A 144,179-nucleotide genomic window follows, 5' to 3' on the forward strand; every position below is an offset into this window, starting at 1 on the left:
CTCAGCTGAGCGTAACTATGCCCAGATCGACAGGGAAGCACTCAGCCTGGTGTGGGGAGTGAAGAAATTCAACCATTACCTGCACGGACAGAAATTTACCTTGTTGACTGACCATCAACCCCTCGTCTCCATATTCAACCCTAAAAAGGGCATTCCCATTATGACAGCGCAAAGGCTACAGAGGTGGTCCCTTTTCTTAGGGGCACACCAATATGACATAGAATACAAAGGATCAAAACAGCATGGGAATGCTGATGGTTTATCGTGCCTACCGTTGCCAACGGTAGAAGAGGCACCTACAGTGGACCCAGTGGAGATGTTCCACTCAACCATAGTGGAATGTCTACCAGTAACAAATTCTACCATTGAAAAGGAAACGAGAAGTGACCCGACTCTCTCACGAGTCTACGATTTAACGGTGAAGGGATGGCCAGCACATGGCGAACCACTGTTGCCAGCATTCTCGCAAAGAAGAGAACAGCTGTCAGTGTGCCGAGGAACCTTGATGTGTGGATCCAGAGTGGTGATTCCACCCAAACTCCAGGATAAAGTGCTAAAGGAGCTTCACGAGGGGCATCTGGGTGGAGTGAAAATGAAGAACCTAGCCAGAGCGTTTGTGTGGTGGCCAGGTATCGATGGAGACATCGAAGAAATGACCAAGAGCTGTCTAGGATGCCAGAAGGTCCAAAACGCCCCACCACAAGCCCCTCTACATCCATGGGAGTGGCCCTCATCTCCATGGCAAAGGGTACATATCGACTTTGCTGGTCCATTTATGGACTCAATGTTCTTAATCGCGGTTGATGCACACTCCAAGTGGCCGGAGGTAATAAAGATGTCCTCCACCACCACGGAAAAAACCATCACAGTATTAAGGACCATATTTGCCAGGAATGGGCTGCCTGAACAGATCTGTTCTGATAATGGACCGCAATTTGTGTCCGAAGAATTCAGGAAGTTCTTAAAAACAATGGGGTTAAGCACTACACGTCTGCCCCATACCATCCCGCCACCAATGGATTAGCTGAAAGGTTTGTCCAGACCTTCAAGAAGGCCATAAAGGCCATGGGTAATGAAGACATAAATCTACAGCATAAGGTAGATAACTTCTTGTTTGCGTACAGGAATGCAACACATGTGGTTACAAACCAAACTCCCGCCATGATGTTTTTCAATAGAAGACTAAGATGCCGGCTGGATTTGATCAAGCCAAACATCAGAAGGGACGTAGAGAACTGGCAATTTCAAGGCATGAATGAAAGGCCAACTAGAACCTTCCAGATAGGTCAACAAGTTTTGGCCCGGGACTACCGTACCGAGAAATGGCAGCCTGGAACTATTTGCACACGACTAGGACCGCTGGTGTATACCGTAGACATTGGAGAAAGCATAATAAGGCGCTATGCTGACCAGATCATAGAGTCATCCGAAAGGGGACAACCTACACCACAACTCTATACGCCTAATGATGAAGCAGAGATACCCATAGTATCTACCTCCGATCCGGTGATACTGGAACTAGATGAACCCAACACTGGCATTCAAGCCGAATCGACCTTGCCAAAAGAACCTACTACACCACCGAGGCGTTATCCGGACCGAGTCAGGAAGCCTCCAGAGAGACTGACTTATAATTGATTAACTGCAGCAAATGTGTAGATTATTGTTCTTGTAAACATGTTAATTAATGATTACTTAAAATGTTATGTACTAATTATCTAAAAGGGGAGGAATTGTAGTGTATGTACCTTTTAAGAGCCCCTGTGTACTGTAATACCGGTAGTGACCACTCGGGTATATAAGCCTGTATAGCGTCTTGTATCTTTTAGTTCACCTCCAGACTTTGTTCAGTAAACACCTGTTAAACCAACTCCTGCATTCCGTGTCTCCATTAACACACGGATACAACAACTTCCTGGACGCCAAACTGACACTTGGCTTTGTTGAGCTTCAGTCCATTCCGGCGTATGCTCTGTAGCACTTTAGTCAGTCTCTCATTGTGTTCTTTCAGTGTGGAGCCCCAGATGATGATGTCATCAACATAGACCCGAACTCCTTCCAGACCTTCAATTATGTGTTCCATCGCTCTATGAAAGATTTCAGATGCAGATATTATCCCGAAAGGCATTCTGAGGAAACAATACCTGCCAAATGGTGTGTTGAAGGTACAGTATTTGGTGCTCTCTTCATCCAGTTTTAGTTGCCAAAATCCTTGTGAGGCATCGAGCTTTGTAAAGTATCTGGCACCTGACATTTCACTGGTGATTTCTTCTCGCTTGGGAATCTGGTAGTGTTCACGTTTTATGTTTGCATTTAAGTCCTTTGGATCCATGCATATTCTTAGATCATTGTTCTTTTTCTTTACACATACCATGGAGTTAACCCAGTCTGTTGGCTCTTCGACTTTCTTGATGACTCCTAGTGTGGTCATTCTGTCCAGTTCTTTCTTGAGCCAGTCACGCAGGGGTGCGGGAACTCTTCGTGGAGCATGTACCACTGGCTGAGCATCCTCCTTTAGCTGGATCTTGTAAGTGAATGGTAGAACTCCAAATCCTTTGAACACATCCTGGAAATTATTTACTACAGAATCCATCAAGTCATCTGGTCTGCTTATGGCACAGTTTATACGGTAGACTCTCTTGACCAGTTCTAAGTCCTCACAAGCTTTGTCACCCAGTAGTGAATCAAGTCCTTCAGCCACAGCAGAAAACATGAGATGATGCACTTTGTCTTTGACTGTCACTTTAAGTCTGCATACACCTAAGCTATCTATTTTCTGTCTATTATAGCTCTTCAGTAGTACTGACTTTTTCTGTATTTTGGGCTTTTCTTTCATGTTTTTAATGTCACTCATACTGATTAAGTTTGCTTTTGCCCCAGTGTCCAGTTTCAATGTAACTAATGCTCCATTTATCTGCAGTGGGATCATCCATTTGTCCTCTTTTACTGCATTAACTTTATGTTCAGCATTGTTTATTCCTGAGGGCTGCACATTTTCTGTATCCTTTTCTATATTGTCACATGACACCATTCCTACAAAAAATGTCTCACTTAAATCAGTGTCCTCAATCACATTGACTTGGACTTGTTGCCCTTTCTTAGTTTTTACTTTTGAAAAGCATTGTTTGGCAAAGTGATTCTTTCCATGACATTTTGTGCACATTTTTCCAGACACTGGGCATTGTCTTAACTGGTGTTTGTAACCACAGCGTTTACAATTAAAAATTCCTTCCTCCGATTGCTTTTCATTTCTGTTCTGCCCATGTTTCTTCCCCTTAGGACACAGCACCGACAGCAGCACTTACTACAATCGCATCATTATTGATTTCACTGAAAGTCTTCGCATGTTTTTGAGCTAGCTCGCTGGCTTGGCATATTTTCACAGCATTTTCCAATGTCAGTTCGGTTTCTCTCAACAGACGTTCCCTGACCTTTTTATCATGAATACCAAACACAATTTGGTCACGAATCATGGATGCTTTCAGCTCAGAGAAATTACATGTCTGTGCTTTCAGTTTCAGATCAGTCACAAAGCTATCAAAAGTCTCATTTTGCTGCTGTGTCCTTGAACAGAACACGTATCTTTCATAGGTCTCATTCTTTTTGGGAGAACAATGTGTATCAAATTTCTTTAGCACATCGTCTAAATTTTCTCTGTTCTCCTCTGGATTAAATACAAATGTATTAAATACCTCTATCGCCTGTGGGCCTGCAACCGTGAGCAGCAACGCTACCTTCCTTGCATCTGGCTTCGTACCGAACCCGATGGCAGCAATGTAGAGTTCGAATTGTTGTTTGAAAGCCCGCCAATTGTAGTCGACATTTCCCGTGAGGTTCAAACCTCCTGGTGGCTTTAAAGACTCCATGTCGCGTTTCACAATGTTTAGCAGATTTTCACAACTCCTGGTACCATGTTATTTTCATTAATAACTAGACATTCTTATTATGAACATAGCTAGCTCCTAGCTAGTCATTTATTCAGTACACGTTCTCTAGATACAGCATCTGTTGAGATTCAGCATGTGTGCTTCTGTGTGCAGGCAGCCATCTTGACTACTGCCTTCTGGGTAACCTAGTGCATCGTGGGTAGTGTAGTCTTAAACACATACAACTAGATATACAGCTCTATGGCTCCATCTGGTGTACCACTCTAGAATGACATGTTATTGATCATTACAAATGGTACACTGAACATGCCAAGACTGTATAATCCAAATTCAGCTTATAGCATCACAGCTACGGCAAAAAATATCAAGTTCAAGACCAGGTTGTTTGGAGAGGCCAAAGCATTCAAGTAAAAACTTTATTGAAGGCAGGGAAGACAATTCAGTAGATACATTTTATCGGGTTATTATGAAATATGTAATTTTTTGATATTTTGTTTAAACCCTTATTTTAGATACATTTCATATACTGAGAAAAAATAAAATGAAAAATATTCAAAAAGCATTTTGAGTAATTTGTGGTTTAAAAAAAAAATTAAGTGGCCAGATTGCATAAGTAAAGGATGCTGGCCAAACGGGGCGCCAGTCTCGCCAGGGCGCTGGAAGTACCGCCCCGGAAGGAGTCGCGAACGCCCGCCAGAAATTCAGTTTCAGCGCCCCAGACGGAAGCGCAGCGCTACTCGAGGCGTCCCACATCCCTCTTGGGGCGCTGCAACTGAAAATCACAGTGCAACGTGCCGCAGCGCCACACACTGCAGCACGGCGCACTGCAGTACTGCAGGCCTTCCTCCCCTTCTTAAAGGGGAGGGACCTGCTGCAGTGCGATCGGCGATCGCGAGTGCCGGCAAAAGAGCCCGGCACCGAGGAGAAGTGCCGGGCTCTTGGGACACAGCCGGCACAACGCGGGGCGTGGGGGGGCTCAGGTGGCCGGGGACGGTGGCGCGAAGAGGTGCTGGCAGGCAGCCAGCAAAAAAAATGGCCACCCCACACCTCCGCGCCTCTACCGCCGCCTGAGCGACCGGCGTTAAAGATGGGGTCGCTACCAAATTTCGCGATCGGGGCGGTAGCGGGGCACTGCGCACACCGATGACGTCATCGGTGGCGGCGCAGTGCTAATGGCTAGCGCCGCCATTAGCGTCCCGCTAAATTTAGCGGGAGGCGTGGCCAGTGGCGCAAAACCCACTAAGTGCCCTCTTTGGGTGCTAATGGGTGGCGCAGCCCACTGAATTTCTAAGCCGCTGAGTTTAACCCATTATAAATGTGGATATAAGCATTTATTGTGACAAAAAGATGACATGAAATGTGTGACAAATAGATGACGATAGGAAATCAGTTTTAAAGACAGGAATTTTGGCTTATATGCAGATGTAAGATATAGATTTCTTAAGAGTTAAATAGTATAATTGCAAGCAATTTGGAAAGCAGAGAAGTAGAGTTGGTTGAAGCATAGTTGTTTCTATGCATTTCAGGCTGAGGAGCTGGGAGATGCAAAACTGAGGTGCTACAGTGCTACCACTGGCAAGCATATGTCATTACAGTGTGACATATTTAAATAAGCAGTTTCTGTTACAAAGTTGTATGTACAAATTTATAATACAAAAAGCTGACAGGAAGTATGCACAGACATAGGATTTTTAACACAGTAATAGATTTCCTTTGGCATTGCTCATGTGAGTCAGAGGATTTACTATTTTATAACGATATAGTAATGTGCAGTCCCACTTATTTATAGTGACTGAATAAGACACATTTAATTTTTATTAAATATTATAGAGATTGAATTTTATCATTGTGTTCATTATTCTGTGAAAACGGAATGAGTAGCCATTGTATATTTATATATATTCCTTTACCTATACATAATAATTCTTATACCTTACCATTTATATGGCTAAGAATACACAACAAAATGGTACGTAATATGTGATAGATATATGAGGTTTAGCTGCATTTTGGTAACACTAAGGGTCCTGGGGTTTGCCAGAACTGGGTTGGGGTCCCAGGGTTTTAGAGTACTCTGGTGGGGCTGCTGCAGTTTGGCAGCATGTGGATCCCTGATCTGGCATCACTGTGAGAGGGTGAAGGAGGTCATAATTTTCCAAAGCTCTCTAGATTCAGGAATTACACCTTTGGATTGGAAAATTGCAAATATCACTCCGTTATCTAAGAAGGGTGGGAGGGAGAAACCAGAAAGCTGCAGACCTGCCAGTTTAACATCAGTTGTGGGGAAGTTACTGAATCTATAATCAGGTATAGAATGGTTGAGCACTATGAGCTGATCAGAGTCAGCATGGATTTGTGAATGGCACGTCATGTCTGACTTATTTATTAGAATTTCTTGAGAAGGTCACTAACCAGATGGATGGGGAAGTATTTCTGGATATTGTCTATTTGGACTTCCAGAAGGCATTTGATAAGGCTCTGCACAAAAGATTATTAGCAAAAATAAAAGCGCTAGGTAGTGGAGGTAACCATGGGACATGGGTTGGTAATTGCTTGGGAGGTAGGAGGCAGCGAGTAGGGATAAAGGAAAAGTACTCTGGTGGGATGTGACAATTGGTTTTGAATGGCATACTCCTGTTCCAATGTTCCAATTAAATCCCATCTACGACAGCACTGGTTTGTGACTGTCCAAAGGATTTCTGTAAACATTAGGCCAACATTTGCGATCGGAGGTTTCCCGTGGGGTGGACGCCTCCGACCTGCAAAATGTCTACAGTTTCCTAGCAGATAAGGGAATTAGGGGTTACGGGGAGCGGGCAGGGAAGTGGACGTGAGTCTAGATTCGGATCAGCCATGATCCTATTGAATGTCGGAGCAGGCCCGAGGGGCCGTATGGCCTACTCCTGCTCCTACTTCTTATGTTCTTATGAACTTACCTGGTGCCCCGGGAAGAATGGTGGCTTGCGATCCTGGCCTCTCCGGGTCCACGCGGGCAGAGCCCCATGGATCCCAGGGGCACAAGCGGTTAGTAGGCGCTCCTGGGATCACATGGGCCGGCCCAACCAATTAAAGAAGGGAATCCCCATTCAACCTTTTGACAGTTCTGTACGTACGGAACTGTCAAAAGTATGAATGGGGATCACCTAAAAAATACACCAACACATTAAATAAATTCTTAAAAAATTACATATTTAAAATTAATTAAAATGCCATTTAATTAAACATTTTAAACAAAAATTTATTTTTTTGGAAAAAGAAATTAAATGTTTTTACGGGCCTAAAAATAAACTTACCTTTTTGAAGAGTATTTTTAATATATAAATGCGATATCAAATTTCATTTTTCTATTTTTTAAAACTCTTAAGCTGGTAAAAGCAGGCCTTATGCTACTTTTACCAGGCGTAAGAATTTGACAGTCATTCAGCGGGTGGAAAAGCACAACTCTCCACCCACAGAGACACTTTTCTTGGACATGCGGATGATCTGTCGAGAATTATTGACAGATCGCAAGTGCCGGTTTTCAGCGTAGGGGTCATAAAATCCAGCCCATTGTATTTTGTGTTATGCGATTAGTTCCTAGATGTTCCTATAGCCAGAATTTTCCTTACCTTGGTGGGTCCGTGGCATATTCAGGGACTGAAAGCAAATTGAACCAATGGAATGAGTGATGTGAATTAAATTATTACGGTTGACTTGATTTAATGTGTAACTGGACAATCACAGTATACTGAGAGAAAAACCTGACCAGAAACAGCACAAAATTTATTTAAATGGCATATGTCATTTTTTATAGTGCAGATCAATTCACTGCAATTACTGTTCAGTTGGAAGGCAACAGCCGAGAATGGCCAGTGAAAAATAACATTTACCAGTAGCTTTTCAAGTAGAACAGAATCTCCATCAATCTGTTAGCTGATATAATCACCATGTTTTTATTTTGGTTTGTTTTTCATACTGTCAAGTAATCAGCTGGAGCAATGGCCATGGAACTCACGCCTCAGGTTGACTGACATTGTTCCCGAGCTGTGTGAATCCCGTGGCCATGCAGGGAAATTTAAAAGGTAGGGAGGAAAAGGCTCTTAAGTGCCTGTAAAGTACCTCATAATGATTTCAATTGGGTCCCTGCCGCTGCAGGTCGGGTTGGCTCCATGCTGACAGATGCGCCTGTGGGAAAGGCACATGGGGGCGAGTTGGGAGCGAGTTGACGGCGGGTTCCCGACCCGCTGTCAAAAAAAACAACTTTACCACCCAACCCCCCACCGATCCCGCCTGCTAACACCACAGAAAATTCAGCCCTTTGTGTCTAGTTCTCTCCTACACACATCTATAAGAAAATGTAAACATTCTGACCACTACGAACAAAACACAGGCGGTAATTAGAAATTTCAAAACTCAACTTTATTTTATATATTCTTTTTAACTAATTAAGATGAGGAAAGACAGTTTCTTTCTCTCTCTAGTTCTGTTTCTCTCTGGCTCCATTTAAATTTTCTAACTGTCAACATAGACAGGCGATAATGAGGTAAAGTAATTGGAAGCTATATGCTTCTACAACCATTTTTTAAAAAATAAACTGAATTACAATGAGGAAGGACACATTGGAGGTAGTTTTAACCCCCAAAAACAGGTGGGTTTGGGTCGGGCCCCACGCCATCTCCCACCACGCGCCATCTCCCCCGACCACGATCGATCTCTCCCTCCCTCCTTGCACTTTGCTCAGATGTGTTCTTGTGCTACAGGTTCTCCCGCCTGACAGACAGCTGGTCTGTCAAACAGGCTGGCTGGCGGGCAGGAAACCATCAGAGAAAATTTAAAAAGATGAACTGCAGGACGTTTGAGAAACTCGTGTCTCTAGGTTTCCTGTCCATAACTCAACCTAAGTTTTATTTATTGGTGCTCTCTATTTTAAATTAATATGCTTTTTTTTTTCCTCCTGTAGTGGGAACCAATCACAGTGACCTTGGTTGAGAAGGTTCAAATAATCGCAGTGATCCTTGGTTGCCTTTTTCTGATAGCAAGTGTGACCTGGCTTTTATGGTCAGCCTTCAGTCCTGCTGCAATTTGGCAGAGAAGAGACATCTTATTTCAGATCTGCTATGGAATGTATGGCTTTATGGACCTTGTTTGCATAGGTAGGTTGAATCCATAAGAGCCGAATAAATATTTCTGTTAACTCATTAAAGCTTAGAGATTACCGTTGCTGATAGCAGGGGACTCGTTAACTCGTTAACCCATTCAAAATAAATGGATTAACTCTGCGTTAAAATAGTAGACAGCGGAATGTCATTCAAATGCTTAAAGTATTCATCCACTAATGGCAGAAGCAGCAGTTTCCTGGTTTAAATTATTAGTTACTAAATTTGCTGAGTGTGGGAGAAGGCAAATTTTGAGATCGGTGAGCGATTGGACTCCATCTTAGCAAAAGTAGTTATGGCCCACAGTAGCTATTTTCTGGTCCTATTTGAGAGACAGAAGTGAGATTAGTTATTTTCTGCCAGAAGCATTCGCACCTGAAATGTGGACTATTAGTGGGGGGAAAAGGGAAGGCAGGATGGAAATTTTTAAAAATTCTTATTTTATGCCTTTAAATTGACACAACGGGAGTCCTGTCCTGTTAAACTAACTAAATAATAATTTATTGGAGGGAGGATTTTTTTAAGCACGGGTTTAAGTTGCCTTTATTGCAGATTTATTCATGTCAGAAATTTGAGCAATGTTTGCAATTACCAGTGACCTGCTTGCAATTATAAAGCAGACACAGCAGTGGTGTAAGCCATTCACACTCCTCATGGTATCTAATGAAAATAGCAACTGCAGAAAGCCCCCTGCAATCTGGAAATGGATGTATAATTATAACCATTGAACTGACAAAAGTTCCCATTGAATTGTTTAACCAGCAAAATAAAAGTTGAGGAAGCAAGTTTTATAGATTTAAAAAATTTCACCCACAGGGTTCCTGTTGGGAATTAACTGATTTAACTATCCAGATTTAAAGGGCTCTAAAAGGTTTAGGATACTGACAAAATGTAACTTCTCCCTGACAAAAATTGACGCAAGGCTGGTAAGGAAGAAGTATTAATGCTTGCCTGAGATAGCACCAGTGTTATTTTGTTTAAAATTAGGAGTTGCACCAGCCTTTATCCCTTTGGTTCCACCCATCACACCCCTTTGCAGCAATGCATAAGTTCTACATAGGGCCAAATTACTCTAGGTAAACAAATGTTTCAAACTGTAATTTACACTGTTTCCAATAGCTTTAGGGGTGCTTCTTAAAGGATTGCCTCTTCGTGGTATCCCCAAATCATGTACCATGCTCAACCAACTCTCAAGCCTCATCAGTGCAAATGAATAACAGCTTTAATTAAGATTCCCCTGATGGCTCAGTATTAATTGCACTACCTGGTAGTGAGCCAACCAGAGCAGAGAGGTCCCAGGCTTGTTCACTGAACTGTGCTGAGTTTGCTGAGAGGACAGTATAATTGGTCTCTGTGCCCCTGGACTAGCGAGGGGGAGAAAACAGCAAAGCATTCTCAGCGCTGATCCAATGTTTCCTACTTGAAATGTCAAAACTGATAATGATAGATTTTTGTTGGGTAAGGGTATTAAGGGAATCAAGGTGGGTAGATGGAGTTAAGATACAGATCAGCCATGATCTAATTGAATGGTGGAACATTGTGTGGATATTGAGTGAGGTCAAGATCAGGCTTGTTTCTCCCCCCAATGATCAAATAGCCTGATAACACTATCTGGTTCAGACATGAAGAATGGTCACTTAGGTGAGGCATTTGACAGTAATTGGTATGCAAGCTTAAGTCAACACCTTCAGAGAAAAAAGTATTTCTAATTGAAAGTTGCTCAACTACAACTAGGGAGTAAATGGGGGAGAAATTCGGTATCGCCCCGTTTAGAGTGCAATTATCGGCTGGGCGCAAAGTTTAGCGCCTGGCGCTAATTATCACCTCCAACTGCAAACTTGGCTTCTATCGCCCCTGGAAGTGATTGGAGCGCTAAATCAGGTGCTACACACCTCTCTTAGGGCGAAGAGCGAGGCGTTACCTCAGAGCGCTGACGAAGCTCGTGATGTCAGTCAGCAATGGAACACAGTCACACTGGCGCCGGCCAGTTCTTAAAGGGGAGGGTCGATGTTGCTCTCCATCCACACCCTGCTCATTGCAGCCTTGAATCTCGGCCTGGAGAGACCTGTACATCAAACCTGCTGGAAAGAACAATGGAGAGTCCCAGGGAAAGGTGTCAGAGTGCAGCCCCCATAGTCTCTTCTAAATTGATACAAGGAAGATCAAATCAAAATGAACCTTCAAAGTGCTGCTCAGTACCCAAAACTCCTCAACACAGCATTGAATATCTCCAGAAGTCTCTCTCTCTCACTCAGAATGCGTGGTGCAAAAATGTCACCGAAAAAAGGCAGGAACTGGTCGCCTTTAAATAGCCCTCCCCCAGTCCCTTCCCGACTGCAAAACGCTCCCCTCAACCTGTCATTGCTAGCGGCAGGTGGTAAGGCAGGGGGTGCCACTCAATACCCGGTCCGGGGCACTACCGGGGCATTGCACGCTCGACTGATGTTACGATCTGCAGGCGCAGGAGATCGTGGCGGTAGTGTTTAGCGCCGCCCCAAAATGTCTGGTCAATTTCACGAGCGGCGCAAACATCGCCGCGCACGGGTGCTAGTTGCTTTGCACCCCATTAGCGCCCACTTAAGATGCTAATGGGAGGCGCAAACCAACCGAATTTTTCCCCCAATGGCTTTTAAAATCTTAGGCTTACACACCAGTCTAGTGCAAAGCAGTTGCACTTTGCACCAAAGTAATAAGTCCCAAATTTGTGAGGTTGGGAGCTTGAGACCACATTGGTGGTGGACATGGGCCAAAACAACCCTATTTTTGCTGGAGTCACAAAGCTGGTGAAATTAAATCCAGAGTCAGGTCAGGCCCTGACTACATTTGTAATGATGCTTACCCCCTCTCGTCCAACTCCCTATGACCTCGAGAGCATCTTTACCAAGTAAGCTTTTGGTAAATCAGGAGGTAAGTCACTCGCCGCAGAATAACCAGCCTCTGACCTGTTATTGTAGTCAATGTATTTATGTGGCTGTTCCAGTTAGGTTTCTGGTCAATAGTGACTCCCCCACCCCTCAGGATGTTGATGGTGGGGGATTTGATGATGGTAATTCCATTGAATGTCATGGGGAGGTGATTAGACACTCTCTTGTTGGAGATGGTCATTTCCTGGCACTTGTGTGACATGAATGTTACTTGCCACATATCAGCCCAGCTGGAATACTGTGTGCAGTTCTGGTCGCCACACTACAGGAAGGATGTGATAGCTTTGGAGAGGGTGCAGAGGAGATTCACCAGGATGCTACCAGGGCTGGAACGCTTCAGCTATGAAGAGAGACTGGGCAGATTGGGTTTGTTTTCCTTGGAGCAGAGGAGGCTGAGGGGGGACATGATTGAGGTGTACAAAATTATGAGGGGCATAGATAGGATGGATACTAAGGAGCTTTTTCCCTTAGTAGAAGGGTCAATAACTAGGGGGCACAGATTCAAGGTAAAGGGCGGGAGGTTTAGAGGGGATTTGAGAGAGAACTTTTTCACCCAGAGGGTGGTTGGATTCTGGAACTCACTGCCCGGAAGGGTTGTGGAGGCTGGAACCCTCAACATTCAAGACGCATTTGGATGAGCACTTGAAATGCCATAGCATACAAGGCTACAGACCAAATGCTGGAATATGGGATTAGATTAGACAGGGCGTGATGGCCGGCGCGGACACGATGGGCCGAAGGGCCTCTATCCGTGCTGTATTACTCTATGACTCTAAGCCTAGATGTTGTCCAGGTCTTGCTGCATGTGGGCACGGACAGCTTCATTATCTGAGGAATTGCAACTGGAACTGAACACCGTGCAATCATCAGCGAATATCCCCACTTCTGACCTTATGATGGAGGGAAGGTCATTGATGAAGTAGCTGATGTTTGGCCTCCAACAACTACAATCATCTTCTTTTGTTCAAGGTATGACTCCAACCAGTCGAGAGTTTCCCCCCCCCCAATTCCCATTGACTTCAATTTTATTAGGGCTTCTTGTTGGCACACTCGATGTCAAGGGCAGTCACTCTCCCCTCACTTCTAAAATTCAGCTCTTTTGCCCCTGTTTGGGTGAAGGCTGTAATGAGGCCTGGAGCTGAGTGGTTCTGGTGGAACCCAAATAGAGCATCGGTGAGCAGATTATTGGTGAGTAAGTGCCACTTGATAGCTCTGTCACTGACACCTTCCATCACTTTGCTGATGATTGAGAGTAGGCTGATGGGGCGGTAATTGATCGGATTGGATTTGTTCTGCTTTTTGTGGACAGGGCATACCTGGGCTATTTTCCACTTTGTCGGGTAGATGCCAGTGTTGTAGCTGTACTGGAACAGCTTGGCTAGAGGCATGGCAAGTTCTGGAGCACAAGTCTTTAGCACTACAGCCAGGATGTTGTTGGGGTCCATAGCCTTTGCTGTATCCAATGCGCTTAGCTGTTTCTTGATATCATGTGGAGTGAATCTAATTGGCCAAAGACTGGCATCTGTGATGGTGGGTACCTCAGGAGGAGGCCAAGAAGGATCATCCACTCGGCACTTCAGCTGAAAATGGTTGTGTACGCTTCAGCCTTGCCTTTTGCACTCACGTGCTAGGCTCCGCCATCGTTGAGGATGGAGTTGTTCATGGCACCACTTCCTCCTTAGTTATTTAATTTTTCACCACCGTTCACGATTTGAGGGCAAAGGGTGGGAGGTGGGGTGGGGGAGTTCCTGGGCCACCTCCAGAATTCTGCCAATTAGGCTCTCCCTAGGCGCAATGAAATTCGTGCCAGGTATGGCCCACCTTCCATGATTATGGAATTGGCCCCATTTCTGCCATTTGGGATTGTCTCTACATGGATGGCCATGGGCACCTGGGAGTCTAACTCCACTGCATTTCCAGTTGCGGAGCAGGGTCCCTGAATTCCACAGCTAATTGCAGCGATTGGCTTTAGAAATCTTTTGTCTCATGAACATCAGGAAGAACAGAGCTATCACTTTTGGTCCCTGTCACAAACTGTATTCCATTGCCACTGATTCCATCCCCTCCCTGGCCACTGATGGACCAGATTGCATCAAACAGTGGCATCCAGTTTGACCCAGAGCCGAGTTTCAAACCTCAGATCCTGTTCACCAAAACTTCTACTTTCTACCTCCATAACATTGACCATCTCCATCCCTACCTCAACCTCTCTGCTGCTGTATCCCTTATCTGTGCTTTTGACGCATCTAGGCACGATTTCTCTAATATTCTCCTGACCATCCTCCGTTCTCCAAACTTCAACTGGTTCAAAACTCAGCTGCCCATTTCCAGTCCCTCACAAAGTCCCATTCTCCCAGTGCATCTTTGATCCATTTTAAACTTCCTACATGGCCTCCTCCCACCCTCTCTCTGCAATCTCAATGGGATGCAAATCAGGCTCTTTCTACAATGGGAAGGTGATCCGCTTTACCAGGTTACCAGCCATGCAGCAGAGAAGAAAATTATCCCCATTATCTCTTCAGCATCCTAATGTCATTCTAGGACACCAATATGAAAACGCAGCAGAAATGTATTAAAATCTCTTCCTCTAGTAGCATTAAATAGAGCCTCACATAGCTGACTATCTGTTTCACAGTAATGACACACAAAAGGACACATTGCAACACAAAAGTAAAAGTAAACTGTCACCAAAGGTATCAAATCTCAAATTACTGGGGCCTAGAAATTCAAGAGCGCTGGAAACCTGCCAGTGCCACCGTGAGCCATAGTTAATGGCTACTAGAATTAATAGCGCTGGAAGCATCGGTATATTGATGCTGCTCGCTAATTAAAATTAGCGCAGCGCTAAACTTACTGTCTAAGGCTGGTTTTTGGGTGGTAGTCTCAGCAGGAAGCCCAATGTAGCATGGCCATGGCGTCCCTGGAGCAAGAACAGCATTTTATTAAAGCTAGCCTGTCATTTTAGAAAGCAGTCTCAGTCCCTAAAAGGGGCTTCTAAAATGAAAACAATAAAAGTCATTTAAAAATAGGCAGTTTTTAGGCCTTAGAACTCAACTGCCTTCTGAAAAAATATAAACACTAAAAAGAATTCCCAAATGACGGTCTTCAGCTCTTAAATCTGAATTTTCTTCTGCACCTAAAAAAAAAAAATGGGAAAAATGCTTCAGCACTAACACAAATGGCTCAGCAAGCCAGGGACTCGGACGCAGCACTCCAGCTTTGTGCAGGGAGTCATCACTGCAAGAGAGGTCCTCTACCCACAGGGGCCAGGAGGCCCTCCAGAAAGAAGGATGTGGGACCAGATCACATAGGCCATCATTGCCAGCAGTGTCACCTGCACGACCTGGCTCCAGTGCCCAAAGAGGCTTCATGACCTCAGACCAGTGGTCAAGCTCAGTGAATGCTTCTTCAAAAGCCGTCTCCTACATTGCTCAATGCACAACCCCCCACCCCCGCAATCACTCAGCTACCAATAATAGAATAGATAAGGGAGAACCAGTGGATGTGGTGTATTTGGACTTTCAGAAGGCTTTCGATAAGGTCCCGCATAAGAGATTAGTATGTAAAGTTAAAGCACATGGGATTGGGGGTAAGGTACTGACTTGGATAGAGAACTGGTTGGCAGACAGGAAGCAAAGAGTTGGAATAAACTGGTCTTTTTCCGAGTGGCAGGCAGTGACTAGTGGGGTACCGCAGGGATCGGTGCTAGGACCCCAGCTATTCACAATATATATTAATGATCTAGATGAGGGAACTAGATGTAATATCTCCAAGTTTGCAGATGACACAAAGCTAGGTGGGCATGTGTGCTGTGAGGAGGATGCCGAGAAACTCCAATATGATTTGGACAGGTTGGGTGATATGGCAGATGCAGTATAATGTGGATAAATGCGAGGTTATCCACTTTGGTGGCAAAAACAGGAAGGCAGATTGGGAGAAGGGGAAGTGCAACGAGACCTGGGTGTCCTTGTGCACCAGTCGCTGAAGGTAAGCATGCAGGTGCAGCAGGCGGTTAAGAAGGCAAATGGTATGTTGGCCTTCATAGCAAGAGGATTAGAGTACAGGAGTAAGGATGTCTTGTTGCAGTTGTACAGGGCCTTGGTGAGACCACACCTTGAGTATTGTGTGGCGTTTTGGTCGCCTTATCTGAGGAAGGATGTTCTTGCCAGCAAAGATTCACCAGACTGATACCTGGGATGGTAGGAATGACGTATGAGGAGAGATTGGGTCGATTGGGCTTATATTCGATGGAGTTTAGAAGAATGAGGGGGGAATCTCATTGAAACTTATGAAATTCTAACAGGACTAGACAGACTAGATGCAGGAAGGGTGTTCCCGATGGCGGGGGAGTCCAGAACCAGGGGTCACAATCTAAAGATAGGGGGTACGCCATTTAGGACAGAGGTGAGGAGGAATTTCTTCACCCAGAGAGTGGTGAACTTGTGGAATTCTCTACCACAAAAGGAAGTTGAGGGCAATTCATTAAATATATTCAAGAAGAAGTTAGATATATTTCTTAAGGCTAAAGGGATCAAGGGATATGGGAAGACAGCAGGGACAGGGTACCGAATTTGGATGATCAGCCATGATCTCATTAAATGGTGGAGCAGGCTTGAGGGGCCGAATGGCCTACTCCTGCTCCTATCTTCTGTGTTTCTGTGTAATCTGTACCAAGTACAAGGCACACCTCCTATTCCTAGCTTCACTTCACTCTCTTGGAGGAGACAGTGCTGGCCATTCTTGGCAGTGGCATGGCTGAGCCCTTGGCCAGCGGCAGGGCTGAAAGGATACAAGATGCTGGTATCCTCATACGTTATCCTCCTTCTCACATGCACCTCTTGCTTTCCCACCCTCCGCTCACCACAACTCCACCCTTGTGCCTTCCTCATTTCACGCACCCAAGAAATGCAGCCTGCCCAGCCAGTGGTTGACCAAGAAGAGGGAGAGGAGAGTGAAGAAGAAGAAGGAACACCGCCACTCGATTTCACACTCCCAGTCACCAGCTCCTCAAGGTCGACCTGCAAGGCCATTTGCAGTGTCCCCCACTGAAAGTCAGCAGTCTTCCACCAGTCATGCTGCAGCCACTGGGGTAGCACTGCGTGACATCAGTAGGATAGGCAAAGACACACACAAGACAGTCACTGAGGGAATGCATACGGGTGATGAGTTGATTTATTGATGTCATATTGGATGGATAGATGTATAAAGTTGGATTGGAAAGTTTGCTTTGTGGTGGCTTTTATTTCAGCATTGTGGCCAAGAGGATGCTATGATGGTCAGTAACAGAGGAAAGGTAAGATGTGGGACAAATCTTGAAAGGGGAATGTGGATTGTGGTCACTGGTACTGCGGGTGGATGATTCCATCCCAGATATCCTGGCCAGAAAGGGGCTGTCTGGACTGCATCTTTCCTTCTGCCTCTTCCTCTGCTGCATCTTCCTCTGCTGCGTCTTCCTCTGCTGCATCTTCCTCTTCTGCGTCTTCCACTTCCCTCTGCGAGTGGATGCCTGAAATCTGAAATAAAAGCAGAAAATGCTGGAAATACTTAGCAGGTCAGGCAGCATCTCAACCTGAGACGTGAACCCTGTTTCTCTCTCCACGGATGCTGCCTGACTTGCTAAGTATTTCCAGAATTTTCTGTCCTTTCAGAGGCCTTCCTTTACCATCTGAGGCCTTGTAAGTGTCCAGCAGCACTCCCTGCACACTTTAAAAACTTTTAGCATCTATTGCACCAAGCCACTACATCAATAAAATATAAAAAATCCAGTCCAAAAGCTTAATTGTAAACTTACCTGAAAGATGTGTGTGTCCCTTTAGGAAGCGCTGACAGCATCTCTAGATCTACTGCATGCTTGATTGTCTGAGCGAGCTTAGGGCCCAGCATTAAATTCGGCCCAAAGGTCCAAGTTCACAGAGCGTGGCATCAAGTTAGCGTTGCACGACAACTGACATCATGCTCTGCAGATTTTCATGTCCAGGGCCAATGCTGCTAACGGCAGGTCTATGGCCCTCATCAAAATGGCGGCCGCTGAGTCACATGCCAGAGGTGAGTGGGAGTGAGACGACTGCCATTTGATTTCCCGAATCGGGCCTTACTGGGTGGCGGTAAGTACTCAAATTTAGGATTCTGGGCCCCATATTGTCAGGTTAGATAAGATTTAGGGTACTGGTCAAATAGACAATTCAATTTGGACTTGCTGTCCTATGCCACATTACGTTAACAAAAGCATTAATTGCACCTGTTAAGTTTTACTCTTGTGCAAATCAGTTGTCTACAAACTACATTGCAATCAGGACACCATAAATATGCTTCTTCCATTCCAAAGAAAAACTGGTCAAGACTGCAGTTATAAGAGTTGTATAAAATTAGGATAATTTGTTGTTCATTCAATTGTGCAACCGAAACCTTAGTCACCTGTATTACAAATTAAAATCCTTGATCAACATTATTTCATTTATAATTGCATTTATCATCTCCCTGGAAAAAAAATTCAAGAAAAACTATTGATATATACACATGTGATGATCATAAGATTTAGTAACCAACAAGGTTCCCTCTTTTTAAAAAAAAAAAAAAAAAAAAAATTTCCATGTGCGGTCCTTCAAAATTTGCTGCACAGCATCTTCCAGCGGCAGCAGCTTGTGAGTAACCTGCGCAGGACCTCCTGATTGGTGTGTGGCCGCACGCCCATGCACCTTAGGGGGAACATTGGTAACCAATATAGGGGAGGTACTACTCCAATCCCTGGATGTAATAAATGTAGTAATAACAATTCTAACTGCATTGTTTATTTGAATATATCGGGGTAATTATGCTCCTAAAATTTTGCAAAACTACCTCTATCACAAGCGGTATATATAGCATTGTGAAGCTTTGCTTTTCTTATATCTGGGACATTGGTGAATTGGAAATGTGACTCCTTCAAATGATCCAAATACTGGGCCATAATAAATTAATGCTTGCCAACTATGCAGGGATAACAGGGAAGCATATTTAGTCTACTCTATTGCTCATCTTCATCAGTGACCTGCTGAAAATGATCGCCTTTCTGTAGCTTCACCTCAATGTTCCATATAGAAACATAGAAACATAGAAGATAGGAGCAGGAGTAGGCCATTCGGCTCTTCAAGCCTGCTCCACCATTCAATGTGATCATGGCTGATCATCCAAATTCAGTACCCTGTCCCTGCCTTTTCCCCATATCCCTTGATCCCTTTAGCCTCAAGAAATATATCCAACTCTTTCTTGAATATATTTAATGAACTAGCCTCCACCGCCCTCTGTGGCAGAGAATTCCACAGGTTCACCACTCTCTAGGTGAAGAAATTCCTCCTCATTTCAGTCCTAAATGGCTTACCCCTTATCCTTAGACTATGACCCCTGGTTCTGGACTCCCCGGCCATCAGAAACATCCTTCCTGCATCTAGTCTGTCCAGACCTGACAGAATTTTATAGGTTTCGATGAGATCCTCTCTCAATCTTCTAAACTCCAGTGAGTATAAGCCCAATCGACACAATCTCTCCTCATACGTCATTCCTGCCATCCCAGGTATCAGCCTGGTGAATCTTCGCTGCACTCCCTCCATGGCAAGAACGTCCTTCCTCAGGTAAGGCGACCAAAACTGCACACAATACTCAAGGTACGGTCTCACCAAGGCCCTGTACAACTGTAGCAAGACATCCTTGTTCCTGTACTCGAACCCTCTTGCTACGAAGGCCAACATACCATTTGCCTTCTTAACCGCCTGCTGCACCTGCATGCTTACCTTCAGCGACTGGTGCACAAGGACACCCAGGTCTCTTTGCACTTCCCCTTCTCCCAATCTATTGCCATTCAAATAATAATCTGCCTTCCTGTTTTTGCCACCAAAGTGGATAACCTCACATTTATCCACATTATTATAGTGCATTTGCCATGTTTCTGTCCAAAGATGTGCGGGTTAGGTTGATTGGCTATGATAAATTGAGCCTTAGTGTTAGGGGGATTAAATACGTGGGGTTACGGAGATAGGGTGGGATATGTGTTGGTGTAGGGGTTACGGGGATCGGGTGGGATATGTTTCGGTGCAGGCTCGATGGGCCGAAATGGCCTCTATCTGCACTGTGGGGTTTCTGTGATTCTGTGAATCACCCAACCTGTCCAAATCGTACTGGAGTTTCCCGACATCCTCCTCGCAGCTTACCCTCCCGCCCAGCTTTGTGTTGTCGCAAATTTGGGGATATTACATCCAATTCCCTCGTCCAGATCATTAATATATATTGTGAACAGCTGGGGTCCTAGGACTGATCCTTGCGGTACCCCACTAGTCACTGCCTGCCACTCGGAAAACGACCCGTTTATTCCAACTCTTTGCTTTCTGTCCGCCAACCAGTTCTCTATCCAAGTCAATGCCTTGCCCCCAATCCCATGTGCCTTAATTTTGCACGCTAATCTCTTATGTGGGACCTTATCGAAAGCCTTCTGAAAGTCCAAATACACCACATCCACTGGTTCTCCCTTATCTATTTTACCAGTTACATCCTCAAAAAATTCCAGTAGATTAGTCAAGCATGATTTACCTTTTGTAAATCCATGTTGACTTTGTCCGATCCTGTCACTGCTTTCCAAGTGCTCTGCTATTACATCTTTTATAATAGACTCTAGCATTTTCCCCACTACCGATGGGGCTTACCGGTCTATAACTCCCCGCTTTTTCTCTACCACCTTTTTTGAATAGTAGGGTAACATTAGCTACCCTCCAATCCATGGGTACCGTTCCAGAGTCTATCGAGTTCTGGAAGATGACCAGTAATGCATCTACTATCTCTAGGGCCACTTCCTTAAGTACCCTGGGATGTAGACCATCAGGCCCTGGGGATTTATCGGCCTTCAGTCCCATCAATTTTCCTAACACCATTTTCCTACAAATACTGATTTCTTTCAGTTCCTCTCTTTCATCAGACCCTATGTTCCCCAGCATCTCTGGGAGTTTATTTGTGTCCTCCTTTGTGAAGACAGAACCAAAGTATGTATTTAGTTGGTCTGCCATTTCCTTGTTTCCCATTATAAATTCCCCTGATTCTGACTAAGGGACCTACGCTTGACTTCACCAATCTTTTTCTCTTCACATATCTATAAAAGCTTTTACAGTCAGTTTTTATGTTCCATGCCAGCTTACTCTCATATTCTATTTTCCCTTTCTTAATTAATCCCTTTGTCCTCCTTTGTTGACTCCTAAACTGCTCCCAATCCTCAGGATTATTGCTTTTTCTAGCCAATTTATATGTCCTCTCCTTGGATCTTATGCTATCCCTAATTTCCCTTGTTAGCCACGGTTGAGTCACCTTTTTTGTTTTATTTTTATGCTAAACTGGGATGAACAAATTCTGTAGCTCATCCATTCAGTCTTTGAATGTTTGCCATTGCCTATCCACCGTCAACCCTTTGAGCGCCATTCCCCACTCAATTCTACCCAACTCGCTCCTCAGACCATCGTAGTTTCCTTTATTTAAATTGAGGACCCTTGTCTCTGAGTCAACTACTTCATTCTCCATCTTAATGAAGAATTCGATCATATTATGATCGCTCCGACCCAAGGGGCCTCATACAACAAGATTGCTAATTAATCCTTTCTCGTTACATAATACCCAGTCTAAGATGGCCTGATCTCTGGTTGGTTCCTCGACATATTGGTCCAGGAAACCATCCCGTAAACACTCCAGGAATTCCTCCCCCACAGTATTGTTACTAATTTGGTTGGCCCAATCTATATGTAGATTAAAGTCACCCACGATGACTGCTGTGCCCTTATTGCACGCTTCTTTAATTTCCCTTTTAATGCCATCCCCAACCTCCACCTTACTGTTTGGAGGTCTATATACCACTCCCACTAATGTTTTTTTCCCCTTAGTATTTCTCAATTCTACCCATACAGATTCCACATCATCAGAACTAATATCCTTCATTACAATTGTATTAATCCCTTCTTTAACCAGTAATGCTACCCCACCTCCCTTTCCTTTTTGCCTATCTTTCCTGAATATCGAATACCCCTGGATGTTGAGTTCCCAGTCTTGGCCATCCTTGAGCCACGTTTCTGTAATCCCAACCAAATCGTATTCGTTTACCTCTATTTGCGCAGCCAATTCATCCACCTTATTACAAATGCTCCTCGCATTAAGACACAAAGCCTTCAGGCTTGTTTTTTTTAACGCTCTTAGACCTATTAGAATTATTATTTACTGTGGCCACGTTTGATTTAAACCGTTGATTTCTCTGACTGCCACTTTTGTTTTTCTCCTTCCTATCTTTTGCTTTTATCCCTGTTTTCCTTTCCTCTGTCTCCCTGCTCAGGTTCCCAACCCCCTGCCATTTTAGTTTAAACCCCCCCGAACAGTGCTAGCAAACCACCCCGCAAGGATATTTGTCCCGCTCTGGTTCAGGTGCAACCTGTCCGACTTGTACAAGTCCCACCTTTCCCAGAAGCAGGCCCAGTGATCCAGGAAACTAAAGCCCTCCCTCCTGCACCAACTCTTTAGCCACGCATTCATCTGCTCTATCCTCCTATTCCTATACTCACTAGCACATGGCACCGGGAGTAATCCAGAGATTACAACCTTTGAGGTCCTGCTCTTTAATCTGCTACCTAGCTCCCTAAATTCTTGTTGCAGGACCTCATCCCTCTTCCTACCTATGTCGTTGGTCCCAATGTGCACCACGACCTCTGCCTGTTCACCCTCCCCCTTCAGAATGCCCTGCAGCCGTTCAGTGACATCCTTGACCCTGGCACCAGGGAGGCAACAAACCATCCTGGATTCACGTCTACAGCCACAGAACCATCTATCTGTTCCCCTTACGATAGAATCCCCTACCACTATTGCTCTCCCACTCTTTTTCCTCCCTTCCTGAGCAGCAGAAGCACCCCTGGTGCCAGGAAGTTGGCTGCTGCTGCGTTCCTCTGGTGAGTCATCCCCCTCAATATCCAAATTGGTATACCTGTTTGAAAGGGGGATGGCCACAGGGGTCCCCTGCACTACCTGCCTGCTTCTACTGCTCCGCCTGGTGGTCACCCATTTCCCTTCTGCCTGTGCAGCCCTACCCTGCGGCGTGACCAACTCATCATATGTGTAATCCACAACCCTCTCAGCGTCGTGAATGCTCCACAACCCATCCATCTGCAGCTCCAGCGCCTCAATACGGCCCGTTAGTAGCTGCAGCTGGATGCATTTCTGGCACACGTGGTCATCAGGGACACTGGCAGCGTCCCTGAATTCCCACATAGAGCAAGAGGAGCATAACACGGGGCTGGGCTCTCCTGGCATGACTTACCCTTTTAATTAATTTAAATTAATTCAATACCACCAGTTAAAGATATACTCTAGGGCGCTTATTTACCAACTGTCCCCACTACACCACAGAGACCCAAGAAAATATAAACCGCAGAATTTAACCTTGTAATAAAAGAAATACTCACCAACCAATCACTTACCTGCTTCCTGGTGATGTCACACTTGGATTACCTTTTACCTCACTCCTCTGCTGTTGAATTGGTACGCCTCATTCGCTGCCGCCGCTTTTAACTGCCGCCGGTCGCGCCTCTGCTCTCTCCCAGGTCCAAGCTCTCTGGTCGGGCCTCGTTCGCTGCCGCCGCTTTTAACTGCCGCTGGTCGCGCCTCTGCTCTCTCCCAGGTCCAAGCTCTCTTGTCGGGCCTCGTTCGCTGCCGCCGCTTTTAACTGCTACCGGTCGCGCCTCTGCTCTCTCCCAGGTCCAAGCTCTCTGGTCGGGCCTCGTTCGCTGCCGCCGCTTTTAACTGCCGCCGGTCGCGCCTCTGCTCTCTCCCAGGTCCAAGCTCTCTGGTCGGGCCTCGTTTGCTGCTGCCGCTTTTAGCTGCCGCCGCTTTTAACTGCCGCCAGTCGCGCCTCTGCTCTCTCCCAGGTCCAAGCTCTCTGGTCGGGCCTCGTTCGCTGCCGCCGCTTTTAACTGCCGCCGGTCGCGCCTCTGCTCTCTCCCAGGTCCATATTTTAAGGTCCAATATCAACGATTGACTTCCTTACTGTGAAACTTTCTTCAGATGATGCAGATAGCTATAACTATGTCCTTTATATATAAACATCCAAACATAAAGCTAACCACCAACTGTTGAATCAGGGTTATAGGAATGTTACGCTGATATCACTTGATACCATAGCACAGTATTTTTATATTCTTTAACTAACCACCAGAACCAATTTTGTGAGACATGCATTCATAGAAATACATAGAAGTTACATCGTGGAAGGAGGCCATACAGTCCACCCAATCCCTATCAGAGTTTATCCTCCATGTGAGCAAATAATCCTAATATTCCTTTATCCTTTTTCCTTCATCCACCTAGCTAATATAATCTAATCTTGAATGTTGACATAGGCCGGAATTTTGCCTGCCAGGCTAACTTGGCAGGGGGATGGGAACCTAAGTATAGAGTCAGTAGGGAGGGAAGAAAAACTGGAATTGGAAAACAAAAACGTAGAAAGTAAATTGGAAGGACAGAGGAATCAAGGGCTGGATAGTAGTCAACAAGGAGGTTTGCCTGTACTAAATGGTATATACTTCAATGTAAAGAGCATAGCGAACAAGGCAGATGAGCCGAGGGCACAGGTGGATACTTGGGACTATGATATTATAGCTATTACAGAGACGTGGCTGAAAGACAGGCAGGTATGGCAGTTCAACATTCCTGGTTACAGGATTTTCAGATGGGATAGAGAGGGAGGTAAAAAGGGAGGGGGGTCACGGTATTGATTAAAGAAACTATTACAGCTGTGAGGAGGGATGATATATTGGAGGGATCATCAAACGAGGCCATATGGGTCAAATTGAAAAACAAAAAAGGGGGAATCACACTACTATAGACCCCCAAACAGTGAGAGAGCGGTAGAGCAAATATGTAGACAAATTTCTGAGAAGTGCAAAAACTATAGGACAGTAATAGTAGGGGATTTCAACTACCCCAATATTAACTGGGATAAAATTAGTGTGAAGGGTATAGAGGGTGTGGAATTCCTGAAATGTATCCAGGAAAACTTTTTTAGCCAGTATGTAGCAAGCCCAACAAGGGAGGGGGTGGTTCTGTACTTAGTTTTAGGGAATGAAGCTGGGCAGGTAGAAGGCGTATCAGTGGGGGAGCTAGTGACCATAATGCAGTTAGATTTAAGGTAGTTATGGAAAAGGTCAAGGATAGACCAGGAATAAAATGTCTAAATTTGGGGAAAAGCAAATTTTGCAAAGCTCAGAGGGGATTTAGCCATAGTTGACTGGAAACAGCTACTTGAAGGTAAATCAGTGTCAGAGCAGTGGGAGATATTCAAGGAGGAGATCTGGAGGGTTCAGACCAAATATGTGCCCTTAAAAAAAAAAAAAAAAAAAAAAAAAAAAAAAAAAAAAAAAAAAATTTAAAGTTGGGACTAACAAATCTAGAGCCCCTTGGATGCCTAGGGACATACAGGGTAGGATAATGAAAAAAAGGGAGATGTATGACAGATACCGAGGGCTAAATACTCCAGAATCTTTAGAGGAGCACAGAAAGTGCAGGGGTGCAATTAAAAAGGATATAATAAAAGAGAGAGCATGAAAAATTCTTGGCAAGTAAAATCAAGGAAAACCCAAAGATGTCTTATAAATATATTAAGAGTAAGAGGATAACTAAAGAAAGGGTAGGGCCTATTAGAGCTCATGTGTGGGGCGAAGCAGACATTGCTATCAGGGGAGAGGAGTGTGAAATATTAGATTAAATAAACATAGTGAGAGAGGAGGTATTAAGGGGTTTAGCAGCTTTAAAAGTGGATAAATCCCTAGGCCCAGATGAAATGTATCCCAGGCTGTTAAGCGAAGCAAAAGAGGAAATAGCAGAGGCCCTGACCATCATTTTTCAACCCTCTCTGGCTTCAGGTGTGGTGCCGGCGGACTGCTAATGTGGTACCCTTGTTTTAAAAGGGAGAAAAGGATAGACCAAGTAATTACAGGCCAGTCAGCCTAACCTCGGGAAAATTATTGGAAAGAATTCTGAAGGACAGGATAAATCTTCATTTAGAAAGATACAGATTAATCAAGGATAGTCAGCACGGATTTGTTAAGGGAAGGTGGTGTCTGACAAACTTGATTGAATTTTTTGAGGAGGTAACAAGGAGGGTGGATGAGGGTAGTGCATTTGATGTAGTGTATATGGACTTTAGCAAGGCTTTTGATAAGGTTCCACGTGGCAGACTGGTCACGAAGTTAAAAGCCCATGGGATCCAGGGCAAAGTGTCAAGTTGGATTCAAAACTGGCTCGGAGATGGGAAGCAGAGGGTAATGGTTGATGGGTGTTTATGTGACTCGAAGGCTGTTTCCAGTGAGGTTCCGCAGGGCTCAGTACTAGGTCCCTTGCTTTTTGTAGTATATATCAATGATCTAGACTTGAATATAGGGGGTATGATTAAGAAGTTTGTAGATGATACTAAAATCGGCTGTGTGGTTGATACTGAAGAAGGAAGCTGTAGACTGCAGGAAGATATCAATAAATTGGTCAGGCGGGCAGAACAGTGGCAAATTAAATTCAATCTGGAGAAGTGTGAGGTAATGCATTTGGGGAGGGCTAACAATGAAAGAGAATACACATTAAATGGTAGGACACTGAGTAGTGTAGAGGAACAAAGGAACCTTGGAGTGCATGTCCACAGATCCCTGAAGGTAGCAGGCCAGGTAGATAAGGTGGTTAAGAAGGCATACGGAATGCTTGCCTTTATTAGCCGTGGCATAGAATACAAGAGCTTCAACTGTATAAAACACTAGTTAGGCCTCAGCTAGAGTACTGCGTGCAGTTCTGGTCACCACATTACAGGAAAGATGTGATTGCACTAGAGAGGGTACAGAGGAGATTTACAAGGATGTTGCCTGGAGTAGAGAATCTTAGCTATGAGGAAAGATTGGATAGACTGGGTCTGTTTTCCTTGGAACAGAGGAGGCTGAGGGGAGATCTTATTGAGGTGTATAAAATTATGAGGGGCCTAGATAAAGTGGATAGAAATGACCTATTTCCCTTAGTAGAGGGCTCAAAAACCAGGGGCCACAAATTTAAAGTAATTGGTGGAAGTTTTAGAGGGGATTTGAGGGGAAATTTTTTCACCCAGAGGGTTGTGGGAGTCTGGAACTCGCTGCCTGAAAGGGTGGTAGAGGCAGAAACCCTAACCACATTTAAAAAGTACTTGGATGTGCACTTGGGATGCTGTAACCTGCAGGGCTACGGATCAACAGCTGGGAAGTGGGATTAGGCTGGATAGCTCTTTGTTGGCCGGCGCGGACATGATGGGCCGAAATGGCCTCCTTCCATGCTGTAACTTTCTATGATTCTATGATTCTAGGTCCGGTGTGGCCGGTTTTTGTGGCAGGTCGCAAACTTGCTGCTGGCTCCATCCCGCTGTTGAAAATGAACTTACCTTAATGGGCCCTATTAACCCCACCCAGCACGTTACCTGACCCAATGAGATGGAGCAGGTCTGGTGATATCATTCATGGCACATTTTCAGCTGGGATCCATAAAGGGACCATGGTCACATTACGGTTGACGTTTACTCTAACATAGTGCTGTCAGTGCACTACAGCATTAGAGTGCTGCAAACACTGACAATGACTGCACAGAGGCAGAGGGCTGCAAAGCATGCAGGGAGGTCCTCTTCCCTTCCAACAGGTGGAAGAGTCCTCTCCAGGAGACCAAGACAGCCTGGCTATAGATTGCAGAGGAGGTCACAAGCAGAGATGTGTTCAGGATGACCTGGGTGGAGTGCTGTAAACGTTTCAATGTTCTCATTAGATCAGGAAACATTAGTACATAGCCACACTCAACTGCATCATGCTGTGCCTCTCATCACATCCCCATCGCTCTGCCTTCCCTACCCTACTCCTGCACATCCTTACTCACATCAACATACCTTGCACCTCCACCCATCCCTCGCTGTCTATCTACATTATCACATTCCCATCTCACTAGCCACCCCTCACACTCACCCTCATCCCAGTGCAATCATACCAACTAACAACACACAATGGTAGCCACTTGGGTGTTTTATGCAATGTTTATGTAAAGTTTCTGTTAATGTGGTGTCAAACATAAAAATCTTTATTTTCAACACTTTCTGGTCTTGGACAGATTTGTGTACACCTTTGTAAGTGACAGTGAGTAGCAGTGAATGGTGAGCCATAACGGTACCCCCCACAATGGTGATGAGTGTGAAATGAATGGCTTGGTCATTGTAGGGATGCTTTATGGTGTTGGTGTGGGGTGGTGCCAACCTGGAACATCATGTGGCAGCCATATGGGTGTACAGCATAGTTAACTAAATCTGGCCATGATGAGGCCATCCCTGGCCTCCTGGGCAGCAATGTGCTGATGCCCTGTATCCTGTGCAGCATCAGTTGATTGTGGAGAAGGTTGGTGTTGTTGATGGTGCTGCTGGTGTTGGGGCTCATCGTGATCTGATTCTGAGGCCCAAGGTGAGATAGTATAAACGGCACCCATGTTGATGGAATAGATGGCAGGTGAAGTACAGATGACAGAAGCATTCTCTCAATGGTGAGAGAGTTCTTCCAATGAGGTGACACTGGATGGAGACTATACTGTAAAGACATGCAGCCTGCAGAAATGGACTGAGCAACAGCTTCTGTCTGAGGAAAGTGATCATCTGTCAGGTGGGAGCTTTCACTGAACATTTCATGCTTTCAAGTAATCAGCTGGAGCAATGGCCATGGAACTCCTGCCTCAGGTTGACAGATGCAGTTCCTGAGCTGCGTGAATCCCGTGGCCATGCAGGGAAATTTAAAAAGTAAGTGAAAAAAGGCTTTTAAGTGCCTGTAAACTACCTGATAATTGTTAAATCTCAAGAGTTTAATAACCTTGCTTGTATAACAATTAAAAGAGTACACAGGAGACAGAGTTCAGTTAACAGCCATCTTTCCAGAGAACCTTCTCCACTTCACGCACTCTATTTCCCATAGTGCATTGCACATCACAACTACGGTTAAACTATGTGGGACAATTCAAATACAACATTCAAAATACACAACATCTCCTCCCCTCTTACATTAGATGTCCCAATAGAACCACAAAATTTAAAAACACAATAATAATTCAAAATTTTTTAAAACACAGATAAGGGATAAGCCTCTGAACTATAAGTTCAAATGTATAGGGGGTCGCCGCTCTCTGGTAGGATACCGGCGGTCAACCTGGCTCTCCAGTTCATTGTCTCTCACAGGTGACGTCAACACAGGTGTAGGCAGCTGAGGTGCCTGTATACAGGTCTCCCTTGCTGATGAGATAGGGGCTGAAGCAGCTGTTTCCTCAGAAGGTGAGCCTCTCTGTGTAGAAGGCAGATGACCCACAGCATCACCCAATGGCAGATAAACTGCTGTTCGTGGTTCAGTGGGTGTTGCTGCACTTCGTAGAAGCTAATCGGTGTGTCTCTTCCAGACAATGTCCTCGGGTGTCTGTACAGTGTAGGATACTGGACCAGTCTGTGCAATGACAGTAGCAGGAACCCACTTAGGTCCACCACTGTAGTTCCGTGCCAACACATGTTCACCCAACTAAAGGCTGGAAGGAACTGAATTTAAGATGGCCACCACAAATCACATGACATCAACTACCAATGAGATTACAACATATATCCCAAGGCAGGAAACAAACAACCAATCACAATACTTCTTACTAAACATAAAGAATAATCACCACATTCACCCCTCCTTTTAAAATATACTCCAACCTAAATAACCTTTACAATTTATAATTAATTATTTACAACTAAAACTATGCACAGACAAAATAAAACTATTCAACATGACACAATACTAAGTGAGCAACAACAAATAGTAACATTGCACATAAGTATGAAATATCTCTCAACTAAAACAATATAATATAATATTTCAACAATTTTAAAACATTACTATCAATTTAAAAGTCCATTTTCAATCGGTCGACCGGATATCTTGTTCGTGTCGACCTTCTTAACCTTGGTGAAATTCCTTGCCCTCCCACACCAGGAGACACAGAAGTATCTTCTGCAGGAAGGCTATCCATATCCCGATTTTCAACGGTTTCCGGATTAGAAATCCCATCAGGAGGTAAACTGGGACGGTCATGAACATCCATCGAAGGCTGACTAATAGAAGTATAATTATCTGCAGTCGGATTGGAAATATTCGTAGTATCTGTAACAGCATCCACATTATCTGAATCATGACTATTGTTAATATCCTCAGAAGAGGGCTGGCCACCACAAGGAGCCAAGTCTTTAATTGAAATGGTACTTTCTTTCCCATCTTGGAATCGAATATGAGCATATTGGGAATTTGCCTCCAACAGCTCCACCTCCTCCACTAAAGGATCATATTTTGACAATCTAACATGGCGTCGAAGCAGCACAGGTCCCTGCATAGTAAGCCATGAAGGTACCGAATATCCCATAGTAGATCTCCACAGATAGTTAAAGAGCCTTTCATAGGGGGTCACATTAGTAGCCATTGAAAGCAATGATCTAATGGAATGCAGGGCATCAGGCAGTACCATTTCCCACTGTGTATTCTTAAGGTTCCGTGATGTCAAAGCCAACATAACTGCCTTCCAGATCACCCCATTGTATCGTTCGCACTGTCCATTACCCTGGGGATTATACGGGGTAGTTCTGCTAGTAGAAATTCCCCGACTCTGGAGGTATTCCTTCAACTGGGAAGACATAAAAGAACTTCCCTGATCCGAATGGATATACGCAGGCATCCCAAAGATGACAAAAAGTTGAGTCAGACATTTAATAACTGTAGCAGCTGATACATCTGCGCAAGGAAAAGCAAAAGGGAACCTTGAAAACTCACCCACAACAGTAAATATATATCGGTTTTGAGTAGTTGAAGGAAGAGGCCCCTTAAAATCGACACTCAAACATTCAAAAGGAGAAGTAGCCTTTATAAGATGAGCTCGTTGAGGCTTAAAGAAATTCGGTTTACACCGAGCACAGATAGAACATGATGAAGTCATCCGCTTGACGTCTTCAACTGAAATGGGCAAATTCTTACTGCGTACGAAGTGTATCATCCTCGTAACCCCAGGATGGCATAAGGCATTGTGAAGATTAATAAGCGTATCTCCATGAATCACAGAACAATAAGCCCTCAACAGCGCATCAGCAGCAACATTATCCTTCCCCGGACGATAAACTATATCAAAATGGTAACATGCCAACTCAATCCTCCACCTCATTATTTTATCATTCTTAATCTTTCTAAAATGTTTGACATCAAACATAAAGGACACAGACTTTTGATCAGTTACCAACGTAAAATGTCGCCCCGATAAATAATGTCTCCATTTACGCAGTGCTTCTACTATTGCATACGCCTCTTTCTCTATTGAAGAATGCCTTTTTTCACTATTGTTCAAGGTACGTGAGAAAAAGGCCACAGGTCTTCCATTTTGGTTCAGAGTAGCCCCAATTGCAAAATCAGAAGCGTCCGTCTCAATCACAAAAGGAACCTGCTCATCAATAGAATGCACAACTGCTCCAAGGATATCCTTTTTAAAATTATCAAAACACGTCCTGGCCTCCCATGATAGAGGATATGTCGTAACCCGAATAAGAGGCTGGATCTTCTGTGAAAAATGTGCAATCCAATTAGAATAGTAAGAAAACAGTCCAACAACTCGTTGCAAAGCCTTAGAATTAGTAGGGCAGGGTAAATCAATCAATGGTCGCAGACGTTCTGGGTCTGGTTTAATCTTGTTTCCCGAGATAATATACCCCAGTAGATTTACCTCAGTGGTCGAAAAGGTACACTTCTCTTTATTGAAAGTTAAACTAACTTTTTCCGCAGCTTGAAGGAATCTTTCTAAATTAGAATCATGCTCCACCCTTGATTTGCCACACACCGTGATGTCATCTAAGTATGAAAAGGTGTCAGAGAGAGAGTTATCACTTATAAAAGCATCCATTGCCTGTTGAAAACAAGCAACACCATTAGTAACACCAAATGGTATTCGGCAAAACTGATACAGCTTTCCACCAGCCTCAAAGGCCGTATATGGTTGATCCTTCTTAACAATAGGAATCTGATAAGCACTCTTTAGGTCAATAGTGCTAAAAACCTTATACTGAGATACTTTATTGATAAGCTCATCAATCTTAGGCAAAGGGTACGCATCTAATTGAGTATACCTATTAATAGTTTGGGAATAGTCTATCACCATTCGTTTCTTATGTCTCTCGTTAGTCGTGACAACTACCTGTGCCCGCCAAGGCGAACAACTAGGTTCAATGATTCCTTCCAATAAGAGATGTTGAACTTCAGAATTAATAAATTCTCTATCCTGACTGCTATACCTTCTTGACTTGATAGCAATTGGCTTACAATCTGGCATCAAATTGGAAAAAAGTGATAATGGAGAAATGGATAAAGAGGTTAACCCACAAATAGATAAAGGTGGCTTAGTCCCTCCAAATGAAAGATTGAGAGACTCGTGTAACTGAAGCACATCATGACCAATCAAAATATCCGCACAGAGATTAGGCAAAACAGATAGGCGTATATCAGTATACGTATTACCTAGAAGAATCAATTTCACAAGGCAACAACCAGCTACTTGTGAAGTGAGAGTTGTCTGAGCCATACACACCTGATAGGAAACAGGCGAAATTTTCAAATGCTTCTCCTTTGCAAACTGAAGACTTTTAAAACTCTCGGTACTGCCCGTATCTATAAGGGCCTTCACTTCCAACCCATTAACTTGGGCTGTAACTATAGCTTTGTTTAGGCCATGAGCAAATGCAGCAGAAATTGATGCAATAAACACCCTATCTAAAGGCTGAATAGTCACAGAGGAGGTAATTGAACCTGATGATTTACACACACGTGCGTAATGACCTCTCTTGCCGCATTTACTACACACAGCCTCCCGAGCAGGACACTTCAGACGAGGGTGCCGGACGTTCCCACAAAAATAACACTTCTGAATCCTAGAGGCAACAGCCGCTGAAGTAGAAACTGTTTCAGAATCTAGTAAACCACTCCTATTAAGTCCACATAATTCCTTTTCATCCGGAACTGCCGAAACCACAGTCACAGGCCGATTAAAAAGAGCATAAGAATCCGAACTTCTCTGAGCCACATCCAATGTAGAAGCTTGCTCAAAAGCACTCTTAAGATCCAAAGTCTTATTTTCTAACAACCGCTGACGAATTGATCTAGACAGTAATCCATTAATAAAAGCATCCCATACCGATTCTTCCTTATATTCTTCAGCCGTCACGGCCTTATAATTACAGTTAACACTAAGGCACCGAAGTGCTTGTAAATAAGTATCCAAAGATTCTCCCACCTGCTGCCTACGGGCAGATAGAAGGTGACGTGCAAATACCTCATTCTTTGGTTTAACAAAAATCTTTTCCAATGTAGAAATAGCCACTTCGTAAGTTTTACAGTCCAAAATATACTTATACACATCCGGAGCAATGTAGTTGATCAGCATATTCAGCTTATTTAGAGACTCTTGATCCAACACGCCCAAAAAGTTTTTAAATGTACAATACCAGTGTTTCCATTTATCATCCACTCCTGCAGAATTAGGGTCAGCATTGAATCGTTCTGGTTGAAGATATCGCTCCATTCTGACATAAAGTTAATAAATTGAAATAAAGAATAGATTTGCCTTTCTAATCTAGGCTTTATTAACTTAAAAACCCTGTAGCACATCTTCAACACCCAGTCCCAACTAAAGGCTGGAAAGAACTGAATTTAAGATGGCCACCACAAATCACATGACATCAACTACCAATGAGATTACAACATATATCCCAAGGCAGGAAACAAACAACCAATCACAATACTTCTTACTAACCATAAAGAATAATCACCACACACCTGGACTGAAGACTCTGTCTTTGGAGCGTTGTTCACGTCGCTTGATCTGCTTGTCCTGCTGATACTGTACCACGTCTTTCACCTTTGGCAGTTTCAGCAGGTCAAAGTTGGTTCGTAGCTCTCTTTTGAGCAGTAGAGTGGCAGGTGATGCTTTTGTGGTCGCATGTGGTGTGTTCCTGTAACTCAACAGGAAACTATTCAGGCGCTGATGAAGCGTTCCCTGGCCTTGCGATGCCTTTAGAGAGTGTTTCATGGTCTGAACAAACCTCTCAGCTAGACCATTGGTCGCAGGATGATATGGTGCAGCCCTGATATGTTGTACGCCATTCACCTGCAGCAATGTAGCCATTTCTTGTGACACCCACTGTGGACCGTTGTCTGAGACAAGTTGCATCGGAGATCCAAATCGGCTGAACACCTCACCTATCTTCTCGATGGTCTTCTCAGCGGTGGTGGACCTCATTATAACAACCTCTGGCCACTTACTGTGCGCATCAACAGCCACCAGGAACATTCTCTCCTCGAATGGACCTGCAAAGTCTTCATGAATGCGGTGCCATGCTTCCTCCAGAAAGTCCCAGGGGTGAAGAGGTGCAAGCTGTGGCACATTACGAACTCTCTGACATGAGGAACAGGTTTTAGCTTTGTCCTCAATCTGTCCATCCATACCCGGCCACCAGAACTAGCTCCTCGCTATTTCTTTCATACGAACCATTCCGCAGTGTCCGGAGTGTAGTTGCTGTAACACTGGTTTCCGTAGCGATGGTGGAATAACCACTCTCCTCCCCCACAGCAAACATCCAGACTGCACCGACAGTTCGTTTCTCCTTAAGAGATATGGTTTCAGGTTTGGGTCATCGCTGTCAAGCCTGGGTCGTTTCTGGTGTTTTGTCAGACCTGTGTCGAAGTAACAGGCGCGTTCTCCACCTGCCTAAAATAGCAGATGTCCATGCTACGCGTCAAAGGCTTGGTGACAGGCAGCGGCAGCCTGGAAAGACCGCCGGCGTTGCCGTGCAGGTCAGACTTACGATATCTAATGTCAAATGTGTGTGCAGACAACAGCAGCGCTCACCTTTGCATTCTGCTTGCAGCAAGTGACGGAATCCCTGTATGTGGCCCGAAGATGGTCGAGAGAGGGCAATGATCTGTTAGTAGGGTGAACTGTCTCCCATACAAATATTGGTGAAACTTGCAAACGCCAAAAATGATGCTCAGTGCTTCTCGTTCTATTTGGGCGTAGTTAGTTTCAGCTCTGTTCAAAGTCCTAGATGCGAATGCTATCGGCTTCTCTTCTCCGTTTGGCATGATATGAGAAATGACCGCTCCCACACCATATGACGATGCATCGCAAGCTAACTGTATTGGTAATGAAAGGTTAAAATGAGTCAAAGCCTCTGACTTCAGGAGCGTGTCCTTTGCTGTCATGAACGCCTCCTGGCACTTGTTAGTCCATTCCCACTTCTTGTCTTTACATAGCAACCAATGCAGCGGCCTCAGCATCGAGGCTAGGTTCGGTATGAACCGTCCATAGTAGTTCAGTAACCCTAAAAAAGAACACAGCTGGCTGATATTTTCAGCTGCTGGGGCATCCACGATTGCCTTGGTCTTGGACGGTGCCTTGTGAAGACCTGTGGCATCGATCACATGACTGAGGTACTCAACTGATGCCTGAAAAAAATCGCATTTATCCCTGCGAACTCTGAGTCCGTAATCCCTCAGTCTCTGTAGCGTTGCGTCCAAGTTGCGCAGATGGTCTTGGTCATCACACCCAGTAACTAAGATATCATCTAAGTAGCACTGGACTCCAGGCAATCCACTAAGGATCTGGTCCATAGCACGTTGGAAAAGCGCTGAAGCTGATGTAATTCTGAAAGGAAGTCAACGATACCTAAATAGGCCCTTGTGCGTCACAATAGTCAGCATTTCTCGTGACTGTTCATCCACATGCATTTGCAGGTAGGCTTGACAGAGGTCGATTGTGCTAAACTTCTGGCCCCCAGCAAGTCCCGCAAACAAATCATCAATATGGGGAAGCGGATATTGCTCCACTGACAATACAGGGTTAACAGTTACTTTAAAATCGCCACATATCCTAACTCCACCCCCTTTCTTGAGCACTGGTACGATGGGCATTGCCCATTCACTCACGCTGACTGGTTCTAGTACTCCGCTTTCAACTAGGGCTTCTAAGTCAGCCTGGGCTTCTAAGTTAGCCTCGACTTTTGGTCTGATGGCATAAGGTACGGGTCATGCCTTCATGAACTTGGGTTTGCTATCCTGCTTAATATGAAGCTTCACAGTAATATCTTTCATGCTACCCAGTTCTCCATTAAAGACTTCTGCATGTTTCTTTAAGATGGCGGGTAAGCCTGGATCATTGTGTGACATCATGCAGACTGATAACCAGTCTTAATTTTATTATCTCCATCCACGAACGTCCCAGCAGGGAGGGGTAGTCTCCTTTAACTACGTAGAGTGGTAACTTCCTAGTTTGTCCATTCAACTGAACTGTGACCTCAGTGATAACCTCTCACGGTTACTCTTTCACCGGTATATGTCTTCAACGCTATGTTAGCTGGCTGAAGTGGAAGGTGCTTTAATGTCTTTTTGTAGACTGTCTCTGACATAAGAGATACTGCTGCCCTGGTATCGATCTGCATTCGCACAGGCTGCCCCTCTAGCAAGGGTGAGACCCAGTAGCCATGCGAATCCCCAGCTACAGTCAGCACGTTCAGTAATAGTTCCTCCTCTGAAGTGTCACTTGCCTCTGTTTTGTTCTGTTCTACAGAGCGGACATGCTTCTTTGTCTTTTGTCTGAATGTTTTTTTTCTTCCTTCCATCTTTGACGTTTTCTCTGTGTCCTTTTTATTTCTGCATGCGCACTGAATATGTCCCTTTTTACCACAGCTGTGGCAATCCATGTCCACACACCAGCATGCAGACGCAAGATGCCCTGTTTTGCCATAACGGAAGCATGGCCCTTGGCTCTCTGTTCTTACTTTGTGCACTTTTTCTGTTGCACCCAACTGTTGAGCTTCCTTAGCTGCCAATTCCATGGAAATACTGATTTCAATGGCCTTTTGTAGAGTCAGATTACTCTCCGTTAATAGTCTCTTCTGTATGGCTTCAGTTCTCATACCACACACTAGCCTGTCTCTTATAGTATCATTTAGCACGTCATTAAACTCACAGTGCTCTGATAGTTTTTTTAGTGCAGCTACAAACATGGTCACTGTTTCTCCTTCTTCCTGGTTACGCCTGTGGAACCTAAACCTCTCAGCTATGACTAGGGGTTTTGGGTGAAAAATGCCCTTTTAGTATCTCCACAATTTCGCTATATTGTTTAGTCCCTGGTTTATCTGGATGCACTAAAGTACGCAAAAGATTGAAAGTCTTTGGTCCCATCACACTTAACAATGTAGGTACTACTTTGTTCCCTCCAATGTCATTTGCTTGTGTGAAGTATTCAAATCGTTCTGTGTATGAGCTCCATTGTTTGACATTCTCATCAAACGGTCCAATGTTACCGATAATTCCAGCCAATTTCCTTCTCTCAGGCTCCTAATTATCATTCACTAAGGATCCTCCCAATGTTGAACTCAACTAAAATCGCTATCAGTTAAATGCTTCAATTCACAGATTGATTCACAGTTGAGTAGGCTGTGTTGCCTACCCGGTGCCAGGGTTAAGGACATCTCCTCTGGGCTGGAAAGAAACTTGCAGTGGGAGGGGGTGGATCCAGTTGTCGTGGTCCATGTTGGTACAAACGACGTAGATAGGACTAGCAAGCCGGTTCTGTTAAAGGAGTATGAGCAGCTAGGGGTCAAATTAAAAGACAGAACCTCAAGGGTAATAATCTCTGGATTATTACCTGAGCCACGAGCGAATTTGGCTAGGACAAATAAAATTAGAGAGTTAAATGTGTGGCTCAAAGACTGGTGTGGGAGAAATGGGTTTTGCTTCCTGGGACACTGGCACCAGTACTGGGGCAGGAGGGAGCTGTTCCGTTGGGATGGGCTTCACTTGGCCAGTGCTGGGGCTAGAGTCCTGGCAGATCATATAACTAGGGCTGTAGAGAGGGCTTTAAACTAACTAGTGGAGGGGAGGTTCCTAGAGAGCAAATAATAAAAATGACAACAGAGACTTAGGTAGCAGTGGGGAAATTAAAAACCAGAGCATGTCAGGAAGGGGCAGAAGGTATGGAGTAAAAGGTAAAGTAATAAAAAGGGCAAAAGCAGGAACTAAGTGCCACAAAACATATTTGAAAGTTCTCTATCTGAATGCACGTAGCATTCGTAACAAAATAGACGAGTTAATGGCACAAATAACTACATATGGGTATGATCTTGTGGCCATTACAGAAACATGGCTGCAGGGTGACAATGCCTGGGAATTAAACATACCAGGTTATTTAACGATCAGGAAGGACAGGCAGGAAGGAAGGGGGGTGGGGTGGCTATGTTAATAAAGGAAGGAATCGCTGTAATACAGAGAAATGATATTGGGTCAAAAGATCAGGATAATGAAACAGTTTGGGTGGAGATAAGGAATAATAAGGGGAAAAAAACATTAGTGGGCCTCCGAACAGTTGCAACTCTGTTGGACGGAGTATCAATCAGGAAATAGTTGAGGCTTGTAATAAGGGAACATCTATAATTATGGGGGATTTTAACTATCATATTAATTGGACAAATCAAATTGGGCAGGGCTGCCTTGAGGATGAGTTCATTGAGTGTATTAGGGATGGGTTTCTTGAGCAGTATGTAACTGAACCGACCAGGGGGCAAGCAACCTTAGATCTGGTCCTGTGTAACGAGACAGGATTAATTTAAAATGTCCTAGTAAAGGATCCCCTTGGAATGAGTGACCATAACATGGTTGAATTCCATATTCAATTAGAGGGTGAGAAGGTTGGATCTCAAACAAGCGTGCTAAGCTTGAATAAAGGAGACTATGAAGGTATGAGAGCGGAATTGAGTAGAGTGGATTGGGAAAATAGATTAAAGGGTAAGACGATACATGATCAGTGGTGTACATTTAAGGAGTTATTTTACAACTTCCAAAAAATATATATTCCACTGAGAAGAAAAGGGTGTAAAAGAAAAGACAGCCATCCATGGCTAAGTAAAGAAATTAAGGATAGTATTCGACTAAAAACAAGGGCATATAAGGTAGCCAAATCTAGTGGGAGGATAGAGGATTGGGAAAACTTTAAAAGACAGCAAAAAATAACAAAAAGATTGATTAAGAAAGGGAAGATACATTATGAAAGTAAATTAGCAAAAAATATAAAAACAGATAGTAAGAGTTTTTATTGTTATATAAAAAGAAAAAGGGTGGCTAAAGTAAATGTTGGTCCCTTAGAGGATGAGACCGGGAAATTAATGGTGGGAAATATGGAGATGGCAAAAACACTGAATGAATATTTTGTATCAGTCTTTACAGTAGAGGACACTAAGAATATCCCAACACTGGACAAACAGGGGGCTATAGGGGGGGAGGAGCTAAACACGATCAAAATCACTAAGGAAGTGGTACTCGGTAAAATAATGGGACTCAAGGTGGATAAATCACCTGGACCGGATGGCTTACATCCTAGGGTCTTGAGGGAAGTGGCGGTAGGGATTGTGGATGCATTGGTAATAATTTTCCAAAACTCCCTGGACTCGGCAAAGGTCCTGGCAGACTGGAAAACTGCTAATGTAACACCCTTATTTAAAAAGGGCAGTAGATAGAAGGCTGGAAACTATAGACCGGTTAGCCTAACATCTGTGGTAGGTAAAATTTTGGAGTCCATTATTAAGGAGACAGTAACAGGACATTTAGATAATCATAATTTAATAGGACAAAGTCAGCATGGTTTTATGAAGGGGAAGTCATGTTTGACAAATTTGCTGGAGTTCTTTGAGGAAGTAACATATAGGGTGGATAAAGGGGAATCAGTGGACGTAGTGTATTTAGACTTCCAAAAGGTATTTGACAACGTGCCACACAAAAGATTATTGCTTAAGATAAAAAATCACGGGATTGGGGGTAATATTCTGGCATGGATAGAGGATTGGCTATCTAACAGAAGGCAGAGAGCTGGGATAAATGGTTCATTCTCAGACTGGCAATCAGTAACTAGTGGTGTTCCACAGGGGTCGGTGCTGGGTCCCCAACTCTTTACAATCTATATTACTGATTTGGAGGAGGGGACCGAGTGTAACATGTCAAAGTTTTCAGATGATACTAAGATGGGGGGGAAAGTAGTGAGTGAGGAGGACATAAAAAACCTGCAAGGGGACATAGACAGGCTAAGTAAGTGGGCAGAGATTTGGCAGATGGAATACAATACTGGAAAGTGGGAGGTTATGCACTTAGGCAGGAAAAATCGTAGAGCAAGTTATTATCTTAATGGCAAGAAACTTGAAAGTACTGAAGTACAAAGGGATCTGGGGGTCCTGGTGCACGAAACTCAAAAGGTTAGTACACAGGTGCAGCAAGTGATTAAGAAGGCCAATGGAATGTTGGCTTTCATTGCTAGGGGGATAGAATATAAAAATAGGGAGGTATTGCTTCAGTTGTACAAGGTATTGGTGAGACCGCACCTGGAATACTGCATACAGTTTTGGTGTCCATACTTAAGAAAAGACATACTTGCTCTCGAGTCAGTACAAAGAAGGTTCACTCGGTTAATCCCGGGGATGAGGGGATGGACATATGAGGAGAGGTTGAGTAGATTGGGACTCTACTCATTGGAGTTCAGAAGAGTGAGAGGCGATCTTATTGAAACATATAAGATTGTGAAGCGGTTGGATCGGGTGGATGCGGTGAGAATGTTCCCGATGATGGGTGAAACTAGAACTAGGAAGCATAGTCTTAGAATAAGGGGCTGCTCTTTCAAAACTGAGATGAGGAGGGACTACTTCACTCAGAGGGTGGTAGGTCCATGGAATATGCTGCCCCAAAAAGCTGTAGAAGCTACATCATCACATAAATTTAAAACAGAAATAGACAGTTTCCTAAAAGTAAAGGGAATTAAGGGTTACGGGGAGCGGGTAGGAATTTGGACATGAGTCTAGGTTTGGATCGGTCATGGCCCTGTGGGTAGCGGAGCGGGCCCAGGGGCCATGTAGCCTGATCCTGCTCCTATTTCGTGTGTCTAATTCTGTTAGATTCAGGAGATGGTTCTGTGATAGTAGATTGGCGGTCAGGATCAGATCAGCCGTGATCTTATTGAATGGCGGAGCAGGCTCGAGGGGCAGATTGGCCTACTCCTGCTCCTATTTTTTATGTTCTTATGAATAAATGTCCTTCCCGATTTACTCACTGTTTTTCCTCCCCTTCTTCAAGTTGTTAGTACCTTATACGCCGTCTCGTCTTCCCGCCATTCCAAGCTCCTTTATCCTCGAGCCAGCCTCACTTTAATTAACTGTCCACGGCAAAAATAACAGTTTTAAACACGTAAAACCTGACTATCTTCCGCACAGCAGAGCCACATAAGTTCAGACGTCCTCGTCAGCACTTTTGTTAAATCTCAAGAGTTTAATAACCTTGCTTGTATAACAATTAAAAGAGTACGCAGGAGACAGAGTTCAGTTAACAGCCATCACTTTCCAGAGAATCTTCTCCACTTCATGCACTCTATTTCCCATAGTGCATTGCACATCACAACTACGGTAAACTATGTGGGACAATTCAAATACAACATTCAAAATACACAACAATAATCATCTCAATTGGGTTGCCCACCGCTACCGGTTGGGTCGGCTCCCCGATGACAGATGCGCCTGGGGGAAAGGCGCATGGGAGCGAGATGGCAGCGGGTTCCCGACCTGCTATCAAAAATAACAACTTTCCCACCCAACCCGCCACCAATTGCGCCTGCTATGATGCCGGATAATTCCGGCCATAGTTTCTGCCTTAGCCACTAAACCTGGAAGTGAATTCCACCACTCTTGTAAATAGGTTTCTCATACTCTCTGTTCTAAATCTCTCACATTGAATCTACTCTAGCATTTGACCCTACCCAATGTATTTAACCTACTGATATAAAGTTCTACAAATTGTCCCCTCGCTTTACTCAAAAGTCCAGAATATTTATCTAATTTTGCCACCTATATTATTCAACCCTGGCTGGTTACCTTCAATGGATGACATAAACTTGGATTCAGCAGCACATGAACCATTGCATATCAGTGGAGTATAGTTCCAACAGCATGTGACTCATGGGGCTAGATTTTGTGAATGGAGGCGAGTTGGAGGCGGGACAGCTGCTTGTCGTGCCAATGTCCCGCCTCCATCCTCGCCTGACCAACCAGAGGGATTTTCCCCTGCGGGCTCAGCAGGCCAATTAGGGAGGAAGTCACTGACAGAGCACGTCAACGTCAGACGTGTTATCTGTCAAGACTTCTTGAAAGAAGAAATGTCAGCTTTTGACAGCTCTGTGAAGCTGTCAAAAACTGACATTCTCTTTAATTTGATGATTACTTGTGTTGAGGACTCATCAAACCTTTCAAATTTGTAAATTTCACATGGCAGTTGGTACGGAGGTTCCAACAGCCAGCCTGTGAAATTGACAAGGAGCATGTCAGCTCTCCCGATCCACCGCGGCTGAAGGCTGTCGGAAGAAAACAAGGTAAGTGAACACTTTTAAAAACTTATCACTCATCTTGCATACTTACCACTCCACACTTGCACCCATCACTCACCTCTACACCTTACTTCCAGGTGCCTCCGACCACCGCAGACCTCCTTCACATCTCCTCCAACCCGGCGGGGTTCTCCGAGGTCGGGAAGCTTTCACCTGTGAAGTTAAAATGGCACTAATCCTTTTTCTGCCTGTTAACAGGCAGTTAAAAGGATTAAATACCTTTTCCGCCTCCAGAAGACGGGACCCGAAGCTGCACATCTTCCCGCCTCCTGGCAAAAGGGCACGGAGGTGGGCCCTGACAATAAATCCCCAATAAACCAAAGTCCTTGTGTTCCAGCAAAGATCCAGACATCAGGGACCCAAAATAAATTTCACAATAGGAACAACCAAAATTGAACAAACCACTAACTACACATACTTGGGCTTAAAAATCAGTTCTACGGGAAACTTCAAACTGGCTGTGAATGAACTGAAAGAGAAAGCAAGAAGGGCTTTCTATGCCATTAAAAAATCAATCCAAATAGAAATCCCAATTAGCATTTGGCTCAAAATTTTCAAATCAGTAATTGAACCAATTGCACTCTATGGCAGTGAGGTGTGGGGACCGCTAACACAACAAGAATTTGCAAAATGGGACAAACACCCAATTGAGATCCTACATGCAGAATTCTGTAAAAGCATCCTCCGGACTCAAAGGAAAACAGTAAACAATGCATGCAGGGCAGAACTAGGCCAATATCCATTAATAATCACTATCCAAAAAAGAGCCACCAAATTTTGGAAACACCTAGAAATGAGCAACCCCCAATGCTATCACTACGACGCCCTGAAATGCCAAGAGATGACCATAAAGAAGAATACCCTCAGTCAACTAGTCCTGGGACTCAGTGAAGTAACTACTAACACTAACCAGCCCCAGGACAGTGACAGCGTAACACAAAGAATTCGACCCAACACAATCGTCGCTAAGCAAAAGGAAAAATATCTGACATATTGGGCAGAAACAACAAAAACCCAAAGCAAACTCAATTGCTACTTGGCCCTAAACAGACAATACAACATAGCTGATTACCTGACCATGGTAAAGGACAGCAAACTGAGAAAAATCTTGACAATGTACAGACTTAGTGAACATAGCCTGGCGATCGAAAAAGGTAGACACAGGCAGACCCGGCTACCAAGAGAGGACAGGATATGCTCTCACTGCAGTCAGGGAATGGTGGAGACAGAGATGCACTTCCTCACAGCTTGTAGAAAATATCAGGGCATAAGGGAGAATTTCTACCCAAAATTTACAAAAATATGCCCGGAATTCAGAAATTTGAATGACGACCAAAAACTCCCATACCTACTAGGGGAAGAGAGAAATTGCGTAACACTAGCGGCACACTATGTTACAGCTTGCCATAAACAGAGGGACAACCACTAAAGATAAGATAAGAGTATATATAAATTATATGAAAGTATATTTATACACTCAGGGATATATCTGTTTATACACTGTATGGATAGATCTGTATTTTTGTGAACAAACATGAATGTTTTCCGATGCTTTGGCAACATAAGATGTAACTTGTCATGCCAATAAAGCGATTTGAATTGAATTGAATTGAATTGAGATGGGGGTGGGTTTGCCATCCGCCCCCACTTTCTCCGAATTTACCGGCTGTCCCGCTCCATGCCCGCCTCCTGGGGGCTTGGAAATCCAGCCCACAGTGTTTCTGGGTGCTATGTGATCATTTCTGTCTATGCTTCCAATGCTCTACCCGACCACATATTTATACAACTTTTAAAAGAAGTGTTAATCAACATAACATTTCTTGCTTCTGCTGGAAGTCTATTGCACGTATCCACACCTTGTGAGAGATTCAGGGGATTATTTTGGTGAAAGGGTGAAAAGGCACTAAATGGTGCTGTGCTAACAAGACCCGCCTGTCTGAAAGTCTGGTTTTAATATGCAATTTTGGGCCTAATTGCTGATTACCATAATTTGAACTTGCCTGGAGGTGCTGAAACAGATACCTGCAGCTTCAGCACCCTAGCGCTGATTAGACGCAATTTTCGTGGAGCTGTATATGTGAGCTCCACACACCCATTTCCACTGAAGGTTTGGATTATGCTGGCTGACATACAGTAGCAGGTTTCAGATGGCTCAGGGACCGAGGGAGACGGCACACAGGTTCTCTCACGCAGCACTGGAGATCCTGGTGGAGGAGGTCCAGAGGACAAGGGATGTCCTGTACTCGCATCACCTCACCCTCCTGTCCCTCCCTCCTGTAGCAGCTGGTGCCGCTCTCCTTGGTCTTCATGTCCTCCTCCCATTCCTCCTGCAGATCAAGGGGGTCCCCATGACCAAGCACTCCCTTTCTCTAGGAGGTTCTCTAGGAAGTTTAGAGGCGATTTGAGGGGAATTATTTTCACCCAGAGGGTGGTGGGGGTTTGGAACTCATTGCCTGAAAGGGTGGTAGTGGCAGAAACCTATAAGGATACGGACCAAGTGCTGGAAAGTGGGAATAGGCTGGATAGCTCTTTGTCGGCCGGCACGGACAAGATGAGCTGAATGGCCTCCTTCTGTGCCATAAATTTCTATGATTCTATTATTCTCCTGGTGACTCATAAAAGGTCTCCAATAAGGTAGAGTAGCACATCACTTACTCTTTTTAGGTGAAGTACTCAGAGAACTTCCGGAATAAATGTTGATAGAGTGTTGGTACAGTCTTGATAAACTGTCCCAGGAAGTCTCCTGATGTGTTAAAATGTCTTCTTCAAACCTCCAGCAGCAAGTCAACAGTAAAAGGTGAGTACGCCTTTAAGCAGTGGTCGAAATCCTCAGCAATGACTTGTTTACTCCCAATCAGTTGGTTGCTGTTAGGAGAGGGCGTTAGGTCAAGCGCGACCAGCAAAATGCCATACAGCCTCGTTAATCAGCGCTAGCAGGCAATTTAAGTGGCATTCAGCCCATTAATGATCCTCCAGGCGGCCGATCCTAGCGGCGCTTCCACTCCTTTAATAAGGTGGCGTCCTGTGCTAAACGCTGGCTAAACCAGCGATTCAGCTCAAGACTAAGTTGACCATCTTGGCCACCTCGGAAGCTCTTTAGTACCTAAGATATCTGGGGGAAATCACCCCCACAGTTTTTTAATTCTCTGGTCTCTCTTGAGATTTACAAGTTATGTATCTTGTTGCTCTTCTTTGAACTCTTTCCAACACCTGATTATTCTTTTAAAAATTGGATGTCCATCAATGCATGCTATATTCCCAGTAAGTAAATATCCATGAGACATATTCCAGTACTGGTTAGCTTTTTAATAATATTTACATAAATGATCAATAATCTCACCAATACACTTTTCCTTCCCCTACTTTATGGAACATAGGAACAGGATTAGGCCATTTAGCCCCTCTAGCCTGTTTTGCCATTCAATGAGATCAGGGCTGATCTGCGGCCTAACTCCAAATACCTGCCTTTGCCCCATATCCCTTAATACCTTTGATAACAAAATTCTATCAATCTTAGATTTATGAATAACAATTGATCTAGCTTCAATTGCTGTTTGCGGAAGAGAGTTCCAAACTTCTACCACCCTTTGTGTGTAGAAGTGTTTCCTAATTTCACTCCTGAAAGGTCTGGTTCTAATTTTTAAATGATGTGCCCCTAGTCCTAGATTCCCCAACCAGCGGAAATAGTTGGGGCTGGATTTTACCAGCCCTGAGGAGGCAGGTTTGGAGGCGGGACTGCTGGGAAAATGGGAAAAATTGGGAGCGGGTTCCCGCCTCTGAACCATCTTCCCGGGCGGAGGGTCCCCAACTCGTACAGGGACCCGTCTCCCAGCGGCGGGAAGGGGATTAGAGCCAGTTACTGCCGTTAACAGGTAGTTACCAGACAGTTAAGAGGCTTTTCACCATTTTCCGCCTGCTGATGCAGGCTTCCCGATGGCGGGAAACCCCGCCATGGCTAGCGAGGTGAGTTGTAGGTCTGCTGCAGTGTAAGTGTGCAAATGACAGCTTCAGAGGTAGTGTGATGGGTGCAGTGGTGCACAGGTAAGTATGACAGGTGAGAGAATGTAGTGAGAAATATTTTTATTCTCTTTATATGTATCTGCCGGTGACAAGATTGATGTTTCTGTGAAGCCTCATCTGATTGGGAGAATTGACAGATGGCTTCTGCCATCTCAAATGCAGCTCCTAAGGAGAGAGTCATTGGTGAGCCTGGGTACATGGGCTCACCTGTGTACAGTGATTGTCGGTGTTTGACAGCACCTCAATGCTGTCAAACACTGACAATTCATCTGTCAAAAAATTATGGGGCCTGTCCCTTTAAGAAAACCGGCAGATGCAGCATCATGCACTGACGTCATCTGACACTGGCTTTCCCTTAATTGGCCGGCAAGCCCGCAGGGCGGGCTTAACAAGGCCAATCAAGGGAAAATAGCATCTGTTCATCAGACGTCGCTGGGGGCGGGACTAGAACCCAGAAACCAGCAGTCCCACTCCCAACGCACCTCCTCAGGTAAGATCGCGGCTTTGCTCTCTATCTACCTTATCTGCTCCCCTTAATACCTTGAAAACTTCGATCAAATCATCCCTTAACCTTCTAAATTCTAGGGAATACAACCGTAATTTGTGTAATCTCTCCTCGTAATTTAACCCTTGGAGTCCGGGTATCATTCTGGTAAACCTATTTTGCATTCCCTCCAAGGTCAATATATCCTTCCTAAGGTGTGGTGCCCAGAACTCCTCACAGTACTCCAGGTGTGGTCCAACCAGGGCTTTGTATAGCTGCAGCATAACTTCTACCCCCTTGTATTCTAATCCTATAGATATAAAGACCAGCATTCCATTAGCCTTTTTAATTATTGTCTGTACCGGTTCATGACGCTCGAGCTGCGGGTGGATGAATTTTGGAGCATGCGCGATGCTGAGAGGCTCGTGGATAGCACGTTTAGCGAGTTGTTCACGCCTCAGGGTAGGGCAGCACAGGGGGTGACCATCAGGCGGAGCAACAAAGGCAGGCAGGTAGTGCAGGGAACCCCTGCGGACATCCCCCTTTCAAACAAGTATACCAAGTTGGATACTGTTGAGGGGGATGACTCACCAGGGGAAGGCAGCAGCAGCCAGCTTCCTGGCATCAGGGACACTTCTGCTGCTCAGAAAGGGAGGAAAAAGAGTGGGAGGGCAATAGTGGTAGGGGATTCTATCGTAAGGGGAACAGATAGGCGTTTCTGTGGCCGCAAACGTGACTCCAGGATGGTTTGTTGCCTCCCTGGGGCCAGGGTCTGGGATGTCACTGAGCGGATACAGGACATTCTTAAGGGGGAGGGTGAGCAGGCAGAGGTCGTGGTCCACATTGGGACCAACGACATAGGAAGGAAGGGGGATGAGGTCCTGCATCAAGAATTTAGGGAGCTAGGTAACAGATTAAAGAGCAGGACCTCAAAGGTTGTAATCTCTGGATTACTCCCAGTGTCACGTGCTAGCAAGTATAGGAATGGGAGGATAGAGCAGATGAATGCGTGGCTAAAGAGTTGGTGTAGAGGGGAGGGTTTTACTTTCCTGGATCACTGGGCCTGCTTCTGGGAAAGGTGGGACTTGTACAAGTCGGACGGGTTGCACCTGAACCAGAGTGGGACAAATATCCTTGCGGGGAGGTTTGCTAGCACTGTTGGGGGGGTTTAAACTAACTTGGCAGGGGGATGGGATACAGAGGGGAGCTGAAATAGGGGGTGATGTGCTGCCAATTATAGAGAAAAAAACAAGTCAGCTTGGTAGACAGGGCAAATATATAAGGGCAAGGCTGGATGGCATCTATTTTAATGCAAGGAGTCTTGCAAATAAGGTGGATGAACTGAAGGTGTTGATAAACACATGGGAGTATGATATTGTTGCTATCACGGAGACATGGTTGAGGGAGGGGCAAGACTGGCAGCTCAATATTCCGGGGTACAGAATCTTCAGGTGAGACAGAGGGGGAGGTATAAGAGGAGGGGGTGTCGCAATATTAATTAAGGAGTCAATTACTGCAGTAAGGAGGGATGATATATTAGCAGGGTCCTCTAATGAGGCCATATGGGTGGAGCTTAAAAACAAAAAGGGGGCAAGCACTTTGCTGGGAGTGTACTATAGGCCTCCAAACAGTCAGGGGGAGATAGAGGAACAGATATGTAGGCAAATCTCAGAGAAATGTGCAAATAATAGGGTAATAATAATGGGGGATTTCAACTTCCCCAATATTAACTGGGATAGTCAGAGTGTGAAAGGCTCAGAGGGTGTAGAATTCTTAAAGTGCATCCAGGAGAGCTTTTTGAGCCAGCATGTAGAAAGTCCTACAAGAGAGGGGGCGGTACTGGACCTAATTCTAGGGAATGTGGCCGGCCAAGTGGAAAAAGTGCTAGTAGGTGAGCACTTTGGTGATAGTGACCATAATATGGTAAGATTTAAGGTGGTCATGGAAATGGACAGGGATGGGCCGGAAATAAAGGTTCTAAATTGGGGGAAGGCCGATTTTAATAGGATAAGGCAGGATCTGGCCAAAATGGACTGGGATCAGCTACTTGTAGGAAAATCCGCATCGGAGCAATGGGAGGCTTTCAGAAGGGAGATTGAGATCATACAATGGCAACATGTTCCCGTAAAGGTCAAGAGTGGTTCCAAAAACCACAGGGAACCGTGGATGTCAGGGGATATACGAGAATGGATTAGGAAAAAAAGGAGGGCTTTTGGTAGATACAAAAGGCTAAAGACGGAGGAAGCCCTAGAGGAGTACAAAAAGTGCAGGGGGATACTTAAAAAAGAAATTAGGAGATCAAGGAGGGGCCATGAAATAACACTGGCGAGCAAAATAAAGGAAAATCCGAAGATGTTTTATAAGTATATTAAGGGTAAGAGGATAACTAGGGAAAAAATAGGGCCCATTAGGGACAAAAGTGGCAATCTGTGTGTGGAGCCGGAAGATGTAGGAGGGGTTCTAAATGAATTTTTTGCATCTGTTTTCACTATGGAGAAGGACGATGTAGACATAGAAATAGGGCGGGGGGACTATGATATGCTCGAACATATTAACATCGAGAGGGAGGAGGTATTGGCGGTTTTAGCTGGCCTAAAAATGGATAAATCCCCAGGCCCAGATGAAATGTATCCTAGGCTGCTGTGTGAGGCAAAGGAGGAGATTGCGGGGGCTCTAACACATATATTCAGGACCTCTCTGGCCACAGGGGATGTGCCAGAGGACTGGAGAACCGCTAATGTAGTACCATTATTCAAGAAGGGTAGTAGGGAAAAACCGGGGAACTACAGGCCAGTGAGCCTAACATCAGTGGTAGGAAAATTATTGGAAAAATCCTGAGGGACAAAATTTGTCTCCACTTGGAGCGGCAAGGATTAATCAGGGATAGTCAACATGGCTTTGTCAAGGGAAGATCATGTCTGACTAATTTGATTGAATTTTTTGAGGGGGTGACTAGGTGTGTGGATGAGGGTAACGCAGTGGATGTGGTATACATGGATTTCAGTAAGGCCTTCGATAAAGTCCCGCACAGGAGACTGGTTAAGAAGGTAAGAGCCCATGGAATCCAGGGTGCCTTGGCACATTGGATACAAAACTGGCTTAGTGGCAGAAGGCAGAGGGTGATGGTCGAAGGTTGTTTTTGTGACTGGAAGCCTGTGGCCAGTGGGGTACCACAGGGATCGGTGCTGGGTCCCTTGCTGTTTGTGGTCTACATTAATGACTTGGATATGAATGTAAAGGGTATGATCAGTAAATTCGCGGATGATACAAAAATTGGTAGGGTGGTAAATAGCGAGGAGGGTAGCCTCAGTCTGCAGGACGATATAGATGGGTTGGTCAGATGGGCGGAACAGTGGCAAATGGAATTTAACCCGGAAAAGTGCGAGGTGATGCACTTTGGGGGGACTAACAAGGCAAGGGAATACACAATGAATGGAAAGACCCTAGGCAAGACGGAGGTGCAGAGGGATCTGGGTGTGCAAGTACACAGATCCCTGAAGGCGGCGGAACAGGTGGATAAGGTGGTAAAAAAGGCATATGGGATACTTGCCTTCATTAGCCGAGGCATTGAATATAAGAGCAAGGAGGTTATGATGGAACTGTATAAAACACTGGTTAGGCCACAGCTGGAATACTGTGTGCAGTTCTGGTCGCCACACTACAGGAAGGATGTGATCGCGTTAGAGAGGGTGCAGAGGAGGTTCACCAGGATGTTACCAGGGCTGGAGCGCTTCAGCTATGAAGAGAGACTGGGCAGATTGGGTTTGTTTTCCTTGGAGCAGAGGAGGCTGAGGGGGGACATGATTGAGGTGTACAAAATTATGAGGGGCATAGATAGGATGGATGCTGAGGAGCTTTTTCCCTTAGTAGAGGGGTCAATAACTAGGGGGCATAGATTCAAGGTAAAGGGCGGGAGGTTTAGAGGGGATTTGAGAAAGAACTTTTTCACCCAGAGGGTGGTTGGAGTCTGGAACTCACTGCCTGAAAGGGTTGTGGAGGCAGAAACCCTCACAACATTTAAGAAGCATTTGGATGAGCACTTGAAATGCCATAGCATACAAGGCTACGGGCCAAATGCTGGAATATGGGATTAGATTAGACAGGGCTTGATGGCCGGCGCGGACACGATGGGCCGAAGGGCCTCTATCCGTGCTGTATTACTCTATGACGCTGTGGGCTAAAAATTCGGTTTCGCCGCGCCAGGTCTTCAGCGCCCGAAATTTAGCGCACGCCCGGATTCCCCTAGCGCCCGCCTGAAATTCAGTAGCGCCGCCCTAAGACGGCGGCGGGCGCTATTGCAGGGTTTGGATGCCTCGTTTGGGGCGAAGACTGTCAGTTTCCGCCGCCCAGCTGCTGCTGCGGCAACCGATGCGGTGCGGCAGGCTGGGGTACTGCAGGCCTCCTCCTTCTCTTAAGGAGGAGCTGCCTGCAGCCGTGAGATCGCCGATGGAAACCCCCGGCAAATGAGCCCGGCACCACGGAGAAGTGCCGGGCTCGCGGGAGTCACACACCAATGCCGCGGGGGGGTGGTGCAGGAGTCCGGGGAGGGAGCTGCGGGCAGGCGGCCGCCGGAAAAGCGGCCGGCCGCCGCTCCACCTTTATGCGCCGGCCTTTCGGAGCTGCAACGCACCGTTTTGCAAACACTGTTTGCGGCCGCGATGGGCGAGGCGGCCGCAACTCAATTTGGCCATCGGGACGGTTTATCATTGGAACCGGGGCGCTGCACACACCGATGACGTCATCGGTGCCGGCGCAGCGCTAACGGCTAACGCCGATGTTAGGGACGAACTCAATTTCGGGCGTTAAAAACTTATGACGCAAACCCACTCTATAGCCAAAAAGTGGGCGCAAACGCAACTGAATTTCTAGGCCTATGACTCTATGACATTTTAATGATCTATGTACCTCCACTGTTTTTAGCTTTTCACCATTTAGAAAGTACCTTGTTCTAGCCTTTTCAGGTCCAAAGTGGATGACCTCACATTTGCCTACATTGAAATCCATTTGCCACAGTTTGCCCATTCACTTAATCTATTGATAGCCCTTTGTAATTGTACGCTTTCATCTACATTGCCTACAATGCTGCCTATCATTGTGTCATTGGCAAGTTTGGATATATGGCTTTCTATGCCATCATCTAAGTTGTTTATAAATATTGTTGCGGCCCCGACACTGATACCTGCGTGACACCACTAGTCACGACCTGCCAATTAGAGTACCTGCCCATTATCCCTACTCTCTGTCTCCTGCCACTCAACCAATTTCCTAACCAGGTCAATAATTTGCCTTCAATTCCATGAGCTTTAACCTTAGTTAACAATCTCTTAATGTGGGATTTTATCAAATGCCTTCTGGAAGTCCATATAAATAACATCCATAGACATTCGCCTGTCCACTACTTTAGTGACCTCAAAAAATTCAATCAGGTTTGTCAGGCATGACTTACCTTTCACAAATCCATCTCTCTGATCAACTGAAAATTTTCAAGGTGTTCAGTCCTTAATTATAGATTCTAGTAATTTCCTGACAACAGACGTTAGGCTAATTGGTCTATAATTCCCTTGTTTATCATAGAATCGTTACAGCACAGAAGGAGGCCATTTGGCCTGTCGAGCCCATGCCAGCTCTCTGCAAGAGCACTTCAGCTAGTCCCACTCCCCCACCCTTTCCCTCCTGCCTGCAATTTTTTTTCCTTCAGGTACTTATCCAATTCCCTTTTGAAAGCCACAATTGAATCTGCCTCCACCACCCTTTCAGGCACTGAATTCCAGATCCTAACCACTCGCTGCATAAAAAAGTTTTTCCTCATGTAGCCTTTTGTTCTTCTGCCAATCACCTTAAATCTGTGTCCTCTGGTTCTCAACCCTTCCGCCATTGGAAACAGTTTCTATCTACTCTGTCTAGACCTCTCATGATTTTGAATACCTCTATCAAATCTCCTCTCAACCTTCTCTGCTCTAAGGAGAACAACCCCTGCTTCTTCAGTCTATCCACATAGCTGAAGTCCCTCATCCCTTGAACCATTCTTGTAAATCTTTTCTGCACCCTCTCTAAGGCTTTCACATCCTTCCTAAAGTGCAGTGCCCAGAATTGGACACAATACTCCAGTTGAGACCGAACCAGTGTTTTATAAAGGTTCATCATAACTTCCTTGCTTTTGTACTCTATGGGCTGGATTTTGATACTGGAGGCATGGCATGTGGGAGGCGGGACTACAACTTTTGGGATTGTAGTCCCGCCTCCATCGAGTTGTGGCTAACCCACACGATTTTCACTTGATTGACCTTGTTGAACCCGCCCAGCGGGCTCAGCAGGCCAATTAAGGGCCACCCAGCAACAGGTGACATCACAGATTGACATTTCATCTGTCAAGAGCTTTTGACAGATGAAATATCAGCGTTTGACAGCTCTTTGAAGCTGTCAAACACTGACAATCTGTACACTAAGTTAATTCCTTCCTCTCAGGCTGATTTAGAGATCTCTCCAGAACAGAAAGCTGAATGCTGCAACTTTTGACAGCTCGCGGCCATTCTGCTTTCTGTGCCGGTGAGATGAGGGACTCCCGAGACCTGAAGGAAGGAAGGCTGTAAAGGTAAGTAAAACTTATTTAAACACTTTACACACACCAAACACACTTACCTCTGCACTCATGCACACATCACTCACCTGAACACCGGACATCTCGAACCCTCCAAGCCCTTCAGCCTGACGGTCCGCCGTGCTAACTTGACGTGGTTTGAAGCTGTCGGGAATCCCACACTTCAGGGATAAAAATAGGGATTAGGCTAAAAACTGCCTGTTAACTACCTGTTAACAGGCAGTTAATTGGCACTAATCCCCTTCCCGCCTCGGGGAGCCGGGTCCCAGCACAGGTCGGGTATCCGCCTCCTTTGAAACTGGCATGGAGGCGGGTTGGGGGCGGGATGGATTCGTGCCCCCCGATTTTGCAATTTTAACCCCCCCACATGCCTCCAATCTCGCCTCAATGGCCCAATGAAAATCGAACCCCATGCCTCTAATCATGAAGCCCAGGATTCCGTATGCTTTTTTAACTGCTTTCTCAACCTGCCCTGCCACCTTCAATGATTTGTGTACATATACCCCCAGGTCTCTCTGTTCATGCACCCCCTTTAGAATTGTACCCTTTAGTTTATATTACCTCTCCTCATTCTTCCTACTAAAATGTATCACTTCGCACTTTTCTGCGTTAAATTTCATCTGCTAAGTGTCCGCCCATTCCACCAGCCTGTGTATGTCTTCTTGAAGTCTATCACTATCCTCCTCACTGTTCACTATACTTCCAATTTTTGTGTCATCTGCAAATTTTGATATTGTGCTCTGTCACCCAAGTCTAAGTCATTAATATATATCGATCCTAGTACCGACCCCTGGTGAACACCACTGTATACCTTCCTCCAGTCTAAAAAACAACCATTTACCACTACTCTCGGTTTCCTGTCACTTAGCCAATTTTGTATCCATGCTGCCACTGTCCCTTTTATTCCATGGGCTTCAACTTTGCTGGCGCACCTATTATGTGGCACTTTATCAAACACTTTTGGAAGTTTCCCTCTCTTGCCATTCTTAAATAGCGGAGTGACATCTGCAATTTTCCAATCTAAAGGAATGGTTCCTGAATCAAGAGAACTTTGGAAGATTATAGTTAGGGCATCTGCAATGTGCTCATCTATTTCCTTTAAAACCCTGGGATGGAAACCATCTTCTCCTGGGGATTGTCACTCTTTAGTGCCACTATTTTCTTCATTACTGTTATTTTACTTGCGTTAATTTTATTGAGTCCCTGTCCCTGATTCAATATTAGTTTCCTTGGGATTCCTGGCATGCTATCCTCTTCCTCTACTGTAAATATCAACACAAAGTAATTATTCAACATGTCCGCCATTTCCTTATTATCATTGGCAATATCACCGATATCAGTTTATAAGGGACCAACATTGCTTTCTTTTTTTCCTAATATAATTGTAAAAATTCTTTGTGTTGATTTTGATATCCCTTGCAAGTTTCTTTTCATACTCCCTTTTTGTAGCTCTTACTATCTGTTTTGTGACCTTTTGCTGTTCTTTGGATCTTTCCTATTTGCCAGGATCTGTGCTATTTTTTGCATTTTTGCATGCATTTTGTTTTAGTTTTATGCTGTCTCTTACCTCTTTAGTCATGGCTTTTTTTTGGCAAGTAGAGCTCTTGCCCCTCAGGTGTCTAAACTGGTTCTGTATCACATTAAAAAAATTTTGAACATCTCCCACTGATCGTCTGCCATTTTACCCATTAACAGATTTGCCCAGTTTACTGTGGGCAGTCTCTGTCTCATCCCATTGAAGTCAGCCTTAACTAAATCTAGAATCTTAGTAGCTGTTTCACGTTTCTCCCTTTCAAACACTACGTTGAACTCGATCATGTTATGATTGCTATTAGATAAATGCTCACGCACTGTTAGGCTGTTAACTAAATCTGGCTCCTTACTCATTACTAAATCTAATGTTGCATGCCCCCTTGTTGCTTCTAGGACATATTGTTGTAGAAAACTATCCCAGACACTCTCAAGAAATTCACTACCTTTCTGACAGGTGCTCTGCTTATCCCAATCTATATGAAAGTTAAAATCCTCCATTAAAACCACTCTGCCTATGCTACACGCTTGTCTAATCTCTGCATTTATACATTCTAGCACTTCATAGCTGCTACCAGGGGGCCTATACACAATTTCCACTAGAGTCTTAAATCCTTTCCTATTTCTTAATTCTACCCATAACGTCTCCACTGCCTGCTTACCTCTCATTATATCCTCTCTTATCATTGAAGTGATTTCACCCTTAATCACTAAGGCTACTCCTCTCCCTCTACCATTTTCCCTATCTTATAACCTGGTGTATTTAGTTCCCAATCCTGACCATCTTGCAGCTATGTCTCAGTAATGGCAACCAAGTCACCCCTTCCAATTTGAATTTGTGCCTGCAGTTCATTCAATTTATTCCTTATACTCCGTGCATTTGTATAAAGAATGCTTATTTGGGCCACACACCCTAGCCTGTCCTTCAGCTCTAATGTTTTACTCACATGTTTCTTATTTCTCTCTCCTGGTTTAATCACTTTACATCTTTTAGTTTTCCCTTTTACCTGTAGTGCCTAAAGCACCATTTCCGACTCTTACTCTACTCTCTTCCTTTTCGTTTGTTTTTGAGCTATTATTTGTACTACAATTTCCACCTGAGCCCTCCCCACCCCCATTTACTAGTTTAAAGTCCTTGTGACTGCCCTATTTATCATTTCTGCTAGGACCCTGGTCCCAGACTAGTTCAGGTGGGGCCCATCCCAACAGTACAGTTCCTTCCTGTCCCAATATTGGTGCCAGTGCCCCATGAAATGGAACCCCTCTTTTGCATACCACTCCTTTAGCCATGTGTTCACTTTCATAATCAGCTTATCCCTACGTCAATTTGCACATGGCTGAGGTAATACTCCAGAGATTCTAACCCTTGAGATCCTGTTCTTTAATTTAGCTCCTAGTTCCTAAAACGGATTTTAAGCTACCAGGCTAATCTTCCATTAATTCCATAAGATTTTGTTTTCTTTAGCATGTGAAACTTATTCAAATTCCACTGAAAAATCAAGTAAAATATATCCACTGGATGACACTTATCCAGTAATTTTGTTATTTCTTCAAAGAATTTCAGTAAATCAATGGCCTCACTTCTCTGGGTGAATATTGTTCGTTTCCTGTATAACGTTCTCAAGCATTTCCCCCACTATAGACGTTAGGGTAACTGGTGTATAATTCCCAGCTTACCATTTCACACCTTCTTTAAATAGTGAGATAACATTGGGGGAGTGGGGTAATTTTAACCTAACCCGCTCAGCGAGAGATCGACTGGATCTGATCGGCCTGATTTAACATTCCACTGGGCGGGTGGTCTGCACAGAATGGTCTTAAACAGAATGCTAAAGTTGGGAATTTGGAGAGAGAGGGAATTCGGAGCAGAGGGGGATGGAGATGCTGTTTTTTGCCTTCATTGCTTGTAGTGCTTTGTTTTACAGGTAAATATTTAAGTTAATCTACCTATAACTAAACTAGATCAAGTAATTAGTTAAAAAAAAGAAACTATAAGCTAAGTTAATTAAATACATAGGGCTAGAAATTCAGTATCGCCACTTTTGGGGCGGTAAAGTCAGGCGGCCGCTGAAGTTTGCGCCCGGCGCAAAGTCGAGGCCACTTCGCCGATATTCAGTTGCATCGCCCTAAGAGGTTGCTGCAGCGCTAAAACTGGCGATGCACGACTATCTTTAGGCGCAAAGCCGGCAGTGCTGAGCGATACCGCCGAGGCCGGGCGCAGCGCAGGTGCGGTCATTTGTTGATTGACGGCAGACATGCTGGCGCCGGCCATCTCTTAAAGGGGGAAGGGTCGAGTTGTTTGGCTGCCACGCCCTGGACACTGCAGCCCTCCAGCTAGGCCTGAGCACTGCTGCTGCACCTATTTAGCGACCAGGACGATGCAGAAGGCCCGGGAAAGAGCGCAGCGCTTTACTGAAGCTGACCTGAGGCTGCTGGTTCGCGCTGTGGAGCGAAGACGCCATATTTTGTTTCCAGACACTGGCAAGAAACCGATGACCAGCGTCTTCCGCAAAGCCTGGAGGGATGTCTCCAACAGGGTGACATCCAACAGTGTGGTTGGCAGGACTCCTGTACAATGCAGGAAGAAGTTTAATGACCTCACTAGGATTGTCAGGGTGAGTACCCTTTCCAGTGTCCTCCTCATCCTTGCATGTGCACCTGACATTATGGGCAAAGGGACCTGAAAGCCCTAATGGCCAGCCCTCATCCCGCAGCTATGGGACTGGCATGACCATCAATTGCACATTATGCACTTTACACACTGTCCAAGCTATTCCACCATGGGAGGCTGTGCAGACAAGATCAGGGCTACACACCGTACTTAGAGGCCATCCTTTCTCTTGCAGGCCAAGCTGGCTAACAATAAGCGTAACCAGCTTGCCACCGGGGGAGGCGGTCCTCGGCACCAGGAGCTGTCCGACCTAGACCAGCACGTGGAGCGCATCATGGGAGTCCGTGTCATTGGCCCCGTTGCCACTGGAGATGCCGACCCTGTTCTGGGCACCAATGGTAAGGACATGACCTTTTGGACCTCTCTCGTTCCACTTGCGCATCAGATCAACATCCTTTGCCACTGTCCGACCAATGTGGTGAATGGCACCACTCATGCTTCCCTCGCAGATGCCCTGTCCTCACTCAAAAGCTACTCTTTTGCCTTCCTGCTTTCAGATGGTGAGGCGCCAGGTGAGGAGGATGTCCTCGAAGCTGCCAGTGTCAGCCCCTCGTCGGAGGAGGAGGAGGAGGAAGAGGAGGAGGAAGAGGAAGGCGGGCCATCAGTGGCACCCTCAGCCGCGCCAACCCATGGCGATGTAGGGGACACGTCTTCCCTGGAGGGGAGCCTGGGGGAAGGGTCGGTGGGGAGTGCAGGTCCTGGGCCCAGCGGCCTGCAGCAACGCGGGAGGGGTGGGGAAGCTCGGCGGCCTTCTCCCCAGAGGGTGAGTGCGGCCTCCAGTCCGGTGACGGTCAGCGCAGAGGAGGTGCGCCTCCTCGAGGAAATGGCGGTCGACTCGGAGCGCAGGCACACGGAGCTCATGGGGGTAGTGGCACGGATGACTGATGCCATAGAGTCATTGGCGAAGAGTGTCAAGGAATTCGGGGCATCACAGGCCAGAAGTCTGGAGCAATTCGGGGCATCACAGGCCAGAAGTCTGCAGCAATTCGGCGCAGCTCATGACAGGAGTCTGCAGCAATTCGGTGCAGCTCAGGACAGGAGTCTGGAGGAAGTCGGGGCAGCTCAGGCCAGGAGTCTGGAGGAAGCCGGGGCAGCTCAGGCCAGGAGTCTGGAGGAAGTCGGGGCAGCTCAGGCCGCTAGTAGCCAAATGATCAGTGGTGCCGTCCAGTCACTGGCTGGTCTGATGCGGTCACAGACCAGGGCAACACGAGCACTAACTGCTGCCACACTCGCTCCGTCAGCCGGGCATCGCCAGGGCTCTGCAGCAGCACAACGGTCTGTCCTTCAGCAGATTGCTGCGCATGCTGCAGTGCTGGCCCAGGTGAGTGCCAGTGTCTCAGGCGACCAGCGAGCGCCTGCCATCAGCCAGCTTGCCCCCATTCCTGCTGCCACCACTGCCACTCCCCCAGTGGAGCTGCCACGAGCTGCTGGACAGACTGATGCTGCCCAGCCACAGCTGCAGCAGTCACCAGCCGGCCCCTCGAGGGCCAGAGCTCATCTAGGCCGACCCCCAAGGGCATCTGCCATCACGCCATGTGCCCCTTAGGAGCCTTCCCCCAGCCTTGCTGCAGCCACTGGGCTCACTTTGAGGAGGAGCAGCAGGGCGGGCAGGGGCCACACAAAGATGCCCAAGGCATCGCCCTCGCGGGCCAAAGAGTAAAATGTGTGCCCAGTTGTATTTGTTTTTGGAGGCCGAGAATTTGATGTTAGTTGTTTGAAGGCCGAGGCTGTGATGTTTGTTTTTTACGAAGGCCGAGGATGACGGCCATTTTTGTTTCACACTTTTGTTAATCCTCTCCAGGTTGTGGGAGCGAGTAATGTGTCTGAATGTTTTTTGGGGTTTCTTCTGTTTTTGTTTTTCATGTGGGAAGGGCTCTGAGTTTGTGCAATAAACAATTTTCTTTATTCATATTGTCCATGTTTGAACGTTGAAGTTTTGATTGCCTTAACCGGCTGAGGGCTTGCGGAGCGGCTGCAGTCATGTTCTTTCATTGGCACAAGCCATTCCCTGACAGGGGGCCTAGAACCGACGTTCAATAAGCCGCCGACGGGTGGCCCTTGCACCTTGTGCGTCCCTCCTGTGCTGGTCCTCCTCCTCCTCCTCCTGCTCCTCCTCCTGAGGTGGTGCTCCAACCTGAGGTGGCAGTGCCTGAGTCCTGCGGATAGCCAGGTTGTGCAGCATGCAGCAAACGACGACGAAATGGGAGACTCGCTCCGGCACGGTGGCATAGTGGTTAGCACTGTTGCCTCACAGCGCCAGGGACCCGGGTTCGAATCTGGCCTCGGGTGACTGTCTGTGTGGAGTTTGCGGATTCTCCCCGTGTTTGCGTGGGTTTTCTCCGGGTGCTCCGGTTTCCTCCCACAGTCCAAAGATGTGCGGGTTAAGTTGATTGGCTATGATAAATTGACCCTTAGTGTTAGGGGGATTTACGTGGGGTTACGGGGATAGAGTGGGATATGTGTTGGTGTAGGGGTTACGGGGATCGGGTGGGATATGTGTCAGTGCAGGCTCGATGGGCAGAAATGGCCTCTATCTGCACTGTGGGGTTTGTGTGTGTTGTGTGTGAATACTGCAGGGCTCCGCCGGAACGATCCAGGCAGCGGAACCGTTGCTTCAGGACGCCAATTGTTTGTTCGATGATGTTCCTGGTCGCTTGATGGCTCTCGTTGTATGCCTCTTCAGCAGGGGTCCTGGGCGCGCGGAGCGGGGTCATGAGCCAGGTACACAAAGGATAGCCTTTGTCCCCGATAAGCCATCCTCTTGGGTGAGGCTGTGCCTGGAACATGTCAGCCACAGTTGTCTGTCGCAGGATAAAGGCATCGTGGCTACTGCCTGGAAAGCAGGCATTGACAGCTAGGATGCGCTGCCTGTGGTCACACACCAGCTGTACGTTGAGGGAATGGTAGCCCTTCCGGTTGCGGTAATCCTCGGCATTCTCCAGCGGTGCCCGCAAAGCCACATGCGTGCAGTCAATGGCGCCCTGCACCATGGGGAAGTCCGCTATTCTTGCAAATCCCATTGCCCGCTGCTGCTGCTTCTCCAGGGTCATGGGGAAGGAGATGAATTGACGTCTCCTTCTGAAAAGGGCATTGGTCACCTGGCGGATGCAGCAATGCACGGCGAACTGGGAGATGTTAGCAATGCCCCCAGCAGCGGATTGGAAGGAGCCGGTGGCATAGAAGTTCAGAGCCACCGTCACCTTCACTGCCACCGACAGAGACGTCCTGCACCTCAGCTGTGGCCGGAGATCTCTGTGAAGCAGCTGGCAGATCTCTGTGACCACCTCCCTTCTGAATCGCAGCCTCCTAACACACTGCTCGTCAGACATGTTGACATAGGAGAACTGCTGGCGGTATACCCTGAGTGGGTAAGGTGTCCCTTGCCGACGCCTGTTGCCCCCTCTGCGTCTAGCCAGGGCTGCCACTCTCTCATGGCGTCTGTGAGCCCTTTGGATGTAATGCTGAAAGCCAGCGTTGACAGCCCCCATAATATGCTGGCAAACAATGAAATCTCAATGAAGGCAAAGAGAATTACAAAGCTGTGGCCTGAAGCCAGAAATACCTGTCCTAGTGTTGGGCCAAAGCAGTAAGCTCTCTACCTTGGTCTCTCTCCAAAAATCCGTCTCAAAAGAGTGAGTGCTGCAAAATGGCTGGCCTTTATAGTGCAGGGGAAGTGCCCTTTAATTTGCGCTCCCCGCGGCCCGCATCGGCTGTGCACCGTTCCACTCCACAGTCCTTAGGGCTGCCGGGCACACAATGGGGTGGCGCGACTGAAGTTCCGGTTTGGGGCGCCCAAAGGGCGTTGCACGAGGAAATGACGTCATGATCTGCGCGCGCAGCTGAGCACGCGCAAAGACTTTGTGCTGGCGCTAAATGTCTACTGAGGTTGGGGGGAGGCGCAGATCGCGCTGCGCCTGGTCGCTAAGCGCCTAGCGCTCGAGATCTACTCCTCCTAAGGCACTAACGGCTGGCGCACGCAACTGAATTTCTAGGCCATAAACTTTAATTAATTAAATAAGTAAAACAAGGTTATATAGGGATGGCAGTGCAGGTGGTGTGCCGCAGCTGCAGCATGTGGGAGTTTGTGGAGAGTATTGCGATTATGGACAAAAGAAAGAAAGACCTTGCATTTATATAGTGCCTAACACGACCTCAGGATGTCCCAAAGAGCTTTACGGCCAATTAAGTACTTTTGAAGTGTAGTCACTGTTGTAATGTATGAAACGCGGCAGCTAATTTGCACACAGCATGCTCCCACAAACAGTAATGAGATAATGACCAGATAATCTGTGATGTTGATTGAGGGATAAATATTGGCTAAATCACCGGGGAGAACACCCCTGCTCTTCTTTAAAATGTGCCATGGGATTTTTTACGTCCACCTGAGAGAGCAGATGGGGCCTCAGTTTAACGTCTCATCTGAAAGCGCAGCACTCCCTCAGTATGACTACGACTGCAGTAAGTGTCTGCATCTCGAAGAATCTCAGTTCAGAGTTGTAGAGCTGGAGTCTAAGGTGCAGACATTGCGAGGCGTCAGGGAGGGAGAGAGCTAACTGGACACTTTGATCCAGGAGGCAGTCACACCCCTTAAGTTAGGTAGTGGTACAGGACTGGTTAATGGTCAGGGACAGGAGGGTGTGACGGCGACTCAGGCAGATAAGGGGACCCTAGGTGCAGTGCTGGAGGAGCCTCGGCCTTTGCCCATATGCAACAAGTATGAGATTCTTGCTGCCTGTGTGGATGAGGGCAAATTCTGCAGTGTAGATGAGCAAACTGACCATGGTACAGGAGGCCATTCAAGTGGGGGGAGTGAAAAGGAATGTTGTAGTGGTAGGGGACAGTATAGTCAGAGGGATAGATACTGTTCTCTGCAGAAGGGATGTTGGGAGGATTCATGAAAGGGTCAATTCAGAAGCAGTAAGAGAAATGTCAAGGCTGTAGAGCAGAGTAGTGATTTGGGTAAAAATAAGCAGAGTGGGTCAGGAAGGGACAGAGAGCTTAACAAAGGTAGTATCAGTGACTGAGGTGACATCAGGAAAAGTAGAAAAAAGTTAAACCTAAAGATACTATATCTGAATGTGCAAAACATTCACTACAAAATAGTTGAATTAAAAGCACAGAAAGAAAGAAATTAATTTGATTTAATAGCCATTACGGAGACATGGTTGGAGTGTGACCAAGGTTGGGAACTAAATATTCCAGGATACTGCCTTTTTAGAAGAGATAGGCAGAATGGAAAATAAAGGAAAATAAATGGATAATAAAGGATGGGATAAAGACAATAGAGAGAAAGGATCTTAGCTCAGAAAAACAAGATGTAGAATCACTTTGGGTGGAACTAAACCAACAAAGGGCAGAAAACACTGGTGAGAGTAGTTTATAGGCTCCCTAACTGTAGTTGTAGTGTCAGGCACAGTATAGACCAGGAAATTAGAGGTGCATGTAGCAAGGGTAATGCAGTAATCATGCGGGACTTATTTTTCATATAGACTGGGCAAACCAAATTTGCAGTAGTAGTGCAGAGGACGAGTTTAAGGAATGTATTTAAGATAGTTTTCTAGATCAGTATGTCAAGGAACCAACTAGGGAGCAGGCTATTTTAGATTTAGTATTGTGCAATGAGACAGGGTTAATGAATAATCTTGTAGTAAAGGAGCCTCTGGGGTGCAGTGATCATAATCTGATAGAATTTTATATTGAGTTTGAGAGTGATTTAGTTAAGTACCAAAACCAGGGTCTTAAATCTGAACAAAGCAAACTACGTAGGTATGAGATGCGAATTGGCTAAGGTAGGTTGGGAAACTAGATTAAAAGATACAACGGTAGATAAGCAATGGTAAACATTTAAAGAAATAATTAATAATTCACAACGAATATACATTCTGTTAAGGAATAGAAACCCCACGGGAAAAGTTGTCCAACCGTAGCTAACAAGAGAAGTTAAAGAAAGCATTTGATTAAAGGAAGAGGCTTATAATGTAGCCAAAAAACATAGTAAGCCTTAGGATTGGGAGGATTTTCGAATTCAGCAAAGAAGATCAATAGATTTTTGGATATTAAGGGAATCGAGGGATATGGGGATAGTGCGGGAAGTTGGAGTTGAGGTAAAAGATCAGCCATGATCTTATTGAATGGCGGAGCAGGCTCGAAGGGCCTACTCCTGCTCCTATTTCTTTTGTTCTTACGGTATCCCTCACATTCTAGGTACATATTATTCTAAGCCTTGTTTATGTTCTCAATTATTTCCTTGAGAATGCTAAGGTGCATGACATTGGTGCAAACTATTATATTCTCCTTTTGATTCATCAGACCTTCTCTCCAATCTATTTTCCTATTTATGACTGTAGGCCTAGCTCCCTCTCCTATCATTAGATCATCATCCAGGATGCATAGTTTCTATGGACTTATCCAGCTTTGGATTCTCATGCAAGATTTTCAGTTTTCTGACTTCTGCTGCTATTCAACCACATACTAAACTCTTCCAGTTGCATGGAGTTGATATATGCTGGCATTGCTCTAACTTGGCCTTTCTCTTGCATTAGACTTTGCCATCTCATGTGGTCTCTCTACTCCATCATGTCAATCACAAATAAGGGCAACTCTGATCATTTTCATGTATCCCTCTCCACTCATACATCCTCCTTCCCCCTCCCAACCCCATTTCCTTCTGTGTCCGCCCCGTAAAAAACTCCCCAAGTCACTTACAATGACACTTTCAAATTCCCAACTATCTAGTCGTTATGTAGGGGGTTTTGGTTTGGGGTTTGTGTCTGGCCAGTCAGTCGTGTCTGAGCTGCCCCAGCCCCGTGCGGTTCGAATCGCTTCCCCTTTGGTTCTGACCACCGGACTTATTTACAAGTAGCGATATAGACAAATGAGACCAGTGGTTTGGTGCAAAGAAAACCAATGTTTATTAAAAATAAAGAGAACAATTACTATACAGAGAAAAATCACTATGGATGCAACACAGTTACACTTAACGGGGGAGGAGAAATGGACACATCGAGGGAAAATGACTAAAATGATACTTTAGCAATTCCCCTTAACTCCCACCCTTTGCACCTATCTAGATTGTCTTGTAATGGGCCAGAAAATTGATGCTCACCAGTCTAGGATGTTGAAACGCCTGCTCCGTGCCCTGTTGCCTGCCAATGTTTTAGGTTTTCACCGCCCCAAAGCAGAGATACCCCAGTAATTCAAACGTCACTGCGGGTATCCTACTTCCCTGGACAGGCTCTTCGTCGACGATCCTCTCGCTGGGTTGATGATACGGCAGGGCACCGGAGGCGAGGCGGGAGAGAGAGAGAGAGAGAGAGAGAGAGATGGCTTCCCGAGGGACTAGTTATACCCTTCCCGGTAGCCCTTATCTCCCGCCAGATCAGCTCGTTTCTTTTGTCTGATCTGGACGTGTTAAAACTCATACAAAGGGTACCGATCTGGGCCCATCGACCTGGATGGCCGGTTAATCGGTTTTAAACGTCTCATAAGTGTTCCCCTTTGTCCAACTGGTTTCGTGATGGGGCCATTCCAGTCTGAATGCCCCGTTGATCATTTGTAAACAGTGTCGATGTTCTCTAATGAAGGTCTGAAATGCAGCTAATCTTGTCCCATTACATATTGAATAGGCCTTGCCTGGTCTTGATTGTTTGTGTAAACAACCTTGATGGGTTTTAATCAGAGGCCCGAATGCCACTGGGTTTGCTTCTCATGCATAAATGCAGAAGGTCTGTCTGCATTCGAGTTTCTGGAAAGTTCCTTCTCACAGTCATGAGAATACAAGCTTGTCAGTCCAAACTGAAACTTACAGGCTTTGGCCATGATGCTGACCGCAGCCATCTTGTTGAGCCCTGGATTTTAAACTCAGTCCAACCAGGGTTTCTTTACTAAACCAAAAGTAAATCTTCGGGGGAGACATGAAATTTGCGAATCCTTTCAGTCCCCCCTAGGATACTGAAACTTGCTTGAAGTGTCCAATCAAGGTGAGCAAATTTCTGACCCACCACAAACAACCTTCCCCTATATTTATCTATTCACGATCCCCCGACACATACATTCCCCTTAGAGAAAACCGCAGTGCACGGCAGGCATCTATCGATAGCAAATATGATCTGTTACAATAATCCAAGCATGGAGGGGGTCCAACACCCCTGCACTACTTGGGACATCATAAAACTTTATTACAACACACTATCTTTAATAAAATCAACATCAGGCCAAAACCATATTTATTAAAAATAACGAACAGAAGGAACGAGCTTTATTAAAATAACAAACGAGTCTGCCATCACTCGGTAGTGATACAACACAAAGCTCACACGGGTGTTTCTTCTTCCACCCGGGCATACTGGTCCTTCCACAGCCTTTTCGCTTTAAATTCTACCCCGGGACCCTTTCTCCTACACTGGACACAAACCTGGTAGAGGACGTTCCCTAGCTGACAGACTACTAAGATGTGGGACGCCATTCGAATCCAGGAGGGGACCTCTATACTCTCAAAAACGTCCCACCAGGGCGGGGTCGTAATATCTAAAATGTCGGCCCCTATCTGTACAGTCTTCTGTTCCAAAGTGTAGAAGTGCTTTTGTGATACTAGAACGGCTTTTAATAATTTGGTAAGGGGGGAATCGGGTAACCGAAGTGGGCGACATATTTCTGGAGGTGGGTAAAATTCTCCTCCACAGTGAGGTGAACAGTGGATGGCTCAGGAATGGGGACAATTTGTATCTGTGCCACTTGAACTTCTGCCTCGGGTTTGAAGCAGAAGCTGCTGCAACTCACCGCGCACCAGCTGTGCTGTCCGTGCTGGTAGTGAGATGCTCCTGTGGTGACGCAATATGTCCCACCTCCTATATATGCTACCTGTGGGGGAACATGGCCTTGTGCCATGGCTTCCATGGTATAATTTATAGGTTTCACGTCAGCAGCTCTGAACCCGCATTGTGGTTTCGAATAGGCATTCAAGTGCTGGGGACACAGGATGATGTGTGCTCCCTGGCTACGGTACCCCGAGAGGTCAGTACCCGTCATAGCTTGCTCCCACTTTATGACATAGGGCGGGACCACTACAAAATGTATGTGTGCACCCCCTTGAATGATTCCAATGTTCTCCAACCTGTATACCGGTGCGGGTCGGGCCATCCCGCCCATGATCGGCATTCTTACAACTATCCCCATGACGGTGTGGTTGGACCGCCCACAGTCCACTGGGACTGGGTAGGCCTCAGAAGCTAACCGGAGCTGGCACGGGCTTAATGCGTTCTCAAAAGGGTGGAGGGCTGCGAGGTGTTTGTTGCTGATCCAGGAGGGGACTAAACCTTGCTTTAAATCCTCCAGATTTCTGCGGCCCTCGCCCAGCAACCATGCCCCATACAGCACGCACACCTCGTTTTGCGCAGCCTGGTCAGAAGCGTTTCTGTCCTCCCTGATGTTTTTCCAGCTCCGCGATGATCTCCTTCAAATGGAGTCATGGCCTGGTTTTCATACAACTCAGAACCTACTACCTTATTCTCATCAGTTAAAATACCCTTTAATTGTGTTTTTAGACCATTAATCTGGGTCTGCAGTTCGATGTCATCTAAACTGTTGATGACCGAGGACCCAGTGTTAAAACCAGTTAAAACATCATTAAGAACACCCCTTCTTTGCCTCCCAACCCCGTCCCAAACCTCATGGTGAGTATACAATGCGGTCTTATTGACCTCCGAAAAGTCAATTTCACAGAATTTTCGAAACATCTCTGTTAATAGGGCTTGATACAATTTGGCAGTCTCTGCAGGGCACCACACGGGTAAGTGTACCTCAGTGAGGTTTAAAATCACCGAGGCCACCGCGTAATGCACCCCTTGGTATAGCACCTGGTCTGTGGGTACTAGCACCAGGCCGTTCCCTGGTCCCTTGGTGGTGGCGGGGCATCCCTCTGCTACTGTCCGTGATGTCGGGGTCGTGGGCAGGGGCCGTCGGGGGCGGGTCACTAGTTCAGTGGCATTAACCGAGATTGGGGAGTACGGGATCGCGCATGCGTCCAGGCGGGACTCCCAGTCCATCCCCCTCCCGTTATCTTGCCACTGGCTGTGGAAAATGATGGAAATGCCTGTGGGGCAGGCCTTCTCTGATCCCCACACAGACGTAGATCCCCTGATCCGGTTCCCACCATTTATCCCAGCACACACTTAACCCTCCCTGGGTCCCTGTAATGGTCCTGTGAGTGTCATTCCCTAACCTTTCCCACTCTACCCTGGGGTTCCCCATGTCTTTGCTTAACTTTCTGAGCCACCACCACCTATCCAGGGGAACGTTCCCTTTACACGTCAAACATATTCTTTTGCCCACGGTGACGCTAATCCTTGGGGTGACGATTCGTATCCTCGGGCACTGGGGGGAGGCCTCCCCATACGTGAAGCCGGTCTCACTAGAATACTGGGTCGAATTGGATCCCAGCCATCCTGGCCAGCTCCCTTCGTGGACATACGAGGCAATTTCATCCGCCTCCCGTAGGCCACTTCCGTCGTGTGCTGGGGGCGCTCTCTTCCCTGAGCATCCGAAGATATGATGGTCCTCGACATCGCCCCTTCTCGCGAGGCTCAGCCCAAACAGGGCGAGCAGGATTCTGCCTCTGCACATTTCAAAATTCTGAAAAAGACATAAAAGCATCTAGCCAGGTTCCCTGGAGGCTCCCTGGCTCGGGGGAAGTGTGATCGGGTTCCGCGACCTCGGCTCACGTAAACAGCACTCTGGAACGGTTCCATACTTAAAACTTATAGACTACCGGTTCCTTACATAGAATTAAATTAAAACACCCTAACTTAACCTTATATACATTACTTAAAATTATACTACCTAAACTATATACAACCGCTGCCCATCTCCGGGCGGCCAGCCTAATCCCTGTTTGGGCTGCTGCAGGCTGCTCCCTGCGGCGTGGCTGCACCGATCGCCACTTCTGGTCCCTCGCAGCTTGTGGCTGCTGGCTGGGGACCTCTGTCTTTCAGCTTCTCCCTGACACGGGAGGCCACCCTTTTTAACTGAAGAGCCGGTGACCATACTTTTCTGGGCTGGGGTGGCCGAGGAGACCTCCTAGGGAGTGCTACCGGTGGTGGGGCTACCCTGGCGAGCGGACCCTTGGCTCGGGTCACAGTCCTCGCTGGCTGGGGGCCTTCTCCCTCGGGTCCCTCCCCTCCCAAACCTGAAATGGGGACGGGCAATCCCTCGCCACCGGCTGCCGGTGGCTGAGGGTCTTCCCCTCCAGGTTCAAAACCTGGTTCGGGCTCGGGGCCATCTGATTCGGGCTCCTTCTCCTCGGAATCCCATAAGAGAGGGGGAGTGGTCTGGACAAAGTGCTGGGGAACTTCTCCCTTGACGCACGCGACTGCGCCTGCGTGTGCAGCCCCGCTGCAGGCTGAGGATTCCTAACCTCGGGTTGAATCCCAGCTGCCTGTTTCCCTGCCTCCGGCTTAAACAACTTACATTGATTCACATGGAACCATTTTGTGCGCCGGGGCATTTTTACTGCGTAAACCATGGGGCTGGCTTTATCGACTATGCTATAGGGTCCCATGTACAGTGGCTCTAAACTCCCCACTCGGGCGTAGTTCCTAACCATCACTTGGTCCCCTATCTCCCACTGGTGACTCTTGCTAGGCTCAAGCAGCAACCGGTTATTCCGATGCTGCTTCCCCATGCTACTTGCTGCCTGTTCATAAATCTGTTTGAGGCACTCAAGGAGTGTTCGGGCGAATTTATCCCGATTTATCTCCCGAAGCTGCCCTTCAGTAAGAACTGGGGCTAGGACATGGGTGGGGCCCTCATAACCCTACCGGTCATGAGTTCATGCGGGGAATACCCTGTACCCTTGGACTGGCTGGCCCGGATCCCCATGAGGACTGGAGGCAGGACCTCCGCCCATTTTTGGGGCGAGCCCACTGTCTCCTTCCTCAACTTTTCTTTAACGGTGCGGTTCATGCGCTCCACAATCCCTGAGGACTGTGGAGTGTGAGCTACTTGCCACTTCCCCTTGATGCCGAGCAGCATAAGGGTGTTCTGCATCACTTGGACGGTGAAGTGGCTTCCCTGGTCGGACTCCACAAACTGGGGTAGTCCCCACCGCGAGAACACCTCTCGCACCAAGATCCTTGCAGTCCCCAATGCTGTGGCTGTTTTGCAGGGGAAGGCTTCCACCCACTTGGAAAACACGTCTACCAGGACGAGGCAGTATTTGTAGCTTCCCTGGGCGGTGGGCAGGGGCCCGATGTAGTCGATCTGGATCGACTGCCATGGCCCCTCTACCCTCCTAACGTGTCCCATGGGCACCTTCCTTCTGTGGGGGTTGGGGTTATTTGCAGCGCACACAAGATAGCTAGCACAGAACTTGCGGACGTCTTCCCGGAGTCCTGGCCACCATCCCGCCTGTTCCACCCGTTGCCAGGTGGTCTCAGGCCTGGGGTGTCCCGCTCCCGGACCCTCACGGGCCAGTTGAAGGAACTCCCTCCGGTTCTGCTGGGGTACTACCCACTGTTCTTCTTTGAACAGCATACCTTCCCTTATGGAGAGGGCCGCTGCGCCGTAAGGGCCTTCTACCTTCCTGCCCTCCATTACTGCGCTAATGAAAGTTTTCAGGACAGGGTCCTGGGCTTGGACCGTTTTAAGGTCCGGGGCTAACACTACTCCCAAGCTCCCTTGGGTCCCATTCCTGCCTCTAACTGCCGCCACGGGCCCGGACTCATACGGGTCCCAGAAAGTGCCTGTGTGTGCACCCTCCTTGGCCAGCATGTCGGCTTGCTGGTTACCCTGGCTGCGGAGGAATGGGCCTTCACTTTGTGGATGAAGACCTCGCCTTCCTCCCCCACGGCTGCCAGGATTTTCTCCAGCAGGGGCTTTACTGTTAAGGGCCTCCCGTCGGCAGAGGTATACCCGCGACGGGACCAGATGGCCAGGTATTCCGTACACGAGTTGCAAGTGAACATGCTGTCTGGGCAAATCGTGTATGGGGTGGGGAAGATTTCGGGGTGGGTAACCACGTACATCACCGCGGACAGTTCAGCCTGTTGGGTGCTCATGGTGCTGGGGAGCTTGATTGCCAGGGCAATGTTTGCCATTGGGTCATAAACTCCACAACCCGTGAGTCGTTCGCCAGCAAATACCATGCTGGAACCGTCTACATAGATTTCGCGGCCTGAGGGATGTATCCTGGCCCGTAAACCTACATTCACCTCCCATACCCCTTCTATGGAACACCGATGGGCTGTTCCAGGATATACCATATTAGCCGCGAGCTTTGGCTCGCAAAGGCCCCTCACCTTCAGATCCATCTGCGAGAGGAGGAGGGTCCAGCGCGCAATGCGTGCACTGCTGACTGTCCCATCTTTAATCTTCCCATCCAGAAGCATCTGGGTGGGTGTGTGGTGTGTGAGGAGGGTGATGGGAGAGGTGCCTGTGAAGATCAAGGATCTTTTCACAGCGCAATACATGGCCAAAAGGTGCCGTTTGCAAATTGAGTAGCTCCTCTCCACATCAGTGAGTACTCTGGAGGAGTAGACCATGGGCCTTAGCCTGCCGTGCCGCTCCTGGAGCAGCACAGCACTGAGACTATCCCTGCTGGCCGCTACCTCCAAGAAGAACTCTTTCCCCCCATCTATGGCTCCTAGGGCTGGTGCGGTCTGCAAGTCTCCCTTGAGCTTGACAAATGCTGCCTGGCAACCCTCATCCCAAGACCACTCCACTCCTTTGTGTAGGAGTCGGAGCAAAGGGGCTACCGTGGCTGCATAGTCTTCAATGAAGTCCCTGCAGTACCCCGTTAACCCTAGGAACGACCTCACACCTCTCACTGTGTTGGGGACTGGCAACTCTTGGACCGCTTCCCTCCTAGCCTTGTCTATGGCTCGCTCCCCTGCGCGGACGGTTAGGCCCAGGAATTTAACTTCCCGCTGGCCGATCTGTGCCTTTTTCAGGTTGACTTTGAACCCCTTATTCTGTAGCAGCTCCAGCAGTTCGGCCAGTAGCGGGCCATGCTCCCTGACTGAGTTGGTAAACAAGAGCAGGTCATCCACATACTGCAGCAACTGGGTGGGCTGACTAAATTCCTTTAAGCTATCCGCCATACGCTGGTGGAAGATGCTGGGGCTGTTATGGAAGCCTTGTGGCAAGCAGTTCCAAGTATACTGTTGCCCCTTAAAAGTAAAAGCGAACTTATACTGGTCCTCCCTCCTCAAGGGGATGGACCAAAACCCATTTCAAATATCCAGCACCGTGACCGTGGTCGCGGATGCTGGAATATTCCCGATGAGGTCGGCCACAGCTGCCACTGTGGGGGCGCATGCGGGGATATTGCTGTTGAGCACCCGATAGTCCACTGTGGCTCTCCATGAATTGTCCGGTTTTCTGACCGGCCAAAGTGGAGAGTTAACATGGGTGGCTATGGGACTCAACACTCCCTGCTGTACTAAAGAGGACATGGCTGCCTCCATGTCGGGCTCTGCTTCTCTGGGGAAGTTATACTGCTTCTGGGACCGGGCCATGGGGTCCCCGTCCACTCTGACCTCAAACCCGGTGACCCTCCCGCAGTCGTGTTTGTGCGTGGCAAACGCAGCTAGGTTAGCCTGCATGAATGCCTGAAATTCCCCCGGGACACCGTCGACCATGAGCCCGAGGTTGTAACCTTCTTTCGGCTTCACAGTACACAGGGTCCCCTTCCCTTCCTTGCTCGGGATGACTACTACACCTCCCTCTTTACCCGCATTGGCTCCCCAAAGGCAATGATTGCGGAGATCCACGAGGATCCCGTGGCCCACGATGAAGTCGGCCCCTAGGATCCCCTTTCCTGCCTCTGCTTCCCACTTCGCCAGAATGCACGTCCACTTGGTCCGGAGCGTGCCCAGGTGGATTGAGAGTGGCTTGGAGAATGCTCCCGCCTGTTCCTTACCGGTGAACCCCGATAGAACGTATGGAACCCCGCTTGACAGAGGTGAGGTGGTGGGGTTAGCTGCGTGGATCACGGTGCAGATAAGTTCCTTTAACCTTCTCTACCTCCATCTGCAGTGGCCGTCCTTCCCGCACCCATAACAGTTTAACTTAGTCTGGGAGAGACGGTTCCTCTCCTGGTGCCACTCTTTCTTATTCTGGCCCCCAGGTTTAACCTCATGGACTTTACCCTTGGGTTGGGGCATCTCGATATCCCTTATATTTTTTAATGCTATCATGAGCTGGCGGATCACCATTTCCTCGGTGGTCTGGGGGCTACTGGGGTCAAACCAGGCCGCAGCCTGGGCTCGGATTTGGGGCAGGCAGTTTGTCATTAGACAACGGAGCCAGTGGGTCAATTGGACTTGGTTCAGTAGTGTCCGCGCTGGCATTCCCAGGCATGCGCTCTGGTAGACTGGCCACAGCCTGTCTGCGAACGCCTGCGGGGATTCCCCTGGGAGCTGTACCATTTTTTCCACCCGGGCGAATGGACTACCGTCATTGAGTCCCATGGCCTCCAATATCTCGTTCCTCAAATTCTCATAATCTTTCTGCCCCTTTTTACATTCATCAGATAGGGTCTGGAGGAGATCACTCCCCAGAGAAAACAGCAGCATCTTAGCTTGCTCTGCCTCATCACAGTCATTAACGCACGCTGCCTGTTCTATGTCCCTGAAATGCAGAGAGGGGTCTCCCTTTTTGGTGAGCTTGGGGATGTGACTGTGGTAAACCACTTTTATCGTTACACTATAGTTATCACTGTTGTATTGTTATCACCGTTATCACTGTTGTATCACGATACGAGGTCGCCTCTTGTCGCGCTGTTATACCTGGGCTGACCACCTCCGACTCCGCCCATGGCTCCACCTACCTGCCCAGGTATAAAGGTAGTCGACTGGCTGGTATTCCTCCTTGTTGGACCCGATCACCCACGAGGGTGGGCTCTGTTATTTAGTCAATAAAAACCTTTAGTTACGTTCCTAACTCGTCGCTTTTTATTGGACGAATTGATAGGTATATCAATTTTATTGACTAAATTTTAAAGATGTCTACTACTGGCCAGCCAGAAGCCCTCCCAGAAGCACAGCCACAGCAGCTTTCAGACACCGGGCTACACCAGCCACACCAGCCGGCTTGGCTGCAAGCCCTCAAACCACCGTACCTGGATCTAAACCCACAGGCAGCAAACTCAGCCCTCAACTTCAAACACTGGCTGGACTGCTTCGAATCCTACCTGGAAGAATCCGGCGCCCCGCAGAGATCCAAACTAAGACTTCTGAACGCCCAAGCGAGCCCGAGAGTATACGCACTCATCCAGGACACGACTACATACGAGGCCGCTATCAACCTACTGAAACAGCAGTACCGCAGCCCGGTAAATTACATGTACACCAGGCACCTCCTAAGATCCCGCCCGCAACAGCCAGGAGAGTCTGTAGCTGAATTTTTACGGGCGCTAAGAGCACTCGGCAGGAACTGTGACTTTAAAGCGGTGACGGCTGTTGAAAATACGGAAGATAATATCCGCGATGCCTTTGTGAAAGGCCTACGGTCCGACTACTCACGGCAAAGACTGCTTGAAGCTAAAGACCTCGACCTGGACTAAGCTGAAGCCCTCGCTCTCTCCCTGGAGGTGGCCCATCAGGACCAGGAGGCGTTTTCCAGGTACTGCTCGCGACCCTGGGACTCGGGCCCGACCCCTACCGCAATACCCTTCGCAGCGCCGCCCCCGGGACCTACCTCAGCGTCGGCGTCCCGGACCCGACCGGGCCCGCCACCCCCGGTACCGGCTCCGACATCGGGCACCCGCGATCGGGCCGCCGGCTGCTTCTTTTGCGGCCAGGAGAAGCACCCGAGGTCGCGCTGCCCAGCCAGGAACTCTACCTGCGCAACCTGCAGGAAGAAAGGCCACTTCTCTAAGGCCTGCAGGAGCGGATCTTCAGAGGCCAGCAGTGCCTCATGCGAACTGTGGGGGCGGCCATCTTCTTTCACGGCAACTGAGGCCAGTATCCCCACACGTGAGTCATGGGGGCGGCCATCTTTGATCAAGGCAACCGACCCCAATAGTGCCTCATGTGAGTTATGGGGGCAGCCATCTTCTCCGCCATTCTGTCCTACCTCGTGGGAGGCGCCATTTTACCCACCACGCCCGACTGCCACCGGGCCCCCGGACCCGACGACCGCCTCGCCCGCAGACGACAACGACTCGCTTACCTACACACTAGCCTCCGTCACTCTGGATCAAGCCCGCCCACACCACCTGTCCAAGTCGATGATGGACATCAAAGTAAACGGCCACGCCACGACCTGCCTGTTCGACAGCGGAAGCACGGAGAGCTTCATCCACCCAGACACGGTGAGCCACTACTCCCTCCCTGTCCTGCCAACGCGCAACCGAATCTCGATGGCATCGAGGTCCCACGCCACGGACATTAGCGGCTACTGTGCTGTGACCTTGTCGGTTAAGGGTACAGAGTATAAAAACTTTAAACTCCTCGTCCTCCCCCAGCTCTGCGCTGCCGTCCTACTAGGGCTGGACTTCCAATCCCACCTCCAAAGTGTAACCCTAGCATACGGTGGACCCCTCCCCCCACTCACAGTCGACAACCAGCGAAGGTTAAACCGCCCACCGCGTAACACCTGCAGCCTATCCACCCTCAAGGTGCCGCCACCTTCCCTGTTCGCTAACCTCACCCCCGACTGCAAACCCGTCGCTACCAAGAGCAGGCGGTACAGCGCTGGGGACAGAGCTTTCATTAGCTCTGAGGTGCAGCGTCTCCTGAAGGAGGGCATCATCGAGGGGAGCAACAGCCCCTGGCGTGCCCAGGTCGTGGTCGTTAAGACCGGCGATAAAAATCGCCTGGTCATCGACTACAGCCAGACCATAAACAGATACACCCAGCTGGACGCATACCCCCTTCCCCGCATATCTGACATGGTCAATCAGATTGCACAATACCGCGTATTCTCGACCATCGACCTTAAGTCGGCCTACCACCAACTCCCTATCCACCCCGAGGACCGCCAGTACACCGCCTTCGAGGCGAATGGGCGCCTATACCACTTCCTTAGGGTCCCCTTCGGTGTCACCAACGGGGTCTCGGTCTTCCAAAGGGAGATGGACCGGATGGTTGACCAGAACGGACTGCAGGCCACATTCCCCTACCTAGATAACGTCACCATCTGCGGCCGCGACCGGCAGGACCACGACGTGAATCTGGAGAAATTCCTCCGTACAGCCCAACGGCTGAACCTCACCTACAATAAGGAGAAATGTGTGTTTAACACCTCGCGCCTTGCCATCCTTGGCTGTGTAGTAGAGAACGGACTCATCGGCCCCGACCCCGAAAGAATGCGCCCCCTCATGGAGCTACCCCTCCCCCACTGCCCTAAGGCACTTAAGAGAACCCTGGGGCTCTTCGCCTACTATGCCCAATGGGTGCCCAATTATGCGGACAAAGCCAGACCCCTCATGAAGTCCACATCCTTCCCCCTTACGGAGGAAGCGTGCGCAGCCTTCTCCCTCATTAAGGGAGACATTGCCAAGGCCACTATGCACGCAGTGGATGAGTCCATCCCCTTCCAAGTCGAGAGCGATGCATCCGACTTCGCCCTAGCCGCCACCCTTAACCAGGAGGGGAGACCGGTGGCCTTCTTCTCAAGGACCCTACAGGGCCCCGAGATCCGACACTCGTCGGTCGAGAAGGAGGCCCAGGCGATTGTGGAGGCGGTACGACGCTGGAGGCACTACCTGGCAGGCAAACGATTTACCCTCCTTACCGACCAACGTTCGGTCGCTTTTATGTTTAATAACAAGCTGAGGGGCAAAATCAAGAATGACAAGATCTTGAGGTGGAGAATCGAGCTCTCCACCTACGATTATGATATCTTGTACCGGCCAGGTAAGCTGAACGAACCCCCCGATGCTCTGTCACGAATTACATGCGCCAGCGCGCAAAGTGATAGACTTCAGACCCTCCACAACGACCTCTGCCACCCCGGGGTCACCAGACTTTACCACTTCATTAAGGCCCGCAACCTGCCCTACTCCATCGAGGAGGTCAGGACCATAACCAGGAACTGCCAGACCTGTGCCGAGTGCAAACCGCACTTCTTTAGGCCGGACAGAGCAAGCCTGATCAAGGCCACCCGCCCCTTCGAGCGCCTGAGCATCGACTTTAAGGGGCCCCTCCCGTCCTCTGACCGTAATGTGTACTTCCTCAACATTGTTGATGAGTACTCCCGTTTCCCCTTTGCCTTCCCCTGCCCAGACATGACCAGTACCACGGTCATTAAATGCCTGAACGACCTCTTCGCCTTGTTCGGGTTCCCAAACTATATACATAGTGACCGGGGCTCCTCTTTCATGAGCGAGGAACTCCGTCAGTTCCTACTAGCGAGAGGTATTGCAGCAAGTAGGACCACCAGCTACAACCCCCGAGGGAACGGCCAGGTGGAAAGAGAGAACGCGACGGTATGGAAGGCCGTCCTCTTAGCCTTAAAGTCTAAGGGCCTCCCAACCTCCCGCTGGCAGGAAGTCCTCCCGACAGCGCTGCACTCCATCCGGTCACTACTTTGCACTGCCGTTAACGCCACCCCCCATGAACGAATGTTTGTTTTCCCCAGGAAGTCGACTACGGGAACCACTCTACCAACCTGGCTGACCTCTCCGGGGCCCGTCTTGCTGCGAAAGCACGTGAGGGCCCATAAAACAGACCCCCTGGTCGAGAGGGTGAACCTCCTGCACGCCAACCCCCAGTACGCCTACGTGGCTTACCCAGACGGGCGGGAGGACACTGTCTCCTTACGAGACCTCGCACCCTCGGGCACTCCGGAGACACCACCTTTACCCCCCCCCACCACCCCCCCAATTCCAGCCCAGGTAGACGGCATGCCGGAACCCCACGAGCCTTCGCCGACCATGCAGACACCAGCACTAACACCGGATAATGCAGCACCGCCGCTGCGACGATCGGAGAGGCTTACGAAGCCTCCGGACAGACTGACATACCAGAACTGGTAGTACACTTCACCCCGCCGGACTCAAATCTAAACAAGGGGTGAATGTGGTAAACCACTTTTATCGTTACACTATAGTTATCACTGTTGTATTGTTATCACTGTTGTATCACGATACGAGGTCGCCTCTTGTCGCGCTGTTATACCTGGGCTGACCACCTCCGACTCCGCCCATGGCTCCACCTACCTGCCCAGGTATAAAGGTAGTCGACTGGCTGGTATTCCTCCTTGTTGGACCCGATCACCCACGAGGGTGGGCTCTGTTATTTAGTCAATAAAAACCTTTAGTTACGTTCCTAACTCGTCGCTTTTTATTGGACGAATTGATAGGTATATCAGTGACTAACCATGGCCCTGAGCTGTTGGGTGCCATGCGGCACCACAAACTGATTTTGGTCGGCCCCTGGGTCCTCGCCATCAACGGGCGGGCCATACCTCCGTTGTCGGAGGAGGTACACCGGCCCTGGTCCCGGCCTATCTAACGGGGCCTGCTGTGCTTCCCCTACCACTTCATCCTTCACCCCCCCCCACCCTTGCTGCCAGAACTCCTGAAAACTCGGAGCTATGGGTGGCAGCCGTGGACCTCTGATTCCCTAGCCAACTTTGTCCTGGGTGCTGCCTGTGGGACGGTTCTGTTTGGGTTGCCGGTAAAGTCCGACTGGCCCGCCTTCGGGCTGATGAGGCATACCATGCCCTTCGCCCTCGATAAGGCCATGCCCAAGCTTTCTATCTCCTCCCTACAGGGCCCGTGATTTGCCTCCTCGAACCCCCGGTCGCAGGCTAGCTTGTATGCTGCCTTACTTTCTCCTTCTGCTCTTTTAATTTTTGGGTGAGGTCGCAAATCGTGTCCTGCAGCCTTATCTCGCTGCCCCTCGCCTCTCTGACCTGGTATTCTAAGTGCCCCATCTTGCGCCTAGCGCTGGCTTTAATTTCAGCGGTCTGGCATTCCAGACGCTCTACCCTTGCCTGATGTTCCTGTTGCACTTCGCCGGCCCGGGCCTCCAGGCGCTCTACCTTTGCCTGGTGTTCCCTTGTCATCTGCGCTCTTTCTTGGCTTAACGCCTAAAGTGCCACTAGCATTTTTTCTTCCGCTAAAACCTTATCCTGCATTTCTAGGGCCAATTTCTTGAGCTTGGCGGCCTGTGCTGCTACAACACTGTCCAGCACTAGGACTTGTTACTTGTAACACATTAACCAGACTGCCTTTTCAATTGCCCTCTTATGCTGTTTACTCACCATCCACTGGGCGGCGGCGTCTATGGGACGCTTGGCCTTTAACATAGCGCCCACCCATTTCTTGGCAATATTGGCCTTTCTGCACACATAAGTGGACAACCACTCTTCCATTGCGGTTTCTCCCTCCGCACCACTGTCTGTCATATCGCATACTGTCGCCGATGGTCCTGCCCCGGTCGCCATTTCTGTAGGGGGTTTTGGTTTGGGGTTTGTGTCTGGCCAGTCAGTCGTGTCTGAGCTGCCCCAGCCCCGTGCGGTTCGAATCGCTTCCCCTTTGGTTCTGACCACCGGACTTATTTACAAGTAGCGATATAGACAAACGAGACCAGTGGTTTGGTGCAAAGAAAACCAATGTTTATTAAAAATAGAGAGAACAATTACTATACAGAGAAAAATCGCAATGGATGCAACACAATTACACTTAACAGGGGAGGAGATTTGGATTTTAAACTCAGTCCAACCAGGGTTTCTTTACTAAACCAAAAGTAAATCTTCAGGGGAGACATGAAATTTGCGAATCCTTTCAGTTAGCTCTCCATTCGCCACATTTCTGCAGCTACTGATCTGCTCAGTCACTCCATCACCTCCACCTTTGATGCCTTTCCCCCCATTAAAACCATTACTCTTTCTCCTTGGTCATTTCCCCAGGTATGGCCCCATTCGCCACTCCCTTACCTCCAAGAGATGCAGACTTGAACATTTATGGCAGACAACTGGTTTAGCCATTGCCAGATCTGATTGGACCACAGAAAGCATTATCAGATCCTGCTCTCCTCTTCCAAACTTCCAGGATCACCCTGGAATGCAAAGATATCGCCCGGCTTCTCTTTTCCACTATAACCCGTCTTCTTAAACCCCTCTCCCCTGCCCCCTCCACCCCCGCCTCTGAGTCAGAAGATACATAGAAGATAGGAGCAGGAGTAGGCCATTCGGCCCCTCGGGCCTGTTCCACCATTTAATGAGATCATGGCTGATCATCCAAATTCAGTACCCTGTCCCTGCTTTCTCCCCATATCCCTTGATCCCTTTAGCCTTAAGAAATATATCTAACTCCTTCTTGAATATATTTAATGAATTGGCCTCAACTGCCTTCTGATGTAGAGAATTCCACAGGTTCACCACTCTCTGGGTGAAGAAATTCCTCCTCATCTCAGAAGGTTGTGGGTTCAAGTCCCACTCCAGAGAATTGAGCACAAACATCTAGACTGACACTCCAGTGCAGTACTGAGGGAGTGCTGCACTACAGCAGGTGCCATCTTTCGGATAAACCAATGCAAGTCTTTTTTCCCACTTCAAACAACAAGTGTGAGGAGCTTACGGATTCCGGAATTTTCCCAGTCCCGAGCGTGCAGGTTTGGGAACATGTCAGCAGTAAAAATCACTGAAATTGCCAGCGCGTCGGGAACCCGCCGTCATCCTGCCGACTTCCGCATTTAACACAGGCGCGTTTCCCAGCATGCCACAGACCCGTTCGGCAGAGGCGGGCGACCTCAGTGAAGTACTTCAATGCTTGTTGAGAGATCCTTAAGAGGCTTTTTAACAGCAGCTTTTGGCTTTAACCTCTTGAGCATAGGATTCACGCACCTCAAGACCCTTGCCTGTGAAGGGGAGGCAGTAGCTCAGTGGCCATTGTGCGAGTCCATTAATTGACAGCTGGGAAACACACACAAATGTTTCTACATTACACCTGATTACTTGGCTAATGGAAAGGCTCTTGCTGACTTCATTTTGTGCAGCAATTTAGCTGTCAGCAGTTTGCAGGTCATTTCTGCAACCTCGGAAGCCACTCTCACCACATTGCTAGTCACTATCACTACATTGAGGGATTGGGCCTCTGATCTCCACTTTACCTGCCATGTAATAGATCAGCGGGGGTGCCACTTATACTGTCTCACCTTGGACCTCAGAATCGGACCAAGATGAGCCCCAGTATCAGCCACACCAGCAGCAGCAGCATCCACAACAGCAGCAGCAGCCACCACAACAGCAGCCTTCTCCTCAATGACATAATGCTCCACAGGAGAAAGCGGGTCAGCACAGGGCTGCACCGCACTGGAGGCGATATCCCCAACACAGGGTAAACAGGCAGAGGATGAGCTTCCTGGACATGACTGAACAGCAGTGCTTCAGGAGGCTCAGGCTCTCACGCCAGGTCATCACAGACACTTGTAGCTTGCTGGAACAAGACCTGCTGCCCAGAGGACCTGATGGACACACAGAATCACAGAAACCCCACAGTGTAGATAGAGGCCATTTCGGCCCATCGAGCCTGCACTGACACATATCCCACTTTACTAGTGGCCGTCAAAGTCACCACCGCCCTCAACTTTTTCGCCTCAGGCTCCTTCCAGGAATCTGCAGCAGACATTTGCAGGATTTTGCAGTCGGCCGACCACAGATGCCATGTTTCACAACTCAGCCACTTATGTCAACTTTGCCACTGATAAAGCCAATGTTACTGAGCGGGTGCTCGGCTGGCTTTCCCACAGGTGCAGGGCATGATTGACTGCACACATGTGGCCATCAAGACACCCCCACATCACCCAGTAGTGTTTGTGAACCACAAGGGCTTCCACTCACTCAATGTGCAGCTCGTCTGCAACCATAAAAAGATCATCTGGATTGGCAGCTGTCATGACTCTTGCGTGCTGCACCAATATACCCTCCCTCAACTCTTCGCAGCTCCAACCAGACTTACCGGCTGGCTGCTTGGAGACAAGGGCTATCCACTGAAGATGTGGCTCTTGACATCCTTGAGGAGGCCAAGTACTGAGGCCCAGGAGTGTTATAATGAGAGCCACATGTCCACCAGATGTGTCACAGAGCAAGCAATAGGCATGCTGAAGATGCGCTTCTGGAGGAGCCCTTCAGTACGCACCAGCCGTGATCTTCAGAATCATCGTCGTTCACTGTGCGTTGCACAACATAGCACAGCAGCAAGGATTGGAGCTGCAGTAGGAGCAAGGCGCAGAGCGCACAGCTGCTTCAGAGAACCCAGAGGAGGAGGAGGAACAGGTGGAAGATGATGAGGAGGAGCAGGAGGAACCTGAGATGGAGATGGCACCAGCAAAGGCACATATTGCTGCTCGGGAGGCCCGGGATGACCTCCTAATGGCCAGATTTACTTAACTTGCTCCAATTCACCCATGTGGCTGCCACATGCTGTACTAAGTTACCCCACCCACCCCACCTCCCCCCCCCAACAATAACATAAAGCAGCCCTACAATGACCAAGTCATTCCTCTCACCCAAACTCCCATTGCTCGAAGTTAAGTAATGTCTCAGCATTCACGCCAAGTGACAAGGCCATTTCCCAGGTAGCAGACAAAAATGGACAAGACAAGAAAGTGGTGCAAAGAAATAAATTTATCTGTGTCATAAATATAACTGAAACTTATCACTAACATTTGTTCATACATCCATGTGCATACCCTTGTAGGATTGTATCTTTTTTCTTTTCCGAGTGCTTATTCCAGGTGCAACCCCTGTGGCTTCAGCAGAGGCAGGCTGCTCACTTCCCTGCTGCGACTGCTTAGACACTTTTGGCAGACGTTCTCTGGGTTTTGGAGCCTGTGACGGCCCCGCAAAAGTCTGCTCCTCCTGCGACTGTGCAGGGGCAGACTCGGCTATCGGGATCCAAGGAAGCATGTGTGGCTCTGACTGAGGGGGTGGCAATGGGGGAGAAGTGGAAGCACTTTGAGAAAAGCCCCCACAACTCCATGTCTCCTCTCAACATCATCCGTCTCACGGGCCACCCGCACTTTCCTGCTAGCAAGGAGCTGGAGAACACCTTGCTGCACATCAGAGGGGCAATGACTGCCTAAGTCTACGTTTATATCCTTGAGATGAGGTCAATGAGTGTCTGCCAACTGTTGTCCACTTCAAGCATGTGCTCGTGTGACTGGCATATTTGCTGCTCCATGCAGGTGGCCATCCTTTCCATGGAACATATCGCCATTGCCTGTGAGATGGTGGTGCTCATGTTGGAGATGGAGTCCTCCATTCTCTGCACATTTGCAGACATCGCAATTGCCTCAGGCAATTGTTGCTGCCCCTCCAAGATCACCCTCTTTCTCGATGGCCCCCGAGGTTCAGCAGCTGCCTGCAGCTCAGCAGAGCTTGGAGTGTCCTGCACCTTCCGGCGAGAAGTCTCCACTGCTGTCCCTGTCAACACCATGTGCTCTTGCTCACTTGTGATATGTGAGACACCAGGTGACAAAACTACTCTATCTTGCACAGGACCCACTGAGGTATGCATATTGGCGCTGGTGCTGGCTGTGCTTGGGTCTGCTGACGGCGCACCCTCAGAGGCTGGAGCTTCCTCTGAGTCGTTGTCTTCCTCCTCTGGCTTGACAGTGGGGGAGCACTTGATGGACCTGTGGGAGAGTAAAGAGATGAATTAGAAGTGCTATAATAAGAATGGGTAATGTTACCATTATGCACATGATAACATTTCACTGACTCCTGACATCAGTCACCGTATAATTGACTGCTGTATCAGTCACCATATAATTGACTGCTGTATCAGTCACCGTATAATTGACTGCTGTATCAGTCACCGTATAATTGACTGCTGTATCAGTCACCGTATAATTGACTGCTGTATCAGTCACCGTATAATTGACTGCTGTATGCCATGTGGCTGTATGAGATGTAATTCTGTCGGCAGGTTGCTGGTCTCCGTCCCCCACCGCCCGCAGTTCTGCAACTCCAGAGATCTCCAGCGCCGCCTCCTTTGCTAGAGTCAATTGATGGAAGACTGGAGAGCCACCTCCGGTTCTCTGCCTCTCCCTATTGTTGTGGGCTCTTTTCTCCTACAAGGAGGGAAAGAAGAGAACTTTGAGTGAGAGTGATGGAATGAGTGTAAGGAATGGATGGGCTACATCTGTAGAGGGTAACTATGAGGGAGTGGCATGACATTGCCAAATGGCCTCCTTCTTTGGTGTTACTTGCCATGATTGCATTAGGATGAGGGTGAGTATCAGTGATGGTTAGTCAGAGGGGATGTGAGTAAGTGCATAGACAGATAGGGATTGGTGGACCTGCAAGGTAGGTTGGTGTGAGGAATGATGTGCAGGAGTAGGCTAGGGAAGGCAGAGTGATGGGGTTGGTGTGACAGGTACATCAGGATGTAGGTGAATGTGGTATTGCACTCACCTTTCCTGACTTCATGAGATCATTTAATCTTTTCCGGCACGGAATCTACGTCCTCCTAACCACGTCTCTGCTACTGACCTCCTCGGCGATCTCTAGCCATGCCCTTTTTGTGTCTTTGGGTGGTCGTTTGTGTCGAACGCCAGGGAAGAGGACCTCCCTGCGTGCTCTTACTGCCTGCACTAGAACTTCGAGGGAGGCATCGTTGAATCTCAGTGCAGCCCTCTGCCTTGTCTCCATGACCCCCAGTTTTATCATGTTATTCAGACCTCTGGAAACCACCTTATGCACTCCTACATCAACCTTCAAATGAGATGTGTGCAAGGTTGCTTTAAATATATGCACTGGAAACGAGTCATTAATGACATCATCAGACTCACTCCATTTAATTGGTTTGGGAAATGTTCATGTCTTTTTTAATTGGGGCCATTAAGTAAAACTTGCACTGCAGAATACACTGTTCACATCTTAGGATTCCCAACCCACTACTCGGCCCACAAGCAAGCAACCCGACTTCAAGGTAAAGATTCCGGCCCAAGATTAAGAGCATTCATTCAGCTGCCTCTGCCACTTCCCTCTCTTCCACTGACCCACCAAGCCAAACTTCCCCCAAAGTTCATCCTGCCCTAGCCCTGAACTATCAGCTTTCTCTAGTTTCTCTCCTATCTCCCCTCACGCTCTCTCCAAGCTCATCTTGTCCATAAGACCCACCTCCTGCTCCCTCGATCCTATTCCCACCATTCTGCTGACTATCCAACCTCCATTCCTGGCCCCCATGTTAGCTGATATTGTTAATGATTCCCTCTCTTCAGGTACTGTCCCCCTCCCTTTCATATCTACTGTCATGAGCCCTCTCCTCAAAAACCCACCCTTGACCCCTCTGTCCTTGCAAACTACTGCCCCATCTCCAACCTCCCTTTTCTCTTTAAAGACCTTGGCCCCGATTTCCGGCTTGTGTGGGAAATGGTCAGGTTTCCCCGAATGTGGGGTTTCTGATACACATAAAAAAGTGTCAGCCAGCTCCACGCAATTTTCCCTCAAGTGGCCAATTAATTCCCAGCATGTGGGAAGCCTTGCTAATTGTCCAATTCGAGTCAGAAATCCCCACAGTATGATGTCATCATTCGTGGTGCTTTCAAGGTCCATAGCAAGCACTGCATCCTCTGAAGGCTTCCAAACGAATCATACAGGATGACAGAGGAGCCTGCAGCAGCTGTGGCCAGTGCCAGGCCCCGAGCTGCCTCCAAATTCGACGAGGCTTCACTGCAGGCATTATTGGATGGGGTTAGGGCCCACAGGGAGGTCCTCTTCCCTAGGTCAGGGAGGAAGAGGCCTCCCACTGAGACCAATGCTGCATGGATGCAGGTGTCAGCAGATGCCAACTCGCTGTGAGTCACCAGAAGAACCTTGGCATTACATCTCTAACTCCTTCCTTTACTCCCCCACAGTACCATCCAGAGCCCCCATCCTCACTGTGGAGGAGGAAGAGGCTGTGCAGCCAGACTCCTCAGAGGAAGCTCCAACCTCTGAGGGCGCAACGTCAGCAGCACCCAGCACCAGCGCAGACACTCGCACCTCGGGGGGACCTTCGGGACATAGAGTAGTGTTGTCACCTGGTGTTTCACAGCTCACAAGTGAGCCTCAGCAGATTCTGGAGACAGGGACAGCAGTGGAGAGTCCTCGTCGGAGGGCGCAGGACTCTGCCAGCTCAGCTCAGCTGTGCTGCATGTCGACCCTCTGTCTCTGGGTCCATCCGCAAGAGACGAGGTGATGGATCTCCATGCACAGATGCAGGAGTCTCTGGCAGGTTTTGTCTCCAGGTTCGCTGCGAGTGTGTAGCGAATGGAGGAGTCCATAGCGACCATGAGCAGAGCCTTTGTGGACTCATTGGCACATGAACGCATCACCATGGAAAGGTTGGCACCAGTACTGGGGCAGGAGGGAGCTGTTCCGTTGGGACGGGCTTCACTTGGCCAGTGCTGGGACTCGAGTCCTGGCGGATCATATAACTAGGGCTGTAGAGAGGGCTTTAAACTAACTAGTGGGGGGGAGGTTCCGAGAGAGCAAATAATAAAAATGACAACAGAGAAGGTAATAGACTTAGGTAGCAGTGGGGAAATTAAAAACCAGAGCGTGTCAGGAAGCGGCAGAAGGTATGGAGTAAAAGGTAAAGTAATAAAAAGGGCAAAAACAGGAACTAAGTGTCACAAAACATATTTGAAAGTTCTCTATCTGAATGCACGTAGCATTCGTAACAAAATAGACGAGTTAATGGCACAAATAATTACATATGGGTATGATCTTGTGGCCATTACAGAAACATGGCTGCAGGGAGACAATGCCTGGGAATTAAACATACCAGGTTATTTAACGATCAGGAAGGACAGGCAGGAAGGAAGGGGAGGTGGGGTAGCTATGTTAATAAAGGAAGGAATCACTGTAATACAGAGAAATGATATTGGGTCAAAAGATCAGGATAATGAAACTGTTTGGGGGGGAGGAGCTAAACACGATCAAAATGGGACTCAAGGCGGATAAATCACCTGGACCTGATGGCTTACATCCTAGGGTCTTGAGGGAAGTGGCGGTAGGGATTGTGGATGCATTGGTAATAATTTTCCAAAACTCCCTGGACTCAGCAAAGGTCCCGGCAGACTGGAAAACTGCTAATGTAATGCCCTTATTTAAAAAGGGCAGTAGACAGAAGGCTGGAAAATATAGACCGGTTAGCCTAACATCTGTTGTACATAAAATATTGGAGTCCATTATTAAGAAGACAGTAACAGGACATTTGGATAATCATAATTTAATAGGACAAAGTCAGCATGGTTTTATGAAGGGGAAGTCATGTTTGACAAATTTGCTGGAGTTCTTTGAGGAAATAACATATAGGGTGGATAAAGGGGAACCATTGGACGTAGTTTATTTAGACTTCCAAAAGGCATTTGACAAGGTGCCACACAAAAGATTATTGCTTAAGATAAAAAATCACGGGATTGGGGGTAATATTCTGGCATGGATAGAGGATTGGCTTTCTAACAGAAGGCAGAGAGTTGGGATAAATGGTTCATTCTCAGACTGGCAATTAGTAACTAGTGGTGTTCCACAGGGGTCAGTGCTGGGTCCCCAACTCTTTACAATCTATATTAACGATTTGGAGGAGGGGACCGAGTGTAACATATCAAAGTTTGCAGATGATACTAAGATGGGAGGGAAAGTAGTGAGTGAGGAGGACATAAAAAACCTGCAAGGGGACATAGACAGGCTAAGTAAGTGGGCAGAGATTTGGCAGATGGAATACAATACTGGAAAGTGTGAGGTTATGCACTTTGGCAGGAAAAATCGTAATCTTAATGGCAAGAAACTGGAAAGTACTGAAGTACAAAGGGATCTGGGGGTCCTGGTACACGAAACTCAAAAGGTTAGTATGCAGGTGCAGCAAGTGATTAAGAAGGCCAATGGTATGTTGGCTTTCATTGCTAGGGGGATAGAATATAAAAATAGGGAGGTATTGCTTCAGTTGTACAAGGTATTGGTGAGACCGCACCTGGAATACTGCATACAGTTTTGGTGTCCATACTTAAGAAAAGACATACTTGCTCTCGAGTCAGTACAAAGAAGGTTCACTCGGTTAATCCCGGGGATGAGGGGATGGACATATGAGGAGAGGTTGAGTAGATTGGGACTCTACTCATTGGAGTTCAGAAGAATGAGAGGCGATCTTATTGAAACATATAAGATTGTGAAGGGGTTGGATTGGGTGGATGCGGGGAGGATGTTCCCGATGATGGGTGAAACTAGAACTAGGGGGCATAGTCTTAGAATAAGGGGCTGCTCTTTCAAAACTGAGATGAGGAGGAACTACTTCACTCAGAGGGTGGTAGGTCCATGGAATATGCTGCCCCAAAAAGCTGTAGAAGCTACATCATTACATAAATTTAAAACAGAAATAGACAGTTTCCTAAAAGTAAAGGGAATAAAGGGTTATGGGGAGCGGGCAGGAATTTGGACATGAGTCTAGGTTCGGATCGGTCATGGCCCTGTGGGTAGCGGAGCGGGCCCAGGGGCCGTGTAGCCTGATCCTGCTCCTATTTCGTGTGTCTAATTCTGTTAGATTCAGGAGATGGTTCTGTGATAGTAGATTGGCGGTTAGGATCAGGTCAGCCATGATCTTATTGAATGGCGGAGCAGGCTCGAGGGGCCGATTGGCCTACTCCTGCTCCTATTTCTTATGTTCTTATTTTCTTATGTCCATGGAGGAGATAGCTCGCCAGGGTACGGAAAACATGGTGAGTTCTCAAAGGAGAATGACATCTCTTGAGGAGCGTTGGCCACCTGTTGAACAGAGAAACCAGATCTTCATGGAAGTCCTTCTGAGTAGGACTGCCAGTGCAGAAACGGGTCCCCATGGCCCCCTAAAGCGCAGCAAGGTGCTCTCAAGCCACTTCCAAGCACTGGCCCCTTCTGGCCTGTGCAGCTTCAGGTGAGTGAGCAGCAGCCTGGTGCTCCTGGTGCACATCCTGCTGTTCCTGGTTCTGCGGCTGCCGCCTCTGCTGCTGGAGATCCTCTAATGGCAAGAAGGGAAGGAAAAAAAGGCGTCCCATGCTTCTCGTAGATGCCTCCGCTGAGGAAGTGCTGAGTGAGGGTGGCGAGAGAGGCTCCCCAGGAGATCGCATTGGAGAAGTGTGTGAGGCTCCAACCTTCCACAGCTATGCCTAAGCCTTGAAGAAGTAGCCCCAAACCTGCAACAACAAGGTCCTTCAACATACAAGTGCTGTCCCTTTAAATTGCAGCTTCTCCGATTGACCTGCAGCTGACAGCAAGCAAGCCGGCAAGCTTCATGCCAGGTCTCAGCAGCGGGGTACCCCGCAGGCGGGTTTGATGTGGGGAAAGCCCCAAACTTGCAATGGCCCCGGAATAACTACCTCAACAAGCTGATAATTGGTAATTAGTGTGCCGACGACCAGTCCCGCCAGCGGCGGCCGGGACTGAAGCGGGTCGCGGGGAAATGGCGGTCCGAAAGTCAGACGGGGCGGGGAATCAGGCGGGGGGGATCCCAACCCGCTTTTTCACCGATTTTCGGCCCCCAGCCGCATGAAAAGCCGCCCGACGGCGGCCAGAAAATTGACCCCCTTGAATGTGTTATCGCATCCCAAATCCGTGACCATCGTTCACGCAACTCCATGTTTGAATCCCTCCAGTCAGGCTTCCGCCCCTGCCACAGCACTGAAATGGTCCTCATCAAAGTCACAAATGACACCCTATGTGACTGTGACCATGGTAAACTATCCCTCCTCATCCTTCTTGACCTGTCTGCAGCCTTTGATACAGTTGATCACACCATCCTCCTCTAACACCTCTCCATTGTCCAGCTGGGTGGACTGCCCTCGCTCCATTTCAATCTCTCCAATTGTAGCCAGAAAATCACCTGCAATGGTTTCTCTTCCTGCTCCCACAATGTTACCTCTGGAGTACCCCAGGTATTAGTCCTTGGCCCCCTCCTATTTCTCATCTACATGCTGCCCCTCAGCGACATCATCTGAAAAAAGAACATCAGGTTCCACATTTACGCTGATGACACACAGCTCCACCTCACCACCACCTCTCTTAACCCCTCCACTGCCTCTGATTTGTCTGACATCCAGTATTGGATGAGCAGAAATTGACTGGGAAGATCAAAGCCATTGTCTTCGGTCCCTGCCACAAAATCCATTTCCTAGCCACTGACTGCATCTCTCTCCCTGACTGCTGTCTGAGGCTAATCTAGACTGTTTGCAACCTTGATGTCCAATTTGACCCTGAGCTAAGCTTCAGACCCTCTATCCTCTTGTTCACCAAGACCGCTTACTTCCACCTCCGTATAATCGCCCATCTCCACCTCACCTCACCTCATCTGCTGCTGAAACCGTTATCCATGCCTTTGTTACCTCTGGACTCAACTATTCTAATGCTCTCCTGGCCAGCCACCCACCTTGCACCCAAACTTGAGCTCATCTGAGGCTCTGCTGCCTAACTCACACCCAGTCCCGTTCATCCATTACCCTTGTGCTTGCTGACCTACATTGGCTCACGGTCCAGCAACACCTCAATTTTCAAATTCTCATCCTTGTTTTCAAATCCCTACATGGCCTCACTCCTCCCTATCTCTGAAACATCCTCCAAATCTACAACCATTCGAGATGTCTGTGCTCCTCCAATTCTGGACTATTGCGCATCCCCAATTTTCTTCACTCCACCACTGGCAGCCATGCCTAGACCCTAAGCTCAGTATTCCATCCCTAAACAACTCCGTCTCTGCCCTTCTCTCCTCCTTTAAGATGCTCCTTAAAGCCTACCTCTTTGACCAAGCTTTTGATGACTTGTCCTAATATCTCCTTCTGTGGCTCGGTGTCAAATTTTGTTTAATAAAGCTCCTGTGAAGCGCATTGGAACAACATTAAAGACACTATATTAATGCAAGTTGTTGTCATCGTTGTTGAATATGTACATTCCACATTCGTAGCAATTCATAGAATCATAGAAAGTTACAGCACGGAAGGACGCCATTTCGGCCCATCGTGTCCGTGCCGGCCAACAAAGAGCTATCCAGCCTAATCCCGCTTCCCAGCTCTAGGTCTGTAGCCCTGCAGGTTACAGCATCCCAAGTGCACATCCAAGTACTTTTTAAATGTGGTTAAGGTTTCTGCCTCTACCACCCTTTCAGGCAGTGAGTTCCAGACCCCGACAACCCTCTGGGTGAAGAGATTTCCCCTCAAATCCCCTCTAAACTGTAAAGTCCACGCCTCAATAATACACGGACTTCGGGAGAACAACTAAACAGGTATTTTACTGAACAGAGGGTAACGTCAGACTGAAGTACAGAAGCCTGCTAGGGCCTTTTATACAGGGGTGGTCACTGCCGGTACTGCAGTATCAAATCAGTTCTTCTCTTAAAGGTACATACACAACAATTCCTCCCCTTTTAGATAAACAGTACATAACATTCATTTAACAACTAAATAATAACTAATTACAATTACAATTTTCTCGGTACTATATACATCAACTGAAATAATCATTTATAAGTTCAGTCTTTGAGGAGGCTTCCTAATCCTGACTGGATAGCGCCTTTCTCGAGTATCCTGTTCTTGCGGTGGAGTCGATTCTGGCTCATTGTCATTGGTTGGTTCGTCAGCTTCCAATACCACTGCTTCTGAGGTAGACGCAATCTGTACTTCGGGCTCATTACCAGGTGCACATGCTCGTGGTATAGGTTTGGCTTGTTCCTGTGACTCTAGAATCTGGTCAGCATGGCGTCTCACGATGCTCTCTCCAATGTCCACTGTGTACATTAGTGGTCCCTGCTGTGTGCATATCGTTTCTGGCTGCCATTTTTCTGTTCGGTAGTCGCGGGCCAAGACTGGTTGCCCTATCTTGAAGCTCCTGGTTGTCTTCTCGTTGATGTGCTGGAATTGCTTATCCTCAACATCTCGTCTTATGTTTGGTTTGAGCAAATCCAGGCGACATCTTAGCCTTCGGTTGAAGAACATTATGGATGGAGTTGGTGACTGCATGTGAAGCAAACAAGAAATTATCTACCTTGTGTTGTCATCATTATACATCGCCTTTATTGCCTTTTTAAAGGTCTGAACAAACCTCTCAGCCAATCCATTTGTGGCTGGATGATATGGGGCAGATGTGTAATGTTTCACCCCATTATTCCTCAGAAACCTCCGGAAATCCTCGGACACAAACTGTGGCCCATTGTCAGAGCAAGTCTGTTCTGGCAAGCCATTCCTGGCGAAGATGGCCCGTAGGACTGCAATAGTTTTCTCCGTGGTGGTGGAGGACATTTTGATGACCTCTGGCCATTTCGAATGGGCATCCACGGCGATTAAAAACATTGAGTCCATAAATGGACCAGCAAAATCAATGTGTACCCGTTGCCATGGAGATGAGGGCCACTCCCATGGGTGTAGAGGGGCCTGTGGTGGTGCATTTTGGACTTTCTGGCATCCCGAGCAGCTCTTGGTCAGGTCCTTGATTTGTTTATTGATTCCCGGCCACCACACATAAGCTAGGCTTTTCATTTTTACCCCTCCCAGATGACCTTCATGAAGCTCATTGAGCACTCTGTCTCTCAACTTGGGTGGAATTACCACTCGGGATCCACACATCAAGGTCCCCCGGCACACTGACAGCTGTTCTCTCCTTGGCGAGAATGCTGGCAACAGTGAGTCGCCATGTGCTGGCCATCCCTTCACCGTCAAATCATAGACCCGAGAGAGTGTCAGGTCATTTTGGGTTTCCTTCTCTATACTTGAGTTTGTAACAGGCAGACATTCGACTGTGGTTGCATGGAATATCTCAACAGGGTCCACTGCAGGTGCTTCCTCTACCGTAGGCAACAGTAGGCGCGACAGCCCATCAGCGTTTCCATGCTGTTTCGTACCCTTGTACTCTATGTCGTACTGATGTGCCTCTAGAAAAAGTGACCATCTTTGCAGCCGTTGCGCCGTCATCACCGGAACGCCCTTCTTTGGATTTAAAATGGAGACCAGGGGCTGATGATCAGTCAGTGGGGTGAATTTCTGCCCGTGCAGATAGTGATTGAACTTCTTCACCCCCCACACCAGGCTGAGGGCCTCCCTGTCAATCGGCGTAGTTACACTCGGCTGAGGTTAACGAGCGCGACGCAAAGGCTATTGGCCTCTCTGAACCGTCAAGGAATTTGTGTGGCAGCACCGCTTCAATGCCGTAGGGAGACGCATCACATGCCACCCGAATCGGTAGTGTTGGGTTGTAGTGGGCCAATACTTCTTTTGAAGTGATTAGGCATTTACATTTCTGAAAGGCACGCTTACACTCATCACTCCATTTCCATGTTACTCCAGTTTGCAGCAGGGCGTTCAGTGGGTGCAGAATTGTAGATAAATTCGGCAAGAACTTATGGTAGTAGTTCACCAGCCCGAGAAACGACCTCAGTTGCGACACATTTTCCGGTGCTGGAGCCTTGACTACAGCCTCAATCTTGTCTGGCGACTTATGGAACCCTTCCTCATCAATCATGTGGCCACAATACGAGATTTGTCTCCTGAAGAACTCGCATTTGGGGCGGTTGGCTCGTAGCCCATATTCCTGCAATCTAGTGAGCACCTGCTCCAGGTTGGCAAGGTGTTCACTGTCATTTTCGCCCGTCACCAGGATGTCATCCAAATAACACTGGGTCCCTGGGATCCCTTGCAAGACTTGTTCCATTGCCCTCTGCCAAATAGCCGGGGCTGATGCTACCCGGAATACCAGTCGATTGTACTAGTAAAGGCCTTTGTGAGTGTTTATCGTGAGGTATTTCCTGGATGCTTCTTCCACCTCCATTTGTAGATACGCTTGGGCCAGATCAATCTTCGTAAAGCGTTTCCCTCCAGATAGTGAGGCGAAAATATCTTCTATCCGTGGAAGTGGATATTGTACTGTGTGCAGGACTGGGTTCACAGTTACCTTGAAGCCCCCACAGATGCGAACCTTCTTCGGCTCCCCAGGCGTGCTGCTCAATGATTTCTGATACGCTTATCAATTACTCCATAAAAGGCGATGAATTAGGAAGGTAATGAAAAGGCTTTTATTAACTAAAGAACAGAGCATGCCTCTCGTGGACGACTGGTTCCAAGAAGGAAGTGGGTAGCCGAAACACCCACCTTTATACCTGGCCATGTGGGCGGAGCCAGCTGAGGCATGCATTGGTACACAGCGCCAACCAGAGGTAATAACAGTGGTTTACCACATTCACCCCTTGTTTAAAATTGAGTCCGGCGGGGTGAAGTGTACTACAACTTCGTGTAGGTAAGTCTATCAGGAGGCCTTGTCTGACGTCCTGATCGTCGTGGTGGCGGCGGCGGTGGTGCAGTATCCAACGTCGAATCTGGTGTCTGGGTGATCAACGAAGGGTCCTGGGGCTCCGGCATACCGGCTACAGGGGTTGGGTTGGGAGGGGTGGTGGGGGATAACTGTGGTAGTTCAGGGGCACCCGAGGGTGCGAGGTCTCGTATGGAGACCGTGTCCTCCCGCCCGTCTGGGTATGCCACGTAGGCATACTGGGGGTTGGCGTGTAGGAGGTTCACCCTCTCGACCAGGGGGTCCGTTTTATGGGTCCTCACGTGCCTCCGCAGTAGGACGGGCCCAGGAGAAGTCAGCCATGTCAGTAGCGAGGTTCCCGATGTGGACTTCCTGGGGAAAATGAACATTTGCTCATGAGGGGTGGCATTAGTGGCAGTACAAAGCAGTGACCGGATGGAGTGGAGCGCCGCAGGGAGGACCTCCTGCCAGCGAGAGGTCGGAATGCCCTTAGATTTTAAGGCTAAGAGGACGGCCTTCCAAACCGTCGCGTTCTCTCTTTCCACCTGGCTGTTCCCCCGGGGGTTGTAGCTGGTGGTCCTACTCGTAGCAATACCTCTCGCGAGCAGGTACTGCCGAAGTTCGTCGCTCATGAAAGATGAGCCCCTGTCGCTATGTATATAGCTAGGGAACCCGAACAAGGCGAAGAGGTCATTCAGACATTTGATGACCGTGGTACTGGTCATGTCTGGGCAGGGGATGGCAAACGGGAAACGGGAGTACTCATCAATTATGTTGAGGAAGTACACGTTGCGGTCAGAGGAGGGGAGGGGCCCTTTAAAATCGACGCTCAGGCACTCGAAGGGGCGAGTGGCCTTGATCAGGCTTGCTCTGTCTGGCCTATAAAAATGCGGTTTGCACTCGGCACAGATTTGGCAGTTCCTGGTCATGGTCCTGACCTCCTCGATGGAGTAGGGCAGGTTACGGGATTTGATGAAATGGAAGAACCTGGTGACCCCCGGGTGGCAGAGGTCATTGTGGAGGGACTGCAGCCTATCGACCTGCGCGTTGGCGCATGTACCACGTGATAGGGCATCTGGGGGCTCATTGAGTTTCCCGGGCCGATACAAGATATTGTAATTGTAGGTGGAGAGTTCGATTCTCCACCTCAAGATTTTGTCGTTCTTGATTTTGCCCCTCTGCTTATTATTAAACATAAAAGCAACTGAACGCTGGTCAGTGAGAAGGGTAAACCGTTTTCCGGCCAGGTAATGCCTCCAGTGACGCACCGCTTCCACAATAGCCTGGGCCTCCTTTTCGACAGAGGAGTGTCGAGTCTCGGGGCCCTGGAGGGTCCTTGAGAAAAAGGCCACGGGTCTCCCCGCCTGGTTAAGGGTTGCAGCTAGGGCGAAGTCGGATGCATCGCTCTCCACTTGGAAGGGGATGGACTCATCCACTGTGTGCATTTAGTTAATAAAATTGATACGCTTATCAATTACTCCATAAAAGGCGATGAATTAGGAAGGTAATGAAAAGGCTTTTATTAACTAAAGAACAGAGCATGCCTCTTGTGGACGACTGGTTCCAAGAAGGAAGTGGGTAGCCGAAACACCCACCTTTATACCTGGCCATGTGGGCGGAGCCAGCTGAGGCATGCATTGGTACACAGCGCCAACCAGAGGTAACAATATGCAATAACAGTGGTTTACCACAATTTCTTCATTACAGGAACGATGGGTGTGGCCCACTCACTTCAATCCACCTTGGACAGCACACCCGAATGCTCCAGACTCTCCAGTTCTGCTTCGACGGCTGGCAGCAGGCTGGCCTTAAAAAATTTTGGGTTTGCGTTATCCTCGATTTTTATCGTTGCCTTTACTCCTTTTAGAGTCCCAAGTCCTTGTTGGAACACCTCTTTCACGTCAGTTAGAATTTGTGACAGTCGTCCAGGTGTGACGTCATCATCTTTTTTGTCAGTCACAGTTAGCGCCTGAATGGAATGCCAATCCAATTGTATTTTTCGGATCCATTCACGTCCCAATAATGGTGGTCCTCCATCTTGTAGTATATATAGATACAGTTTCTGTGTTTCCTTGCCGTTATATTTAACTGACACCCTTATTTTTCCTCTGGGGTAGACCTTTTGCCCCGTGTATGTCTTCAATACAATGGACGTGTCCTTTAAGGGTATGTGTGAGAATAGCCGCTCATATTCTCGTCGAATCATGACAGTTAGGGCTGATCCTGTATCCAATTCCATCTTTACTTGGGACCCTGCTATCATGAGGGTGACCCAAATGGTTCGGTGATCCTACTTTGCGATCACGTTGTGTAACTTTAGACAACTTGGTCTCCTGCTCCCGGAGTCATTATCACTCTCCTGATCTTCCGAACTACTGTCTGTCACATTTTTTACTTTCTTGTACTTTTCCTTAGTAGTTCTTCTAGTGTTGGTTTTCTTTCCCGACCTGCAGACTCTTGCTATATGTCCCATTTTCCCGCATTGTCTGCATACTTTGTCCTTAAACCAGCAGTCCTTCTGATCATGGGTTGTTCTGCTGCAGCGATAGCACTTTTCTGCTCCATACGCCCTTTTGTCAGCGCTGTATTCTTGTGGTTTCTGTTGTATTTCCGCAGCTCCCCGTGCTGCTGCTTCATAGGATACTGCCACGCTGAAAGCCTGTTCTAGCGTCAGGTCCTTTTCCGAAAGTAGTCGTTTCTGGGTTCCTGCACTCTGGAGCCCGCAGACAAACTTATCCCGTAAAGTGTCTGCCAGTCCTGCTCTGAACTGGCAGTGCTTCGATAACTTGCGTAGTTCCGTAAGATAGTCTATCAGGAGGCCTTGTCTGACGTCCTGATCGTCGTGGTGGCGGCGGCGGTGGTGCAGTATCCAACGTCGAATCTGGTGTCTGGGTGATCAACGAAGGGTCCTGGGGCTCCGGCATACCGGCTACAGGGGTTGGGTTGGGAGGGGTGGTGGGGGATAACTGTGGTAGTTCAGGGGCACCCGAGGGTGCGAGGTCTCGTATGGAGACCGTGTCCTCCCGCCCGTCTGGGTATGCCATGTAGGCATACTGGGGGTTGGCGTGTAGGAGGTTCACCCTCTCGACCAGGGGGTCCGTTTTATGGGTCCTCACGTGCCTCCGCAGTAGGACGGGCCCAGGAGAAGTCAGCCATGTCAGTAGCGAGGTTCCCGATGTGGACTTCCTGGGGAAAATGAACATTTGCTCATGAGGGGTGGCATTAGTGGCAGTACAAAGCAGTGACCGGATGGAGTGGAGCGCCGCAGGGAGGACCTCCTGCCAGCGAGAGGTCGGAATGCCCTTAGATTTTAAGGCTAAGAGGACGGCCTTCCAAACCGTCGCGTTCTCTCTTTCCACCTGGCTGTTCCCCCGGGGGTTGTAGCTGGTGGTCCTACTCGTAGCAATACCTCTCGCGAGCAGGTACTGCCGAAGTTCGTCGCTCATGAAAGATGAGCCCCTGTCGCTATGTATATAGCTAGGGAACCCGAACAAGGCGAAGAGGTCATTCAGACATTTGATGACCGTGGTACTGGTCATGTCTGGGCAGGGGATGGCAAACGGGAAACGGGAGTACTCATCAATTATGTTGAGGAAGTACACGTTGCGGTCAGAGGAGGGGAGGGGCCCTTTAAAATCGACGCTCAGGCACTCGAAGGGGCGAGTGGCCTTGATCAGGCTTGCTCTGTCTGGCCTATAAAAATGCGGTTTGCACTCGGCACAGATTTGGCAGTTCCTGGTCATGGTCCTGACCTCCTCGATGGAGTAGGGCAGGTTACGGGATTTGATGAAATGGAAGAACCTGGTGACCCCCGGGTGGCAGAGGTCATTGTGGAGGGACTGCAGCCTATCGACCTGCGCGTTGGCGCATGTACCACGTGATAGGGCATCTGGGGGCTCATTGAGTTTCCCGGGCCGATACAAGATATTGTAATTGTAGGTGGAGAGTTCGATTCTCCACCTCAAGATTTTGTCGTTCTTGATTTTGCCCCTCTGCTTATTATTAAACATAAAAGCAACTGAACGCTGGTCAGTGAGAAGGGTAAACCGTTTTCCGGCCAGGTAATGCCTCCAGTGACGCACCGCTTCCACAATAGCCTGGGCCTCCTTTTCGACAGAGGAGTGTCGAGTCTCGGGGCCCTGGAGGGTCCTTGAGAAAAAGGCCACGGGTCTCCCCGCCTGGTTAAGGGTTGCAGCTAGGGCGAAGTCGGATGCATCGCTCTCCACTTGGAAGGGGATGGACTCATCCACTGTGTGCATTTAGTTAATAAAATTGATACGCTTATCAATTACTCCATAAAAGGCGATGAATTAGGAAGGTAATGAAAAGGCTTTTATTAACTAAAGAACAGAGCATGCCTCTTGTGGACGACTGGTTCCAAGAAGGAAGTGGGTAGCCGAAACACCCACCTTTATACCTGGCCATGTGGGCGGAGCCAGCTGAGGCATGCATTGGTACACAGCGCCAACCAGAGGTAACAATATGCAATAACAGTGGTTTACCACAATTTCTTCATTACAGGAACGATGGGTGTGGCCCACTCACTTCAATCCACCTTGGACAGCACACCCGAATGCTCCAGACTCTCCAGTTCTGCTTCGACGGCTGGCAGCAGGCTGGCCTTAAAAAATTTTAAGGTTTGCGTTATCCTCGATTTTTATCGTTGCCTTTACTCCTTTTAGAGTCCCAAGTCCTTGTTGGAACACCTCTTTCACGTCAGTTAGAATTTGTGACAGTCGTCCAGGTGTGACGTCATCTCCGTAAGATAGTCAGCGTTGTTCTCATCTTTGTGCTGGTTTCTTTTATGGAACTTGAATCTTTCTGCTATCAGGTTTAGGTGTTCCTGTAAGATATGAACAATCTCTTCAAAACTTTTCTCCATTGGTTTAGCTGGGGTAATTAAATTCCGCAATAGGCCGTACGTTCTCGCGCCCATTAAATTTAATAATACTGACGCCTTCTTTCCATTGGCCACCTCATTGGCATTGCAGCATTCTTCAATTCTTTCCACATACGTGGTCCAGTCTTCTACCTCGTTGTCGAAAGCAGTGATACTGCCACTCTTCGGCATCTTGAGTGATTTTAAATGGCGCCTCCCACGCTTTTTCTTCTTCCCCAATGGAATAAAATGGCGCCTCCCGCGCTTTTCCTTCTTCCCCAATGGAATAAAATGGCGCCTCCTGCGCTTTTCCTTCTTCCCCTTGCTGCCATGCTGCTCCTAGCGTTCTACAGGGTAATGGCGGCGACCCGCGGCTTCGGCGCGTCTCACTTTTCCTTCCCCTCGTTTATTTTCTCTCCGCTGCCCGGTTCTTGAGCACCGACCGCCGACCCTGTGCGCTCCACCCTCTCTCTCTTTCCTCCCGGCGACGCTGCGCGGCCCCTTTTGCAGAGCCACTCGATCGAGCTCGAGCCCGCCAAGTCCGGAAGGGTCAGCGCACTACCTGCTACCAGCACAATTTGCTGGAACACCTTGACTGGGGAGCCAAGCCCAGCTCTCCACAGCCTCTCCCGCAATTCTCCGAACACCGATGGATCCTTGGGCGGTTGCCCGCGGTCGACGCCCGTTGCTCTGACTTCGACCTCCAAGAAACTTCTTCTCAGGGAAAGATCCCCGTGAGGTGATGCAGTACTGCACGTGAGTTCGAACTTGCTCGTCGCCACTGTAAAGTCCGCGCCTCAATAATACATGGACTTCGGGAGAACAATTAAACAGGTATTTTACTGAACAGAGGGTAATGTCAGACTGAAGTACAGAAGCCTGCTAGGGCCTTTTATACAGGGGTGGTCACTGCCGGTACTGCAGTATAAAATCAGTTCTTCCACCAATTATTTTAAATCTGTTCCCCCTGGTTTTTGACCCCTCTGCTAAGGGAAATAGGTCCTTTCTATCTACTTTATGCCCCTCATAATTTTATACACCTCAATATGGTCTCCCCTCATTCTCCTCTGTTCCAAGGAAAACAAACCCAGCCTATCCAGTCTTTCCTCATAGCTAAGATTCTCTACTCCCGGCAACATCCTTGTAAATCTCTGTACCCTCTCTAGTGCAGTCACATCTTTCCTGTAATGTGGTGACCAGAACTGTACGCAATACTCTAGCTGAGGCCTAACTTGTGTTTTATACAGTTGAAGCATAACCCCCCTGCTCTTATATTCTATGCCACGGCTAATAAAGGCAAGCATTCCGTATGCCTTCTTAACCACCTTATCTACCTGGCCTGCTACCTTCAGGGATCTGTGGACATGCACTCCAATGTCCCTTTGTTCCTCTACACTACTCAGTGTCCTACCATTTAATGTGTATTCCCTTTCCTTGTTAGCCCTCCCCAAATGCATTACCTCACACTTCTCCAGATTGAATTCCATTTGCCACTGTTCTGCCCACCTGACCAATTATTGCTATCTTCCTGCAGTCTACAGCTTCCTTCTTCAGTATCAACCACACAGTTCTCAGTTTCTCTTTCGTATCAAATTCCTTATTACCCCATTTTTATAATAAATCAACTTCATACAAAATATTACTTTTTTTGGTGATTTAACTCTTTCTCTTGATTGTCTTTCCTTGTATGTGTCCCTTCTCTTCTCAGCTTCCTTTGTTAGAAAAATCCTAAATACCTGTTAACTTCTGAAAATCCCTCAGCTCAATCGTGACTTCCAAGCTTGCATAACATTTTCAAATCTGGACTAAAATATCTATTCTATCAATATTTTTTTACTTGAATGTACTTTCAACTGTACCTATAACTTTTAGACGCACAGGCACACAGTCCACTCACCAGTAGTATATATAAACTGATTTTACCCAGCTTTTCTTCTATTTACAGCATTATTTAATCACTTTTCCTCTCAGCCTCTGTAAACAATAATTTAAAGATTAAGGCCTAGAAATTCAGTTGCGTGCGCCAGCCGTTAGCGCCTTAGGTGGAGTAGATCTCGAGCGCTAGGCACTTAGCGGCCGGGCGCAGCGCGATCTGCGTCTACGCCCAACTTCAGTAGACATTTAGCGCCGGCGCAAAGTGTTTGCGCGTGCTCAGCTGCGCGCGCAGATTATGACGTCATTTCCTCGTGCAACGCCCTTTGTGCGCCCCAATCCGGAACTTTAGTCGCGCCCGCCCAATGTGGGCGTGGCGGTCCTAAGAACTGTGAAATGGAACGCAGCAGAGGCCATGCGGGCCGCGGGGAGCGCAAATTAAAGGGCACTTACCCTGAACTATAAAGGCCAGCCATTTTGCAGCAATCACTCTTGTGCAACGGATTTATGGACAGAGACCAAGGAAGAGAGCTTACTGCTTTGGCCCAACGTAGGAGAGGTATTTTTGGCTTCAGGCCAGAGCTTGGCAATTCGCCTTCATTGTGAGGTCATTGTTTGCCAGTATATTATGGGGGCTGCATGGGGTGCCAACCCTCAGTTTCAGCATTATGTGCGAAGGGCTCGCAGACGCTGTGTGAGAGGGGCAGCCCTGGCTAGATGCAGAGGGGGTAACAGGCGTCGGCAACGTAGGCCTTACCCACTCAGGAAATACCGCCAGCAGGTGTCCTATCTCACCATGCCTGCCGCGAAGTGTGTTAGGAGGCTGCACTTCAGAAGGGAGGTGGTTGCAGAGATCTGCCAGCTGCTTCACAGAGATCTGCATCCACAGCTGAGGTGCAGGACATCTCTGTCGGTGGAAGTGAAGGTCACGGTGGCTCTGAACTTCTATGCAAGCGGCTCCTTCCAAACCGCTGCTGGGGACATTGCTAACATATCCCAGTTCGCCGTGCATTGCTGCATCCGCCAGGTGACCAATGCCCTTTTCAGAAGGAGACACCAATTCATCTCCTTCCCCATGACCCTGGAGAAGCAGCAGCAGCGTGCAGTGGGATTTGCAAGAATAGCGGGCTTCCCCATGGTGCAGGGCACCATTGACTGCATGCATGTGGCTTTGCGGGCACCTATCGACAATGCCGAGGATTACCGCAACCGGAAGGGCTACCATTCCCTCAATGTACAGCTGGTGTGTGACCACAGGCAGCGCATCCTAGCTGTCAATGCCCGCTTTCCAGGCAGCAGCCACGATGCATTTATCCTGCGACAGACTACTGTGGCTGACATGTTCCAGGCACAGCCTCCCCCAAGAGGATGGCTTATCGGGGACAAAGGCTATCCTTTGTGTACCTGGCTCATGACCCCGCTTCGCGCGCCCAGGACCCCTGCTGAGGAGGCATAGAACGAAAGCCATCAAGCCACTAGGAACATCATAGAACAAACGATTGGCGTCCTCAAGCAATGGTTCCGCTGCCTGGATCGTTCCGGCGGATCTCTGCAGTATTCGCCGGAGAGAGTCTCCCAGGTTGTGGTCGTTTGCTGCATGCTGCACAACCTGGCTATCCGCAGGACTCAGGCACTGCCACCTCACGCTGGAGCACCACCTCAGGAGGAGGAGCAGGAGGAGCATCAGGAGGAGGAGGAGGAGTACCAGCCCAGGAGGGAGGCACAAGGTCCAAGGGCCGCCCGTCGGCGGCTTATTGAACGTCACTTCTAGGCCCCCTGTCAGGGAATGGCTTGTGGCAATGAAGGGACCTGAATGCAGCCGCTCCGCAAGCCCTCAGCCGGTTAAGGCAACAACCACTTCAAACATCAAACATGGACAAGCTGAATAAATAAAATGCTTTATTGAACAAACTCAGGGCCCTTCCCACATGAAACCCAAAAACAGACAACACCCCCAAAAAACAGTCACACACATGACTCACTCCCACAACCTGGGGAGGAATAACAAAACATTTCCACAAAAATGGCCTTCATCCTCGGCCTTACAAAAACAACCATCCCCATAAACAAAACAACCATCCCCATATAAAAACAACCATCCCCATATAAAAACAACCATCCCCATATAAAAACACATTTGCCCACACCCTCTACTTTGTGGCCCGCGAGGGCGATTCCTTGTCCAGCCTTTTGCGGCCCCTGGCCGCCCTGCTGCTCCTCCTCAAAGTGTGCCCAGTGGCTGCTGCAAGGCTGGGGGAAGGCTCCTGAGGAGCACATGGCGTGACGGCAGATGCCCTTGGGGGTCGGCCTAGACGAGCTCTGGCCCTCGAGGGGCCGGCTGGTGACTGCTGCAGCTGTGGCTGGGCAGCAGCAGTCTCTCCAGCAGCTCGTCGCAGCTCCACTGGGGGAGTGGCAGTGGCGGCTGCAGGAATGGGGGCAAGCTGGCTGCTGGCAGGCGCTCGCTGCTCGCCTGAGACACTGCCACTCGCCCGGGCCAGCACTGCAGCATGCGCAGCAATCTGCTGAAGGACAGACCGCTGTGCTGCTGCAGCGCGGCGGGTGCCCTGGCGATGCCTGGCTGACACAGCGAGTGTGGCAGCAGTGAGTGCCCGTACTGCCTTGGTCTGTGCCCGCATCAGACCAGCCAGTGACTGCACGGCACCACTGATCACCTGGCCACTCGCTGCGTGAGCTGCCCCGAATTCCGCCCAACTCGCTGCCTGTGCTGCCCCGAATTCGGCCCGACTCGCGGCCTGTTCTGCCCCGAATTTGGCCCGACTCGCGGCCTGTGCTGCCCCGAATTCGGACCGACTCGCGGCGTGTGCTGCTTCGAATTGCTCGAAACTCCTGGCCTGTGAGGCGCCGAAATCGGCCACACTATGAGCCAGGGACTCGATGGCCTCAGGCAACCGTGCCACAACCCCCATGAACTCGGTGTGCCGGCGATCCGAGTCCACGGACATTTGATCGAGGAGGCGTACCTCCTTGGCGAGGACCGTCTCCGGACTGGAGGCCGGACTCTCCCTCTGGGGAGAAGGCCGCCGAGCTGCCCGACCCTTCCCGCATTGCTGGATGCCACTGGGCCCAGCAACTACACTCCCCTGCGACCCTTCCCCCTCTGGGAAGAAGGCCGCCGAGCTGCCCGACCCTTCCCGCGTTGCTGCACGCCACTGGGCACAGAAGCTACACTCCCCTCCGACACTTCCCCCTGGCTCTCCTCCAGGGAAGACGTGTCCCCTCCATTGGCATCCCCTGGCGCGGCTGAGGGTTCCCCTGATAGGCCGCCTTCCTCTTCCTCCTCCTCCTCCTCCTCTTCCGAGGGGCTGTCACTGGCAGCTTCAGGGACCTCCTCCTCACCATCTGAAAGCAGGAAGGCACAAGAGTAGCTTTAGAGTGAGGAGAGGGCGTCAGCGAGGGAGGCATGAGTGGTGGCATTCAGCGCATTGGTCGGACAGTGGCAAAGGATGTAGATCTGAAGCGCAGGTGGGGCGAGAGAGGTCCAAAAGGTGATGTCCTTACCATTGGTGCCCAGAACAGGGTCGGCATCTCCAGATGCAACGGGGCCAATCACCCGGGCACCCATGAGGCTACCCACGCGCTCTTCAAGGTCACTGAGCTGCTGGATCTGGGGACGGCCTCCCCCGGTCACAGTCCGGCTCTTCTGATTGTGTGCCAGCTTGGCCTGCAAGAGAAAGGACGGCCTCTAAGTACAGTGTGGTGCCCTGATCTTGTGTGCACTGCCTCCCATGGTCGAATAGCTTGGCCAGTGTGGTGCCCTGATCTTGTGTGCACTGCCTCCCATGGTCGAATAGCTTGGCCAGTGTGTAAAGTGCAGAATGTGCAATTGATGTTCATGCCAGTCCCATAGCTGCTGGATGAGGGCTGGCCATTAGGGCTTTTAGGTCCCTTTGCCCATAATGTGAGGTGCACATGCAAGGATGAGGAGGTCACTGGAAAGGGGACTCACCCTGACAATCCTTGTGAGGTCATTGAACTTTTTCCGGCATTGGACAGCGGTCCTGGGGACCTCGTTGTTGGATGTGACCCTGTGGGCGACCTCCCTCCAGGCTTTCCTGTAGATGCTGGTGGCAGGCTTCTTGCCACTGTCCGGGAACAAGAGTTTGCGTCTCCTCTCCAAAGCCCTAACCAGCACCCTCAAATCATGGCCAGTGAAGCGCTGCGCTTGTTCACGGGCCTTCTGCATCTTTCCCGGCGCTATTTCTGTTCAGCAGCAGTGTTTAGGCCTAGCTGGGGGGCTGCAGTGTCCAGAGCGTGGCAGCAGACGAACTCGACCCTTCCCCCTTTAAGAGCTGGCCAGCACCAGGGTGTCTGCTGTCAATCAAGAAATGACCGCACCTGCGCTGCGCCCGGCCTTGGCGGTTTAGCTCAGCACCGCCGGCTTTGCACCTAAAGATAGTTGTGTAACGCCAGTTTTAGCGCTCGAGCAAACTCTTAGGGCGAAGCTACTGAATATCGGCGAAGTGGCCTCGACTTTGCGCCGGGTGCAAACTTTAGCGGCCGCCCGACTTTTCCGCCCCAAAAGTGGCTATACTGAATTTCTAGGCCTAAGTATTTGTACTGTCAAGTTTTTAAAATGGAATTAATTCTGATTTTAACTGAAAATTATGTACACAAACTGACTCTAAAATACAAGTATATCACTAATCACTTTACCCTGTTTTGTTCTTCCTATTCCCAGAGTGCAGCACATGAAACATCTTTAAGAGGCGCAAAATTCGGTTACACCCCGTTTGGAGGCGGTAACCGAGTTAAGGCAGGACATTTAGTGCCCAGCGTGGAAGTACCGCCCTGGCCGCTAAATTTGGCTTACCGCCCCACACAGGAAGTGGAGCGCAATGTCAGGCGCTCCACTCCTGGTGGAGCGGTAACGGAGGCGATGTCGGGACGCGATCGGCAGTGCTTGGCGGAGGCTCCACGGAGCACTGCTGCGTTTCAACATCATTCCCCTTCAGTTAAAGGAGAGGGCCGCTGCACACTCTGCAGGGCTTCCGATGGTCACACTAGGCCACCAGGGCAGCGTGGTGCCATGGCGGCAGCCCGGCGCCGAGACGCAGTGCCGGGCTGCGCAATGGTGGCCAGGACCACACCACGGACACCATGGAGGGCCAACCAAAAAGAAAATGGCGGCACAGGTCACGGCCGCACCTCCCCTATAAATACCGCCCCAGGAGTGGAGGTCGACCCGGCTCATGACCCACAAGGCTGGCGCTGACATCACCCACAGCAGCCTCGCGGGGCACAAACAAATTTCTGCCACGGGGCGGTAAGGGGACGCGGTGGGGCGCTAAGGGGTCATGACGCATGCCGATTACATTATCACCGGCAGCGCAGTGGCCCGGGGTGCTACTGGCGGGGGCGTGGCACTATTGGGTAGCACCTCAGCAACACCCCACCAAATTTCTCGGGCGGTGCTTTTTTTGCATCCCCTCCCCCTGGACAATAAGCCCTTTGTGCCCCATTAGCGCGCCCCAGAGGTGCTAACAGCAGAAGCAAAGGAGACGAATTTCTGGCCCTTTGACTTTACTATTAAATTATGAATCCTTTTCCGCTCCACTTGAAAGGTCACAGGAATGACCAATTGGGGAAGTCACCAATAATGTGATGAGGTCTGTGACTGCTTGGGGAAAATAACATGCAGAATAATGTTAAGAAGAATATACCTAAATATCCCTATTTTTACAAGAAAATTAGTTGGAACCAGCATATTTGGATTCTGAAAAGGAATTGATAGACGGGATGATGCTCGTGTTTATGTGTAAGCCATAGAGTGACAGGTTGCAGATCCAGTTTCCACAATCTGCTTATTTCCTGATTGAATTACAGTGACCCGGGATTTGCTATGCAGATCTTGGTATCTCCCTGTAAAAGTCTAAATGCAGTGCTTTGACTATAACAGGTAACTTCCATTTAGATAAATGAGGCCTCTCTCTCTGACACACTTATTAACAGAGGCCTGTTGCTATGCACGTAATGCAAAGATGAACTGTAATCACATCCCCTTTGATAATTTCATACTTTTTCACAGGCCTAATCATTCATGAAGGAGCAGCAATATATCGGGTATTTAAACGCTGGAGAGCTGTTAATCTACACTGGACTGTGTTAAATTATGACAAAACAAAAGATGTAGAAATTAACAGCAGCAACGCTGAAAGCTCTGCCAATCAGAACTTTTGGGCCTCTCTGAATCAATTCAGAACACGAAGGTCTGTTGGTTCTACTCGGTTAATGTCTGAAGGATTTCACTGCAGCTACACTTTACTACATTTACTCACACGATTCAGACCACACGATGAGGAGTATGATGACAACAGTTCTGCTGAGGTGGTAATGAGGGTAACAACAGTATAAAAATGTATTCTTCACAGTCTAATGAACAGCCAATGAGTTACATATATGTTTATTCCTACATTTGTGCTGTAAGATCAAACAAGTATACAGGGTAAATAAATGTAATACATTTAAAAAATACTTTTATAAAATGCATGCACTTTTGATATGGTGCTCACTTGATTGCTATTGTAATATATGTATTTTTAAGACATTAAAAATGTTGGTTAATTTCTGTAGCTTAATATTTTATGCATATGTTTTTTCATGGTGTATCGCAGTTAATAGTTTTCAAAAACAAAACATTGCCAAAATACCTTACTTAAAAGTAATATGTTTGAATCCATCCTTCAAAGTCAAAAATTATTACTTTGAAAACATTCCAGAGTTTCTTTCAAAATTATAACTGAGAAATAGGAACCAGTTACTAAGCAGTGACAAATCAGAATGAAAGTCAAGTGGTTTGTTTCCCAATTCTTACTTTTTAAATTTGGTGAATTTTGTATTTATCAAAAAGAGAAGTCAATGCTAAAAAATGGAAAAATCTCCTGCTTTTTCTAATTCAGTTTCAACATCAAGTGTTCCCATTCCCAGGTAAGGCACTACATGGGGTTAGATGTAGGATACACCTCACACTATACAGTCTCAACAATATGCCTTAACTCTGATTTTAGTGCAGGTTTTAACATTTTCATTTCCCAAACATCCTTTGCATTCTTTTTTGAATAAGATGGACAATTTAGTGTGGTGATCAAAGTGAAATTATGAGCAGTCATATGCAGTGAACTGGAACCTACCCAGAATTGGGAGTGAAACTACCCAAAATTAGTTTACATAGACTTCTCCCAGTTGTTATCTGGGTTAAATTCAAAACCAGGCCCAGGGCTGAAAGGGTAGTTGCTAATCCACTGTGCTATCCTTGGCTGAACGGTTTTATGCAGGTTATCTGAACCCAGAGATTGTGTTACATCCTTTACTTCTGCTATGTTGTATAAATAGTTATTTTAATCAGAAGACCTAATCATGAGTATTGTAAATGTAAGCCTGGGTGCCTTACTAGTATTGACAACTGCCTCAGATCCTTGTAGAACAACATCAGAGAGTGCATAGTAAAAGTCTTCATGATGTAAGCAAATGCATTATACTGATCATGTGACTGGAAGAAAGGTAAAGTTATTTTAGGCACTGAGATACTGGGTTACTTATTTATTTGTGTACATTATAATGTAATTTTTAGCAGCTCAATAAATAAAGATGACAGCTTAGATGCTGCAGTGCCACTGATATGTCCTTTTATTTGTTTAATTTAATAAAGTATGTTAAATCTTTAGACAATTGAGTGATGTTGTTTGTGCAGTAGTTTAGAGCTTGCAATTTTTTTTAATCTGTTTATGGGATGTGGGCATTGCTGGCAAGGCCAGGATTTATTGCCCATCCCTAATTGCCAGTGAATCACACAAACCCCACAGTGCAGATAGAGGCCATTTCGGCCCATCAAGCCTGCACCGACACATATCCCACCTGATCCCCGTAACCCCTACACCAACACATATCCCACCCTATCCCCACGTATTTAATCCCCCTAACACTAAGGGTCAATTTATCATAGCCAATCAACCTAACTCGCACATCTTTGGACTGTGGGAGGAAACCGGAGCACCCAGAGGAAACCCACGCAAACACGGGGAGAATGTGTAAACTCCACACAGACAGTCGCCCGAGGCCGGATTTGAACCCGGGTCCCTGGCACTGTGAGGCAACAATGCTAACCACTATGCCACCGTGCTGTGATGGTGAACAAGGGGGTGGTGAACCGCCTTCTTGAACCACTGCAGTCCATGTGGTGAAGGGACTCCCACAGTGCTATTAGGGAGGGAGTTCCAGGATTTTGACCCAGCGACAATGAAGGATCGGCGATATACTTCTAAGTCAGGATGGTGTGTGACTTGGAGGGGAACTTGGAAGTGGTGGTGTTCCCATGCGCCTGCTGCCCTTGTCCTTCTAGGTGGAAGAGGTCGCAGTTTTGGGAGGTGCTGGCAAAGAAGCCTTGGCGAGTTGCTGCAGTGCATCTTGTAGATGGTACACACTGCAGCCACAGTATGCTGGTGGTGGAGGGAGCGAATGTTTAAGGTGGTGGATGGGGTGCCAATTAAGCGGGCTGCTTTGTCCTGGGTGGTGTTGAACTTCTTGAGTGTTGTTAGAGCTGCACTCATCCAGGCAAGTGGAGAGTATTCCATCACACTCCTTATTTGTACCTTGTAGATGGTAGAAAGGCTTTGGGGAGTCAGGAGGTGAGACACTCGCCGCAGAATACCTAGCCTCTGACCTGCTCTTGTTGCCACAGTATTTATGTGGCTGGTCCAGTTAAGTTTCTGGTCAATGGTGACCCCCAGGATGTTGATGGTGGGGGATTCGGCGATGGTAATGCCTTTGAATGTCAAGGGGCGGTGGCATAAAAATAAAACAAAATAGGTGACTCAACCGTGGCTAACAAGGGAAATTAGGGATAGCATAAGATCCAAGGAGAGGACATATAAATTGGCCAGAAAAAGCAATAATCCTGAGGATTGGGAGCAGTTTAGGAGTCAACAAAGGAGGACAAAGGGATTAATTAAGAAAGGGAAAATAGAATATGAGAGTAAGCTTTCAGGGAACATAAAAACTGACTGTAAAAGCTTTTATAGATATGGGAAGAGAAAAAGATTGGTGAAGTCAAGCGTAGGTCCCTTGCACTCAGAATCAGGGGAATTTATAATAGGAAACAAAGAAATGGCAGACCAACTAAAGAGGACACAAATAACCTCCCAGAGATGCCGGGGAACATAGGGTCTGATGAAAGGGAGGAACTGAAAGAAATCAGCATTTGTAGGGAAATGGTGTTAGGAAAATTGATGGGACTGAAGGCCGATAAATCCCCAGGGCTTGATGGTCTACATCCCAGGGTACTTAAGGAGGTGGCCCTAGAGATAGTAGATGCATTGCTGGTTATCTTCCAGAACTCGATACACTCTGGAACAGCACCCATGGATTGGAGGGTAGCTAATGTTACCCCACTATTCAAAAAAGGTGGTAGAGAAAAAGCGGGGAATTATAGACCAGTAAGCCTGACATCGGTAGTGGGGGAAATGCTAGAGTCTATTATAAAAGATGTAATAGCAGAGCACTTGGAAAGCAGTGACAGGATCGGACAAAGTCAACATGGATTTACAAAAGGTAAATCATGCTTGACTAATCTACTGGAATTTTTTGAGGATGTAACTGGTAAAATAGATAAGGGAGAACCAGTGGATGTGGTGTATTTGGACTTTCAGAAGGCTTTCGTTAAGGTCCCACATAAGAGATTAGCATGCAAAATTAAGGCACATGGGATTGGGGGCAAGGTATTGACTTGGATAAAGAACTGGTTGGCGGACAGAAAGCAAAGAGTTGGAATAAACGGGTCGTTTTCCGAGTGGCAGGCAGTGACTAGTGGGGTACCGCAAGGATCGGTCCTAGGACCCCAGCTGTTCACAATATATATTAATGATCTGGACGAGGGAATTGGATGTAATATCTCCAAATTTGCAGATGACACAAAGCTGGGTGGGAGTGTAAGCTGTGAGGAGGATGTCGTGAAACTCCAGTACGATTTGGACAGGTTGGGTGATTGGGCAGAAACATGGCAAATGCACTATAATGTGGATAAATGTGAGGTTATCCACTTTGGTGGCAAAAACAGGAAGGCAGATTATTATTTGAATGGCAATAGATTGGGAGAAGGGGAAGTGCAAAGAGACCTGGGTGTTATTGTGCACCAGTCGCTGAAGGTAAGCATGCAGGTGCAGCAGGCGGTTAAGAAGGCAAATGGTATGTTGGCCTTTGTAGCAAGAGGGTTCGAGTACAGGAACAAGGATGTCTTGCTACAGTTGGTGGGGTGGTAAATTGCGAGGAGGAAAGCCTCAGGCTACAGGACGATATAAACGGGTTGGTCAGATGGGCGGAAAAGTGGCAAATGGAATTTAACCCTGAAAAGTGCGAGGTGATGCATTTTGGACGGACAAATAAGGCAAGGGAATACACAATGAGTGGTAGGACCCTAGGAAGTACAGAGGGTCAGAGGGACCTTGGTGTACATGTACATAGATCCCTGAAGGCAGCGGAACAGGTAGATAAGGTGGTTAAAAAGGCATATGGGATACTTGCCTTCATTAGCCGAGGCATAGAATATAAGAGCAGGGAGGTTATGATGGAGCTGTACAAAACGCTGGTGAGGCCACAGCTGGAGTACTGTGTGCAGTTCTGGTCACCTCACTATAGGAAGGATGTGATTGCTTTGGAGAGGGTGCAGAGAAGATTCACCAGGATGTTACCTGGGATGGAGCGCCTCAGCTATGAAGAAAGACTAAACAGGCTGGGGTTGTTTTCCTTGGAGCAAAGAAGGCTGAGGGGGGACCTGATTGAGGTGTACAAAATGATAAGGGGCATAGATAGGGTAGACAAAGAGGAACTTTTCCCCTTAGTAGGGGGGTCAATAACAAGGGGGCATAGATTCAGGGTAAGGGGCAGGAGATTTAGAGGGGATTTGAGGAGGAACTTTTTCACCCAGAGGGTGGTTGGAATGTGGAACTCAATGCCTAAAAGGGTGGTAGAGGCAGGAACCCTCACAACATTCAAGAAGCATTTGGATGAGCACTTGAAATGCCATTGCATACAAGGCTATGGACCAAATGCTGGAAAATGGGATTAGACTGGACAGGGATGGATGGGCGGCGCAGACACGATGGGCCGAAGGGCCTCTTTCTGTGCTGTAAAACTCTATGACTCTATGACTCTGAGTTGTACAGGGCCTTGGTGAGGCCGCACCTTGAGTATTGCGTGCAGTTTTGGTCGCCTTACCTGAGGAAGGACGTTCTTGCCATGGAGGGAGTGCAGCGAAGATTCACCAGGCTGGTACCTGGGATGGCAGGAATGACGTATAAGGAGAGATTGTGTCGATTGGGCTTATACTCACTGGAGTTTAGAAGATTGAGAGGGGATCTCATCGAAACCTATAAAATTCTGTCAGGCCTGGACAGACTAGATGCAGGAAGGATGTTTCTGATGGCTGGGGAGTCCAGAACCAGGGGTCATAGTCTAAGGATAAGGGGTAAGCCATTTAGGACTGAAATGAGGAGGAATTTCTTCACCCAGAGAGTGGTGAACCTGTGGAATTCTCTACCACAGAGGGCGGTGGAGGCCAGTTCATTAAATATATTCAAGAAAGAGTTGGATATATTTCTTGAGGCTAAAGGGATCAAGGGATATGGGGAAAAGGCAGGGACAGGGTACTGAATTTGAATGATCAGCCATGATCACATTGAATGGTGGAGCAGGCTTGAAGAGCCGAATGGCCTACTCCTGCTCCTATCTTCTATGTTTCTATGTTTCTATATGGAACATTGAGGTGAAGCTACAGAAAGGCGATCATTTTCAGCAGGTCACTGATGAAGATGAGCAATAGAGTAGACTAAATATGCTTCCCTGTTATCCCTGCATAGTTGGCAAGCATTAATTTATTATGGCCCAGTATTTGGATCATTTGAAGGAGTCACATTTCCAATTCACCAATGTCCCAGATATAAGAAAAGCAAAGCTTCACAATGCTATATATACCGCTTGTACAGGCTCCAATACACTCCAATACAGGCTCCAATACACTCCATAACACACACTCCAAAACACTCATTCCAAAGCTCTCCAAAACAGACACTGCAGAACATTCCAAAACAGTCATTCCAAAACACTCCAAAACACACACGCCAAAACACTCATTTCGAAACTCTCCAAAACACACACTCCAGAACATTCCAAAACGCTCACTCCAAAACAGTCCAAAACACATGCTCCAAAACGCACACTCCAAAACACTCACTCCCAAACACAAATCGAACATAATTACTCCAAAACAGTCCAAAACTATCAATCCAAAACTCACCAAAACACTCACTCCAAGACACTCGCTCCAAAACACACACTCCAAAACACTCACTCCAATACACTCCAAAACACACACTCCAAAACACTCATTCCAAAACACTACAAAACAAACGCTCCAAACTCTCCAAAACACACACTCCAAAACACTCACTCTAATACACTCCAAAACACACACTCCAAAACACTCATTCCAAAACTCTCCAAAACACACACTCCAGAACATTCCACGACACTCACTCCAAAACACTCCAAAACACACGAGAACACACACTCCAAACCACTCACTCCAAAACACTCAAAAACACACACTCGAAACCACACACTCCAAAACACACAATCCAAAACATTCCAAAACACTCACACTCCAAAACACACACTCCAAAACACACGCTCCAATACACTCCATAACACACACTCCAAAACACACACTCCAAAACACACGCTCCAATACACTCCATAACACACACTCCAAAACAGTCATTCCAAAACACTCCAAAACACACACTCCGGAACATTCCAAAACACTCAATCCAAAACACTCCAACACAAATACTCCAAAACAATCACTCCAAAACATTTACTACAAAAGGCACACTCCAAAACACTCACTCCAAATCACTCCAAATAAACACTCCAAAACATTCCAAAACAGACACTGCAGAACATTCCAAAACAGTCATTCCAAAACACTCCAAAACACACACTCCAAAACACTCATTCTAAAACTGTCCAAAACACACACTCCAGAACATTCCAAAACACTCAATCCAAAACACTCCAAAACAAATACTCCACAACAATCACTCCAAAACATTTACTACAAAAGGCACACTCCTAAACACTCACTCCAAATCACTCCAAATAAAAACTCCAAAACAGACACTGCAGAACATTCCAAAACAATCATTCCAAAACACTGCAAAACACACACTCCAAAACACTCATTCCAAAACTCTCCAAAACACACACTCCAGAACATTCCAAAACACTCAATCCAAAACACTCCAAAACAAATACTCCAAAACAAACGCTCCAATACACTCCAAAACACACACTCCAAAACACACACTTCAAAACACACGCTCCAATACACTCCATAACACACACTCCAAAACACACACTCCAAAACACACGCTCCAATACACTCCATAACACACACTCCAAAACACTCATTCCAAAACTCTCCAAAACAGACACTGCAGAACATTCCAAAACAGTCATTCCAAAACACTCCAAAACACACACGCCAAAACTCTCATTTCGAAACTCTCCAAAACACTCACTCCAAAACAGTCCAAAACACATACTCCAAAACGCACACTCCAAAACACTCACTCCCAAACACAAATCGAACATAATTACTCCAAAACAGTCCAAAACAATCAATCCAAAACTCACAAAAACACTCACTCCAAGACACTCGCTCCAAAACACAGACTCCAAAACACTCACTCCAATACACTCCAAAACACACACTCCAAAACACTCATTCCAAAATACTCCAAAACACACACTCCAAACCCTCCAAAACACTCACTCCAAAACACACATTCCAAAATACACACTCCAAAACTCTCCAAAACACACACTCCAGAACATTCCAAAACACTCAATCCAAAACACTCCAAATAAACACTCCAAAACATTCCAAAGCAGACACTGCAGAACATTCCAAAACAGTCATTCCAAAACACTCCAAAACACGCACTCCAAAACGCACACTCCAAAACACTCACTCCAAAGCACAAACTCCAACATACTTTCTCCAAAACAGTCGAAAACAATCAATCTAAAGCACACCAAAACACTCACTCCAAGACACTCATTCCAAAACACTCCAAAACACACACTCCAAACCCTCCAAAACTCACACTCCAAAATACTCACTCCAAACACTCACACCAAAACAAACTCTCCAAAACACTCACTCCAAAACACACACGCAAAAATACACACTCCAAAACTATACGAAACACACTCCAAAACACACACTCCAGAACATTCCAAGACACTCACTCCAAAACACTCCAAAACACACTCAAGAACAGACACTCCAAACCACTCACTCCAAAACACTCCAAAACAATCACTTCAATACACTCCAAAAGACACACTCCAGAACACTCATTCCAAAACACTCCAACACACACACTCCAAACCCTCGAAAACACCAACTCCAAAACACACACTCCAAAATACACACTCCAAAACTATCCTAAACACTCACTCCAAAACAGTCCAAAACACATACTCGAAAACGCACACTCCAAAACACTCACTCCCAAACACAAATCGAACATACTTACTCCAAAACAGTCCAAAACAATCAATCCAAAACTCACCAAAACACTCACTCCAAGACACTCGCTCCAAAACACACTCCAAAGCACTCACACCAATACACTCCAATACACACACTCCAAAACACTCATTCCAAAACACTCCAAAACACTCACTCCAATGCACTCCAAAACACTCACTCCAATACACTCCAAAACACACTCCAAAACACTCATTCCAAAACTCTCCAAAACACGCACTCCAGAACACACCCTCCATAACACTCCATAACACACACTCCAAAACACACACTCCAAAACACACGCTCCAATACACTCCATAACACACACTCCAAAACACTCATTCCAAAACTCTCAAAAACAGACACTGCAGAACATTCCAAAACAGTCATTCCAAAACACTCCAAAACACACACGCCAAAACACTCATTTCGAAACTCTCCAAAACACACACTCCAGAACATTCCACGACACTCACTCCAAAACACTCCAAAACACACGAGAACACACACTCCAAACCACTCACTCCAAAACACTCAAAAACACACACTCGAAAACACACACTCCAAAACACACAATGCATAACATTCCAAAACACTCACACTCCAAAACACACACTCCAAAACACACGCTCCAATACACTCCATAACACACACTCCAAAACACACACTCCAAAACAGTCATTCCAAAACTCTCCAAAACACACACTCCGGAACATTCCAAAACACTCAATCCAAAACACTCCAAAACAAATACTCCAAAACAATCACTCCAAAACATTTACTACAAAAGGCACACTCCAAAACACTCACTCCAAATCACTCCAAATAAACACTCCAAAACATTCCAAAACAGACACTGCAGAACATTCCAAAACAGTCATTCCAAAACACTCCAAAACACGCACTCCAAAATGCACACTCCAAAACACTCACTCCAAAGCACAAACTCCAACATACTTTCTCCAAAACAGTCCAAAACAATCAATCTAAAGCACACCAAAACACTCATTCCAAAACACTCCAAAACACACACGCCAAAACACTCATTTCGAAACTCTCCAAAACACACACTCCAGAACATTCCACGACACTCACTCCAAAACACTCCAAAACACACGAGAACACACACTCCAAAACACACACTCCAAAACACTCACTCCAATACACTCCAAAACACACACTCCAAAACACTCATTCCAAAATACTCCAAAACATACACTCCAAACCCTCCAAAACACTCACTCCAAAACACTCATTCCAAAACTCTCCAAAACACACACTCCAGAACATTCCAAAACACTCAATCCAAAACACTCCAAAACAAATACTCCAAAACAATCACTCCAAAACATTTACTACAAAAGGCACACTCCAAAACACTCACTCCAAATCACTCCAAATAAACACGCCAAAACATTCCAAAACAGACACTGCAGAACATTCCAAAACAGTCATTCCAAAACACTCCAAAACACGCACTCCAAAACGCACACTCCAAAACACTCACTCCAAAGCACAAACTCCAACATACTTTCTCCAAAACAGTCCAAAACACTCATTCCAAAATACTCCAAAACACACAATCCAAACCCTCCAAAACACTCACTCCAAAACACTCATTCCAAAACTCTCCAAAACACACACTCCAGAACATTCCAAAACACTCAATCCAAAACACTCCAAAACAAATACTCCAAAACAATCACTCCAAAACATTTACTACAAAAGGCACACTCCAAAACACTCACTCCAAATCACTCCAAATAAACACTCCAAAACATTCCAAAACAGACACTGCAGAACATTCCAAAACAGTCATTCCAAAACACTCCAAAACACGCACACCAAAACATTGACTCCAAGACACTCATTCCAAAACACTCCAAAACACACACTCCAAACCCTCCAAAACACACACTCCATAATACTCACTCCAAAACACTCACACCAAAACAAACTCTCCAAAACACGCACTCCAAAACACACACGCAAAAATACACACTCCAAAACTATACGAAACACACTCCAAAACACACACTCCAGAACATTCCAAGACACACACTCCAAAACACTCCAAAACACACTCGAGAACAGACACTCCAAACCACTCACTCCAAAACACTCCGAAACAATCACTCCAATACACTCCAAAAGACACACTCCAGAACACTCATTCCAAAACACTCCAACACACACACTCCAAACCCTCGAAAACACCAACTCCAAAACACACACTCCAAAACACCCACTCCAATACACTCCAAAACACACACTCCAAAACACTCATTCCAAAACACTCCAAAACACACGCTCCAAACCCTCCAAAACACACACTCCAAAACACTCACTCCAATACACTCCAAAACACACACTCCAAAACACTCATTCCAAAACTCTCCAAAACACACACTCGAAAACACACACTCCAAAACACACAATCCAAAACATTCCAAAACACTCACACTCCAAAGCACACACTCCAAAACACACACTCCAATACAGTCCATAACACACACTCCAAAACAGTCACTCCAAAACTCTCCAAAACACACACTCCAGAACATTCCACGACACTCACTCCAAAACACTCCAAAACACACGAGCACACACACTCCAAACCACTCACTCCAAAACACTTAAAAACACACACTCGAAAACACACACTCCAAAACACACAATCCAAAACATTCCAAAACACTCACACTCCAAAGCACACACTCCAAAACACACGCTCCAATACAGTCCATAACACACACTCCAAAACAGTCATTCCAAAACTCTCCAAAACACACACTCCAGAACATTCCAAAACACTCACTCCAAAACACTCCAAAACACACGAGAACATACACTCCAAACCACTCACTCCAAAACACTCAAAAACACACACTCGAAAACACACACTCGAAAACACACACTCCAAAACACACAATCCATAACATTCCAAAACACTCACACTCCAAAACACACACTCCAAAACACACGCTCCAATACACTCCATAACACACACTCCAAAACACACACTCCAATACACTCCATAACAAACACTCCAAAACAGTCATTCCAAAACTCTCCAAAACACACACTCCGGAACATTCCAAAACACTCAATCCAAAACACTCCAAAACAAATACTCCAAAACAATCACTCCAAAACATTTACTACAAAAGGCACACTCCAAAACACTCACTCCAAATCACTCCAAATAAACACTCCAAAACATTCCAAAACAGACACTGCAGAACATTCCAAAACAGTCATTCCAAAACACTCCAAAACACGCACTCCAAAATGCACACTCCAAAACACTCACTCCAAAGCACAAACTCCAACATACTTTCTCCAAAACAGTCCAAAACACTCATTCCAAAATACTCCAAAACACACAATCCAAACCCTCCAAAACACTCACTCCAAAACACTCATTCCAAAACTCTCCAAAACACACACTCCAGAACATTCCAAAACACTCAATCCAAAACACTCCAAAACAAATACTCCAAAACAATCACTCCAAAACATTTACTACAAAAGGCACACTCCAAAACACTCACTCCAAATCACTCCAAATAAACACTCCAAAACATTCCAAAACAGACACTGCAGAACATTCCAAAACAGTCATTCCAAAACACTCCAAAACACGCACACCAAAACATTGACTCCAAGACACTCATTCCAAAACACTCCAAAACACACACTCCAAACCCTCCAAAACACACACTCCATAATACTCACTCCAAAACACTCACACCAAAACAAACTCTCCAAAACACACACGCAAAAATACACACTCCAAAACTATACGAAACACACTCCAAAACACACACTCCAGAACATTCCAAGGCACACACTCCAAAACACTCCAAAACACACTCGAGAACAGACACTCCAAACCACTCACTCCAAAACACTCCGAAACAATCACTCCAATACACTCCAAAAGACACACTCCAGAACACTCATTCCAAAACACTCCAACACACACACTCCAAACCCTCGAAAACACCAACTCCAAAACACACACTCCAAAATACACACTCCAAAACTATCCTAAACACTCACTCCAAAACAGTCCAAAACACATACTCGAAAACGCACACTCCAAAACACTCACTCCCAAACACAAATCGAACATACTTACTCCAAAACAGTCCAAAACAATCAATCCAAAACTCATCAAAACACTCACTCCAAGACACTCGCTCCAAAACACACACTCCAAAACACCCACTCCAATACACTCCAAAACACACACTCCAAAACACTCATTCCAAAACACTCCAAAACACACGCTCCAAACCCTCCAAAACACACACTCCAAAACACTCACTCCAATACACGCCAAAACACACACTCCAAAACACTCATTCCAAAACTCTCCAAAACACACACTCGAAAACACACACTCCAAAACACACAATCGAAAACATTCCAAAACACTCACACTCCAAAGCACACACTCCAAAACACACGCTCCAATACAGTCCATAACACACACTCCAAAACAGTCATTCCAAAACTCTCCAAAACACACACTCCAGAACATTCCAAAACACTCAATCCAAAACACTCCAAAACACACACTCCAAAACAAACGCTCCAATACACTCCAAAACACACACTCCAAAAGACACACTCCAAAACATACGCTCCAATACACTCCATAACACACACTCCAAAACACACACTCCAGAACATTCCATGACACTCACTCCAAAACACTCCAAAACACACGAGAACACACACTCCAAACCACTCACTCCAAAACACTCAAAAACACACACTCGAAAACACACACTCGAAAACACACACTCCAAAACACACAATCCATAACATTCCAAAACACTCACACTCCAAAACACACACTCCAAAACACACGCTCCAATACACTCCATAACACACACTCCAAAACACACACTGCAAAACACACGCTCCAATACACTCCATAACACACATTCCAAAACACTCAATCCAAAACACTCCAAAACAAATACTCCAAAACAATCACTCCAAAACATTTACTACAAAAGGCACACTCCAAAACACTCACTCCAAATCACTCCAAATAAACACTCCAAAACATTCCAAAACAGACACTGCAGAACATTCCAAAACAGTCATTCCAAAACACTCCAAAACACGCACTCCAAAATGCACACTCCAAAATACTCACTCCAAAGCACAAACTCCAACATACTTTCTCCAAAACAGTCCCAAACAATCAATCTAAAGCACACCAAAACACTCACTCCAAGACACTTGCTCCAAAACACACACTCCAAAACACTCACTCCAATACACTCCAAAACACACACTCCAAAACACTCATTCCAAAATACTCCAAAACACACACTCCAAACCCTCCAAAACACTCACTCCAAAACACTCATTCCAAAACTCTCCAAAACACACACTCCGGAACATTCCAAAACACTCAATCCAAAACACTCCAAAACAAATACTCCAAAACAATCACTCCAAAACATTTACTACAAAATGCACACTCCAAAACACTCACTCCAAATCACTCCAAATAAACACTCCAAAACATTCCAAAACAGACACTGCAGAACATTCCAAAACAGTCATTCCAAAACACTCCAAAACACGCACTCCAAAACGCACACTCCAAAACACTCACTCCAAAGCACAAACTCCAACATACTTTCTCCAAAACAGTCCAAAACACTCATTCCAAAATACTCCAAAACACACAATCCAAACCCTCCAAAACACTCACTCCAAAACACTCATTCCAAAACTCTCCAAAACACACACTCCAGAACATTCCAAAACACTCAATCCAAAACACTCCAAAACAAATACTCCAAAACAATCACTCCAAAACATTTACTACAAAAGGCACACTCCAAAACACTCACTCCAAATCACTCCAAAACGTTCCAAAACAGACACTGCAGAACATTCCAAAACAGTCATTCCAAAACACTCCAAAACACGCACACCAAAACATTGACTCCAAGACACTCATTCCAAAACACTCCAAAACACACACTCCAAACCCTCCAAAACACACACTCCATAATACTCACTCCAAAACACTCACACCAAAACAAACTCTCCAAAACACGCACTCCAAAACACACACGCAAAAATACACACTCCAAAACTATACGAAACACACTCCAAAACACACACTCCAGAACATTCCAAGACACACACTCCAAAACACTCCAAAACACACTCGAGAAAAGACACTCCAAACCATTCACTCCAAAACACTCTGAAACAATCACTCCAATACACTCCAAAAGACACACTCCAGAACACTCATTCCAAAACACTCCAACACACACACTCCAAACACTCGAAAACACCAACTCCAAAACACACACTCCAAAATACACACTCCAAAACTATCCTAAACACTCAGTCCAAAACACATACTCGAAAACGCACACTCCAAAACACTCACTCCCAAACACAAATCGAACAATCAATCCAAAACTCATCAAAACACTCACTCCAAGACACTCGCTCCAAAACACACACACCAAAACACCCACTCCAATACACTCCAAAACACACACTCCAAAACACTCATTCCAAAACACTCCAAAACACACGCTCCAAACCCTCCAAAACACACACTCCAAAACACTCACTCCAATACACGCCAAAACACACACTCCAAAACACTCATTCCAAAACTCTCCAAAACACACACTCGAAAACACACACTCCAAAACACACAATCCAAAACATTCCAAAACACTCACACTCCAAAGCACACACTCCAAAACACACGCTCCAATACAGTCCATAACACACACTCCAAAACAGTCACTCCAAAACTCTCCAAAACACACACTCCAGAACATTCCACGACACTCACTCCAAAACACTCCAAAACACACGAGAACACACACTCCAAACCACTCACTCCAAAACACTCAAAAACACACACTCGAAAACACACACTCCAAAACACACAATCGAAAACATTCCAAAACACTCACACTCCAAAGCACACACTCCAAAACACACGCTCCAATAGAGTCCATAACACACACTCCAAAACAGTCATTCCAAAACTCTCCAAAACACACACTCCAGAACATTCCAAGACACTCACTCCAAATCACTCCAAATAAACACTCCAAAACAGAGACTGCAGAACATTCCAAAACAATCATTCCAAAACACTGGAAAACACACACTCCAAAACACTCATTCCAAAACACACACTCCAGAACATTCCAAAACACTCAATCCAAAACACTCCAAAACACACACTCCAAAACAAACGCTCCAATACACTCCAAAACACACACTCCAAAACACACACTCCAAAACACTCGCTCCAATACACCCCATAACACACACCCCAAAACAGACACTCCAAAACACACGCTCCAATACACTCCATAACACACACTCCAAAACACTCATTCCAAAACTCTCCAAAACAGACACTGCAGAACATTACAAAACAGTCATTCCAAAACACTCCAAAACACACACGCCAAAACACTCATTTCGAAACTCTCCAAAACACACACTCCAGAACATTCCAAAACACTCACTCCAAAACAGTTCAAAACACATACTCCAAAACGTACACTCCAAAACACTCAATCCCAAACACAAATCGAACATAATTACTCCAAAACAGTCCAAAACAATCAATCCAAAACTCACCAAAACACACTCCAAGACACTTGCTCCAAAACACACACTCCAAAACACTCACTCCAATACACTCCAAAACACACACTCCAAAACACTCATTCCAAAACACTACAAAACACACGCTCCAAACTCTCCAAAACACACACTCCAAAACACTCACTCTAATACACTCCAAAACACACACTCCAAAACACTCATTCCAAAACTCTCCAAAACACATACTCCAAAACACTCATTCCAAAACACACACTCCAGAACATTCCAAAACACTCAATCCAAAACACTCCAAAACACACACTCCAAAACATTCCAAAACACACGAGAACACACACTCCAAACCACTCACTCCAAAACACTCAAAAACACACACTCGAAAACACACACTCGAAAACACACACTCCAAAACACACAATCCAAAACATTCCAAAACACACACTCCAAAACACACACTCCAAAACACACGCTCCAATACACACGCTCCAAAACAGTCATTCCAAAACACACACTCCGGAACATTCCAAAACACTCAATCCAAAACACTCCAACACAAATACTCCAAAACAATCACTCCAAAACATTTACTACAAAAAGCACACTCCAAAACACTCACTCCAAATCACTCCAAATAAACACTCCAAAACATTCTAAAACAGACACTGCAGAACATTCCAAAACAGTCATTCCAAAACACTCCAAAACACACACTCCAAAACACTCATTCTAAAACTCTCCAAATCACACACTCCAGAACATTCCAAAACACTCAATCCAAAACATTCCAAAACAAATACTCCACAACAATCACTCCAAAACATTTACTACAAAAGGCACACTCCTAAACACTCACTCCAAATCACTCCAAATAAAAACTCCAAAACAGACACTGCAGAACATTCCAAAACAATCATTCCAAAACACTGCAAAACACACACTCCAAAACACTCATTCCAAAACTCTCCAAAACACACACTCCAGAACATTCCAAAACACTCAATCCAAAACACTCCAAAACACACACTCCAAAACAAACGCTCCAATACACTCCAAAACACACACTCCAAAACACTCCATAACACACACTCCAAAACACACACTCCAAAACACACGCTCCAATACACTCCATAACACACACTCCAAAACACTCATTCCAAAACTCTCCAAAACAGACACTGCAGAACATTCCAAAACAGTCATTCCAAAACACTCCAGAACACACACGCCAAAACACTCATTTCGAAACTCTCCAAAACACACACTCCAGAACATTCCAAAACACTCACTCCAAAACAGTCCAAAACACATACTCCAAAACGCACACTCCAAAACACTCACTCCCAAACACAAATCGAACATAATTACTCCAAAACAGTCCAAAACAATCAAACTAAAACTCACAAAAACACTCACTCCAAGACACTCGCTCCAAAACACAGACTCCAAAACACTCACTCCAATACACTCCAAAACACACACTCCAAAACACTCATTCCAAAATACTCCAAAACACACACTCCAAACCCTCCAAAACACTCACTTCAAAACACACATTCCAAAATACACACTCCAAAACTCTCCAAAACACACACTCCAGAACATTCCAAAACACTCAATCCAAAACACTCCAAAACAAATACTCCAAAACAATCACTCCAAAACTTTTACTACAAAAGGCACACTCCAAAACACTCAGTCCATATCACTCCAAATAAACACTCCGAAACATTCCAAAGCAGACACTGCAGAACATTCCAAAACAGTCATTCCAAACCACTCCAAAACACGCACTCCAAAACGCACACTCCAAAACACTCACTCCAAAGCACAAACTCCAACATACTCTCTCCAAAACATTCCAAAACAATCAATCTAAAGCACACCAAAACACTCACTCCAAGACACTCATTCCAAAACACTCCAAAACACACACTCCAAGCCCTCCAAAACTCACACTCCAAAATACTCACTCCAAAACACTCACACCAAAACAAACTCTCCAAAACACTCACTCCAAAACACACACGCAAAAATACACTCCAAAACTATACGAAACACATTCCCAAACACACACTCCAGAACATTCCAAGACACTCACTCCAAATCACTCCAAATCAACACTCCAAAACAGAAACTGCAGAACATTCCAAAACAATCATTCCAAAACACTGCAAAACACACACTCCAAAACACTCATTCCAAAACACACACTCCAGAACATTCCAAAACACTCAATCCAAAACACTCCAAAACACACACTCCAAAACAAACGCTCCAATACACTCAAAACACACACTCCAAAACACACGCTCCAATACACCCCATAACACACACTCCAAAACAGACACTCCAAAACACACGCTCCAATACACTCCATAACACACACTCCAAAGCACTCATTCCAAAACTCTCCAAAACAGACACTGCAGAACATTCCAAAACAGTCATTCCAAATCACTCCAAAACACACACGCCAAAACACTCATTTCGTAACTCTCCAAAACACACACTCCAGAACATTCCAAAACACTCACTCCAAAACAGTCCAAAACACATACTCCAAAACGTACACTCCAAAACAGTCAATCCCAAACACAAATCGAACATAATTACTCCAAAACAGTCCAAAACAATCAATCCAAAACTCACCAAAACACTCACTCCAAGACACTTGCTCCAAAACACACACTCCAAAACACTCACTCCAATACACTCCAAAATACACACACTCCAAAACACTCATTCCAAAACACTACAAAACACACGCTCCAAACTCTCCAAAACACACACTCCAAAACACTCACTCTAATACACTCCAAAACACACACTCCAAAACACTCATTCCAAAACTCTCCAAAACACACACTCCAGAACATTCCACGACACTCACTCCAAAACACACGAGAACACACACTCCAAACCACTCACTCCAAAACACTCAAAAACACACACTCGAAAACACACACTCCAAAACACACAATCCAAAACATTCCAAAACACACACTCCAAAACACACGCTCCAATACACTGCATAACACACACTCCAAACAGTCATTCCAAAACTCTCCAAAACACACACTCCGGAACATTCCAAAACACTCAATCCCAAACACTCCAACACAAATACTCCAAAACAATCACTCCAAAACATTTGCTACAAAAGGCACACTCCAAAACACTCACTCCAAATCACTCCAAATAAACACTCCAAAACATTCCAAAACAGACACTGCAGAACATTCCAAAACACTCCAAAACACACACTCCAAAACACTCATTCTAAAACTCTCCAAAACACACACTCCAGAACATTCCAAAACACTCAATCCAAAACACTCCAAAACAAATACTCCACAACAATCACTCCAAAACATTTACTACAAAAGGCACACTCCTAAACACTCACTCCAAATCACTCCAAATAAAAACTCCAAAACAGACACTGCAGAACATTCCAAAACAATCATTCCAAAACACTGCAAAACACACACTCCAAAACACTCATTCCAAAACTCTCCAAAACACACACTCCAGAACATTCCAAAACACACAATCCAAAACACTCCAAAACACACACTCCAAAAAAAACGCTCCAATACACTCCCAAACACACACTCCAATACACACACTCCAAAACACTCCATAACACACACTCCAAAACACACACTCCAAAGCACACGCTCCAATACACTGCAAAACACACACTCCAAAACAATCATTCCAAAACTCTCCAAAACAGACACTGCAGAACATTCCAAAACACTCATTCCAAAACATTCCAAAACACACACGCCAAAACACTCATTTCGAAACTTTCCAAAACAAACACTCCAGAACATTCCAAAACACTCACTCCAAAACAGTCCAAAACACATACTCCAAAACGCACACTCCAAAACACTCACTCCCAAACACAAATCGAACATAATTACTCCAAAACAGTCCAAAACAATCAAACCAAAACTCACAAAAACACTCACTCCAAGACACTCGCTCCAAAACACACACTCCAAAACACTCATTCCAAAATACTCCAAAACACACACTCCAAACCCTCCAAAACACTCACTTCAAAACACACATTCCAAAATACACACTCCAAAACTCTCCAAAACACACACTCCAGAACATTCCAAAACACTCAATCCAAAACACTCCAAAACAAATACTCCAAAACAATCACTCCAAAACATTTACTACAAAAGGCACACTCCAAAACACTCACTCCAAATCACTCCAAATAAACACTCCAAAACATTCCAAAGCAGACACTGCAGAACATTCCAAAACAATCATTCCAAAACACTCCAAAACACGCACTCCAAAACGCACACTCCAAAACACTCACTCCAAAGCACAAACTCCAACATACTTTCTCCAAAACATTCCAAAACAATCAATCTAAAGCACACCAAGACACTCACTCCAAGACACTCATTCCAAACACTCATTCAAACCCTCCAAAACTCACACTCCAAAATACTCACTCCAAAACACTCACACCAAAACACTCACTCCAAAACATACACGCAAAAATACACTCCAAAACTATACGAAACACATTCCCAAACACACACTCCAGAACATTCCAAGACACTCACTCCAAATTACTCCGAATAAACACTCCAAAACAGAGACTGCAGAACATTCCAAAACAATCATTCCAAAACACTGCAAAACACACACTCCAAAACATTCATTCCAAAACACACACTCCAGAACATTCCAAAACACTCAATCCAAAACACTCCAAAACAGACACTCCGAAACAAACGCTCCAATACACTCCAAAACACACACTCCAAAACACCCCATAACACACACTCCAAAACAGACACTCCAAAACACACGCTCCAATACACTCCATAACACACACTCCAGAACATTCCAAAACACTCAATCCAAAACACTCCAAAACACACACTCCAAAACATTCCAAAACACACGAGAACACACACTCCAAACCACTCACTCCAAAACACTCAAAAACACACACTCGAAAACACACACTCCAAAACACACAATTCAAAACATTCCAAAACACACACTCCAAAACACACGCTCCAATACACACGCTCCAATACACTCCATAACACACACTCCAAAACAGTCATTCCAAAACACACACTCCGGAACATTCCAAAACACTCAATCCAAAACACTCCAACACAAATACTCCAAAACAATCACTCCAAAACATTTACTACAAAAAGCACACTCCAAAACACTCACTCCAAATCACTCCAAATAAACACTCCAAAACATTCTAAAACAGACACTGCAGAACATTCCAAAACAGTCATTCCAAAACACTCCAAAACACACACTCCAAAACACTCATTCTAAAACTCTCCAAAACACACACTCCAGAACATTCCAAAACACTCAATCCAAAACACTGCAAAACAAATACTCCACAACAATCACTCCAAAACATTTACTACAAAAGGCACACTCCTAAACACTCACTCCAAATCACTCCAAATAAAAACTCCAAAACAGACACTGCAGAACATTCCAAAACAATCATTCCAAAACACTGCAAAACACACACTCCAAAACACTCATTCCAAAACGCTCCAAAACACACACTCCAGAACATTCCAAAACACTCAATCCAAAACACTCCAAAACACACACTCCAAAACAAACGCTCCAATACACTCCAAAACAAACACTCCAAAACACTCCATAACACACACTCCAAAACACACACTCCAAAACACACACTCCAATACACTCCATAACACACACTCCAAAACACTCATTCCAAAACTCTCCAAAACACATACTCCAAAACGCACACTCCAAAACACTCAATCCCAAACACAAATCGAACATAATTACTCCAAAACAGTCCAAAACAATGAAACTAAAACTCACAAAAACACTCACTCCAAGACACTCGCTCCAAAACACAGACTCCAAAACACTCACTCCAATACACTCCAAAACACACACTCCAAAACACTCATTCCAAAATACTCCAAAACACACACTCCAAACCCTCCAAAACACTCACTTCAAAACACACATTCCAAAATACACACTCCAAAACTCTCCAAAACACACACTCCAGAACATTCCAAAACACTCAATCCAAAACACTCCAAAACAAATACTCCAAAACAATCACTCCAAAACTTTTACTACAAAAGGCACACTCCAAAACACTCACTCCAAATCACTCCAAATAAACACTCCAAAACATTCCAAAGCAGACACTGCAGAACATTCCAAAACAGTCATTCCAAAACACGCACTCCAAAACGCACACTCCAAAACACTCACTCCAAAGCACAAACTCCAACATACTCTCTCCAAAACATTCCAAAACAATCAATCTAAAGCACACCAAAACACTCACTCCAAGACACTCATTCCAAAACACTCCAAAACACACACTCCAAACCCTCCAAAACTCACACTCCAAAATACTCACTCCAAAACACTCACACCAAAACAAACTCTCCAAAACACTCACTCCAAAGCACACACGCAAAAATACACTCCAAAACTATACGAAACACATTCCCAAACAGACACTCCAGAACATTCCAAGACACTCACTCCAAATCACTCCAAATCAACACTCCAAAACAGAAACTGCAGAACATTCCAAAACAATCATTCCAAAACACTGCAAAACACACACTCCAAAACACTCATTCCAAAACACACACTCCAGAACATTCCAAAACACTCAATCCAAAACACTCCAAAACACACACTCCAAAACAAACGCTCCAATACACTCAAAACACACACTCCAAAACACACGCTCCAATACACCCCATAACACACACTCCAAAACAGACACTCCAAAACACACGCTCCAATACACTCCATAACACACACTCCAAAGCACTCATTCCAAAACTCTCCAAAACAGACACTGCAGAACATTCCAAAACAGTCATTCCAAAACACTCCAAAACACACACGCCAAAACACTCATTTCGTAACTCTCCAAAACACACACTCCAGAACATTCCAAAACACTCACTCCAAAACAGTCCAAAACACATACTCCAAAACGTACACTCCAAAACACTCAATCCCAAACACAAATCGAACATAATTACTCCAAAACAGTCCAAAACAATCAATCCAAAACACTCACTCTAATACACTCCAAAACACACACTCCAAAACACTCATTCCAAAACTCTCCAAAACACACACTCCAGAACATTCCACGACACTCACTCCAAAACGCTCCAAAACACACGAGAACACACACTCCAAACCACTCACTCCAAAACACTCAAAAACACACACTCGAAAACAGACACTCCAAAACACACAATCCAAAACATTCCAACACACACACTCCAAAACACAAGCTCCAATACACTCCATAACACATACTCCAAAACAGTCATTCCAAAACATTCCAAAACACTCAATCCCAAACACTCCAACACAAATACTCCAAAACAATCACTCCAAAACATTTGCTACAAAAGGCACACTCCAAAACACTCACTCCAAATCACTCCAAATAAACACTCCAAAACATTCCAAAACAGACACTGCAGAACATTCCAAAACACTCATTCTAAAACTCTCCAAAACACACACTCCAGACCATTCCAAAACACTCAATCCAAAACACTCCAAAACAAATACTCCACAACAATCACTCCAAAACATTTACTACAAAAGGCACACTCCTAAACACTCACTCCAAATCACTCCAAATAAAAACTCCAAAACAGACACTGCAGAACATTCCAAAACAATCATTCCAAAACACTGCAAAACACACACTCCAAAACACTCATTCCAAAACTCTCCAAAACACACACTCCAGAACATTCCAAAACACTCAATCCAAAACACTCCAAAACACACACTCCAAAAAAAAGCTCCAATACACTCCCAAACACACACTCCAATACACACACTCCAAAACACTCCATAACACACACTCCAAAACACACACTCCAAAACACACGCTCCAATACACTGCATAACACACACTCCAAAACAATCATTCCAAAACTCTCCAAAACAGACACTGCAGAACATTCCAAAACACTCATTCCAAAACACTCCAAAACACACACGCCAAAACACGCATTTCGAAACTTTCCAAAACACACACTCCAGAACATTCCAAAACATTCACTCCAAAACAGTCCAAAACACATACTCCAAAACGCACACTCCAAAACACTCACTCCCAAACACAAATCGAACATAATTACTCCAAAACAGTCCAAAACAATCAAACCAAAACTCACAAAAACACTCACTCCAAGACACTCGCTCCAAAACACACACTCCAAAACACTCATTCCAAAATACTCCAAAACACACACTCCAAACCCTCCAAAACACTCACTTCAAAACACACATTCCAAAATACACACTCCAAAACTCTCCAAAACACACACTCCAGAACATTCCAAAACACTCAATCCAAAACACTCCAAAACAAATACTCCAAAACAATCACTCCAAAACATTTACTACAAAAGGCACACTCCAAAACACTCACTCCAAATCACTCCAAATAAACACTCCAAAACATTCCAAAGCAGACACTGCAGAACATTCCAAGACACTCATTCCAAACACTCATTCAAACCCTCCAAAACTCACACTCCAAAATACTCACTCCAAAACATACACGCAAAAATACACTCCAAAACTATACGAAACACATTCCCAAACACACACTCCAGAACATTCCAAGACACTCACTCCAAATCACTCCGAATAAACACTCCAAAACAGAGACTCCAGAACATTCCAAAACACTCAATCCAAAACACTCCAAAACACACACTCCAAAACAAACGCTCCAATACACTCCAAAACACACACTCCAAAACACCCCATAACACACACTCCAAAACAGACACTCCAAAACACACACTCCAATACACTCCATAACACACACTCCAAAACACTCATTCCAAAACTCTCCAAAACAGACACTGCAGAACATTCCACAACAGTCATTCCAAAACACTCCAAAACACACACGCCAAAACACTCATTTCGAAACTCTCCAAAACACACACTCCAGAACATTCCAAAACACATACTCCAAAACGTACACTCCAAAACACTCAATCCCAAACACAAATCGAACATAATTACTCCAAAACAGTCCAAAACAATCAATCCAAAACTCACCAAAACACTCACTCCAAGACATTTGCTCCAAAACACACACTCCAAAACACTCACTCCAATACACTCCAAAACACACACTCCAAAACACTCATTCCAAAATACTCCAAAACACACACTCCAAACCCTCCAAAACACTCACTTCAAAACACACATTCCAAAATACGCACTCCAAAACTCTCCAAAACACACACTCCAGAACATTCCAAAACACTCAATCCAAAACACTCCAAAACAAATACTCCAAAACAATCACTCCAAAACATTTACTACAAAAGGCACACTCCAAAACACTCACTCCAAATCACTCCAAATAAACACTCCAAAACATTCCAAAGCAGACACTGCAGAACATTCCAAAACAGTCATTCCAAAACACGCACTCCAAAACGCACACTCCAAAACACTCACTCCAAAGCACAAACTCCAACATACTTTCTCCAAAACATTCCAAAACAATCAATCTAAAGCACACCAAGACACTCACTCCAAGACACTCATTCCAAAACACTCCAAAACACACACTCCAAACCCTCCAAAACTCACACTCCAAAATACTCACTCCAAAACACTCACACCAAAACAAACTCTCCAAAACACTCACTCCAAAACATACACGCAAACATACACTCAAAAACTATACGAAACACATTCCCAAACACACACTCCAGAACATTCCAAGACACTCACTCCAAATCACTCCAAATAAACACTCCAAAACAGAGACTGCAGAACATTCCAAAACAATCATTCCAAAACACTGCAAAACACACACTCCAAAACAGTCATTCCAAAACACACACTCCAGAACATTCCAAAACACTCAATCCAAAACACTCCAAAATACACACTCCAAAACAGACGCTCCAATACACTCCAAAACACACACCAAAACACACACTCCAATACACCCCATAACACACACTCCAAAACAGACACTCCAAAACACACGCTCCAATACACTCCATAACACACACTCCAAAACACTCAATCCAAAACTCTCCAAAACAGACACTGCAGAACATTCCACAACAGTCATTCCAAAACACTCCAAAACGCACACGCCAAAACACTCATTTCGAAACTCTCCAAAACACACACTCCAGAACATTCCAAAACACTCACTCCAAAACAGTCCAAAACACATACTCCAAAACGTACACTCCAAAACACTCAATCCCAAACACAAATCGAGCATAATTACTCCAAAACAGTCCAAAACAATCAATCCAAAACTCACCAAAACACTCACTCCAAGACACTTGCTCCACAACACACACTCCAAAACACTCACTCCAATACAATCCAAAACACACACTCCAAAACACTCATTCCAAAATACTCCAAAACACACACTCCAAACCCTCCAAAACACTCACTTCAAAACACACATTCCAAAATACACACTCCAAAACTCTCCAAAACACACACTCCAGAACATTCCAAAACACTCAATCCAAAACACTCCGAAACAAATACTCCAAAACAATCACTCCAAAACATTTACTACAAAAGGCACACTCCAAAACACTCACTCCAAATCACTCCAAATAAACACTCCAAAACATTCCAAAGCAGACACTGCAGAACATTCCAAAACAGTCATTGCAAAACACGCACTCCAAAACGCACACTCCAAAACACTCACTCCAAAGCACAAACTCCAACATACTTTCTCCAAAACATTCCAAAACAATCAATCTAAAGCACACCAAAACACTCACTCCAAGACACTCATTCCAAACACTCATTCAAACCCTCCAAAACTCACACTCCAAAATACTCACTCCAAAACACTCACACCAAAACAAACTCTCCAAAACACTCACTCCAAAACATACACGCAAAAATACACTCCAAAACTATACGAAACACATTCCCAAACACACACTCCAGAACATTCCAAGACACTCACTCCAAATCACTCCGAATAAACACTCCAAAACAGAGACTGCAGAACATTCCAAAACAATCATTCCAAAACACTGCAAAACACACACTCCAAAACACTCATTCCAAAACACACACTCCAGAACATTCCAAAACACTCAATCCAAAACACTCCAAAACACACACTCCAAAACAAACGCTCAAATACACTCCAAAACACACACTCCAAAACACCCCATAACACACACTCCAAAAGAGACACTCCAAAACACTCCATAACACACACTCCAAAACACTCATTCCAAAACTCTCCAAAACAGACACTGCAGAACATTCCACAACAGTCATTCCAAAACACTCCAAAACACACACGCCAAAACACTCATTTCGAAACTCTCCAAAACACACACTCCAGAACATTCCAAAACACTCACTCCAAAACAGTCCAAAACACATACTCCAAAACGTACACTCCAAAACACTCAATCCCAAACACAAATCGAACATAATTACTCCAAAACAGTCCAAAACAATCAATCCAAAACTCACCAAAACACTCACTCCAAGACACTTGCTCCAAAACAGACACTCCAAAACACTCACTCCAATACACTCCAAAACACACACTCCAAAACACTCATTCCAAAATACTCCAAAACACACACTCCAAACCCTCCAAAACACTCACTTCAAAACACACATTCCAAAATACACACTCCAAAACTCTCCAAAACACACACTCCAGAACATTCCAAAACACTCAATCCAAAACACTCCAAAACAAATACTCCAAAACAATCACTCCAAAACATTTACTACAAAAGGCACACTCCAAAACACTCACTCCAAATCACTCCAAATAAACACTCCAAAACATTCCAAAGCAGACACTGCAGAACATTCCAAAACAGTCATTCCAAAACACTCCAAAACACGCACTCCAAAACGCACACTCCAAAACACTCACTCCAAAGCACAAACTGCAACATACTTTCTCCAAAACATTCCAAAACAATCAATCTAAAGCACACCAAGACACTCACTCCAAGACACTCATTCCAAAACACTCCAAAACACACACTCCAAACCCTCCAAAACTCACACTCCAAAATACTCACTCCAAAACACTCACACCAAAACAAACTCTCCAAAACACTCACTCCAAAACATACACGCAAAAATACACTGCAAAACCATACGAAACACATTCCCAAACACACTCTCCAGAACATTCCAAGACACTCACTCCAAATCACTCCAAATAAGCACTCCAAAACAGAGACTGCAGAACATTCCACAACAGTCATTCCAAAACACTCCAAAACACACACGCCAAAACACTCATTTCGAAACTCTCCAAACACACACTCCAGAACTTTCCAAAACACTCACTCCAAAACAGTCCAAAACACATACTCCAAAACGTACACTCCAAAACACTCAATCCCAAACACAAATCGAACATAATTACTCCAAAACAGTCCAAAACAATCAATCCAAAACTCACCAAAACACTCACTCCAAGACATTTGCTCCAAAACACACACTCCAAAACACTCACTCCAATACACTCCAAATCACACACTCCAAAACACTCATTCCAAAATACTCCAAAACACACTCTCCAAACCCTCCAAAACACTCACTTCAAAACACACATTCCAAAATACACACTCCAAAACTCTCCAAAACACACACTCCAGAACATTCCAAAACACTCAATCCAAAACACTCCAAAACAAATACTCCAAAACGATCACTCCAAAACATTTACTACAAAAGGCACACTCCAAAACACTCACTCCAAATCACTCCAAATAAACACTCCAAAACATTCCAAAGCAGACACTGCAGAACATTCCAAAACAGTCATTCCAAAACACTCCAAAACACACACTCCAGAACATTCCAAAACACTCAATCCAAAACACTCCAAAACACACACTCCAAAACAAACGCTCCAATACACCCCATCACACACACTCCAAAACAGACACTCCAAAACACACGCTCCAATACACTCCATAACAAACACTCCAAAACACTCATTCCAAAACTCTCCAAAACAGACACTGCAGAACATTCCACAACAGTCATTCCAAAACACTCCAAAACACACACGCCAAAACACTCATTTCGAAACTCTCCAAAACACACACTCCAGAACATTCCAAAACACTCACTCCAAAACAGTCCAAAACACATACTCCAAAACGTACACTCCAAAACACTCAATCCCAAACACAAATCGAACATAATTACTCCAAAACAGTCCAAAACAATCATTCCAAAACTCTCCAAAACAGACACTGCAGAACATTCCACAACAGTCATTCCAAAACACTCCAAAACACACACGCCAAAACACTCATTTCGAAACTCTCCAAAACACACACTCCGGAACATTCCAAAACACTCACTCCAAAACAGTCCAAAACACATACTCCAAAACGTACACTCCAAAACACTCAATCCCAAACACAAATCGAACATAATTACTCCAAAACAGTCCAAAACAATCAATCCAAAACTCACCAAAACACTCACTCCAAGACACTTGCTCCAAAACAGATACTCCAAAACACTCACTCCAATACACTCCAAAACACACACTCCAAAACACTCATTCCAAAATACTCCAAAACACACACTCCAAACCCTCCAAAACACTCACTTCAAAACACACATTCCAAAATACACACTCCAAAACTCTCCAAAACACACACTCCAGAACATTCCAAAACACTCAATCCAAAACACTCCAAAACAAATACTCCAAAACAATCACTCCAAAACATTTACTACAAAAGGCACACTCCAAAACACTCACTCCAAATCACTCCAAATAAACACTCCAAAACATTCCAAAGCAGACACTGCAGAACATTCCAAAACAATCATTCCAAAACACTCCAAAACACGCACTCCAAAACGCACACTCCAAAACACTCACTCCAAAGCACAAACTGCAACATACTTTCTCCAAAACATTCCAAAACAATCAATCTAAAGCACACCAAGACACTCACTCCAAGACACTCATTCCAAAACACTCCAAAACACACACTCCAAACCCTCCAAAACTCACACTCCAAAATACTCACTCCAAAACACTCACACCAAAACAAACTCTCCAAAACACTCACTCCAAAACATACACGCAAAAACACACTGCAAAACCATACGAAACACATTCCCAAACACACTCTCCAGAACATTCCAAGACACTCACTCCAAATCACTCCAAATAAACACTCCAAAACAGAGACTGCAGAACATTCCACAACAGTCATTCCAAAACACTCCAAAACACACACGCCAAAACACTCATTTCGAAACTCTCCAAAACACACACTCCAGAACATTCCAAAACACTCACTCCAAAACAGTCCAAAACACATACTCCAAAACGTACACTCCAAAACACTCAATCCCAAACACAAATCGAACATAATTACTCCAAAACAGTCCAAAACAATCAATCCAAAACTCACCAAAACACTCACTCCAAGACATTTGCTCCAAAACACACACTCCAAAACACTCACTCCAATACACTCCAAATCACACACTCCAAAACACTCATTCCAAAATACTCCAAAACACACACTCCAAACCCTCCAAAACACTCACTTCAAAACACACATTCCAAAATACACACTCCAAAACTCTCCAAAACACACACTCCAGAACATTCCAAAACACTCAATCCAAAACACTCCAAAACAAATACTCCAAAACAATCACTCCAAAACATTTACTACAAAAGGCACACTCCAAAACACTCACTCCAAATCACTCCAAATAAACACTCCAAAACATTCCAAAGCAGACACTGCAGAACATTCCAAAACAGTCATTCCAAAACACTCCAAAACACGCACTCCAAAACGCACACTCCAAAACACTCACTCCAAAGCACAAACTGCAACATACTTTCTCCAAAACATTCCAAAACAATCAATCTAAAGCACACCAAGACACTCACTCCAAGACACTCATTCCAAAACACTCCAAAACACACACTCCAAACCCTCCAAAACTCACACTCCAAAATACTCACTCCAAAACACTCACACCAAAACAAACTCTCCAAAACACTCACTCCAAAACATACACGCAAAAATACACTGCAAAACCATACGAAACACATTCCCAAACACACTCTCCAGAACATTCCAAGACACTCACTCCAAATCACTCCAAATAAACATTCCAAAACAGACACTGCAGAACATTCCAAACAGTCATTCCAAAACACTCCAAAACACACACTCCAAAACACTCATTCCAGAACTCTCCAAAACACACACTCCAGAACATTCCAAAGCACTCAATTCAAAACACTCCAAAACAAATAATCCAATACAATCACTCCAAAACATTTACTACAAAAGGCACACTTCAAAACATTCACTCCAAATCACTCCAAATAAACACTCCAAAACATTCCAAAACAGACACTGCAAAACATTCCAAAACAGTCATTCCAAAACACTCCAAAACACACACTCCAAAACGCACACTCCAAAACACTCACTCCAAAGCAAAAACTCCAACATACTTTCTCCAAAACAGTCCAAAACAATCAATCTAAAAGACACCAAAAAACTCACTCCAAGACACTCATTCCAAAACACTCCAAAACACACACTCCAAACCTTCCAAAACTCACACTCCAAAATACTCACTCCAAAACACTCACACCAAAACAAACTCTCCAAAACACTCACTCCAAAACACACACGCAAAAATACACACTCCAAAACTATCCTAAACACACTCCAAAACACACACTCCAGAACATTCCACGACACTCACGCCAAAACACTCCAAAACACACGAGAACACACATTCCAAACCAATTTCTCCAAAACACTCAAAAACACACACTCGGAAACACAAACTCCAAAACACTCAATCCAAAACACTCCAAAACACTCACACTCCAAAGCACACACTCCAAACCACACACTCCCAAACACACGCTCCAGTACACTCCAAAACACACACTCCAAAACACTCATTCCAAAACTCTCCAAAACACACACTCCAGAACATTCCAAAACACTCAATCCAAAACACTCCAAAACAAATACTCCAAAACAATCACTCCAAAACATTTACTACAAAAGGCACATTCCAAAACACACTCCAAATCACGCCAAATAAACACTTCAAAACACTCCAAAACGCACACTCCAAAACACTCACTCCAAAGCACAATCTCCAACATACTTTCTCCAAAACAGTCCAAAACAATCAATCTAAAACACACCAAAACACACACTCCAAAACAGTCATTCCAAAATACTCCAAAATACACACTCCAAACCCTCCAAAACACTCACTTCAAAACACACATTCCAAAATACACACTCCAAAACTCTCCAAAACACACACTCCAGAACATTCCAAAACACTCAATCCAAAACACTCCAAAACAAATACTCCAAAACAATCACTCCAAAACATTTACTACAAAAGGCACATTCCAAAACACACTCCAAATCACGCCAAATAAACACTTCAAAACACTCCAAAACGCACACTCCAAAACACTCACTCCAAAGCACAATCTCCAACATACTTTCTCCAAAACAGTCCAAAACAATCAATCTAAAACACACCAAAACACACACTCCAAAACAGTCATTCCAAAATACTCCAAAATACACACTCCAAACCCTCCAAAACACTCACTTCAAAACACACATTCCAAAATACACACTCCAAAACTCTCCAAAACACACACTCCAGAACATTCCAAAACACTCAATCCAAAACACTCCAAAACAAATACTCCAAAACAATCACTCCAAAACATTTACTACAAAAGGCACACTCCAAAACACTCACTCCAAATCACTCCAAATAAACACTCCAAAACATTCCAAAGCAGACACTGCAGAACATTCCAAAACAGTCATTCCAAAACACTCCAAAACACGCACTCCAAAACGCACACTCCAAAACACTCACTCCAAAGCACAAACTCCAACATACTCTCTCCAAAACATTCCAAAACAATCAATCTAAAGCACACCAAGACACTCACTCCAAGACACTCATTCCAAAACACTCCAAAACACACACTCCAAACCCTCCAAAACTCACGCTCCAAAATACTCACTCCAAAATACTCACACCAAAACAAACTCTCCAAAACACTCACTCCAAAACACACACGCAAAAATACACTCCAAAACTATACGAAACACATTCCCAAACACACACTCCAGAACATTCCAAGACACTCACTCCAAATCACTCCAAATAAACACTCCAAAACAGAGACTGCAGAACATTCCAAAACAATCATTCCAAAACACTGCAAAACACACACTCCAAAACACTCATTCCAAAACACACACTCCAGAACATTCCAAAACACTCAATCCAAAACACTCCAAAACACACACTCCAAAACAAACGCTCCAATACACTCCAAAACACACACTCCAAAACACACACTCCAAAACACTCCATAACACACACTCCAAAACAGACACTCCAAAACACACGCTCCAATACACTCCATAACACACACTCCAAAACACTCATTCCAAAACTCTCCAAAACAGACACTGCAGAACATTCCAAAACAGTCATTCCAAAACACTCCAAAACACACACGCCAAAACACTCATTTCGAAACTCTCCAAAACACACACTCCATAACATTCCAAAACACTCACTCCAAAACAGTCCAAAACACATACTCCAAAACGTACACTCCAAAACACTCAATCCCAAACACAAATCGAACATAATTACTCCAAAACAGTCCAAAACAATCAATCCAAAACTCACCAAAACACTCACTCCAAGACACTTGCTCCAAAACACACACTCCAAAACACTCACTCCAATACACTCCAAAAGACACACTCCAAAACACTAATTCCAAAATACTCCAAAACACACATTCCAAACCCTCCAAAACACTCACTCCAAAACACACATTCCAAAATACACTCTCCAAAACTCTCCAAAACACACACTCCAGAACATTCCAAAACACTCAATCCAAAACACTCCAAAACAAATACTCGAAAACAATCACTCCAAAACATTTACTACAAAAGGCACACTCCAAACCATTCACTCCAAATCACTCCAAATAAACACTCCAAAACATTCCAAAACTGACACTGCAGAACATTCCAAAACAGTCATTCCAAAACACTCCAAAACACACACTCCAAAAGAGACACTCCAAAACTATCCTAAACACACACTCCAAAACACACACTCCAAATCATTCCATGACACTAACTCCAAAACACTCCAAAACACACGAGAACACACACTCCAAACAATTCACTCCAAAACACTCAAAAACACACACTCGAAAACACACACTCCAAAACACACAATCCAAAACACTCCAAAACACTCACACTCCAAAACACACACTCCAAAACACACGCTCCAATACACTCCAAAACACACACTCCAAAACACACTCTCCAATACACTCCATAACACACACTCCAAAACACACACTCCAAAACACACGCTCCAATACACTCCATAACACACACTCCAAAACACACATCCCAAAACACAGGCTCCAATACATTCCATAACACACACTCCAAAACACTCATTCCAAAACTCTCCAAAACACACGCTCCAAACTCTCGAAAACACACACTCCAAAACACTCACTCTAATACACTCCAAAACACACACTCCAAAACACTCATTCCAAAACTCTCCAAAACACACACTCCAGAACATTCCACGACACTCACTCCAAAACACTCCAAAACACACGAGAACACACTCTCCAATCCACTCACTCCAAAACACTCAAAAACACACATTCGAGAACACACACTCCAAAACACACAATCCAAAACATTCCAAAACACTCACACTCCAAAACACACACTCCAAAACACACGCTCCAATACACTCCATAACACACACTCCAAAACACACACTCCAATACACTCCATAACACACACTCCAAAACAGTCATTCCAAAACTCTCCAAAACACACACTCCGGAACATTCCAAAACACTCAATCCAAAACACTCCAACACAAATACTCCAAAACAATCACTCCAAAACATTTACTACAAAAGGCACACTCCAAAACACTCACTCCAAATCACTCCAAATAAACACTCCAAAACATTCCAAAACAGACACTGCAGAACATTCCAAAACAGTCATTCCAAAACACTCCAAAACACACAATCCAAAACAATCATTCTAAAACTCTGCAAAACACACACTCCAGAACATTCCAAAACACTCAATCCAAAACACTCCAAAACAAATACTCCACAACAATCACTCCAAAACATTTACTACAAAAGGCACACTCCTAAACACTCACTCCAAATCACTCCAAATAAAAACTCCAAAACAGACACTGCAGAACATTCCAAAACAATCATTCCAAAACACTGCAAAACACACACTCCAAAACACTCATTCCAAAACTCTCCAAAACACACACTCCAGAACATTCCAAAACACTCAATCCAAAACACTCCAAAACACACACTCCAAAACAAACGCTCCAATACACTCCAAAACAAACACTCCAAAACACACACTCCAAAACACGCTCCAATACACTCCATAACACACACTCCAAAACACACACTCCAAAACACACGCTCCAATACACTCCATAACACACACTCCAAAACACTCATTCCAAAACTCTCCAAAACAGACACTGCAGAACATTCCAAAACAGTCATTCCCAAACACTCCAAAACACACACGCCATAACACTCATTTCGAAACTCTCCAAAACACACACTCCAGAGCATTCCAAAACACTCACTCCAAAACAGTCCAAAACACATACTCCAAAACGCACACTCCAAAACACTCACTCCCAAACACAAATCGAACATAATTACTCCAAAACAGTCCAAAACAATCAAACCAAAACTCACAAAAACAGTCACTCCAAGACACTCGCTCCAAAACACAGACTCCAAAACACTCACTCCAATACACTCCAAAACACACACTCCAAAACACTCATTCCAAAATACTCCAAAACACACACTCCAAACCCTCCAAAACACTCACTTCAAAACACTCACTCTAAAGCTCACACTCCAAAACACACACTCCAAACCCTCCAAAATTCACACTCCAAAATACTCACTACAAAACACTCACACCAAAACAAACTTTCCAAAATACTCACTCCAAAACACACACGCAAAAATACACTCCAAAACTATACGAAACACATTCCCAAACACACACTCCAGAACATTCCAAGACACTCACTCCAAATCACTCCAAATAAACACTCCAAAACAGAGACTGCAGAACATTCCAAAACAATCATTCCAAAACACTGCAAAACACACACTCCAAAACACTCATTCCAAAACTGTCCAAAACACACACTCCAGAACATTCCACGACACTCACTCCAAAACACTCCAAAACACACGAGAACACACACTCCAAACAACTCACTCCAAAACACTTAAAAACACACACTCGAAAACACGCACTCCAAAACACACACGCAAAAATACACACTCCAAAACTATACGAAACACATTCCCAAACAGACACTCCTGAACATTCCAAGGCACTCACTCCAAATCACTCCAAATAAACACTCCAAAACATTCCAAAACTGACACTGCAGGACATTCCAAAACAGTCATTCCAAAACACTCCAAAACACACACTCCAAAACACACACTCCAAAACTCTCCAAAACAGACACTGCAGAACATTCCAAAACAGTCATTCCAAAACACTCCAAAACACACACGCCAAAACACTCATTTCGAAACTCTCCAAAACACACACACCAGAACACTCCAAAACACTCAATCCCAACCACAAATCGAACCTAATTACTCCAAAACAGTCCAAAACAATCAATATAAAACTCACCAAAACACTCACTCCAAGACACTTGCTCCAAAACACACACTCCAAAACACTTACTCCAATACACTCCAAAACACACACTCCAACGCACTCATTTCAAAATACTCCAAAACACACATTCCAAACCCTCCAAAACACTCACTCCAAAACACACATTCCAAAATACACACTCCAAAACTCTCCAAAACACACACTCCAGAACATTCCAAAACACTCAAACCAAAACACTCCAAAACAAATACTCGAAAACAATCAC

General features: G+C 46.2%; 1 protein-coding gene across 1 annotated transcript; it reads left to right on the forward strand.

The window, feature by feature from the left end:
- The first annotated feature begins 6,417 nt into the window (after positions 1-6,417).
- Positions 6,418-108,409, forward strand: LOC147117624 (E3 ubiquitin-protein ligase MARCHF11-like). The gene is made up of 3 exons (XM_085989387.1): positions 6,418-6,447; positions 8,827-9,019; positions 106,776-108,409. The coding sequence occupies exons 1-3, from the start codon at positions 6,418-6,420 to the stop codon at positions 107,099-107,101; spliced, it is 549 nt and encodes a 182-aa protein (XP_085845513.1). The 3' UTR covers positions 107,102-108,409.
- Positions 108,410-144,179: the final 35,770 nt, after the last annotated feature.

Source organism: Somniosus microcephalus, chromosome 5 (genome assembly GCF_052327205.1).
Source record: "Somniosus microcephalus isolate GS21.2 chromosome 5, FLI_Smic_1.0, whole genome shotgun sequence".
Classification (NCBI taxonomy): domain Eukaryota; kingdom Metazoa; phylum Chordata; class Chondrichthyes; order Squaliformes; family Somniosidae; genus Somniosus; species Somniosus microcephalus.

What these genes read in the sequence shown, in the direction of transcription:
- LOC147117624 (XM_085989387.1), top strand. Translation starts at nt 6,418, where the DNA reads ATGGGACATGGGTTGGTAATTGCTTGGGAG. An exon ending in GGTTGGTAATTGCTTGGGAG is followed by an intron (nt 6,448 to 8,826) that starts GTAGGAGGCAGC and finishes TTCCTCCTGTAG; the next exon opens with TGGGAACCAATCACAGTGAC. An exon ending in TATGGACCTTGTTTGCATAG is followed by an intron (nt 9,020 to 106,775) that starts GTAGGTTGAATC and finishes ACTTTTTCACAG; the next exon opens with GCCTAATCATTCATGAAGGA.